Genomic DNA, 144,179 nt, shown 5'->3' with positions numbered 1-144,179 from the left:
TGAAGAGACAACACTGGACTAGATGGGCCAATAATCTGACTCAACATAGGAGCATCATATGCTCTTATACAGTGTTTTATAAAAATGTATGGACAGAATCATATGTAGCAGTTGCCATTTTTGTCTAATTCCCTTGCTTCAAACATGTTTGTGAAGTTCTCCCTCACTTTACACGGCTATGGACATTCTGTCCCAATAGCTTCTATCTTGAGAAACGTTGTGGAGCATCAAAAGCAGCAGGTGAGAGCAATGCCTGTGAATGCACAGTTCTCATGAGGCCTTGCTTGATGTGGGGAAGTTCACTGCATGGTGATGGAACGCCATTTCTACCCTCATCTTCAGACTGCACACAGTTATCCCCTTGAAAAAAGAGAAGCGGAGTTGGTGTGAAACATTCCTTTTCTCCTGGGGGTGGCAAGGCTGCCTTCTGTAGTGCATGTTGCCTCTGGTACTTGATGAAGCACCTGCAGGGGGAAATTACCCAGATTTGGCATGCTCATTTAACATGCCTCATGTGCATACTAGCGCATCAGATAAGCATGCTGTGCTAATTATATTGGCCAAGTTTGGGGAGATGGGATTTGCAGCCCTACTCTGGCTTCATTAATGACCAGTTTCCTTTTTTGCTGCAAACTAAATGGTATTCTATCTCCTTTTATATTAGATTAACCTGAGTGTCAGGCCTTCTAACCTGGGCACTAGGCACATTGACACAGAAGTGTCAGATTTTATTCTTCTGAACCCCAGATGTCATATTGAAGAGCATATGCTGAAGGGCTTCTAAAGGCTGCAGCTAAGACTCATATACGTTGTGAGCCGCCCAGAGAAACAATATGTTATGGGACAGCTAACAAAGTTTTTAAAATCATCTTCATCATCATCATAATCATCTACCTGACTGAATATTTAAATATTCAGAAGAACCCTCTGCCTGGGTGTGACCCTGCCCCCCTGAAGAGGAAATTGTCAAAGTTCTATTGACTCTCCGAGCTGAATTAGGCACCTTCCTACATATGCTAATCTATGCCTATCTCTTTGATCCAAGGCCTTCTCAAACTGTCCTGTAATCCTCATTTTATTTATTTATTTATTTATTTATTTAACATATTTTTATTCCACCCAAAACTTATGTCTCTGGGCGGTTTACAAAAAACCAAAAAAACAAATTAAAACAGTTATAAACAAAACTAAGAAATTTAAAACACAACAATTTAAATTTTAAAAAACAATATTCTCAAAACAACATTAAAACAATCAAAACAATATCAGTTAAAAGCCTGGGTGAACAACTTTTTTAAAGTTGTCAGAGATGGGGAGCCTGGCTGCTGCATTCTGAACCAACTGTAGTTTCCAGAATACGTACAAGGGCAGCCCCACATAGAGCGCATTGCAGTAATCCAGTCTGGAAGTTACCAGCAGATGTACCACTGTTTTGAGGTCGTCTGTCTCAAGAAACAGACGCAGCTGGCGTATCAGCCGAAGCTGATAAAAGGCACTTCTGGCCACTGCCACAACCTGGGACACGAGGGAGAGGCTTGGATCCAGAAGCACCCCTAGAATGCATACCTGTTACTTCCAGAGAAGTGTGACCCCATCGAGAACAGGCAGATCAAAATTGTGTCTTGAGTTTTGACCCCACACAATGAGTACCTCCGTCTTATCTGGATTCAGTCTCAGTTTGTTATCCCCCATCCAGTCCATTACCACCTCCAGGCAGGCATTTAGGGAGATTATGCCCTCTCCCGATGATGCTGACATGGAGAAATATATTTGGGTGTCATCAGCATACTGATAGCACCCTGCACCAAATCTCCTGATGATCTCTCCTAGAGGTTTCATGTAGATGTTAAACAACATCGGAGACAATCCAGAGCCCTGAGGGACACCATAGGAAATTTCAGATTTTGAAGAACAACAGTCTCCAAGGGACACCATCTGGAACTTGCCCGAGAGGTAGGAGCGGAACCACCGCAAAGCAGTGCCTCCCACTCCTAACCCCCTCAGACACTCAAGAAGGATGCTATGGTCGATAGTATCGAAAGCCGCTGAGAGATCCAAAAGGACCAACAGAGTCACACTTCCTCTGTCAGTTCCCAATTGGAGATCATCCATCAGGCCGACCAAGGTAGTCTCCACCCCAAAGCCAGCCTTGAAGCCAGTTTGAAATGGGTCTAGATAATCAGTTTCCTCCAAGACTGTCTGGAGCTGGGAGGCCATGATCAACAAGATGATCATGATTGGACATAAGCCTTTACGTTAGGCTCCCCACATTCCATGAACATGGGGTAGTGGCACTGCATCTACTAACCTCCCCACCAATACCAATGTGTCTGTTGACTATGGCTACTCATTTGTTATTTGTAGGCACACCAGTGTAGAGATTCACATAGAATCTGTTCAGGTGATACAATATTTCCACTCCTTGAACCAACACATTTGATTCAGAAGGGGGATTTGCCAAGAGTGTGCACTCCCGATATCTTTCCTGGATGTCCCAACACCCTCCTGGAACATTCGTTTATCATGTGATGGACTAGTTAATTCATGCTGCCATTCTACATATGGGAGAGGGAGGGATGTGAAAGGCAAGGTGAACAACAACCAAAATATGCCCAGAAGTTGGGGAATTCCCCCCCTCTTTTTTTGCAAAATAAACAAACAACAAACAAAGGATGGATAGATGAGAGCACGTGCCATTACAGGCTTCATTTTAATTTGGGTTGAGCATTACAGGTTTTTGTCACAGTCATCACAGGAGAAATTGATTTTAAGGAGGGATCTGAAGGAGGTGGCTCCGTGTAGAATCATGGTCTGGATGGGAGTTCCAGGCATAAGAGGGGGAAATAGGTATAGTCATTAAGAATTAGGAAATCTTAATCTGAAATGCCACTGTTTTGTTCTCTTAGAAGTTGGTGTCAAGTAAATAAATGATCAAGCCCCATAGAAAGGAAAGGGAGCAATGTGGATGTTAATAGACCATTTGGTGTGTTATCAAGAAGTCCAACCTATTGTGGAAGAAACACATTTTTTCCCATTTTACTGGGTGCAAGATTGAGCTGTCAAATTACTCATTGAAATGCCAAGACCAGAAATTTTTCCGTGCACCGCCTGCAATTTGTGATTCTAAGCGGAAGCCTCCTCAAAACAAAGAGGCTTCCACATCTATAATTAAAAGAGAAGCGGGTTTGTCGAAAAGACCTATTTTCCGAGGATATAAACATCTTACATTATTTTCTGGACACACACATTCGTTCTGTTAGAAAAACTGTGCTGCTTATGAAGTTGTTGTTTTTGCTGTGATTTTATACACAATGGAAGGGTGAGGAAAAGGTCAGTAATAACTCTGCTGTTGCATTTACAGAGGGAAAAAACACCACCGTTGTATTGATCAAAAATAAAATGGAAAAAGCACAACTATTAGCTTTTTACTTGATCTTCTCTGACCTTTACCCTGCCATGTTGATTTTATTCTTAAATGTTATGCCTACTGCTTCAAAGGTTTGTCCCATTTAGTCTTTTATTTAATTAACACATGATCTTCCCTACCTGCTGTAATGTTAGAACAAGAAATTCAGTTTTATCCCCTTGTTGAACCATTGTCCTGCTCACACTCTACACTATGTGCTTGATAACAATTGTTACAAATCATAAATACTAGGAATGAATCACTGTTTCAAATGACATGGTGGGTGGGTGGAAGCTGTGTGCCATTTAGGGAGGTCAAGGGGGTGTTTGAAATACACACTCCTGTGTTTCAGACCACTTGTGATTATGCCTCAAGAGCACCCATATCCCTGATTATTATAAAGAGGTATCACACAATACTCCTAAAGGATGTTGCTTTTGCTTCCCCCCCCTGCCCCCCACAATTCTAGAATATATTCAAGACAGCCCTAGAAGTTAACCTTGCCTCCACTTTCATGGAATTGTCTTTCTTCTCCCTCCCACACTAAACCCTGAAAGGGTGCCCCTGTAAAATGAGCCATTATTCAGCTAGGATAGATGAGTTCTTAATATTAGCAAAATACACCACAAGCCCTTGTGAGACTAGTATTTAGAGAAGCCTTCTCCAAAAAATAATATTGCATGCATCCAACATGGGGCACACAGCCACTTACATCAGAGCGATCAAAGGACAATTGCTGCCCCAACTCAATTTGTCAAGTGGGGGAGATTAATACCAGTAGGACTGAGAAGGGAGGCGGTTCTTCCTCTCGGGGTCTCCGTCTCCACTGAGCCTCTCCACACATCATCGAAGTCTGACAGGTTATTCCACTGCTGAACAGAGTCACGTCTGGGGGAGTCATCAAGACAACAGGGCAAATCATTCCTGTACAGAGGGAAAACACTTTAAAAAGTAGAATTCAGCAGATATGAATCTTGCAGTTCGGACTTTGATGTTGACCCCCAAATTTGATGTTTCAGTTTTTGAATTTTCTCTTTTGGTAAGTGCTGCCTCCCACCCCCACCGCCACTCGAATTCTTCAATTGAAGAATGAATGAAGTTTGTATCAAATTGGCTCTATGCTGATTCACATCTGCTGCCAGATACTGTCAATTGATGACGGCGACCACAGAGAAGTCAGAAGTCAAATGTGGATGCTGAATAATATGTGCAGAATATTCATACATGTGGATAAAATTTGTTATCAACATTAGCAGCCGAGAATTTGGATCCCACACTTTGAGGAGGGGCACTTCCACTTGTGCAGGCCACCCGTTTGAAAACTGACTCCAGATTGGGTTAAACTGGGAGACCCTCCGGAATGGGGTTTTTTGGGTGGGGTGCAGGTGCTGCAGATTTATGTGAGAACATCCACCTGCACACAATCCAAGGAGTTGAGCCACTAAGAAGTTGAGTATGGTTGAGGTGCATCAATATTCACAGAAAGAAAGGTGGACTAATGGAAGGGGTCCCCACCTGAGTCAAAGAAGGCCTTAGGTGAGCACTTTCTTCTGTGAGTAGAAAGAAATATATTCATAGAGTTGGGATCCAACACATTTCATTTTCAACCTATATATTGCCCTCATAATGAAATCCCTTACATGTCAGCCCCATCTGCCTGTTTGACCTGGCCAAGTCTGTTATTTAGCATTTGCAATTTATGTATTTATTTTTATTTTATTTTATTCATTTATATCCAGTTTTAAGCTAAGTATCAAATTTGCTTACAAAAATATAAATAATGTGATAAAATAATTAAACACACTTCAGAAATATGAACACAAATGGCATCTATTAAAAAAGCACAAATTTAAACCAGTAACCAAACAGAGATTAAAACCACTTTAAGCAGCAGTATAAGAGTTGTTTATTCTCAATGCTGTTCTTTGAATAACATATTCTTCAATTGAATGTTAGTGTTAGGATGGAGAGCAAGGAGGAGGAGGAAAGATACCAGTTTTGATACGGCTGCTGGAGATGCATGACTGGATAGAAGGTGAGAGGTCATTAGTGAAAAGATAGAAGTAATACTGGAAGCTATTGGACTAAATTAGATTTTTGTTGCAGGGGGGTGGATCTAGAGACAGAATATTGACTGGTGGTGAACAATGGGGAATAAAACTATTTATTGCTACTCTTTTATTTTATGCTCACCCCAAAGCCAACCAGTGGCTGTTAGCTGCAGAATCTTGGGTATGGTGCACTATTGTTTTGACGCAGTAGGGTCATTTTTACGTGAAAGGAGATGGTCATGGGCAAAGCTCAGACAGAGAGGAGGAGGCCTGAAAAGGGCTGCCACCTGATGACTGAATGATCAGCCGGCAAAGAACAACAGAATATGAACTGAGGAAATCAAAGCAAAGAAGATGCAGCATTATACAGTAATAAGACTGTTCTCAACAGCAGCCTAAATGAGGTTAAGGGCGTGAGTGTGCTCTTAATCCTGGTTCCAAGGTCATGTGACTGCTCAGGTTGTTTGCAGCCTGAGCGGGCACAGACAGGCACCTAGAATGCCTGTTGCACGGGGTATCCCCCAATGCACTATGCTCATCATGTGGTGCATTATGGGATACATGGAGGCCAGGGAGCATCATCCCAGCCTCTGGAAATCTGTGCTGCATGCAGCAGTGCAGATCATGTGGGAGCGTGCTTCATGCTTTCCACCACCATTGCAGGATCATCTGTGAGGGGAGGTAAGTTTGGTGCAGCCTTCCCGCTGCCCGCCCCACCTCCCGGTTGTTTGCACAGCCTTAGTATGTAGCAGACAGTGAGGCAATCCTCACGATCTCCAAAAAGCAGGCTAAGGGAGCCTAGCCCGCTTTCTGGTGATTGTGAGAACCACCGGGCTTGCAGGTGAACCCAGTGTCTTCAAAGAGGGTAACCCACTTAACTAGCCCTCCCGTTAGATGAGGTTAACGGAGCGAGCGCTCTGCTAATCCTGTCTTTTCGATCATGTGTTACTGCTGCACAGCTCTGCTGAAACCAGCCTCCCAGCCCTGAGGGTATCTCCAGGATGCCCCGTGCACTCGTGTGGGGCATCCTGGAACTTCCGGGGGCCGCCAGCTCCATGACGGAGCCAGCAGTCATGTGGGCAGCCGATCCAGCCGCCCAGGGCTGCAGCCTGCATCGTCTGCGGGGAGAGCGGGCTAAGCCCGCGCTCCCTGCAGAACCCCCTCTGGCGAGTCTCACCGATCGTGAGACTCGCCTCTGTATTTTCTAAAAGCATTGGCTGACATTATAGGCAACATTACTCAAAGCAGTCTGGTTTAGGCAATGCCTAACTTGTCTTTTTAATTTCATTGGAAAACTTTGAGTGATTTTCTTCATCATGTAGGCTCTGGGGTTTTATCCTAAGTGTTCTTTTGCATTTCCACTCACATAAAAAGGGGGCAAGAGGGCTCTTGTTCTATTCATGGTCTGGCGATTCATGACCAGGTTTGTGAGATAAAATTCCTGTCCCCGCCCCACCACCTGAGGGTAAATAGCACTACTTACTTATTTCCTTTGATGTTATGATAGAATTTATGGTAGGAAATTGTTAGAATTTAAAATTCTGAGAATAGTTGCACAAAAGTTATATTATGCATTTAATCAAGTAAGACTGAAGATCAGTTCTATATACATTTACAAAAACATCCCCAGTGTTTGGAAATAATGAACTTGGGATATTAATTTTCCCAACCTGTCATGCTCAGATGTATTCCAAGGAGAGATTCCTTGCCCTAACATTCTTACCGTAATCAGAAAGACAAGTCAGACTTTTATGAATTTATGTGCTGATTTTGCATCTGTGCAATCTACATTCATCAGATTAGGTACTCAAAACCAGCAATGGCTGTCAGTGCATGCTCAGAAGTTGATTACCTTAACTCTTTACTCTCAATGGGACTGTGGCCATATTCACATGTAACGGGAAACCAGAGTTGCAGGGGCCAGAGGTTGACCTACCATTACATCTGAATGTGTGCAACTCCAGTCATGTACCTTTTGCGGCCAGAGGTATCACTCTGGAGACTCCAATTTGAACTCTCAGTTTGTAGTGAGTTTTGCTACTCAAAACTGGGTTCTGGGGTCTCCGTTGCATGCAGATGCAGCACTGGAGGCTGCATTCCTCTGGACCAGAATTGAGGGAGGCAGCTCCTGCACAGACTATCATGCAAGTTTCCTCTCTCCTTGCACGATTGGCTGTGCAGGCTGTCCTTCAAGCCCACATAGCCAGTTCCCCCTCATCTCTGCAGTCTCACTGACTGCAGAGAGGGAGCTCTCCATTTTGTCTGAAAGCGGACAGGAGAGCAGGGCATGGGGTGAAGGGAATAGAACCATGGGTCCATTGGACTCGCAGTTCCGCATTATGTGTGAATGCAGCCTGTCTTTGCTTGATGCAATTGACTAGAACTTCTTAGAATGGGAACATAATTTCGAGACTATTGCATTGGCTCCTGAACTATTGACTGACCTGGGAATTTCCAAGTCTCAAAAAGTCAGTTGTGCCCCAAAGGCATGTAGAATATGAATGTGACCTTTTAAAAAAAATTCCACAAGTCTGACCATTGAGGAAAGAAACCTTGTTAATTCTCTCTCTCTCTCTCTCTCTCTCTCTCTCTCTCTCTCTCTCTCTCTCTCTCTCTCTCACACACACACACACACACACACACACACACACACAGGGATTTTGCTATGCTTGCAACAGTGGAAGAGTGTTGCTGAATGTGAGCTGTCTGCGTGGTTTCAGAAGGAACACCAGTGCAAGGTTTAAGACAAATTTACTTGTGAGACAAATGCTTAGAGGTCAGTACAGAACTTGCTAAGTCACACACAAAGGAACAGGAACAAATAGGAACAGGAAGGAGAGGAGAAACTCCCGACTATCCCAACCCAAATAAAATGAACTATAGTGTCCCCTCTGGCTTCCAAGTAGATTAATGCTTCTCAGCAGCTGAAGCAGTAGCCCACTAAGTATTGTAAGCTATCAAGGGTAATGAACTTAGTGGGCTAGTGCTTCAGCTGTTGAGAAGGAGTGTTGGGATATGCAATAGCTGCAGCCTAACTTGCTGTGTAGTTCGTAATAGGGATGTGCACAGAATCATGCGGGGGTGGTTTGAAGGTGGGGGGGTCACACTTTAAGGGCGGGGGAGGATGCACTTATCCCTCCCTCTGCTTTCTTCCCACCAGTGCTCCATTTTGCAAGGCTGATGCATGTTGGGCGTGCGTGCTCACATGCCCAGCATGCACATGCGTGCCCAGTACTTCTGGGTGAAAAGGGGATGGGGCGGCCCGGAGGTATGCCTCCACCCCAAAGGAACCTTGCAAAACTGAGTGCCGGTGGGGGGAAAGTGGAGGAGGGGTAAGTGCACCCTCCCCCACCCTTTGAACTGGTCTAACAACCAATTGCTCGAACTGGTTTGGAGGCCCTTAAAAGGGCCTCCAAATGGGTTTGTGCACATCCTTAGTTTGTAATGTAATCTACGGTGAAGGCCGAGGGGGCAGTATATGCTTTCATTTTTCCACTGTCATCCCCTTCTTGTTCAAAACATATCAGTAGGTCACCCATGTGGACCAGAAGAAAGATCCATCGATTGTCCACTTTCTTTGAATATAGGCAAGGATCTGCTTTACTTCTGGTGAAGTTTTCATTTATGAGCACTTCTTTTATTTTTTCATTTTGATAAATTTACCAGAATCTGCTATCATATCTGGAATTGTGCCCCTGAAAGGTAAATTGCTTTGACTCTCTTTTGCCACAAATACCTTTATAGCTCGGGCCAAAATCCAGAAAGGTGCTGTCTGCTGCAAGAGATTGATGCAACAATCATCACTGAAGATGTCTTCAATACAACGTGTTATCTTAGTCACAGATATTGTGGTGTTCATGTTTTTAATAGCTCCTTCAAAGTTTTCTTCATCTTCTAGGCCTCCATTTTCATTCTTTAAGATTCCTTGCCTAATCATCTCTCAGAAAGCTTCCTTTTCTTTGTAGTTCTTTGTCATCTGACCACCGTTCTCATTGTGCCATTTTTCTAGATACTTGGCTACAGTCACAATCCATGGAATGTGGCTATGGTCCTTTTTCTCCATATGATCAAAGTCATACGTCTGAACACGCTCCCTCAGTTCTGGAAATCGGTTGTCCTGCCTCAAATCATCTAATGCGTTATCCGGGTGAGATTCTACAACTGGGTAATAATGATTCTTGTATCCTACTAAACCATAAGTCTGACAAACTAAAAGTGGGATGCCGTAATTCCAGAGAACTTCAGCTAGCCGGATCAGTGTACTTTCTGGAAGCTGGGTTGCAATCACTATGTTTAACCAACAGAAAAAGGAGGAATCATTGTCTAGATGTTTATCTGGATTATCTTCCACATAATTCCCCAGAACATCACTGTTCAATTCCAGCAATGGTTCAGTTGTGCACTGGGTTCGATTCTGGCCAATATTGCTTCTTTGCAGGAAAAAAAATTATTACCAAGATCTTCACTGGTGACTTGATTCCCATCTACAATTGTAAACTATCCAACACCTGGCAGTACTAAGTTTTTCAGGATCTCTGTTCAGTCGCAGTTACTTTTATCACACAAATGTGAGTTTTCCAGGATCTCTGTTCAGTTGCAGTTGCATTTATCACACAAATGTGAGCAGCTTCTAAAGCTTCTTGTCCATGGTCACCCCATAGCCTGAGCTGCCGGTCATAGCGCTGCTCCTTCAGGTTGACTCTGCCCTGCTGCTGCACTGCCATTGCCATGACGCCGGAGCTCCCTCCATGCGGCCAGAGCTAATCTTCCCCTATTCGACGCAATTGTGCCACCACTTCCAGCATGGCATTTATGTGGTCTTGCATTCCTGTTCCTTTCCCAAGTTTCATTTTGCACAGCTTCCTCAAAAGGAATAGTTTTCCTCTACTGCTCAAACCAGTTCTTTTATGCAAATTTCTCAATGCATTCCACATGCCCTTTGCTGTAGCCCAATTCCTTATGTCAATCAATTGGTTATCTTCCACTAGTAGACTAATGGTTGCCCGTGCCTGTCTTTTCTGTCCCATTCTTGGGGATTTGCTGATGGCCTGTCTGTGTTAATAACCTTCCACAAGTCATCCTTAGTTAGAAGTATTTCTCCTTTAAACTGCCATAGCTGATAATTTCCATTATTCAGCTATCCCACAGAGAGCTTAAATTCAGAGCTGCAAGCCATTTTCCTTTTGAAAAACCCTAGCTTTGCTTACTTGCATTCAGCAGGCTTCCTCTCAGAGGGTCTCCTTGTGGCTTCTGCCTCTTTCCAGGCTGCTTCAATGTCATTGCCCTTCAAGGTCATTTGGGGCTGTATACTGCATTGCTCTGAAGAAGCCTGGGCCCATAACCTGTTGCAGAATGTGAGATGTCTATGTGGTTTTCAGAACAAACACAAGTGCAAGGTTTAAGACAACTTTACTTGAGACAAACGCTTAGAGGTCAGTTTAGAACTTGCTGAGTTACACACAAAGCAACAGGAAGAGGAAAGAGAACAGAATTTCCCAGCTAGTCCAACCCATACAAAAGAAACTATAGTGCCCCCTCTGGCTTCACCGTAGATTACATACAAACTACACAGCAAGTTAGGCTGCAGCTGTTGCATATCCCAACAAAGAGTAGGGGGGAATTCAAGGAGCCATGCTGGAGCAGCTGATGCCTCTTCTATAGTGGAAACTGCTATCTATGTGGCAGTTAACACAGTTGCCAGTGCCCCACCTGCCAGTGGAAAAACACATGTGTTCTTTGTGAAGAGTCCCAGGTTCAGTCCCTGGCATCTCTAGTTAGGGTTGGAGAGCTGTTGCCAGCCGACACTGACCTAGATGAACTACTGGTCTGGCTCAGTATCAGATAGCTTCCTAAGAATGTGCACATGTCCTGGAAAAGAAGGGGGCATGCACAAAAACTTAGGAGTCAATTTAGATTACCCTAGAAAGAGCCCTCTTGATTTTGAATTGAGCTGAGGGGAGTGTGTCCCTGCTACCTGGGCAAAGAGGCACCTTTTAAATGTGGTGATTCTCTTTATTTAGCAGGGGGAGAGTAATTGGCCCTACCCACCCCCAGCACAGTACTTCCATTACTGTTGCTGGTGTCTGTCTTATGTTTCTTTTAAGATTGTGAGCCCTTGGGGACGGGGAGCCATCTTTCCAAACCGCTTTGGAAGCTTTCGTTGAAAAGCAGTATATAAATATTTGTTGTTGTTGTCCATCACTGCTCTGTTTCAGTGAATTCAGGGTCTGAGTGGCTAACTGCGTATAATGATGGCCAGTGTATTAGAACACAAGTTGTCAATGCATTGATATAAATGGGGGGGGGGTGTTTGCAAGGGCAATGCAAAGTGAAGAAATAGTGGGTGGGAGGTGAGTACTAGATCCTTCACCTGCCTTTTTGTTCATAACTCACCCATCACCACCATTTTTCTTCTAGTGAGGCTCCAAGACCAAAAGTAAGATGCATCAAGAGACAAGCAGCTGGGGGAGCCAGTTTGGGTGGGGAAGAAGGAGTCAGTGTCCCCCATCTTGCCTGCCCCTTGTATCTTTAAACTGCCTCACCCCTGCTATAAATGAATTTGGCATGTCCTACATCCTAATGCATGGGTTCAGCAGTGTCACATGTAGCTAGTCCTGCAAATAAAAAAATACAAATTGGGATGATTTCCCTCTGTTGAGATCTGGTCCATGCATTACAGTTCTGTATACATGTTGCGGAACTCTACAAAATAAAAACATAAGAAGGGATTTTGTGGCATTTTAAAGACTAACAAATATATGTGGAATAAGATGGTGTGGACTGCGGTCCAGTACATCAGGTGCATGAAGTATTATCCTCAGATTGCAGGTAGATGTATATATGAATATAAATAAAGGGGGGAAATATCCCAAAAATTTGACAGTGAAGTCAAATGGCCATGAAATGCATAAGGCACATCTGCTGGGAAGAACTGCAGTCCATGAAAGCTTATGTTGTATCAATTTCTTAGTCTCTAAGGTGCCTCAAACATTTTCGTTGTTTTTGCTGCACCATACAAATATAGCCACAGCTCTGGAAGTGGTCACTCAAAACAGTGTTTTCTAACCAGTGTGCTGTGGCACAGTAGTGTGCCATGAGACAGTGGCTGGTATGCTGCATTGACTTGCTCTGAGTCTGCTAAAAAAAAAGAAGGGAAATTTAAACTTCCTGCTTCTGAGGAATGTGTCCACTTCAAAAACATTGATAGGAAGGACTCTTTGACATGCCCTTCCCAGTGCACAAGAGTTTAAGCCTCCTGCTTTTGGAGCTGTCTGGCTTCCTTATGCACCAGGAGTGACATATCCTTTCAGATGCATTATGGAGTGAATCAGATCTAGAAGGGATGCAAGGAATAAAAAGAATAAAAATTAAATAAGAATAAAAAGGAGGAAGGAAGCTAAAATGCATAAAAAAGCTGCATGGCAGCTTTGCAATCACACACAAAAAATGAAAAGGTATGGCCGCATTTGCCCATAATGTGGAACTGCCGTTGAATGGGCCTGTGGTTCCATGGACGTTACACCCAAATGCGGTGAATTGGAGTCTGGCATGGCGATGAAATTGAAGGAACTTGAATCTGAACCCTTGGGTTATAGTGAGTTTTGTCGCCACAACTCAAGGTTCCAGGCAGCCTGTGGTACATCCAAATTGGGAACTGCAGGCTGCTTCCCCTGGAACTGGAGCAGAGAAAAGAAGCTCCTCCCTCAAGTCTGGCATGATTGGCTGTGTGGGTTGTCCTATCCAGAAGGAAGCCTGCACAGCCAGCCCCCCCCCCCCCACCTCTCTGCAGTCTTGCTGATTGCAGAGAGGATGCTCTACTGAATGTCTGAATTAGGATGGGAGAGTGTGGGGAGGTGGGTACAGAACTGCAGGTCCAATGGATTTGCAGTTCTGCATTTCATGTGGCTGTAATGTGCTGGAGGGAGAAGTGAGCTTCAATTTGTTTTTGTTTTTTTAATGTAAGTGTGCCTCTGGGTGAAAAAGGTTGGGAATCACTTATTCAAATCATAGTGATCAGAATTGAAAGAGCAACTTGCACATGTCTAAGATGCTTCCATGTGTACCCTGAGGAAATGCTGGTTTCCCCTTCTGGCAATAATCTCTTTGATGCATTCAGTGCTGCTCTGGTTGCACAAGTTGCTGTAGTGAAAAAGGAGTTTTGGTATATGTGTGGAACACCACAAAAGGCCCTTTGGATCTGGGCTAACATGTAGTACTCACAACACAGGGCAGAAGATCCAGACTAAGTTAGTCATGACTAAATGGGACAAAGGTTAGCCATAATGAATTTCTCTCACTGGCTGACATTCAGAACAGTGAAACTGGGCTTTGCTCTGAGCTCAGCTAGAGTGCTGCAGGGTGGTAGGGTGCATGTGCAAGGGGAGGTGGGAGTGATTTTCACTGCTCTCCCCTGTCCCCAGAAGTGCTCTTTTCCTTTACAAATATGTCCCTGAGGGTCAAGCAGGCTGGATCGTACAGTTGTACAATTCATAATAACTTTACTTCTCAAAATGTACCAAAACACCTGGTGGCCACTGAATGCTAAACATAAGAGTCGGACTGCACAATGAGATGCCAGATATGCAGCTGCCACCCAGTTCCAGATCATACAGTTGTACAAAAGTTAGCATGTTTAAGTTCCACTGAGTGCTTAACTGAACATGTACTTAACTTTCTCCCATTGAAATTAATGGCTCTTAAAAGCACTTTTACTCATTCCTATTGTTTCTATGCAAATGAAAGTTGAGGAATTGGTTTGTCATCACTGTATGTGTAAATAAAATATTAAACAATGTGCTGGTGTGTGTGTGTGTGTGAGTGAGAGAGGGGGTGTGGAGTGTTTCTTGTTTTTTAATTATATATTATATTTTGATTATATACATTACATATATCTGGAACTAAATATGTCTTTGCACATTTTCATATTTTGTGGTAATTATAGTTAGAGAGCCTATCTCTTGATTACTGGTTTGCCTGAATGGTTCCAGTTTTTCTTTGTTTTTGTTTTCAAACTGAGCGACGTGGCCGAGGTTTCACAATGCCTTGAATATCAAACCATACAATCCCTTTACAATCGTAAATGCATAAATGCAATCATGCATACCTTTTTGAGTTATGAGGTGGTTGCACAGTTGGCAGGCTGGCTTGATGCTTTCCTGACAGGTTAGGTTAAAGGATTAAGTCTAGTCTGTCTTCACTTTGCCCTGGTTCTGACACACTCTAAAAAAAGTTCCTGGCCAGCTCAATGCTTAGTGTGACCTCTGCATCTCCTCGGAGTGACAACACTTTCCTTTTTGCTCTCAAAAGGTCAAAGCAGATAACTTGTTGAGCCTCCCAGATACTTCCTTATCAGCAGCTTTTTCCTCCTGGCACAGCACATTAAAATAAATGCACAAGCCACTGGAAAGAGAAAATAGCATGATCTAGGCACCATGAGGCACTTCCAAGCCCCACTCATTTCAGTGGGAGAGAATGGAGTGTTTGTTTAACTTCCCTTTTGGAAACAATGTGAATGTAATGCTGCAGTACTGTGCACACATGCTTAAAAATGAGCCCCATTGGACTCAATGGGGATTACTTCTGAGTAACTATACATAGGATTGGTACTCAGTTCTGGCTGGATTGTACCCCAGATATTATGTGGGGTATAGAGACTCTTCTATTACAGCAAAACTAATTATCAGTTGTTTCATATTAATACTTAACACTTGTATAACACTTTAGAGTAGGGGTGCACAACTTCAGCCTCCATGCAGCTATTGGCCTACAACTTCCATCATCCTTGACTATTGGCCACTGTAGTTGGGGATGTCGGGAACTGTAGTCCAACAACAGCTGGAGGGTTGAAGCTATGCAGTTCTGTTTTCAAGTGTCCAAAGCAACTTCTCATTCCTTATCTTGCGGTCAACCACATAACTGATTATTCTCCCCCTGTTGCGGCTGGAGAGCTGAGGCTGAGATAGAGGGCCTTGGCTAAGCCCATCTACTGAGTTTGTGCCAGAAGCAAGATTCAAACTGGAGAAGTCCTGATTCATAGCTCAGTCTCTTAGGGTCAAATCACACATTAATTTCATAGCATGGCTTGATCCTGCATGTTGTCATTTTTGTTTGTAAATAGCTCATGTGGTGTATGCAATCTGGATCAGGACCATGGTGGGAGTAGGAAGGCTTTTAACAATTTCCCCTCACCACAATACTGATTAGGGGTGTGTGCAGACTGTTCGCAGTCCGGTCTGAACTTGGATGGGTCTGCAGGTCTGCAAACTGGTTTGGCAAGTTAGGTGGTTCAACTCGAATCGGTTTGGTGGCTTGAGGGCCAGTGAGGGTGGCCCAGGGGTGTGTGGCAAGAGGCATCTTTAAAAGTAAATTAGCAGATCCTTACCACAGTGCCTGTGGACTTACCCATCCCTGGTGGAGACTGATTACCCATCCCTAAGTGATTGCCCATCCCTGGAAGAGACTGATTGGATGGAGGCATGGTCAGAAGAACTCAAACAGTGCAGTGAATCATTCAGTGGTTAAGTGGGTCGTCATGTCTTCAGACAGGCAATATGGGCTCACAGAAGTCCTTAATATTTATTTATCTCTCCATGTTCACTAGTCATGCCATTGTGGCAGGCAGTATGGGAATTACTACTTTAGAGGCTGAGTTTCTATTGGACTCCATACTTGCCAGAGCCTTCAAATCACAATATCTCTCATATTTCATATTTCATAAGTCATATTTCTTCAAGGTAACACTTTCATTGCTGGGAATACTGCATTTCCCTGTCCTGTTCCCATCATTCACATTGTAATATTTTTTTCAAAGGGAAACAGCAGTATTTCCCAAGTAGCTAGCTAGCACATCAGTTGCAACAGTGGGTGGGTTCACACAAAACGGCAAACCAGAGTTAAAAGTGGTAGAAGTTGTAACTCCAGTATGTTTGAACACATGAAAGTGACCTCTAGTTTGCATCGGCAAACTCCAATTTGAACCTTCAGTCTGCACAAAGGTTTGCTGCCCAGACCTGAGGTTTGGCCTCTGAAGTGTTACGTCTGACTCTGGGAACTACCATAACTGTGGTTTCGTGCCAATTTCCAAACCACAATCAAAGGTGGTGAAACAGACCTGCCCGAGGACATGGCTGCTCCCTGCCTTCGTTGCTTCTCACTGGTCACCTTTTGGAGAACCAGCCCTGCCCCTCCTGTCAGCTATCTAGCTATAGAGTTGCCAGGCAGCAGGGACGCCACGCTATCCCATTGCATCCCTGCTATTCTCTCAATTGGCATTCCCTGTCCCATCTCCGTCCCTTGCTCCTCCTAGCTGGCATGCAGGAGGGAAAGAGAACAGGATGACAGGATATGGGCACTAAGTTCTTTGCTGCTTGACAGGGGAGTGGCAGCAGCGTATGTCCACAAGCACAAACACTTCAGGTGGCAACATAAGCAGGGCACCCCATCACAGCACCAGGAGGGGAGCATAGGGGATGCCCGGGGTTGGCTCCAAATGGCAGCAGGAGGCAGGGATTCTTGATTGGCTGAATTCTATTTTTAAAACAGAAAAGTTGGGGAAGGGGCCCCCATCCCTTGGGGAGTTATTGGTCCCTAGGCTTACTCATGAGAAGAGCCATCTCGGAGGAAGCCGAGGAGGGTACTTTAAAGTACCCTACTCTCACAGACCACTCTCTCAAGAGAGTAGCAGACCTTGGGGACTTGACATGGACCCTGGATGCTCTACGCAGGAAGAGTGCAGGAGTAGGTATTCAGGCATCTGCTGTCATGGCAGGGGCGTAACTATAATAGGGCAAGGGGAGACAGTTGTCTGGGGGCCCACTGCCTTGGGGGGGGCCGCCAGAGGCAAGTCACATGACTGATTCCCCCAGCCGCGCACCTGCCCGGGCTTCCTTCAGCTGTATTCATCCTCCGAAATTGATGTGAGTGTTAAGACCTGGAGCTACCAGAACAGCATGTCTTTCTCTAGTACCATGAAATGACTTGCATCGTCCACAAATTACAAAACCTTTTATAAAATAATTTAGGATGATGCACATTGTGGCACATAGGAGATATAGATATAGATATAGATATAGATATATGCTTTTTGTTACCACTATTCTGCCTCATTTAAGATTTCTTTACCTTATGAGCTGAGCTTCAGTGCGGGGGGGGGCATTTTAAAATCTTGTCTCTGGGCCCCCCACTCCAACCCTGCTCCGCCCTTGTGTCCATGGTCTTGGCGACTGCTGCCAAGTTGCTGTCAAACCGTGCACCCGACCAGCCCTTGCACCCACAATGGGATGCTCATCCTTGCCTGTGGCCCCGAATGGTGACCTCATTGTCCTGGGGCTGCTGGAAGCCGGGGATCCCTTCTCCCACTAATCCCCTTGCTAGGAGATCTGCATACAGTGCTGCGCCATACCAGGCCTGAGAATTTTGAATGGGTGTAAAGGAACTAGGGAAGTGCCCAAAATGCTTTGTGCCCATCTCAGGGAATGGGGAGAGGTACCTTTAAAATGAAGCAGGCATGTCCTACCTGCTCCTCTGGTGAGCCTCTGCGGCACCCCACCTGCCCCATCGCAGCTCTGTCATGCTTAAAACCTAATTTAAAAGTAGCAGCTGTGCTGCTGTCCTCTTTTAAATGCTGCACCATGCCAATGGGATGCTGCTCCTAACGGCTGTCATGTGGCGTTGGCACATAAATGGTGTCAACATATGCACTGACGCCATTTGTGTGCTGACTCTGCGTGGTCACAGGATCCCATCAGAATGGGGTTTTAAAGAGGACAGCAGCACAGCTGCTGCTTTTAAGTTAAGTGGCTCACCAGAGCAGCAAGTAGGACCTGCATGCCTCCTTTTAAAGATATCCCACACCCTGCGTTGAAACATTTCAGCTGCAGGAGTCCAAATTGGATAGGTGGATCTCTTCTATCTTTTACCAGTGAGAGTTGGGGATCCCACAGAAGCATGGAACCCTTGGGTGGGTTGGTGAGTTGGTGCAACTCGTGAGCTTGTAGCTTGTGGATGGGGCTGCATCCTTACTTGGGCATAGCCTTCCTCAGAAGATTGGCTCTCTCATGAGAGAGTGGGCCGCTTGGCAGAAAGCTGCCAGACAGCAGGATTTCAGTTGGATTTGCATGGACTGCTTTGCCTGGGTCACTCCTTGCAACATCTTCCCAGGTTATGGTGGGACAACCATAACCCAGCATTCTTTGCCCTCCCTCATCTGCATATCCCCTCTTAGGATGTCTACATGTTCCCCTCCCCTGCCTCAGTAAATGGAATACCAACCCACCCGCAATTCCAACCCTCCCAGAATTTGTACTTCTGCGGGAATATTAGGGTGTGGGGCTCCTTGGGAGGAGGTGGTGCCATCTCTTGCAGAATAAATGCTGCCATGGCATGGCATGGCATTGCAGGGCATTTAAATGGATTGGAATACCCTATCCATGCTGAGGGCAGGGGAAGCACTCTGAAAATGCATGATTGTGCTCGGCATACCCCCTTCTAGGTGTGGACAAATGTAGCCGCCCCATTGATGTGGTGATTCTTTGCCCACAGTCTGGCTGTGGAGCTTGCAGGGATCTGCCTCAGAGGCCAAGCAACAGGGAGGGGCTCTCCTCTCCTGGAACTGGCTTTTGGAGGGCCGCGGTTTGAGTCTGTGGTGCAATTTGGAGTTACAACTTGAAACTGTGAGTTCACCAAACTCTGGTTTTACGTTACGTGTGAACCTGGCAAGTGAGTGCTGTGTGAATTGTGATGCAATTCAGAATCAGATCAAACAAAAGCCAAAGCAGGGAAATATGTGTTCAGCATCTAAGGAGGTTGATCTAATTATGTCTGCACAACTCCTCCTATACTCCAGGTTAAGACTAATAAATTGCAGGCTTTGGGGCGTCTACATCTTGCCCATCCTTTTCTCTCTCCCCTTGACCATTTAGAATTCTGGAGAACTTTTTCTCTAGCCCATTTTTGTATTTGTAATTTATGATGCCACAACTCTTGCTGTTTTGATGTGCACAAAGGTTCAGTGCCTAAGTTCCTAAGGCCTCCTTCACATGCATCCAGTTTTCCATGGTGCTATTCCCTGTGGCTGGGGTGTTTATGCTAATACTGAAACTCCATGGGCAGGACTGCTGTGCACGACTCTTTTCCACATGATCCTCCCTCTCAGTGATCAAATGAAAAAGAACCACACAGTTGGCCCCAACAATGTGGGTGAGGTATTTAACTCCTCTAACTGAACAAAGACACACCTTTTAAAGTGGCAGTAGCTCCGTTACATTTAACAGGGGGACAGCAACTGTTCCTATTCAGTCCAGGATAACATTCTTCCCAGTGGCTGTTGCTCTCGGGTTTCTTTTTAGATTTCCGTTCCCTTGAGGACAAGAAACCATTTTCTTATTTCTTTTGCTATGTCAACTGCATTGAGAACTTGTTTCCTGACATGCAGTATATAAACATTCTTAATGATGATGATGATGATCATCCATCCATCCATACATGCATGCATACATACATAATATTCACAGACATATGGCAGCTATGGGGAATGGTACCACAGCATGTGGCAGCCAGATCCCATGAGACAGCCAGATGAAGGAAACCCAACTTCTCCCTCCTCAGTTTTCATTATTTGGCCTTTACTCCCAAATAGATTACAAGCATATCTGAAGTGGACCACCCTCTTATTTTTCTCCCTCATACTCAGCATTTGTTTCTCCCATATCCTGGGTTTTGCTGTGGGAGACATTCTTGGGCAGGGACACAGCCAAGTGAGGGCACTTCTCTGAAAGAAACACAGGTGCCCTTGCAACAGCCATATTGATAGACAGAGCTGAAGGTGGTGACAAGGTGGAATTTCACCTTCCACACAGCACTCTCATTAAACACAAAGCTGACACACTAGCTTTTGACACTGAGGCTTCTGGCCATGGTCAGTGTGACATTAGCCTAAACTTAGGACTTGGCTTTGATTAGACACTACTTTTTGATAATGTTATATACCACCTAACCCAAATGGCTCTAGACAGTTTACATAAAATAAAATAAAATAAAATAAAATAACCCTTTAAAGCCATTTCAAAGTCACTGAAGGTCAGGCTTTAAAAAGGTGTTTTAGGGATATTTTAAAGGTTATTAATGATCCTAGGCCTTGGATTAAGCCATATGTGGCACTTTGAAAAGACCACAAGGTTTCAAAAGAAATCCAGGGGCAGGTGGATGCTCTGTGAGTAGGAAGGCTGTGTTCTCAGGAATCCACCTTGCAGCAAACGTGGTAGCTGTAATCCTTAAATCATGGATGGCCAGAACTGGTGCAGAGAGTGGGAGCTTGTGGCACTTCTGGACAAGAGCAGGAGAGCCATGTGTCATAGAATCAGGCCTGTCCAATTGCTACCTGCTTCCCTGAGCTCTGTAAACTATAGATTATGAAGACTACTGTAGTACAGTCTCATACTTGGCACTTTATCTGTGACTCACTTGCCAAAAAGGTTGGCTGCCACTATCTGAAGTAATTGTTTCACAGAGAAAATGAGAGAGAAGTAGCCTGTTTTCTAGATGAAGTGAATTCTCAAGATAAAAAACTCAGCCAGTCAAAATGTAAGCCAAATTTCGGAATGCTTACCTCTCTTTCATTAAATTCAGTGGGTGCTATAAAACATCTCCTGAAAAATAATCATGTGATCTGAATCATAGCAGTGTTTGTTACGTGTGTGTGTGTGTGTGTGTGTGTGTGTGTGTGTGTGTGTGTGTGTGTGTGAATTCCCCTCTTGAAATGGTGCACCTGGAAGAAGAGAACTGACCAGGGAAGTTTCTAAAGCTTGTTTGGAGATGTTTTGACATACCAAACATTCGGAAAGGCAAGAAGAAAACTGATATTGTGCCAAGGCAAATGGGCAAGTTGGATCAGCTTGCTAATTACACAGCAGTTAGGATACATACTGATCTCATCTTCCTCCTCACCAATGGAAAATCTGATATAGGACTCAATCAATCAAGTTTTAAAGAGAGGGGAATTAATTATAGTTACTATATTATGAGTGGAAATTATGTCTAGTCAAACAGGTCTGTTTTTGTCATTGGATTAAAGACAACTATAAAATATGACGGCCTGTTTAAAGCATTTGATTCTGTGCCATGAGGTGTTGTTATTCAAAATTAGCTCTTGGAAATATCAGTTCAATGCAGAATATATTTGTTTCAGTCATTGGCATTAACAACCTGGAAAGAGAGACTAAAACAGAAACAGACCCATATAATAATAAATGTGGCGTGGAATCAAGCATGAAGTTCTCTTGCATGGGCCCCATTGAAATGAATGGTACTCTAGTGCTTGTGTGCAGGTCCCATTCATTTAAATGGGATTCTTACAGAAGAACCTTCCACTGGACTGCACCCTTGGTCATTTTGCTTCCTGAAGAATCTCTCTTACACTGTCATTGTTGGAAGTGAAGGACTTTGCGCTGTCTCTTGTCTCAATGACAGTGGAGGACAGACTGGTGAGTCAGAGGGCTAGAGGGTCAAGACATTGGTCATCCCTTCTCTACTGCTCTGACACTATCCCTTTGGAATGTAGATTGCTACTCTTAGGGACACTTCCTTCCTTCCAGCCACTTCCTTTCTCTCTCTTTTCTTCCTGTTCCTTCTACCTTGCAACACGCAAGCTCCTCTCCCTGCACCATGTGTGCAGAGATGCAGAATCCATCTGCATCCAGCTAGATAGATAGATTAGAGATCCCAACTCCTCACTTTCCTATCTAGAATGGAGTTCTTTAATAAATATCATTAATATTGATTTGAAACTATGAACTGGCTCCAAGTTACTTTACTCTCAGCATACACACATGCCTAAGTAAATTCCACTGTGTTGTGCCTCTGTGCACTCTGCTATAATGAAAAAGGGTTTCTCCTACCAGAGAGAATTCCCAACAGTCATTGCAAATTAAAAATACTTGCTTTTATTCTGTTAATTGCAGTGGTTGCATGAGAAAGGCATGACCTGAGCGTGAAGCTCTCTGTGTGGGAGGCTACATTGTGTGGGAGGCTCTCAAAGGAAAGAGCATCTGTTTCAAACTCCTTGAGCCTCATCTTATGATTTGTGAGACGGGCTAGAGAGCGATCTGTGGGGAAGGCGGGTTAAACTTACGTTCCCTACAGACGAACAGTTCTGCCTCCTTGGGCAGGAGGATCACCCACCCAGATGAGCCCTGGCTCATGTTGGAAGCTCCGGGGGTTGGCATGCCGGAACATGCCGCCCTATGTCACCCCGCACCCCTCCCCCAGCTCCAATAATGCACCATGAAAGTGCACCATGCATTATTGGATCTCCCCTCCCCGCTGCGGCTGACACACGATTGCCAAAACTGTGAAATTTTGGCAATCCTAATTTATTTATTTATTTAACATATTTATTTATTTATTTAACATATTTTTATGCTGCCCAAAACTTATGTCTCTGGGCGGTTTACAACAAGATAAAAACAACATTTAAACAATAGTTAAAAACAAGAAATTTTAAACACAACAATTTAGAATTTTTTAAAACAATATTCTAAAACAACATTAAAAACAATCAAAACAGTGTCAGTTAAAAGCCTGGGTGAACAGATGCGTCTTTGAAGACTTTTTAAAAATTGTCAGAGGGTTTTGAGGGTTGGCTCCACAATTTGGAATTTTTGGCACCCCTGTTTTGAGGGGTGGTTCCATAAGCGAGTTTGCCGCCATGGTGCCGCCAGGATCAGGCCCGATCCTGGCAGTTCACATGCATGTGCAAAACTGGACTGGGCTTCCTTAGCCTGGTTTTGCACATGCATGGGAATAGCCTCCTTGCATGTTTCATTGAGTAATGTGGCCCATAGCAACTTATTTTGTTACCTTGGGTCTACTATTGCACCAAGTAATGCTTTGCTTTGGAGATAATATATCTCAAGGTAAATTGTCCAGAGTGAGATAGAAAATAGTAAAGTGCATAAAGTAGCTGACCTTATGATATGGGTGGCCAACATGTGGTATGGGTGCTGCAAATGGCAGCAAGTAGCCTGTGTCACACCTGAGCAGGAAAAGGAGGGACTGTGAGCCTGGCTGTAGTACTGTCAGGCCAATATGCCTTATGGCCCCTTCAAGGCTGCATTACACCTTGTACCCTGGCTCAACAGAGTAGAGCAATCGTTGTCAAACTCTGTTTCATGAACTCTGGGGTTCTCTGGAAGCTTGTTACGGTTATTTAGTGAAAAGATTGGTAATGTCATTCTCTAAATGACAAGTTGCCCATGATTAATGAATTTTTCCTGCAATCTGTTGTCATGGGGGAGTATTGAGGATGCTCTAGGGTTCATTCTCTCTCCATATTGGGCAACAGTGAGGCCTCAAAAGCTTGTCCAGTGCTTGATATGGGCTGCCAATCTCCAGGAATCACCTTCAAGTGCCTATTGTAAGCAATCCTGTAGGTTTTCATGGCTTGACTGTAATATTGTGAAATATATTGTGGGTGTGTATGCGGAAACTGGAAAAACAAAATCCAAGTACAGCCTCAGACATAGTTGGCAACATTATATGTACCTCATGCCCTAGAACATTTCTTACCATCTTCTTCATGTGCAAAGACCCCAGAGCAGATTCATGGATATCAAAGAACTTCCTTGAAGGTGGAAATTTCACAGAATGAGAGGCAAAACCATCCCAAGGCATAACAAGCTATATCTACTGTAGTGCATACTGAGAGAGTGACTCCTTCCTTTACTTTGGGACTTGGCTAGTACAATGGTTTGTTATTGAAATATTTATTTCCGTTTTTGCAGATGATATTAGTGTTGTCTGTAACCAGATGCTGCTTCTGCCAGCAGAAATGTAGATAATCTGGACATTATTCAGAATGAGTGTCTACATCTCTACCAAAATCTATTTTTCTTCAACCTGGCCAGCTGAATTGAAAAGAGTTTCAGTCCACGTTTATGACCAAACTAACCTGAGTGAGTTCTCTCACCTCAGGATATCTTGGTTGATTGTATCATCATCGTTCCCAGTGGTAAGGACAATTCTGAAATGCATCAGGTGGAAATGTGAAGTAGAAGGAAAATGTGACAAAATGATTGTCTGTATCCACTCTTATTTGTTGAAAAAGATATTTTTGAATTCTGTATTACAATTATTTTAAACATTGTTGTTTGAATTACTCTTCAGGTACAGTTTTTATGGACAGAAAGAAATTCAATCAGTCAGAAGTCTGGGGCAGGCAGCCAGGCGGGCAGGCAAGTTGACTGATAAGTAGCAGTCTCAGATCCACTGTTTGGCAGTGGCACAGAGGATGAATCTGGTCACCTCCCTCAATGATATTGCTGAGAATGAGAGAGAGAGAGAGCAAAGACCTGTGAGGCTTATATTAATCAATCATCAGCATGTGATTGGCCCTGAATTGTCACCTGATTCCCCAGGCCAAGAGGATTCTTGATTGTTGGGCAACTCTCTGAACAGGGAACTGTTTTATAATGAATATTTGCCATAGGTGGCATCCAGACTAGAGCTCCAGGAGCAGAAGTTCCTTCCCTGAACAGAAAGAGTATTGTGATTGTGGAAGGGGCCCTTGCATGAGTGGAAGCAGTCCTTGAGGGAATGCAACACTCCTTCTGTACATAGAAAGTGTTTTTACCAATGGAACAGTTGTGTGGATGCTAGTCGGTGCTCTTTTGTTCACCTAAAGATGTCCATTGTTGTAGTATCCACTTTTTCATACAGATTGTTTTGAAATGGGTATGTGTGTGTGTGTGTGTTAAAAAATGATAAGGCAATATAAGTAGCACATTTTGGATCAGACTAAATTCAGAGGGATGCATGCATTTTTAATAGACTTAAATGTGACATATAACAGAGCACAGCTGTATACTTTAATATATATAGACAGGTGCATACATTTACAAAGCTTGCTTAAGTAGTCTGCTCATCTTCTTCTAGAGTACTCTAAGGACTAAGATGACATGTGGCAAAGGATCTTTTAAGGTAATCATATAAAGCAAACTAAACCAGCAGGAATACATTAGTTGTTGACTGTGGGGTCTTCATTCCTCAGAGGCATCCTGGTGAAAGTTGTCTAAAGACTCCCTAATGAAATAGACTTGGGATCTAATGCTAACCTCTTCTCCTCTCTTTATTTTAAACAGAAGAGTTAATCATTTACACTGTTTCAATCGCATGAATATGCAGAAATTATTATGTATCTGAAAGAATGATTTAGCATATGCCACTTCAAAAACATTAGTGTAGGTTGGGGTGGAGGGAAGCATACTTCACATTGAACAGTTGACCACAAAGATGAGTCAAATAAAGAAGACTCAGAGAGTGCCCTGGTCAAGATAGGGAAGCAGGGGACAGGGATGGGGTGTGTAAAGGGAAATCATTTGTTGGATCACAAACAATGACAGTTAATAGTATGACAAACACACAATTGTGTCATACAGGTCCAGTATCCCTTATCCGGACACCTGAAATCCGGAATGGTCTAAAATCCGGACACCATGCCTTTAAAAAAACACCAAAAAACCCCACGCCTCAGCTCACTAAAAATGCCTTCCTCAAGGCAAGGGCCATCCCACCACTTCCCTCAGGCCCGGCCCAGGCGTGCCGGGCTGTCCCACCACTGCCGCCATCCACACATTCCTGCCACCGCCATCATCACTGGCACCTGGCACCTGCCGCCTCCTCCGCTCACCTACCACCTCACCGACACCGGAGCCTCCTGCCTCCTCTGCTCTCTCACCTCCTCTTCACTGCCACCATTTTTTGCTAGTGGAACTCTCACGAGAGTTCCGACTCACTGTTATGGATTATTCCAAATTCCGGGAAATTCCAGAATCCGGAACCTATCTGGTCCGAAGCAGTCCGGATAAGCAATTCTCAACCTGTATTACTGAAGGAAGTTAGAATTTATCTTGTTTTAGCCTTCAGTGAACATTAACTTATCTATTGACTAACTCTTGCATATCTGCCATGGAACCCCTGAACATTACAGAGCAATACCTCATGTTGTTGGTATCAACCACTGGGGCAGGGCAATACATAACCTAATGATGCTACATCATGCATTGTGTTTACCTAGACATGATGAAAAAGAGGGGATGTCATGCACAAAGGGAGAGAGGCCTGATAACCCCGTGTATGACATCTGTGTGTGCATAACATCATGTGCAAAGGGGGAGTGGCTCAATAGATGGAGGGCCTGCTCCAGCCCTCCTGATTGCATTTCCAGCTAGCATTTCACTGGAGGAAGGGAAATAAATGCAGCCAGACAGCAAATGCTGGCTGGAAATGCAATCAGAAGGGCTGGGGCAGGACCCTGGCTATTGGCGTGATGTCATGTGCAAGGGGCACCAGTGGCTCTTTTCATTGGCAGCCTGGGTTCTTTGAAACCTATTGCACAATGGTGGCTCCGCCCCTGGCTCGGATTATCTCAATAGGCGGCAAGGCTCATAACAGAGAAGGCATTCTCCCAAATACCCTAGGCCTATGCCATTTAGGCAACAACATTATAGGTTATAACCAACACTGTGTATTTTGCCAAAAAACATATACTGTTGATGCCATCAGGTGGAGCTAGTCCTGCCCTTGGGTCCACCCATTTTCATTTAGCTTGGCACCGGTTTGCCCTCCCATGTGTGAATATAGGAAAGCCAGTTGGCAATGGGGCCAAGTAGGATTTTTTTTAAAAAAAATCTCCACTGTGTTTGGCCTTTGATAGTGATTTGTCTTCACTTTCTCTACACTGATGTGTTTCTTGGGATTGTGATCTTAGTTGTGGGTGGTGCCTAGCCCCTGGTCACAACATAGGTGAGTGTGGGTACGGGCGATTACCACAGTTTCATCACTGGTGAGCAAACAGAGGCACTGCTACAGTGAAGTCTTTATAGGAACATAGGAATCTGCCTTATACCAGACCATAAGTCCATCTAGCTCAGTCTTGTCTACACAGACTGGCAGTGGCTTCTCCAAGGTTGCAGGCAGGAGTCTCTCTCAGCCTCATCTTGGAGATGCCAGGGAGGGAACTTGGAACCTTCTGTATGCAAGCATGCAGATGCTCTTCCCAGAGCGGCCCCATCCCCTACGGGGGATATCTTACAGTGCTCACATGTAGTCTCCCATTCAAATAAAAACCAGGGTGGACTCTGCTTAACAATAGGAACAATCCATGCGTGCTACCACAAGACCAGCTCTCTGCCCATGTGTGAATGGGAGAGCCTTTCAGGGCTTTGTGGCCCAGGGGTGTTTGGGAATGAAACCTCACTTGTGGATTTGCTTGTCTTCTTACCCAGTCAGAGTTAGGAACTTGAGGGGGGAGACTGTGACATTGGAGAGATATGTTTAAACTTATTAATAAAGTTGTGGCATGAGTTTTAATCCACACATCCCATCTCATCGCTTATTCAGTGATTCAGGTGCAGTGGAGTGTGCTTTTATTTCCATTTAGCCCCAGGGTCTAATCTCAGCCAGATTTCATCAGGGCTGCTACATTTGTGATATTTGAAAATGGTGGTTGTCTTATATTTAGGAATATGATATGTCCCTATATAAGGGATACATTTAGGGATGAGGGAGAGCAACCATCCCTATTCAGCCCAGCGTAGTGTCCGGTTGTCATTGGTGGCTCCGTTGTACCTGTTTTTACTTGGTGAACACTTTGGGACAGGAAAGAACTATCTTCTTATTCCTTTGGTGATGTAAAGAGCTTTGAGGACATTTTCGTTAAAAAGAGATAATAAATAACAACAATAATAACAATACTAGTTAATAACTATATAGAGAGGGTGCAGCATGTAGCTTTTAATGGTACAGAATTTAGATTGCCTTGAAGCAAGTTTTTAATTTATTTAGTGCAGAGTACCCAAATTGCCCTAGGCATGACTTTCCAGAACACTTGCTTCCATTCCTCTGCCCCTTAACACATCATTAAGCACTCTTCTTGATTCTTTAATTTTATCACTTCCTGGTCACTGAAAAGTATCAGTCCTTTTCTGGGACTAGCAAGAAAATCCTCATGTTTCTTCATGAATTCCTCATGAATTCCTCACAATTGTGTTTTTACTAAACAAGAATTTGTATATCTTAACTATTAGAAAGAAATATTTCTCAGAATAATTCCACTATATTTCTTGTTGCTACCTCCGCTTTTAAGAAATGTTACCTATAAACAGCATGGATGTGCCAAGTTACTGTAGTGAATTTGGGGCTGCAATAAATCTAGATAGCGTTGACTGCTGTTCTTCAAGCATAGAATGGGCACCAAAGTTAAGCACTCCTACATTTGATTGATTTAAATGAGGAATAGGGAACCATATGTTTAAATTAGGAAGGAGGAGGAGGAGGAGGAGGAGGAGGAGGAGGAGGAGGAGGAGGCAGGTCAGTGGGCCATAACAGAGGAAACGGAATTGGAAATCTAATAGTTGCTTCCCCATCTGGCTGTCCTGCCAGCTCTTTAACATTGGGGAGCAGTGATGATCACCCTTGGAACCTCAGCTTGCTCCTCTGTGATGCTAGGTTTGTCCAGAACAAATCAGAAATAATCCATGATCTGATTCTGGATGAAGGAGCCAACCTGGTATGTATTACAGAGACCTGGTTGGGGGAGGCTGGTGGCCCGGTCTGGTCCCAGCTTCTCGCTCCAGGGTACTCTGTTGAGGAGCAGGTGAGGGACTGTGGGTGGGGATGTGGAGTGGCTGTGGTCTATAAGAAAAACATCTCCCTTACCAGGATCCCTGTTGAAGTGTCAAACCATATCGAATGTGTGTACTTAAGTTTGGGGACCAGGGATAAACTGGGATTTCTGTTGGTGTACCGATTGCCCCGCTGCTCAACAGAGTCCCTAACTGAGCTGATGGACTTGGTCTCGGGCTTGATGTTGGAATCCCCCAGGCTTGTGGTGCTGAGGGACTTCAATGTTCATTTCGGAACCAATTTGTCCAGGGTGGCTCAGAAGTTCATAGAGGCCATGACGACTATGGGCCTACCTCAAGCAGTCTTGGGACCGACGCACATTACTGGTCACATGCTTGATTTGGTTTTTGATCAGGGTGGTGTTCCGTGGGTGGGGACTCCTGTGATTTCCCCATTGTCATGGACGGACCACCATCTGGTTAAGGTTGGACTCACAATCACTTCCCATCTTCACAGGGGTGAGGGACCTATTAGGATGGTCTGCCCAAGAAGATTATTGGATCCAAGAAGATTTCAAGAAGCCTTGGAGGGATTTAGTGTTGGTTTTGTCAGCGATCTTGTTGATACCCTGGTGGAGAACTGGAACAGCAAACTCACCAGGGCAGTAGACATGAACTCTCCAAAGCATACTTTCCGACCTGCTTCAAAAATTTTCTCCTGGTATATGGAAGAACTACGGGGACTGAAGCAGCAAGGTAGATGACTGGAGCACAAGTGGAGAAAGACTTGACTTGAATCCGACAGATTGCAACATAGAGCGCATTGGAAGACATATGCTCAGGTGATATGTGTGGCAAAGCGATTCTTTTCTGCCCGTATTGCATCCACAAGTTCAAGTCCAGCAGAATTGTTCAGGGTTGTGAGAGGGCTAGTATGTGCCCCTCCTCCCTTGAATCAGAATCTGGAACCATCAGTTACCCGCTGTGACATGTTTAATGAATTCTTTGTGGGGGAAATCTCTCGTATTCGGGCCGACTTAGACTCAGTTGCCACAATTACAACTGATGTGGAGGTCCAGAGACTCCTCTTGAGTGGCTAAGTTGGATCAGTTCCAGTTTGTGACTCCTGAGGATGTGGACGAGCTGCTTGGAGCAGTGTGACCTACCACCTGTTCTCTTGACTCTTGCCCGACATGGCTCATACTATCTGGCAGAGGAGTTGTTGTAGAAGGCCGGGTAGAGATTATAAATGCTTATCTGAGGGAAGGCAGGATGCCTCCTTGTCTTAAGGAGGCAATTATTAGACCACTTTTGAAGAAGCCTACCTTGGATCCCTCATAGTTGAGCAACTACAGGCCTGTTTCCAACCTTCCATGGATGAGCAAGGTAATTGAGAGGTTGGTGGCCTCCCACCTCCAGACAGTTTTGGAGGAAACTGACTACCTAGACCCATTTCAAACTGGTTTTCAGGAGGACTATGGGATGGAGACTGCCTTGGTCAGCCTGATAGATGATCTCCAATTGGGAATTGACAGAGGAAGTGTGACTCTGTTGGTCCTTTTGGACCTCTCGGCGGCGTTTGATACTATTGACCATAGTGTCCTTCTGGAGTGTCTGAGGGGTTGGGAGTGGGAGGCACTGCTTTGCGGTGGTTCCGCTCCTACCTCTCGGGCAAGTTCCAGATGGTGGCCCTTGGAGACTGTTGTTCTTCAAAATCTGAAATTTCCTATGGTGTCCCTCAGTGGTCCGTCTTGTCTCCGATGTTGTTTAACATCTATATGAAACCACTAGGAGAGATCATCAGGAGATTTGGTGCAGGGTGCTATCAGTATGCTGATGACACCCAAATCTACTTTTCCATGTCAACATCATCGAGAGAGGGCATAACCTCCCTAAATGCCTGCCTGGAGGCAGTAATGGGCTGGATGAGGGATAACAAACTGAGACTGAATCCAGATAAGATGGGGGTACTCTTTGTGTGGGGTTGAAACTCAGGAGATGAGTTTGATCTGCCTGTTCTGGATAGGGTCACACTTCCCTGGAAGGAACAGGTATGCAGTCTGGGGGTGCTTCTGGATCCAAGCCTCTCCCTGGTGTCCCAAGTTGTGGCAGTGGCCAGAAGTGCATCTTTCACCTTTGGCTGATACTCCAGCTGCAACTGTTTCTTGAGATAAATGACCTCAGAACAGTGGTACATATGCTGGTAACCTCCAGACTGGATTACTGCAATGTGCTCTATGTGGGGCTGCCCTTGTGTGTAGTCCGGAAACTACAGCTGGTTCAGAATGTGACAGCCAGGTTGGTCTCTGGGTCATCTTGGAGAGACCATGTTACTCATAAGAACATAAGAACAGCCCTGCTGGATCAGGCCCAAGGCCCATCTAAACCAGCATCCTGTTTCGCACAGTGGCCCACCAGATGCCGCTGGAAGCATCCTGTTTTGAAAGATCTACACTGGCTGCCAATAGGTTTCTGGGCAAAATTCAAGGTGCTGGTTATAACTATAAAGCCCTAAATGGCTTGGGCCCAGGGTGTTTAAGAGAATGTCTTCTTTGTTATGAACCCCATCACCCATTGAGATCATCAGGAGAGGTCTGTCTGCAGTTGCCACCGGCTTATCTGGTGGCTACTTGAGGACAGGACTTCTCCGCTGCTGCCTCGAGGCTTTGGAATGTGCTCCCTGGTGAAATAAGAGCCTCCCCATCTCTGACAACTTTTAAAAAGTCTTTAAAGATGCATCTATTCAGCCAGGCTTTTAATTAAATATTGTTTTAACAGTTTTAATATCATTTTTAATTTTTTTTAAATTTAAATTGTTGTAATGTTTTAACTTTTACTGTTTCATTTATTATGTTTTAACAAATGTTTTAAGTTTTTTGTTGTCATTTATTTTAACTAATGTTTTAACTTTTTCTGTTTGTTTGCTTGTTGTAAACCATCCAGAGACGTGAGTTTTGGGTGGTATTAAAATATGTAAATAAATAGGACTTGCTTAAACTTTTGTTGGATTGTCCTGCATTTACATTTTCTGGAGCACAAATGAAAACCATTTCAAAGCAAAACTAATCCTGATTATATTAGTGAGCCCAGCAGAGCTGATTGTGTGAACCCAGAATTTCAGGGCTATACTGGTCAAACCGCTCAATTTCTGCTCTGCTCAACCAGCATTTAACCAAGATAGATACCAGTCTTTGCCAGCTATTCTAGTTAAATGTTAGTTAACCAGAGTAGTTTGATCAGGATTGCCCTAAAACTCTGGGTTCACACAATCAGCTCCGCTGGGCTCATTAATCTGAGTTAAATTTTTACCAGGCTCCTTGAGATTGTGTGAACCCGGCCTGTATAAAATGAATGAATGAATGAATGAATGAACGAATGAATGATCCAAAATAAAAGCAGGAACAACTCAGTATACAGCACTGCAAGGACCTTCAACTTAATTAAGATATGGAAAACACTAATTTAGTATGATCTAGTCAAAGTAACCATTCTGAAGTCCCATAGATTTGAACAGGAAAGATTTAAGGATGTGTTTTACTCATTCTTGAATCAATTGGATTTTTGAAATCAATGAAATTTTGGAAGTGCTTGTTATCTCAGGATTTGGAATGATTTCCTATGAAGGGACATCTCACTAAACTTAATTGTCAGAATTCTTTGGGAAAGACATTTCAGTGAAAGTGATATAAAACCAAAACCAAAACTGATACATTTGAGACTGCAAATTTTGTCAAGGAATCAAATGTATAGGTTTAGGTCTGCCACTATAGTTTCATTTCTTGTTTCCAGCCCAGTAGATATTACATTCACATGACTAAGGCTTGTTCACACAACCTGGAGGTGTGGAGGGCGGGTGGGCAGGGGGAAGGCTATGCACAACTTATTTTCACCCCAGATGACCCAGCATCAGTGGTGGGAAGTGCAGACCATGCTCCCAGATGATCCGTGCTGCTGTATGCAACATGGATGATGTGTCCCGGCCTCCACTTATCCCACAATGCACTGCACTATGAGCACAGTGCACTGGGGGATACCCCCATGCAGTGGGCACTCTAGGAACTCATCTTGTATATGCTTGCAGCCCAAGCTGACACATGATCCTGGTGCTGGGGTTAAGGGCACATGTGCCCTTAACCTCAGCTAAAGGCCAGGCTTTAAAATGAGGTTAAGTGGGTGGCCGGTGCTGGGATCCCTGGAGGTCCCCACACTGCACATGAGTAGCCTAACCCAGTCTGGGCTGCCCTAGTCTGGGTTAGGCTGCTCCTGAGAACAGCCTTAATCTCTAGTTTTCCTTATGCAAAATAAGGAAGGCTTTCAGACAATTCAAGAATTCTTGGCTGATTTCTCATATGCCTTTTAAATGCTTAATTGATTAAATGCAAATATATGTGCATCTTAGCAACACTTCCTTACAGTTATCTTCCTGAGATTTTGAAGAAAAGTCTAAGATGAGGGGGTGGGAGGAGGAGGAGGAGAAGTTTATTATTGCATGTTTAAAGGAGAGCTTAATTTATGTTTCATTTCCTGTTACTGTGACACATTAAAAAAAACCAGCCTCAAAAATAAGTACGTGTACATTTAGCTTGTAGACCCTTGATAAAAAACATGCTCCATTGATTGACCCACCAAATCTTTAGTTGATTAATGTACCAATTAAGCAAATTAAAATTTGCAGCTATACATATTAGAATAAATTTATCTGAGTCATTATTAATTGCTTTCTCCATCTTTTCTATCAAATGAATATTCATATAAACCAGTATAACCATCACAGTTTATTTTGCTTCTCATGTTTGCAAAAAGTTCTTTTTCAAATTTTCTTTTAAATTATTTTTAATTCCTCATAATTTTTTCTTGCTCAATTTTCACTTTTCTCATCCCTATTTTAATTTTTTTCATGTGAGTCAGTTATGGATATTGTGTTGGACGTGTACTGAGGAGACCATTTGTGCTCATCCATTAAGCACATATAATGACCTTGGGCCAGTCACTATCTCTCAACCTAACATACCTCACAGGATAAAACAGGAAGCATGTATGATACATGCTACCACTGTAAGAACATAAGAACAGCCCTGCTGGATCAGGCCTGAGTCCTATCTAGTCGAGCATCCTGTTTCACACAGTGGCCCACCAGATGCCTCTGGGGAGCCCACAGACAAGAGGTATGTGCATGCCCTCTCTCCTGCTGTTGCTCCCCTGCAACAGGTATTGAGAGGCATCATGCCTCTGAGGCTGGAGATGGCTCACAGCGATCAGACTAATGGCCATTGATAGACCTGTCCTCCATGAATTTGTCCTAGCCCCTTTTAAAGCCATCCAAGTTGATGGTCATTACCATGTCACATTTATGTATGTGTGTGTGTGTGTATTTTATTCGATTTCTATACTGCCCTTCCAAAATAATAATAAATAAATAAGATGGAGCCCTGTCCCCAAAGGGCTCACAATCTAAAATGAAACACAGGATAGACACCAGCAACAGTCACTGGAGGTACTATGCTGGGGGTGGATAGGGCCAGTTACTCTCTCCCTGTTAAATAAAGAGAATCACCACGTTAAAAGGTGCCTCTTTGCCAAGATAGCAGGGGCAAAGAATTCCATAGATTAATTATATGTTGTGTGAAACAGTACTTCATCTTGTTGGTCCTAAATTTCCCGACCTTCAGTTTCATGGGGTTACCCCTGGTTCTAGTGATGTGAGAGAGGGAGAAAGATTTCTCTCTGTCCACCCTCTCCACTCCATGCATAATTTTATACACCTCGATCATGTCTCCCCTTCAGGGGCGTAACTATAATATGGCAAGGGGAGACAGTTGTCTGGGGGCCCTATGCCTTGGGGGGGCCCCCAGAGGCAAGTCACAAGACTGACTCCCCCAGCCGCGCACCTGTCGGGGCGTCCTTCAGTTGTATTCACCCTCCGAAACTGATATGAGTGTTAAGACCTGGAGCTACAGCATGTCTTTCTCTAGTACCATTAAATGTCTTGCATCGTCCACAATTTACAAAACCTTTTTAAAAATAATTTAGGATGATGTTGTATTCTGGCACATAGGATGGATGGACGGACAGACAGACAGACAGACAGATAGATAGATAGATAGATTAGATAGAAATTTTACTATGCTTTTTGTTACCACTATTCAGCCTCATTTAAGATTTCTTTACTTCATGAGCTGAGTTTCAGTGGGGGGGGGGCATTTTAAAATCTTGTCTCTGGGCCCACTCCAACCTTGCTACACCCCTGCTCCCCTTAGTTGCCTCTTTCCCAAACTAAAGAGCCCCAGATGCTGTAGTTTCAGTTTCACTTCAGCTTTCTGGGAGATGTAAATGTAATTATTAATTATCAAATTTATTTCTCAATTTATCTTTATTAGAATGTATTTTAAACAGCTCCTATCTTCCAATTTTGATTTTGTAACTATTTTGCCTAGCAAACATTTTTGAAATTCCCTAAAATGCAATTAAGGACAAGGAAATACATCAATACTTTATGGCTTGACATAGGTTTTTACAATCAGTTGGAAAAATTTATTCTTGGGGGGAAATGTACTAAAAAAACCTGGGTTTCTTTATTTCAATGCAAACATTATTAAAGGTGCTAACACAAAAACCACATTATTTTAGAACGAGAGATTTGCAGATTTGCAGACCTCTAAAACGAGAGATTTTAGAACGAGAGATTTAGAATGAGAGAGTTACTTTATCTCTTTGGAAATCTGTGCAATTAACATCAATATTTCAAAGAGAAAACAAATTGTTAAGACACAGTCCCTTTTTCTGCTTCAGAGAAATTAATTGGCAAAACTCCAATTGATTTCAGCTGGAGACCTATTGACCCCTGAAGTGAAATCAATAATTATTTGGCAGTTTAAGGAAATTAAATAAAGTGGTATCACTGAGAGAAAACAAATGTTCTGAGCACCCCGGACAATCACCCTGAACTGGGGATGCTAATCTGTGTGCTGTAGATTTACCAACTGTTCTGGATTTGTGTTGATTGTTTATATTTCTGGAGCCCATAATAAGCAGAACCATCTTAGGGATGGAGCTTGTCTGGTGGCTGTGTGTGTGTGTGTGCGCGTGTGTGTGTGTGTGTGTTAACAACAGCATTTATGTGTTTGAATCAGTCCAACAGCACGCACAGACACACACACACACAATACTCACTCACCCACCCACATCTTGGTTCATACAATATATCAACATATATCCTATATAGCTTGGTTCATACAAACAGGAGATGACAGCACAGTTCTATGCATGTTTACTCAGGAGCAAGTCCTATTGTGTTCAGTGCAGCTTATCCCCTAATAAATGTGTTTAGGATTGTAGACTGATTTGCTAAAACTATTCCTAGACTGGGAGAGCTGCATATTTGAATGCCCCCACAATATGAAATACATCCTAGTCATAGGAAACTGGATGTCATGGAGAAATGTTGTAGAAACGTGGTAGCAGGTTGTAGAACCCCTGCTAACTGGGCTAAGAGGCACTTTTTAAACATGGTGATTCTCTTTATTTAGCAGGGAGAGGGTAACTGGCCCTATCCACCCCCAGCACAGTACCTCCAGTGACTGTTGCTGATGTCTATCATGCTTCTTTTTAGATTGTGAGCCTTTTGGGGACAGAGATCCATCTTATTTGTTTGTTTGTTATTTCTCTATGTATTATTTATTATTTCTCTAGCAGTATTTATTATTTCTCTAGCAGGGAGAGAATAACTGGCCCTATCCACCCCCAGCACAGTACCTCAAGTGACTGTTGCTGGTGTCTATCTTATGTTTCTTTTTAGATTGTGAGCCCTTTGGGGACAGGGATCCATCCTATTTATTTATTATTTCACTGTGTAAACTGCCCTGAGCCATTTTTGGAAGGGTGGTATAGAAATTGAATAAATAAATAATAAATAATATGTAAACCACTTTGGAACTTTTGTTGTAAAGCGGTATATAAATATTTGTTGTTGTAGCCTGATACTCTCTCTCTCTTTCTCTCTCTCTCTCTCTCTCTCTCTCTCTCTCTCTCTATACCACAATTACTACTATTATTTATATACCATTTTTCAACAAAAGCTTTACAAAGCTGTTTACATAGAAAAAGAATAAGATATGTTGTCATAGCTCCTACCAGAGCCAGAGGAGGAGAAGGAGTTCACTGGGGTGAATTCTAGACTGTTAAGGGATTCAGAGTAGGCTGCCATCATCCACTTTATTTTAATGTAGGACAAACCATTCTTTCCATATAAGATTCCTTGCTGTGTGGGTGGGTGGGGGTGAATAGCAAAACCCGACCTAGAAGGAGCTGAGCTTTCCTCGGCCTCCAGAGGCATGTGGCTAAGGCAGAAATGAAGAGTAGCACACTTCACCAGCAAGGGTTTATTATTAGTTTAAGAGAAAGTAAGGAGTATGCTATAAGAATAATTGTCTCTCCATAAAGCAGATTGTAAGCAAGAGAGTTTTCATTAACCTGGCAACTCAGATTCAAGCAATACAATAAAGGAAAATAACTTCCCTCATGTGTCTAACTGGACTGGTCCCTGTCTTATTACTCATAGGCAGGGATCTTCTTGCTTTCTCCAGCCTCCCTGGCTGTGGCATCCCATTTCCCCAGGAGCTTCTCAGTCAACTGCTTCCTCAGGGCAATCCTGGGACAGAACAAACTAAGAAAAAGCTTTCTTTTCTTCAGTAGATGGCTGTGTGTGTAGTTTCCTCCCAGTCCTTGGGATTGATCCTTCTGTTCTGATTTTCCTGGGCTTTCCCCCTTATTTCCTAATAAGGGAATAACTGGCCCACCCTCCCAGCAGTTACATAAGAACATAAGAACAGCCGTGCTGGATACGCCCAAGGCCTATCTAGTCCAGCATCTTGTTTCACACAGTGGCCCACCAGATGCCACTGGAAACCTACAGCAGGGGCGTGGCAAGGTTGGAGTGGGCCCGGAGACAAGATTTTAAAATGGGACCCCACCTCACTGAAGCTCAGCTCATGAAGTAAAGCAATCTTAAATAATGCTGAATGGTGGAAGGTTTTGTAAATTGTGGACAATGCAAGTCATTTAATGGTACTAGAGAAAGACATGCTGTTCTGGTAGCTCCAGCTCTTAACGCTCACATCAATTTCGGAGGATGAATACAACTGAAGGAAGCCCGGGCGGGTGCATGGCTGGGGGAGTCAGTCATGTGACTTGCCTCGGGGGGGGCAAAGGCAGTGGGTCCCCAGACAACTGTCTCCCCTTGCCCTATTATAGTTACGCCCCTGGCCTACAGGCAGGAGTTGAGGGCATGCCTTCTCTCCTGCTGTTACTCCCCTGCAACTGGTATTCAGAGGTGTCCTATAGCCCTCTGACTAGTAGCCATTGATAGACCTCTCCTCCATGAAGTTATCCAAAGCCCTCTTAAAGCCATCCAGGTTGTTGGCTGTCACCACATCTTGTGGCAGAGAATCCCACAAGTTGATTATGAAAAAGTACTTCCATTTGTTGGTCCTAAATTTCCCAGCAGTAAATTTCATGGGATAACCCCTGATTCGAATGTGATATGAGAGGGAGTTGCTCTCAGTGAGGCCTAGTCCTCCCTCAAATCCAGGGGCGTAACTACCATTAGGCAAGGGGAGGCAGCTGCCTGGGGGCCCCCACGCCTTGAGTGGGCCCCCCAGAGGCAAGTCACATGTGAAGTGAGTGTGTGTGTATCAGCGAGGGGCCCATTTTAAAATTTTCTCTCTGGGCCCACTCCAGCCTCGTTACACCCCTGCTCAAATCCTTCCCACCACTATAATAACCGCAGCTAATTTGACAAAAAACTCACCTTTTTAATGTGGTGATTCTCTTTATTTAGCAGGGGGAGAGTAACTGGCCCTATCCACCCCCAGCACAGCATCCCTCCAGTAGCTGTTGCTGGTGTCTATCTTAGGTTTCTTTTCAGATTGTGAGCCCTTTGGGGACAGGGATCCATCTTATTTGTTTGTTATTTCTCTATGTAAACTGCTCTGAGCCATTTTTGGAAGGGCGGTATAGAAATCATATGAATGAATGAATAAGTAAATAAATAAATATGTATCCATGTATTCCCTCCCAACTATATTGCTAGCTATAGAGATATAGATTTCCCCCCACTTTTACCACAGAGTGAAGGTGCCTAAAGTGGCTAACCAGATATAGAAACAGTCATAAGTAAAAAAGAACAATTGATCTAGACCAAAAGCTGCAAAACAATAAAAGCAATAATGTTTTTAAGTGAGGCAGAACACTGATAAAGGGGGAGCTAATCTAACCTCCTAAGGAAAGGAATGCCACATGCTAGGAGTCACCATGGAAAAGGCCCAATGTGTGATGATACTCTTTTTCCCATGGAAGAATGCTAAAAGACATGAAGCCCTTCCCCAGCCCAGCACCATCACTTTTAGTCTACAATGTGGTAGTCCAGTATAGGTTTTTACCACCTCATTTACTGTTTGTGTAGACCAGGCAGAAGTTACACATTTATTATTATTATTATTATTATTATTATTATTATTATTATTATTATTATTATTATTATTACCACACACTAGAGCCAGCGTGGTGTAGTGCTTAGAGTGCTGGACTAGGACCGGGGAGACCCGAGTTCAAATCCCCATTCAGCCATGAGACTTGCTGGGTGACTCGGGGCCAGTCACTTCTCTCTCAGCCTAACCTACTTCACAGGGTTGTTGTGAGAAGAAACTCAAGTATGTAGTACACCGCTCTGGGTTCCTTGGAGAAAGAGTGGGATATAAATGTAATAAATAAATTATTATTTTTTTTCATACACACTCCAAAAGGACTACAAGGACTGTTTGGCATTAGAGACCTATTTTCCTGTGCCTGCCACGTTCCATAATTAAAATAAGAAAACCGATTTGATAAGAGTGTCCATGATTGTAATATGGTAACACTGAGGTCCTACTTGCTATGGTGCACTAATGTAGCAGATTGCTGGATTGTACATAATCACAGAGATTATGTATTTCAGCACACTATAGAAGGAACACTGGGAATACCATATTTCAGTGAGGTAAAGGTGGTGTTTCTAGTGTAGTGTGCAGAGACAAGGGAGAAAGGGAGGGAGATTCTTTCACAGATAAACTGATTTTCAACTGAGGTTTCTGGTCAGATTTTGTATATTTTCCCCTGGATAGATTTTCTTTCATTAAAAAAAAGAAAAAAAAGAATAGGCTTTATTGACTAGATTTTGCATTCAAATAATGTTTGTATAAATTGTGAAAACTCCATAATCCTGGAGTTTAACCATGATCTTGTTTACCGCAAACTTAAAATTCATTAGCTTTTTGCCTATTGTTTGGAATTTTTGTTCCTTTTAAGACTGTGCAAATTGTATGCGCTATTTTGACAAGTGTCCTTGTGTGCTTAATGAATACAGTAGTTACAAATTATGATCTGTAAAGTATGCTGCCTGCATTTCGAGGTCAAATGCAGGCAGCATAACTGAGGGATTTTTATGTGGTCATCCAAGATGACACTACTTGATTAGATAGAGGCACCAACAGGAAATCCTAGTGTGGATAGACTTAGGCCTGGGTGACCTGGGTTCAAATGTTTGCTCTACCATGAGTGACCTCTTCAATTGGTTACTCTCATCTGGTGGCGACTCAAAGGCCTGCCTTCTCTGTAGTTGCCCCAGGGCTGTGGAACACACTTCCTGATGAGATTAGAGCTGTTCTGTCCTTGTTGGCTTTTAGAGAACAACTAAAGATACATCTCTTCAGCCAAGCTTTTTAGTTAGTTGGTGTGTTTTTATGGATATTTAAATCTGATTTTCATATGTTTTAATTGTTAAATTCTTGGTTTGTTTTATTCTTGGTTTGTGTTGTGCTGTAAACTGCCTAGAGACTTCGGTAGTGGGCAGTATATAAATGTATTAGATAGATAGATAGATAGATAGATAGATAGATAGATAGATAGATAGATAGATAGATAGATATTCTCATAGAGTTGTTGTAAGGATAAACATTGCCTTGAGCTCTGTAGAAGAAGAGCAGGATACAAACTGATGAATAAATATGTAAGACTGCATTAAGTGGAAGTTCCATTGAAATCAATAGGATTTGTGGCAATGATTTCTAAACATGGCAGCAACCCCTGAAACTTACAGTACTACTGCAACTTGTCTTCAGAACTCTTTTTTGCAGTGTACTCTTATGATTTCAATGCCCTGACCCTGAACATAACACTTGGTATTAAGAGTAGCTTCCAACACTTGTTTAACACATCTACAGTTATCCCTATCAATATGGGGGTGACTTATTATTAATAAGTCAATCAAGTTTGTACATTGACCATAACATTATAAATATAAAGCTGCACTTATACTGCATCGGACCATCTGTCTATAACCCAGTATTGTCTATTCTGACTGTTAGCAGTTTTTGTCTCTGAAAGAGCTCCTTCTTAGGCCTGCTGCCCCACCTTCTTTTTAATTTAAGATCCTGGGGCTTGAATCTAGGACCTTTTTAATGCAAATAATGTGTTGCATCACTGAGCTATGCTCCCATCGAATAGAGGCAACATATCTGGATGTGGCATTCCCAACTGTTATCCTAGCAGCTACTTCATATGTCTGCCAGCCACAGCTTCCTACTCAGTATATTACTCTGTGTTGGACATAATTCTATGTTGGGTTGTGGTCATTTAATAGGAAGTAAAGTCCCATTCAATGGGCAGGATTCTAAACTAGGTACCATTGAAATTTAAGTTAGTCATGACAAAATTGCCTCATGTATTTCAATGGTGTCTAGTCACATGGCTTAGTCTGGATCCTGCCCAATGATTCTTACTCTCAGATAAGCATTTTAGCTTCTCTGAGTAAAATGTCTGACAGTCCAATTCCTGTCAAAACACATTTCTTTCCTGGTAGTCTGAACAGAGAGGAGTTATTAAACTCCAAGCATTGGGGTCAATTAAAAAAAGAAAGCTGATGCTCAGAGTGACACCAAACGATTTACACCAACACACACACACACACACACACTCCATAAAGTAGTGTTTTCAAAAAATGCCTTGCTGCTTTCTTTAACCGACCTTTTCATTAGCAACGTACACACTTAATTGACTGCTGCAAAGGAGCCTTTTCATCATATTCAACTGAACTCTTTTTTAAAAGCTTCTGGCTAATAACCAATTTAGTTGAAAAACATATACTTATGCCTACTTATAATTGCTACTGTTTCTTCTCTCCTTATTAATACAAACATATGTATGTTGAAATATATGTTATATACATGCACGCAAACCAGTAGATAGAATTATGTGCAAGTGATCTACTGGCTTGTAATTTTGCATGCATGCTTGCGTAGAAGGGTGGGGGGAGAGAGAGGAAGAAGAAGCAGGTGACATAAATAGCATGCATAATCTCAGGAGACAATCATTTGAAATCTTAATTGGCTGCCTTTTAAATATCATTTAAGGTCTCGTTTTCCTTGCCTCTCTCTCAAATGCGCCAGTTAAGAAGGTGTTGTGTCAAAATCTATTGCTTTGGTGGACGTCTCTCTCGCCTCTTAAGGTGTTTTTTTTACCTTTAAAAAAAGAAGAAGAGAAAAAGAAATAGACCCATCAGCCGAGGTTTGAGAGGTCGATAAAGCTTTTAGATTTGAAGATGTTTTCAGGGAGCCCATTTCCTGCGGCAAAGAGTTGTTAATGGAGCTTAAGGAATTATCTTATGACTCCTGCGACTGGGGTGTGTGTGTGTATCCACCTCCCCCCCTTCATATATATATCCCTCACTTCTTATATATATATATATATATCCACCTCCGCCGCCCCCCGCCCACTTCTTTTCTTGCTCCTATTCCCCTGTCGAGACTGAGGCTGCTGCCGCCGCCGCTGTCAAACTCTCTTAATGAAAAGTAACGCGCCGCTGATTACAGTTTTATTTGGGCCCTATGTAAAAGGCGATGTTAATTTCCCATCCCCTCCTTGGTGGGTTGGAATTTGCCACGGCCGAATGAGTAACAGAGATTCTCCCTTTCAAGCTCTATCATTTCTCCCTCCCTTTCCTTTCGGGTTCTTCTTCTCCTCCTCTATCTGCCACCCGCCCCCTAATATATATATTATATATGTATATGACACTGTAAATATATATATATATGCCACTGTAACACATCGCTCCCTATACATATATATATATGGCACTGTAAACACATCGCTCCCAATTTCCGATGACTTTTTCCACCGCCTTGATTGCCTCCAGGTAGATAGGGGAAACTTTTTTTAAAAAATGTATGATGTGGAAGTTATTGATCCAGGCGGGCTGAAGATTAATTTCCCTGATGTTCAGGCATGAAGTGACTTTGCTGGGGAGACGGCGGAGTGGTGCTTGGTGCTACTGAACACGGAGTGGCACAATGCAGTGGAAAGTTCTCCAGCGCAAACGCCCGCCCCGGCACAGGATTCGTGCATTCCTTTGCGACTTGTGCATAAGAACCTTCCATTGGATTGAACCTTTGAGATGGTATCCTATACTCCATGCCTATACCACTTGGGAGCAGATCCCATTGTCTGCAGTCCCAAGAAAGATGCATTGGATTGGAGTGCTCTCTTGCAAAGCTCCCATTTGGTATAACGGAGCACGAGGTGTGGAGAACTTCTCAGTAGATTGCAGCCGAGATGTTTTCCTTGTTCTAATCTCTCTCTTTTTTCGAGAGTGGGGGAGGGAGCAAGGGAGGGAGGGAGGAAGTGGGGGAGGGAAGGAGGGAAACGAATATTCCTTGCAAACAGAATAAAAATCCTTTTCTGGGAGCCCTCCGCAATCAAGCCCTGTTGCACAGAGGTCTTTATATTGGAGTACCCTCACCAAGAAGTGCTATACTGAGAGCATCTCAGCCCTGAATCCACGTCGGATGCCTAATTCAAATTTCATTAGCGAAGGAAGATTGTCTGCTAACAACGAGATGGTGTGAGAGGAAAATATAAGAAGTTATTACTTCAAGCACAGGGCATGAGCCAACAAAATCTGGGCACTTTTCAACTGGAGACATTTGAGTCTTAGTTCTCCCCTAGAAGTCAACGTGTCTTATGAACGCTAGATCGTGCTCCCAAACAATTAAGTACCAAGTGACAGAGAGCTCTCTGTACAACACCCTTCAATGCATCATTGTCTCTTGAGTAAAAATCAGAGACTGGGGCAGAACTGAGAGCGTTGGTGTCAAAAGGAAAGAAACACACTCAATTCCTGGAATATTTTTTGGAGAGGAATAGATTTAGAGAGAAATGTATGCCTTCTTTTGACATTTCAAAACTCCTATGTGGATCCTACATAGTGGCTTCAGTTGTATTGTGTTGAAAAATTAAATACTTTAATGGCTTGGAAAAAATAAATATTTCATAGGAAAGTTGAAACCGCGAAAGAAGAATCTCTCAATAACAGCAAATAATTATTCCGGGGAAAATCTCGGGTACATAAAGAGTGAACCACAGTTTAGCATGGGAGGAACCATAAAGAGCTCTCTCTCTCTCTCTCTGATATTCTATATAATATATGCATACACATACACGGATACACGCACACACCCCAACACACACATCCTCCTGCCTATAGATCTATAGGCCCTGGTCCCACTTGCCCTCACCAGAGACTGGACTTTCCTCGACCCCAGACATTTGCCCGCCGCCCCGCCCCTCCCTCTCCTGTCCTTATTTTGGCTGCAGAGATGATTTGCTTTGTCTATCAACGGGGTTGTTTCTTGCAGCCAGCCTGCAGCCGCCCGCCCAGCCGGCATTAAAATTCCTCTTGGTCCAGCCTCTGCCTGCAAACCCATCTCCCTAGGGACTCCACTTTTCGCTATTACTGTCAAGTACCCTTGACTCTTTATTTTTGCCCTTTTTATCTATTACAACTAATTCGAGTTCTTTTGCCCTTTTCAGCTTTAAGACGTGGCTTTCCGTAAAGCCCCCCCTTCTCTCCACCCCCCGCCCCGCCCCCCGCCACATAGTTCTCCGGGTGCAAAGCCTTTTAGAAATTGAAGAGGGAATTTTTTTATTTTCTTTTTACTGTCAAAATGAAAATTTCACTTCAAATTATCTTGGCTGATGCCACGGGTCCCCCCACCCCCGCCCGCTCTTTCCTTTCCTTTCCCCAGACCGGGGGCCTCCTGTCTCAGCCTTTTGACAGCCCCGATCAGCAAAGAGGTTCTCTCATTTCGATAATATCATCCAAGAGAGCGAAAGTCAATATAATGACAGGGGGGATATAAGGAGGGGGCGGCGCGGGGGCGGGTTGCAGTCCAATTACAGCCGCTTGGAACGAGAGAAGGGAAGGGCTGTGCGGCAGCAGCAGCAGCAATAGCAACATCAGCTCCCTCCCTTCCACCGTCCGCGTTCCTCGCCCGAGCATCGCTCGGTTCCACTGTTGCAGTATATAACAGGTCTTGCTAGAAGCTCTCGGGGCCCGCCCGCTCTATATTTTCCCGCCCTTCAAAGACAGAGCCTCTGAAGACCCGATCCATAACCTGCTTAAGCCAAAAACGCTGGAGTTCTCTTACAGTGGACTGAATCTGGAGATTGATGTATATCCAAACGTACAATCACACCGGAGTTCAGTTTCAGGGGTGTCATTTCACGGTATAGTGAGGGGAGATTGTGGTTCGTAAAGAGGGTGAGCAGCACACAACACTCGCGGCAAGATTCAAGCTGCTGTCGTCTTTTTGTGCCCATTTACCTGGGAGTAAATCCCACTGAACTCATGGAGACTTATTTCAAAGTAAATAAAAATAGGATCGGGCTGCACAAGACATTGCCTTAGTTATACTGAAGACGAAACTGCAACACCTCCGCCAGCCAGCACCGTATTTTCGGAGTATTTGCTGTGATTGATTTTGCTTATCTCAGCGAGCTGGCCAGATATTCAAAGGCTCCTTCTGATTACACGTGGTCTGAAGCAGGGGATGGGGGAGGGGAAGCGACGCTCCCCCTCCCTCCTGGAGTGACATCCCTGGTTAAATCCGATCATTTAGGCATACATGGGTAACTTCTGGGAGTTTTTGTCCTTAGTTTCTAATTCTTTATATTCAGTTCTGTGTCCACTGAAGCCTATGTGGAGAGGTACGTTTGCAGTAATTGGTTTTTAAATGTTTTGCTTTGAGGGTGGGAGAAGCAAAGGACTTCTCTCCTTCAAAACACACACACACACACACCCTTCCTTTGATCTCCTCAGTGAGGGCACCAGAAAGAAAATGAGGCGGGAGGACAGAAGGGGCAAAGTGTGCATTTAGGGGTGGGTGAGCTGTGTCCCACATATTAGATTTCCGAAAAAGAAATGGCGGGGCAAGCCACGTGTGGGGGAGGGGGGAAAGCCCCCCCGCCCACCTCTGGAGTCTTGGACGGACCCCCTCCCCCAAATCTGGATTTTCGCGCCAGTTCTGCTGCTCGCCCTATTTCATTCTCCCCTCGTCCTGCAGAAAAGTTTACACTTCTACCTGCATACTGCAAGGAGAGAGGAGAGCTCGAAGACGCGATTTTCTTCTAACTAAATGGTAAATTGCCCGAGTCTTCTTGTGAATCATGCAGGGTTGGGGGGTGAGGAGAGAAAGTGCTCTCTCTTTCTCTTGGCTGCGCTTCTGTTTAATGTCAAAACGGTAAAGCATCGGTCCTGAAGTGCTGAAATATTCATAGAGAATCCAACGATTCTCTCTCCACACCAGCGGAGAAGCTGCGAGTTAAAACGGTAGTTTAAACATCAAATGTTCCATGAGAATCAATTGCTTCCCACACATTAAAAAAAGAAGAAGAAGAAAGATTAGCTTCTGTAGACACTACAGAACCCGGACTTCTATGACTTCATATCCAAACCAAAAACTAAAAGCCTTCTTTCTCTGCTTTCCCATGTCCCAAGTCTCACTTCTCATTTAGTTCAGCCTATTTCTCTTCCCTGCCCTTTAACTGAATAACTGGACAAGATGATTCAGTGATCATTTAATCCGGAGCACTTTTATCTACCTTACTAAAGCCCCGTTGTCTTAAATACAAGATTTTCTCATGTAACTCTATGCTGTGCATGCTCACTCTGAAGCAAATCCCTCTGATTTTATGGAGACTTACTTCCAAGCAAGTCTGCAAAAGTCTGAATCCTCAGTCGGACCGCGGATCAAACCGAAAACCCCATTGAAGTCACAGTTCAATCAATCTCTTTTAGCTGGCTTGTGCATCGCGGCCATCATTGCTGCTCTTAAAATGCATCTATCCAGTTTGTACGGTAGTGTAAAAACTATGAAGGTAAAACAATTGCTTTTCCTCTGTTTCTGGGGAGGAAACAAACTCAAGGGTACCATTTAGGCCAGGACGGCAGAAGTCCCTGCTTCAGCGTTTTAAACCACGTGTGACGATTCCTTAAGAGCACCAATAACTCATTCTCTAACACGTTGACTGATTGCCATTATATTGCTGTGTGTCCTTCCTTAAAAGCTGTCTAATCTATGCTGATAACACACTGTTACAGCCACAATACGCAATTTTAAAAGTAACCTGAACAAATTCTCTTTTTTGGCCCGATTTTTTGGACATATACCATGACCCTATTTTGGCCCCCCAATTTCCTGAAGCGACGTCCTTGGTCAAACTCCACAAACTCAGCAGTTTTTCTACAGAGAAAACAAAATACAAGGGAGGGGGTATTAGCCTGGAATTGATCCCGAGATTTACCGGGGGGAGGAGGATGGTTTGTTAATCTATTTTTTTTTAATGGCGCATATTTCAAACTGAAAATAAAGAATTAAACAATGATTTTTTTAAAAGGCATACTCAGAAATGATCAGAACGACGTTTCGTTTATTTCAGCGGTTTATGATTACTGATGGGTCTATCCTGGACCAAGAGAAGTCAAAATATTTGGAACTTAAGATCCTGTAAGGGCACAGACAGCAATCAGTGTCAAATCCTCCGCTGACAATGATGATTGTGGGTTGCGTTAGTCCCACTGGTTCAGGCTTAGACCTTTACAGACCAACCCCTATGCATTTTTACTTGGATGGAAGTCCAACTGTGGTCGGTGAGACTCCCCCAAAAGCGTGCCCTCTACAATCAACTACAATCATTTCTACAGTCGGACTGCAAAAGTGTATTTGGAATCAAATGCCACTTAGTGGCATTTAGTGGCAAATGCCACTTAGAGGCATTTACTGTCAAGTAGCAGTTTAGCTACCTATATTGTCTAGGAAATCCCATTCATTTCGAGACTTTGTTTTGGGGCAGTATAAAAATCCATTAAATAAATAAATAAATAAATAAATAAATAAATAAATAAAATGGAGCTTATTTCCATTATTATTTTTGGTCTGCGCATATGTTTGGGATTCAGGCGCAAAGTTCCAAGCATCTTAGGTTGCAGCAGATTCCTCTGGCTATGAACTTCTCACAGATATCCCCTCCTTTTCATGCAGATGACTGGGGGCATTTCTTTTGCTGGCAGTGCAAAACAGACCACAACTCATTGGCTACCTCTGAGAGACAGACAATTTATTTGGAGTGAACATACCTCTTAGACATAACTTAGTTGTCGAGTTCGAATGTTGTGGGTGGTTGGGTGTGTGCGCGCAATGGTGTCAACTCGGTGGTAGAAGTGCTGTTTTTGTGGGTGAGAGACTAACAATGAGAAGGGGAGGGGGGGAAGTCCGAGGAAGTCTTTTTCCCCCTTTTGTAACTAAGATTGGCATGCCACAAATTAAGAAGAAGAAAAAGAAGAAGAAGAAAAAGAAGAGGACAAACAACTCCCTCTCCCTCCCCGGAGAAGCTGAATTCAAACCTCGCGCCTTGTAAGCTTGCCAAGGTAAACGCAGAAGGACGCCTCTAGAACTAGTGGGAAGTGCTTATGGACTTAAATTAGCGTGAAGACGACGTTGATTCCTTAAGGTCGTAGCCAAGCGAGATTCTTCCAAACAAGAAAGTCTCCCCCGCCCCTCCTTAAAATTACCAAACGGAACGTTTAAAATCCATGTTTTGCGTTGCTTTTGAAAAGAGTCTGTTTAGATTTAGATTCTCTCCGTGTCCTTTTGCACCCGCCCCCCTCCATCCCCGCGTGGCTCTGGTCCGAGTCCCTCGCCGCCTTGCCTTCCCCTCCCACCCTGTCCCAGGGAGGCGGGCGGGGTTTGGTCGTTAGGAGCAGAACATTTTGCTGCCTGCTTTGGGGAAAGCCAGAAAGTCTTTGCTGGAGTCCTGGGGCCCGGCCAGGCCTGCCAGCTGCCCCTTGAGCACCGCGGCGCCGCCCCCCAGCGAGCGCCCGAAGGCCCCCGTCTCCAAGATGGAGCCTTTGGTGGTCGCCCAAGACACTGTGGTGTTGCTCAAGGCCTGGTTCAAAGTACTGTGTCTGAAGAGGGGGTCGTGAAACACGCCGTCCACCCAGTTCCTGAGGTTGGTGACGGGAGAATCCTTCTGGTGCCGTTCGATGACGCTCACGGCCGGCGTGGCCACGGCGCTAGAGGCGCTCGACGCCCCCTGCTGGCGCTTCAGCATGCACGACGGGAACTCCGCCTGATTGAGGGAGGTGGCGGTGTGCGCCAGAGACCAAATCCTCGGCTTGCTGCTGGCCTCCAGAAGCTGCTGCTGCTGATAACACGGTTTGGCCTCGCAGCTCCTCTGCCTGGCGCTCAGAAGCTCCGCCGCCTCGCAGCCCTCCTGGCCCGTCGTCGGGTCCTTGAGGCAGCTCTTGGCTCTCTCCAGGGTGCCTTCCAGCGTGGCGCTGCTGGCGCCCAAGGAGGGCTCCTTGCAGGGCTCGTTGGCGCACGCGTCGCTCTCCACTTGGCCGAAGGCTGGAGCTTTCAGCTCGCCCTCCGAGCTCTCCGACTCCAAGGGGTCATAGTCGTCCAGGTCGCTCAGGCCCAGCTCTTTGTCCTCCTTGCTTGAGGGCTCTGAGAATAGAAAGAGGGGGAGAAAAATCATGGAGCATGTTGGAAAGTCCGACTGGGTTGCTTCATTAAGCATGCCTCTGCATGGGGAAAGTGTATCATTAACTGAGGGTGCTTTCTGTGTAGAAATGTCAGGGCCACTGGCTTAGGTGGCTTTTGGCAAGTTCATGGCCTGTCATGGAAACTAGCAAGAGCAGAGGCAGCATTAGCTGTATACCAGAGGCTGGGAACACACCGCAGGAAGGAGACGGCAAGCACCTCTTGTGAGCTGCCTAGAGGGGCTCTCTGGAAACAAAAGGATGGATCACACCGAAGCAGATCTCACTGCAAAGCAATCTTCCCGTACCACCGCCTATTTGTCCCTATTTATCACCACCACCACCACCACCACACAGTCTCTGTGGGATTTGTGATTTTCTAGTCCCATTTTACAAATAGGGAACTGAGGCTGGCAGTCACTTGCCAGAGCCATCGAATGATGAATTTTAAACCAGAAAAGAGATGTAGCCTGAAATGTTGTTGGCTAGTATGGTGGGATATGAGCCATATGTATTCATTCATTTCAATGAATGCTTAGGAACTTAAATCATTTTTAAAAAGATTTCTAGGCCTCAGGGTGGCAGGAAAACAGATCTTTAGATTTAGACATCTGACATGAGGGCTGTGTGCCAGCCATCTTCCCTTGTTCCCAAGAGTTGTCCCCATGAATTCCTTAGTCCCCATGAGAATATACCATGTCCCAGAGTTGGTACATGGTATATACAGAACTTATTCTGGCCACACCTTTGCTGCTTAAGGATTCCACTGTAAATTAACAATAGTTGCTTAACAAGGCTACAGGAAAGGACTTTGGCCTGCACAACAACATAACTGCAAGTCTTTAACAATCAAGTCCTATACATATTTACTCAGGAGTAAGTCCCATCATGCTCTGTGGGACTTACTCCTAGGTAAGTACACATCGAATTGCTGCAACAGTCTAATAGAGCTTCTCCTTGATTTATCCCTATTTCTGTTTTTCTTTCTTTTCTTTTTAAATTCTTAGTCTTCCTCGTACTTTCGAACACTTTCCCCACTGAATCGTTTCTACTCAGAGAATCTGCCCTGGGATAGAGGCACTGTACACGGGTACTAGGACATATAGGGTTGAAACTGGGAAGTCCCGGAGATACCCTCGAGTTTCTCGTTCTTCAGGCTCTCCCCTTGAATTTCTCCCTCGTCTTCATCCTCATAGGGCCTCTTTTCATCAGAGCATTTATTCCGGGGAGGCCAGGTCATCTTGTTCTCCTTCTTGAGCCTCCTCCTGGCGTTGGCGAACCAGGTGGAGACCTGCGTGAGGGTCATCTTGGTGATGATGGCCAGCATGATCTTCTCGCCCTTGGTCGGGTAGGGGTTCTTGCGGTGCTCCTGCAGCCACGCCTTCAGCGTGCTGGTTGTCTCTCTAGTAGCGTTCTTCCTCCGTGTCCCTCCGTCCATGGTACCGTATCTAAGGTTGGAAGAAGTGGGGGTGGGGGTGGGGAGAGGACAGCGTCAACAGAAACGCACCAAGGTGAAAATGCATCGCCACTGAACCAAAAGGAAAGCGCCTCCCACTTTTTGTGACTCCGATTCACCTCGTGTCCTGTGGTAAAGGAGTTGCATAGGCTTTCCTTTCAGCTATTCTGTCTCTACATCGCTAAATACGTTGGATTTCTCAGGCAAACTGCCAGCAAGATGAATCACTTAGACATTCAATCCAAATTCTAGGAATTCAATGGGACCTAAATCGGCTTAAATCTTCGAACTTAGTCTCAATTTACTAGTAAGCCTTTGCGATTCAGTCCACAAATGAATTCACTTACTCAGAATAAGGTCAATGGATTGCCACTGAGATAATACTTCGTGGTTACATAGTCTGTATAGGCTGTATACAGCGTCTTAAATTTAAACGATCTTGCAGCTCAATTCTATGCATGTCTACTCCGAAGTAAGCCCTACTGAGTTCAAATGGGATTTATTTTCAGGTACCTGCAGCCTAACTCCGGCTGTTTTGAAGCGTGCTGTCCTATCCTATCGGCTTATACTCGGAAGTAAGCCCCAGTGACTTCAGTGGGGTTCACTGTTAATTGAATTATATTGTACAACTGCTTTCTGAGCGAGAACGGAGAGAAAGCCAGCCCAGCCTTCTTAAAAGACCTTTGGAAGGCTGTTTTCAAGTTATCCAAAACGGAAATCCTAGCAAAACATCTACTCACGTCCCCTCTCCTATAGAAAGCGCCGTAGTAACCTCAGGGTGCAATCGTTAATATATAAAAATATATTCCTTTTATTATTAGTAAATCTCTCTCCTAGCCTTTCCTTCTGGAGGATTTTTTTAAAAAACCAACAATGCAGAAGACATTGGGCTGTACCTGAATATTTAATGTACATCATCCAAGGAAAGGTCATCAGCACCCAGTGGGCTTAAAAGGTTGAAAGAGTGTAAGCGGGATTCTTGGCGTGTGTTCTTTTAAACACAACCATACCAAAGATATAAATAATTGTTTAACATGATGTAGAAAGGGGGAGCGAGGGAGAAAGAAAAATTACCTCGATTCATGCAACACGTTAGGAAATACACTTCTGTACAAGAGGCAAGGGATCACGTGTTGGAATGTGCGAACTATTTGGTTCTCACATGCAAACTAGCTGAAGGAAACATCAAGCGATGTCTTGGTTGTGTGAATGGCCCGTCACGAGTCTAACGCCACAGAGAGGACTTCTGTATCACCCTATACTCAATGCTGTTCAATGGAGACAGTTCATACATTCAGCTGCCAATTATCAAGGGCCGGTTCACCTACGCATATTAAACGCTTGATGACTTGCGTGTATGAAGAGTCAATTACAGATATTGTACTTCTTTCATAGCCTCTCACATAGTCTCAGACACAATGCTTTTCAATAGAGTCTATTCATTCTGCTGCCAGGCCAAGTGAGAAATGGAAGGACTTGCATGTGTGAACCAGCTCTTGGAAGTCAATCGTTATGGAACAGAAAAGACAGTTGTGACTAAATTAATAGTATTGATCCCTCAGGTGACTATGCGGCGGGACCCATTGCCAATTGTTACCACTTAAAAATAGCCATCTGCTCATGAGTAACAAATACTTGGACCATTGAAGGAAACGATGGTGGGGCCTGAATCTCTAGAAAAAGCCTATTCGACTTGATATATGAAGTTCTCCACGAATCAGGGTGTGTCTTTCTTCTCACCTTGCACATTTGGGGTCCAGCCCAATATTGTCTCAATCCTCTTTGTGCATACACAGAAGTGGGCTTTTTTTGCCTATGGCAGGGGTTCCCCAACCCCAATAAATTGTAGCTGGAGATGATGGGAGTTGTAGTTCAGCAACATTTGGAGTACCACAGGTTGGGACCTCCCCTCTCCCAAAGCTCAGCCTCGCAGAAACCATTTAGGGCGCAAAACGACCTTTAAATTCTCCGGAGCACGCTTCCTTGAGACGCTCGTGGAGATGGCGCCTCCACAAGGAGAACATGCTGCTGCTAGTGCCCAGAGGCCCTTGAGAGCCCTTGAGAGTAGGCCCTACTGCAATCGGCTTACTCCCTGGAAAGACCGACTGGATCCGCATTGGATCAGGGCACTCATTCTTAGGAATGATCTCCACGGAAATACGCTTGGGAGAAGGAGGTTATTACTGAGGAGGAACTGGGGAAACAGACCAATTTTTAAGAAATGCCCAGAGAAAGTGTGCATTTGCTGCCGAACTCCTCAGAAATGAGTGTGTGCACATGCGGGGGGAGTGTTAGGCGAAGGCAACCAATTCTATAAACAAGAGGTCAGTGGAGAACAAAACCAAAGAAGGGTTCATTGCAAGCAGGTTAGATACAAACACGGGTTGTCGGCATTTATAGAGATAAAGACTATGGAGGCGCGCGGTTTAACTTCATCAAAATCCGCGGGAGTTTTTAAACGTCTTTCAGCGGGAATTAATTTGCTCCCTGTGGCTGCTGTCTTGCATTTGGCCCTTTAATATCCTAATGAAATTAAGGGATTGAAGCCCAAAGCCCAGTTCACACACTGCATGCTTTGTGAACCGCCTCCTAGAGCCTCGGAGTCAGGCAGTATATAATACCTTATCATTAGGTCATACTAAAGCCTAACAATATGACATAGTAGTACATTCCAGGTGTTGGAAGAGTGCGTCATCTCGGCCAGCAGCACAAAATCCCCACAAGGTAGGCCTGCATTAATGTGCTCTTATTTATTTATTTCATGTTTATACTGCCCTATCCAAAGGCTCTGGGCGGTGCACAAATTGCAAATGGAGTGTGTGGGAGGGGAATATTCCATATTGCAAATCGGGGGTGGGTGGGAGGGGAAGCTAAGGCTGAAAGAGAGACAGCGGCTTGCCTAAGGCCACCTTTAAGTCAAAGCGGAGGAGAGGCTTGCAGAAGACACTTCTCAGCGCACAGCCCCTTGGCCTCTACTTGACCACCAGCACTTGGGTGGTCAATTCCGCTGCTTTGATTCACAGGCTTCATTGAAAAGCGTTGTCTTTTGTGGGATGATATGAAAAGCCTGTGTCTGCGGCGGCTGGTCTCTGATGTAGACACACAAGCCTCCACTTGAGGCTGCAATTAGCATCAGGTGATGAACATGCCTGTGGAGCAAGCGCTGCCTGCGCTTCAGCGGTACCTATATGCAGCCTATATGAGTATGTGTTCTTGGACATCATTTGAATGAAATCTATGGAACTTCTTCCCATGTTTGTGGCCTGTGAGTAATATGCAATGTTTCCCTCTTCCTGCCGTGTTACATGAGTAGCCTTCTTCTACGTAGGAACTTTCCCACTGCGACCTGCAAACGTTCCATTTATCACAGAGAAGACTCCGACCATGCTCCAGCCCAGCTTCTTTTTTCCCATCCCTTCCCACATTTGTTTCACATTGATTACTGCGGCTCTACTATAAATGCACAAATACACACCAATCATGTAGCCATCTTTAAAACACCCCCCTATTAAGGAGAGCAAACACAACCTTCTCCTGCCCTCCTCCTCCGCAGCCCTTGTTCTGCCTTGCAATTAATTGCTGTTTGTTTCTTACCTGTCATATTGATACTGACTGAGCGTGTGATCGTAGGGATAGTAAGCAGCCGCCTGGGTAATTCCCGCATGCGCAGATCCACTTCCATCCTTTGAATCGAAGCTATTCTGGAACATTAAAAACCAAGTACGACTGCTTATCAAGCTCTCTCACCCACCCCTGCCCAGGAATGGGCAAGGGGGGTACACGAATCACGGGCACATTGCTATTACATGCATAGAGAAACATATCGATGGGCACCATCCCATTGAAGTTAAGCACTTTCAGTGGTACAGTCCTATGCTCACATACCTGGGAATAAACTCCACTGAACACAGCGGGACATACTTCTGAGTAAACATGCATATGATTGTGCTGTTAAAGTCCCCTTTGGAAGAGTTAAGCACCACTTTTTCCCCATAAAAAGAAGATAAACATGAAAGTGCTTACCTGGCTTAATAATTGCTTTTGTTTTTACATTTTTCTAGAAAGCTTGCCCTAGCCCACCCACCCCCAAACAACAACACCAAACCACGGGTATTTATCAGCCCAATCCTTGGCATAGGATCTTATTTTCACATAAGTGTGCTTCGTTGTAGCCTTACATCCTGATCCTATATAAATCTCATTTGGTTCAATAGGATTTACTCCCTAATAGTGTAGGTTCGAGGTCTTAATAACAATGTTCCGCAAACACTTAATCCTCCCTTAGAAGAATTATGTCATACTCTTGATTCCGTTGAGGAGCCAGGGGCAAATTTCCAGAAATCAGCAAAGACAGACCTGGCAAACTTTTGATTAAAGTTGAAAGGAAGTAGGGTCGTATTTGCTCCCAGCAAAGAATCTCAGGGCTGCAGTTATTAACAAATTCCAGTTGGGATGGAATGGAGGGGGTTAGGATTGGCCTGCCCTTCAGTAGGGACGGGGGAAGGAACTGGAAGAAAAAGGATTTTGCCTCCTGAGAAAGAATCAGGAATATCACCGACCTTGCAAATCAATATGCACATTAAACAAAAAAAAACAACCCCTCGAATGATATCAATGGATGGAACAAGGAGGCATCCAGCTAGTTCACAGGCAGATCCGTGAGGCTACTAAACTTAATGTGCATGGATGTACGCAAAGAATACAAAGATTTACAGCACAGTCTGTAATATGAAGTACAGATTTACAGCGCAAGGGTATGCATGTTTATTTAGAAGTGAATCCCACTGATTCCAGGAGGTAACTGTGTACAGGATTACACAGCCTTAGCTTCCTTTTGAGCCAAGTCCGGGTCCACGCTGTTGATATCTAATGGTAGCACGAATATTTTACGAAGCGTGTTATTTTAGATTGTAAGCAAGCCTCACGTGTGGTGTGGCATTAGGGACTGCAGACTCACTTCAGTGGGTTCGGTTTCAGTGTCTGACAACACTATGTATGATCTTTCAGTCACTTACTTACTTCGAAATATCTATGAATTTTCTCATCGTATACAGCTTCATTTTGCCTGCAGTCCTGTCTGTGCACACATTGCCTCTCAGAGAGTAAATCTCAGTGAATACAATGCTCCTTCCGAGTAAATCTACGCTTGATTTAAACCAGGGATTCTCAAAGTTGGGTCCCCAGAAGTTATTGGACTTCAACTCCCATAATCCCCAGCTCCAGTGGCCTTCGGATTATGGGAATTGAAGTCCAATAACATCTGGAGACCCAACGTTGAGAATCCCTGGGAAAAACTGCCTTACAGCGCAGTCCTACACATGGTGACTGAGAGAGGTCAGTCCCTCCCTATGTGTATTCAATGGAGCCTTTACTCTCAGGTATGTGTGCATAGGCGAGGCCTGCAACTTGAGATAGGGGCGGAGCCTCAGGCACAGCAAGTCTGGGGCTGGTTGAGATTCTCCGCTTGGTCCCTTGGATTCCTTTGGTCTCAATCGGCGGGATTTCTTTCTTGTCAAGCAACTGCCCTGAGGATCTTGGGGTCAAGTTCGACACCCGCTGCCCAGAAGACTTACCAAAGAGTAGAAAGCCGACGCTTCCGTCCCGTAGGTGACGTAGTTCCCGTAGCCTTGGGTGTTTGTGTAGGGATTCCCATAGACGCCCAGGGCCGCTGCCGAGTTGAGCTCGTGCCTGGCCGTGGCCAGCAACCTGCTCTCGTACACGGGGCAATAGACCGGGGTCTGAGCTGAGGCTGCTGCCCCCGAGTCCGTGAGAGTCCTGCCGCTGGTCTCGCAGCAAGTGGTCAAGGAGTTGGTGGTCATCAGGAACTAGGAGAAAGGACAGGGCAATGAAGCAAGGATCGGGGGTGGTCCTTTGCAGCCCTCAGGCCTATAGACCCTAGATAGAGCGAAGGCAACTTTTGGTCCCAGATCTATGAGACCTCATACAGGTTATTGACTCCTGGGGTAAAAGTTTTTATTTATCTTAATGGGTTTGGTTGCCCGCCTCTACTACATCCATATTAATCCGGAACAGCGACTCCAAGTTGTTTCCATCCTCACCATACAGACGGCCAGGTGTCACTTGGCCAAGGAGTAGTAAGAATATTATCATACATTAGGTGAACCGGGATGTGTGATGAAATGATCGTCTGTCACCAGCCAGCCACTAAATCGGCTTAGAAGCCTCACCTCAACTCTAAAATGGAATGCATGAGTTAGGAAAATCCAACTTTAACTTCCATAATAGTGGTAGGAAGTGGCAGTTAAAGGATAACTAAGCCCGGTTCAGTGACTTTAAATAAGCACCTTAGAGGTTGCGTTACATGTCCTGTTGCTTAACTGCTTTGTGGATAGAGTAGTAAACAAACTTATTTAGGGTTCCGTTCATTTAAGGAGTATTGGTGGAGCGGGGGAGACTTAATTGCGGCACTGGTTACCCATTGTCAATGTAAGAGAGAGAAAACTTTTCAGTGTTCATTACGATTCTTTTCGGGTGCCAGACGTTTAGATGAACATTAACACACACCTTCGCCTCAATCCTAGAACACATTTCCTTCAAAGTAAAACTCCGGTAGATATGAATGGAATTTACTTCCAAGGAAGGTCCGCACCTTTTAAGTTTTGCGTCCTCAACATCTTTTTTTGAGACCCCACCCCACGCCTAGCAGAAAGCTGTCTATTGGCGAACAACAACAACAAACCAGCAGCCCACAATCAAGTCCTCCGGAGCACAATGTAGTATTAGTTATAACTGCAGCTTGGAGCTAATGGGGGTTCTGTCCTGCTCCTTTAACAAGGCAGAGCTTAACCGAAAGATCCGAAAGACAGCTGAGTCGAGGTCCTCGAACTTCAGCTGATGTGATCCTCACTTAATGCCATGGGTCCCGACTCCCAACAGCCCCCAAACCAGGTTGATCAGGAGGCTGAAAAAGAAATACCGCCATCAATCAACGCCCCCCCCCCAACCCACCATCTCTCCGCTTGCTTACTCCAGAGTAGTGCAGCTGGCCAATGTGACGTTTCCTTCCCTCCTCCCGCCTCCACCCACCACCCACTTCTTGTAAGCAAGATCTGACTACTTAGCCCCTGATCTTTTAAGGATGGGCACTGCCCACGATCTCCCTTGATTTCAGTTCAGTTAACTAATAAAAAGGTACCAGCATGAACATCTTCCTTTAAGAGCCGGGTAAAAACCATGATGACTTGAAAGTAAGTGCTTTTGATTTCTATGGGACTTAAGAACTGTAGTCTAAGTAGGGAAACTCGCCGCTCTCCTAGGGATTTCTTCCCTTCCTCCCCTGGACCCCAATATATCCCAAATACACCTTTTTCACGAGAAGAGGCTTTTCTGGCGCAAGATTGCCATCAATCCTCCCGAGACCAGAACGGCGCGGAAAAGAGAGGGCGGGATGAGGGGTGGGTGGGCGGCAGATCTTACCTGGGGTGCTGAAGAGTAGGGATATCCAAACTGGGGGTAGGACATGGCAACGGGGACTCCCAGGGCTCCAAGAACAAGCGCAGAAGCGTCAGATCCGCGAGCTCCGGCGGCAGCCTTGATCTGCCGTATTGTCCCGATTGGTGGGTAACTCGAGTTTCCTGGGGGCTTAGAGAACCAAGCACAAAACCACTTTGAATCATTCTACCTGAACTTGGGACTTTTTTTTAAAGGGATGGGGGTGTCCCTCCCCACCCCGCACACCGCCTCACGATTTTAAAAACATAAGGCTAAGGAGTGTTGGCGTTTTCCCCACCCGTACAACGTAGAAGTCATGGCTGCTCTGAGATTTCATGGGGGGGGATGTTTTGCCGGCGGTGGGGGGGCGGGGAGAGAAGGGTGGGAATAGAAACCAGCCATAGCTCAAACACACGTCAAGTCAAATAACATCTGGCGTCAGGAAAAACCCTTCAGAAAGTGCTTGATGCTCGTGTGTGTGCACACACACATTTGGGGTAGACCTCAATCTGGGTTTAGACGATGCTAACAAAAGCGGAGCATACAAAAGTTCGCCTGCTCTTGTATAACACGCAGATCATGCTTTTAGAGAATGATGATAACACAAACACACACACGCCAGTGGCAAAGCTTCCGTAGATTCGAGTGGCTCAGGATTGCAACTCGGATACCAGTAGTTTGGAGCTGAGGAACCAGTGTTGCACTCTATACATAGGCACAGAATCACTGAAGGATGGTAAGCACTTTTAATTAGAAATTAATTAATGAGCAGCTGCCTGCTGCTTCTCCCCCTCCCCCCACCATCAGTCCCACTTACAAACGAGACCGATGAAGGGGACACGCGCCAGCAGGGCTTTTAAATCAACAGTTGAAATGAGCTCCTGCCTGACAATAACGCACGTGGAAAGGCGACCCTTCCTGCCCCCCAGCCCTGCTTTCTTTGCTCCAGAGCTGTGACCCCACATTCCCATCACCAAAACGTCTGTAAAGAAGTTATACGGCACAGTACTGATACTGAACAGTGTTTGATCGTGTTAGAAGTTTAGGTGGGTGGGGGTTGTTAGAAAAGGCAACTTTTAAACTTGCAGGGGGGTCGTTTTAACTTCTTGGATATGTGAAAGCAAGGGCGACACACTTTTGAAAAGACTTTTTCTTATTGCCTGAGGATGGGGTGGGGGGAAGAATCCTCAGGTCAAATCTGCAAACTGACAACTTTGATCAATATTCAGTATCGAGCATTGATACAGCGCATAGTGTGTTTAAGCTCTCCACGTCAACCCTGTAAGGTAGGTCAGTCTTATTCCTGTATTGCGGATGGAGAGCTGAGACGGAGTGACTTGCCGAAGGCCCCTAGGTAAGCTCGTGGCAGAAGAGAGGTGGGCAGAAGACTTCCTTGGTCAAAGCTCAGCCTTTTCACCGTCGCTTAAGCTCTCTCTTAAGGGTTTTACTTTTGCGATGCCTGTAGTTATATGAAAGCTTTCTCGTTCACACAGAACTCTTTAACAGGCGGAATGCTGTTTACACTTGCTGGATGAAGTACTTTGTGTAACTGGGGAGCCTTCATTTTCTTACACCAGGATAATTTGGTCCAGTTTGTAGTTGTTTTCTGAAATCAGTATCGTTAACAGCTGCCCACATTATCGTTATCAACTCAAGCTTCTTCTCTTCTCTTCTCTTCTCTTCTCTTCTCTTCTCTTCCACAAATACACACACACCTCAAATATTTTACTGTAAGTCAATATATCAACTCTATCTCCCTTCATTTTCAACCCTTGATCTTTGTTTCATACATAACTTGTTCTTGCATTCATCCACCAGTTCACCTTTTGGGACTGCCATACACTGATTCAGTTTAATCAGCACCTGCCCTCTCCCATATCAAGATGGCTCCCCAAAATCCCACTGTACGAGGCCAGAAGCAGGAGGGGAAAAAAAAGATAACTGGCATTATAATATATAGGAGGCAGGCAGTATTACGCTCTCTTTAGGCAAAACTCAGCGTGATGTTTATCCAGAGATGGACCTGGCTCAGTCCTTCCTCTTTTGTACCCCTACATCATCTCTGGTCTTTTGCCCAAGCCACATCACAAGATAATTCTCTTAAAAACTGGATATTTGTCGGTCTGGAATGCCCCTCACCCATTTATACCTACATACCCCTTAAGCATGAAGAATGGGAGAGGAAGCCCAACCTTCTGCCATTCTGAGAGTGTGAGACTGGCGAAAGAGCTGGATACTCTGTAGGATCTGAGTATGCCTTCTTTCTTACCCTGTATGTATCTCCGATAGAACCTCACATAAGAAAGCAATTGGCCCGTCCAACTCCAGGCCTAAACATTGTGCAGAAGTTCCTTGGGGTAGATCCTTTTATTTGGTCTTGCTACTAGGTATGTTTAAATGTTTAATGGTGGCGACGTTTCGGCAGAGGCCCTTTTCATTTGACTTCTCTTAGATCATTAGCCCAGGTCCCCGGCACTATCGCTGGAGGAGCAATCCACGTTTCATTGATGTTGCTAGCAAAACGCCCATTAATGTTAATGGAGCTGGAATTTCCCCAGTGCGGAAGACTTGGCTAGCATCCGGGAGACATGGATTCAAAGGCTCGTCTCTGAAAGCCTGAGCAAGTCGGGGGTCTTTCGCTCTCAGGCTGCGGTCCTAAGCACCTGAATCCTTAAACAGGTTTCAGTGGCCTTACTTCCAAGTAAGCATGGTTAGGTATTCAGCATTCGTTGGGATGAGCTAAACTGCCAACAGAATTTACTTCCCAAATAACATTGTGGTTTCAGACTGGAATGTGGGAGTTCATCTTTATTAAAATTAGATGTGAGTCCTGGCCCACAACGTTGTTAGAGAATGAACAAGATGAAGGCAGGGAAGTATTCAAGTATTGTTCAAGAGGCAAATAAACTGTTGAGTGGACTTCTAGGGAGCATCCTCCTATTTACTGAAGTCCCTTGCTTGAAGACCCGCCAGATCCCTAACCTAAGCGTAGAAGATAAGCGGTGTAGGACGTTGGGCAAACACGTGGTAGCCTGGCTGGGTTACTTGTCTAAGTAACCTTATTCCCCGCTGCTCCCCCCCACCCCACCCGCCCTGCCCAGGGTAGGCCAGGATACAAATTCAATTGACAACATTTATTTTGAAGTAAGTCCCAGTGATTCAAGGGGATTTACTTCCAGCATCTTTATTAATCCTAAGGTAGTCCTTTAGTTAATACTTTATTACTTAAATGTTACTTAACGCTGAACACAAAATAATACCTTCAGTAAACTTATCACTCGAAAGGATGCTGTTTCAATGGGTTGCTTGTTAACCCTGAAGTGTGTGTGTGTGTGTGTGTGTGTGTGTGTGTGTGTGTGTGTGTGTGTAATTATTATATATTAATGATCCCAAATATTTTCCAAGAGATGCCTGGATAGTAAGCCCGCTACTCGGCCCTATTAGGTGTGCTTGGGGTATACAAGTGATGGCGATTACTACTACTGAGAATCAGCATCCAGTCCTCTCTTTCAAAGTCCACTGCATATGATTTCCCTCCAGGAGTGGGTGAGATCTCAGTTTTTTCAAATCAAAGTGCGCTGGCCAGGAAAATGTGCAGCGGGCAAGTTAGCCAGATCGGCTCTAGGGAGTCTTTGAGCTGTGCTCTCTCTCTCTCTCTCTCTCTCTGTGAAAAAGGGAGGGCAGCTGGGGCTGAGTGAGGCGAGGAAAGAAGTGCAGACTTGCTCGGAGAGCTGCCTGGGTTCAGACATGTGAATAGCCCCAGGGTCACACTCTAATTAATGATGATGTTCCCTTCTTCTCCCCAGCTGGAAGACTTGGTGCCTCCCAGGGACGACTCTGCCCGCTCTGACAGCTCGATTGAGGGTGATGGATGACTATCGGGAGACCGCAGTACACCTAATATAATCATATCTGCCGCGTAATTGCTATAATTTACCGAGGCAAAGACTTGGCTCTAGGAGGATTGAGTTAAAGGCGGCAAAGGAGCCCAGCAACATCTCCAGGAGAGTAGGGCTTCCGATCCTACGACCGCTTACTTCCAAGAAAGGAGCGAGGCTTACTTTTAAGAAAATGCCTTCACCGTAAGGAGGATGCCAGCCGCTTGGCACTTTCAGCAGTGGACTGGGGGTATCACAGCTAGCACCCCCAATCCGTCCACACTATAGCCCTATCCACACATTATGGACAAAAACGTAGATACAACCTGTGCATTACCTACAGAATACGTTGCAGTTTATTCCCACGTTATGATGCACACAGGTACAGCAGCACAATTCCAAGCTGTAGCCTGCATTTCAGGATGCCTGTAGTCAGGTTCACTTTTAAAATGAACACGGGTACAGCCGTTCACACACAAATATGTAGATGCGCACAGACACCTGAAGGCAGGTACAACATAATGTCTGAATAGGTGTTACGCGAAAAAAAGTTCCAATGGAAACAATGGAGCTGACTTCCAAGAAACAGCCCGATCCCCCTATGCATGTTTTTCTCAAAAGTGAGTCTCCCTCTATCCAAAGGGACAAGGGCAGACGGCAGTCTGGGGAAAGGGGCTGATAACCGCTTCTCCGATGCTGTATTTACACCTCTCGCGGCTGTTTTTCAGTGAAAGTAAATGTCTGGAGATCCAGCCACGGATCTCCTGTTTAAAGTGAGGTTTGGCCTTTTTTTCAGTGGTACGCTTATTTGTTTAGACCATAGGTGGTGACAAAATGCACGGAATTTACTCTAGTGCGCACAGAACCGCAGTTTTTGTCCTCTAGGGTGTGTGAGAGAGGGTGGTGGGAGGTGGGCGGGTGGTAAAATTTAGGAAATAAGTATTAGCTTCGGCAGGGCAGGGCGTACAAATTGATCCTCTTTATAAACTCCTTCAAATGGCTTCCGAGAGCAACTGGATCCAGATACCGGAACGAAGTCGATTGGCACATGCGCGATCTTACATGGGTTTAAGTCGCATAGAGTTCCGTGGGGCGCTCTTCCACCTAAGGCGCTCAGGATAATATATCGGAATACGGACATCTCCGATTTGGAGACCACTTGAAGAGGCTTTACTGGTTCTGAGTGATAGCCAAATCGGGTTCAGCGGACTCACGTCAAGTGCTTCGGGGATCGCAAAAGACTTACTGTTAGTGAATGTGGGTGGAGGTGGAGGAGGGAGGGGAAGAAAGTCATCCTTTCTCGTTGCTTCCTGAACAGGCTGTGAAATTGATTCTTTTCGTCCTTGCTGAGGGCTCTCCCTTCGTGTAGCTCGGCAGAAGGAAGGAACCAGCCAACTGGGAAACCTCTTGCAGAAACAAAAACTGTTTCTCTTGGTTTCCTTGTAGTGAATGATCTGGGGTTTGCAGACACACTTTAGTTGGATTGCCAACCAAACTGTAACGTAGAATAATTATGGGAGACCGAGACACCAAAGGCGTCATCCTTGCCATGCTTACGCAAGGAGTAAGCCCAATTGATTGCCATAGAACTGACTTCCAGGTATACGTACCTTAGGCACGCAGCTTTAATCCCTGTCTCAGAAGACAGGAGAGAATCTGAGAATTACCCAGCCTGTATGTCGCCGGTGCACTGGGGTTTGTTTACTGCAACACGCAGGCGCGTCATTCACCAGGGGCTGGTGGGGGGGGGGGCGCGCGCGCTGCCTTGATCTCTAGAGCAGCTCAGCGATAAACGCTGCAATTAGTTGACTGAGGTAGAGAACTGTGTTACCGTTTGTAGAAGAGCATCTTTCGAAACGTTGTAAACCCGTCTCTTGACAGGACCACCAGAGCCCCTTGAATACGACGGCAAAACAAACCCAGATACGTTTACTTGGAAGTCAGTCCCACGGAGCTCAATGGGGCTCCCTTCTAAGCATGTCCTATATAAGTGGAACTTACTTGTTTCTAAATAAAGTTGCACAGGAGCAAAATGCATCGTTTCCTGCGAGTCCCTACAATATACTATAATCGCCGCGTCTCTCTGCAGCCTAACGCGCCTCTTTGGGAAGGTGGCGTTTGTTTCTTAAGGGGGCCGGAGCCTTTGTTTCACACGCGCCACTTTCCGAAGAGAGAACTCCTTCGCCGATGAGTTAAATCTCCTACCCCCCAACTTCCAGGGTTGGTCAGCCCCAGTGCCTCACACGCCGCGAGGGTCGTCTAAGAAAGAGCCTAGAGTGTCCCTTGACCCCACGTTGAGATCCTCGTCTTGCTGAAGCACTTGCCTCGTCTGGTGGTGCGTCCGTCCTGCAACGAACCGAATCTTACACGGAGAGAGCGAACAGGCCCCGGGGCCAAACAGAGCGCAGTCATTCTCTTTGCAAAGCTGAAAGCAAACAGAGTCCACCAAGACCAACCTGAGGCGCAGGAAGCACTGTATGTCCCGAATACACTGGTGTGATTGATTGTGTGTGTGGGGGGGGGGGGGGGGAGGGAAGTAGAGCCAGAATAAGAGCGGTCGTCTTCAAGGTTTACAAATCTGTAGAGCTTCATCCCCCTCTATGAAACTGAAGGCAAAGTCTCAACGGGTCGACTTCAGCCCCCCCCCGGCCCCCAATATGAAAGAAAGAGACGGGTGTTGGAGCAGGTTGGCCAGTTCGGACATCGCCAGGGAGATTCTGGCAAGCTTGAAGCAGTAAGAGAAACCATCGCCTCTAGTTTTGCGCCAGGTACACACACATTCATAAACGTTAAGTTACTCCGCATTAATTGCTCAGATGGAACTGTATCACCCGGGTTCCGAATTTGCAGGAATACATTTGGATTAGAATTCTCATTAATCATGGGGATCCACCCTTTCCCCACTTTTTGACCGTCTAGATCATGTGCAGGAAGCTACCGTGGTAAGCCGATTTACTTGGGGTGACTTCCAACTGCATCAGTGGGAATGGCTTTTGCGTAAACATCTGTGAAGCTCTGGCTGATAAGGCGTTAACTGATTATGAGCCCGCGACCTTGAAAGGAAACCTTAACTAGCCGCGCTCGCACGCCTATGCATGCTTACTCGGGAGTAAGCCCCACTAAGTTCAATGTGGCTTACGCCCCAGGTAAATGTGCATAGGAGTGCAGCCTTCATCTCCCCCAACTAATTGAACTTCGAGTCCGACTTGCTCAAAAACTGATTGAAGTCTGTAAGCGAGAAATTGGCGAGATCTCTTTGCTGGTGACCATCCGAGACGGGACGCTGGACTTTAACGTAGCCTGTCCAACTTGCGTAGGCAGATTTCAAACCTACGCCTGGTCAGAACGACTAGCTTTCTCCCCACCCCCCTACTTTATCTCAGCGAATATATCTGTGCGGATGTTCCTACAAACCACTCCCAATGTTGAGGGGTCATTTTTATCCTTATGGCATGCATAACAACTGAGGGGTTCTCTAGGATAATTTCTTCATGTGAACAAAGTCAATGGGCTCTAGTTTTTCCATGATTCCTCCCCCACCACATACGAATTATCCCAAAGTTTCCTTTCTCGACATGCAAAAATGAAAGAAGTTGGAGAGAAACTAGCCCGGGTGGACTTCTTGACAATGCACATTTCGACAGGGCTTAATTTCGACCAGGGCCCATCTAGAAGCATTCCAAACGATGCGAAGCAAAGGGGGAAAGCCCCTTTGAGCATGTACAGAGTGCCACTGCTGTCACAAGCGAGTCCCTACCTGAGTCTCTCACTTTTGAAAATTCAGCTCTGAGCTTCCAGCACATCGGTGGAAAGCCGCCCCCTCCATTAGCCCCCCCTGCAAACGAACCTTGCACCAATCCTTTCTTTATAAGTCTCACCACCAGCACTACCACTTGACAACACCGTTCTCTGAGCCCAGCCTGGACCGCATTTTCTATGTTCACCAAACTTTCTTAACACAGCCAGAAGCAAACCCAATCTCCCACTGCCCAAAGCCTACCCCAAGGTTCCACTCCCTGCCCCACAACACTGCCTGCCCATCGCCAGCGAAAACATGTGTGGCTGCCGGCTCTCTTTTGCAGCCGCTCCGACCTAGGTAAACACTGCCAAAGCTGCATGATTGATCACAGGTAGTTTCTCTCCCCTCCAGCCCTCGGTTTCCAGCCGGCTTGCAGGGAAAGGCAGGCTATGGGGGTGGCGGAAGCAAGGCAGCCTGGAAGAAGTAGGCAGCAAGCAAGAGGGTTCCTTTTACCTGCAATCACGCCGGGCTGCGCCTAGGATCTCCCAGCAAGAGCTTTCCCATGGCAAGGGGTGGCCGCCTCTTTTCGCCTCGATCGCAGTGGCTCGCTTTGCAGAGAGCAGCGGCGGCAGCAGCAGCAGCTATAGCGGCGCACTAATGGAGACATTGCTCAGTGTATATAATACCTGACTACTGGAGTCAGTCCGACTAGTGAGTGCCTCCAGTCCCCAGGCGCCATAGTCACTTCACTAACCCCCTGTACCGGAGTGACGTTCGAGTGAATAGCTGCGCTCATCGCGCGCTTTCCCCCCTCCTGATTAACACTTTCCAACGCGGCCCTGGCTGGCTGGCTGGCTGGCTCGCTGCTACTCCCCCGCTCGCAACTTTCGCTGGCAGCTGCTGTAACAAACGGCAGGAGGTCGAGCGCCAAGGGTTCGAGACCCGCGTAGCCCAAGAGAAGCTCGGCATTCCTAATTCGAACCACCTCCTCAGCGCTTCACATACATTTCCTTAGCAACCTTTAGGACACCCCTGGAAGGTAGGTTGATAATGCCCACAGACGGTGGGGAGAGGCTGAGCCCATCACAAGTGGCATCTGGTGAGTTCATGTCTGAGGTGAGACTGGAACCGAGGACATCCCAGCTAATTGCCCATGATCCAACCACGCTACAATGGATCGCTCATTTATTTGTTCATTTCTTCGGTACTTTCAGTGTCCAAAGCCCTTTGCTATATTTCTCTGATTACGGATCCGGAAAGGACACCAGCTCTCCGCTTAGCCCGTTTCAATAACACCCTGGATTCTTCCCAAGCAAAACTAGCCACAGTGGGGAAAGGTGCTAACCTTACACCATACTGTCCCTGAGGCTAAAAGTAGTCCCGTAGCTGGTCTCGCCGCTGCTGGCATTATTGCCCACGCCTATATGCATATGTACTGGAAAGTAGGTCTCACTGACTTCAATGGGTTTTCCCCTCAAATCTATTGGGTTGCACCCCATCCTACCCATATTGACTAGGAAGTCAGTCTTGCTGAGCACAGTGGGGTTTACTCCGAAGAAAATGCCTACAGGTTGGCATCGCAAACCTATGTTTGTTTTCTCGAATGTAAGTCACACTGCCATCCATGGAATTTACTGGTGGGTATCTGTGCATAGGATTGCGGGCAACTGTGCCGCGCAATCGTCGGCAGGTTTAGTCGGAAGTAAATCCCGTCTCAGGAAAGTGCGGGCAAGATCGCAACTGAAAGTTCATTCCCACTCTCCATATCGTTGTCCGTCAAGCTGATAGCTCTGTCTGCCCCTATTCTCCCCATAACTAAAGGGCTATTAGGGTGGAGCGCAGGCGCTGTAAATGCGATCTGCCTCTCATCGCATCCCCACCCCAAGAGTTTTCTGTCCCACTGCATATTTGCCAAAGTTCCTTTCTTAGCGCCGGCGGCCGCCCCCGCCCCCACAAGTGGATGTGGAGCCTGCAGTTTCTCTTCCGTCAGAAGGGCTCTTTCAGAAAGGGGCCCGATTCTGCAGCTAGTGGAAGTCCTTCAGCTTCAGAAGGAGCAGGCTGAAGGCTGACCAGGCGCAGAAAACCTACACTGGGGGAAGGAGAAAGAAGAGACTCGCTTAGAGCATCCCCAAGCCGAGGTAGAACTTCGAAACATGCAAAACTCAGACAGGCAGGATTCTTGGGGTGGTGGAGAAAAGCACAGCACAGGGCCGCAGAAAAATAGCCCAGTACCTCCTGAATAATACCCTCCCCAACATATTGTCAGTGGGTGGGCAACAACAGTCATAGTATGATGGGAGGTCCTTAGGTATATGGGGCCCCGAGCAATTCCCGCCCCCCCCCGCCCCCCACCTGGGGTGGGCACAATCAGCTGGCTGAGGACCATTATGTTGCAAGTCGAAGCCTTCAGAACTTTGACATCTTTATTGGGAGTGTGGGTGGGTGGGGGAAGCGAAATTTCCCCAAGCACTGGTTTTAGTGCTGTTGTTTTTTGCGCCCGGAGTAACAGCATTTAAGGCCCAATGTCAAAAACGCCGCGGGCCAACTGACGCGTCCAGCTGAATCAAGTGATCACGCTTTATATGGACTGTACCACTTCAGGGTACAGGTGTGTGTATGGGGTGGGGGGATCATATATTCGAATAGTCCACCATGTTAAAATAAGCCCCCCCTCAACAAAATCTCACCCCACACACAAAATTAGCACGTCAAGGAGAAGACTTCAGTATAGCCTTCTTCTAGAAGTTCCTGACATGCTATTTTTCTATGTGCTGGGAGGTTCTCCCTCCTCCCCCCCCCCGCCGCTCCGTAGGTGCCTTTAAATATTGGATGATGACTTCCAGCCCGAAGCCCCGAAAAAGCTCTACCACATGATTCCGCTGAATGCATAAATGGCCTGAGTACTTGCTAGGAATGAAACTTTTGGGCTGATTTTAGTGGGACTGTAATGAGGCTTAGAGCCACGAGCAGCAAGCCAGTTGGAATGAGTTCAACTGAAAGCAATGACAGTACAAAGTGAATGTACTGTGAACGGCTGCTCTGAATGAACGGCACTCTTACACCCATTTCTTTGGAACCAAGTCCTACTTATTTCAATCACACTTACTTCCAAGTAGGTACGCTTAGGACGGCAACCTCTCTTTTGAGACTGGAGCCTTCACTGAGAGAGCTAGTGTTTTGTAGTGACAGACTTTTGGACTTTGGGAAGGTCTGGGTTCAAAATCCCTACTCATTGAGTGACCCTTTGGCAGTCACTGCCTGTTGCCCTGACCTGCTCTGACAGGGTTGTTGTGAGGATAAAGGGGGACTCGTGCATGTTGCCCTGAGCTCTTGGAGGATGGGCAGGATAACCACCTGCACAGGGATTTACTGTTTTCCAGGCAATCTGCTGCATCCTTTAGTGTTGTTGCTAGTGTGTTGTATACTTTATGCTCAGTGGAAGATTAAGAAAACAAAAACCCTTTTACATAGTGGCCCTAAATATATTTATTTGGACTTCAGTAGGTCAAGAACCAGAGGTGTGGCCTTTCTTCCTTATTGTGTGGAAGAAAAAGAGGAAATGGGTGGGTGTAAGTCCAACCAATATTGTCACTAGCAAACATAACTATTGGTTGGATATGAAACATTTAATCCTTGTAAACCTGTTGGATGGCTTGTTACAGACTTAGGGGTGGCCAAGAAAATTTAAACAGAAATAAATTAAATGTTGTGCCATCTCCCTTATGGTGAATGGGAGTGGAAGTCTGAAAAGTGTGGGTGGAAGGACAAGAAATTTTTCATAATAACAGCAGCATATATACAACACCAACACCAACAAATATTTTATACACCACTTTTCAACAAAATTTTCCAAAGCAGTTTACACAGAGGAATAATAAAGAAAGAAAGAAAGAAAGAAAGAAAGAAAGAAAGAAAGAAAGAAAGATGGATCCCTGTCCTCAAAGGGCTTACAATCTAAAAAGAAACATAAGCTAGACACCAGCAACATAAGATAGAAACCAGCAAGAGTCACTGGAGGGGTAATATGCTGGGGGTGAATAGGGTCAGTTGTTCTCCCCCTGCTGAATAAAGAGAATCAACACTTTTAAAAGATGCCTCTTTGCCCAGGTAGCATTATCTCAATGAACATGACAAAAGGTCTGTAAAGAAAGCCAGTAATATTATGCCCATATAACAGGTGGGATGGGGGGAAGACTGAGGGCTGAGGCTTCTTTTTTGCTTAAACGATAAAGAAATAGAATTTCCAAAGGTTGAAACCAGAGATTATGTTCCAAAACTCAAAATTGTGGTTCTGAAGTGCACTAGCACTGAGTTTTGTTATATTTGTTTGCAATCCAGACAACACTGAATCCAATCCTGAAGTTTCACTTTGAAATCTGAAAATAAAATATTGAATATTCACAACGCAGTCTTAACAAAAATTACAGCTGAATTCAAATGCTATAATAAAATCTAGCTCTGTTAACTCATCATCTTTCTGTCTTCACTACTGAGGGATGAAGGTATAGTATTGAAAAAGAAACTGATCTCATAAGTTATGCATGTTGTCAGGTGGGGAGGAGGAAGGGGTTGCAAAAACAGCCCAGCCTTGAACTAGTAAGGGTATTTGTCCAGTGAAACCAAACTTGCTCAGGGCATGAGGAGTGAGTGAAGTCAGCATCAGGTTTTCACCACCAGTATTTGGGTTCCCTTGTGGCTTTGGTACACTGTTTCTTGCTCATCTCCAAATAGCAACATTGATCCTAATGAGCAAGGACCAGCAAAGTGGGACATTTCTTTTATTTCCCTTACACTAAGTTCATGACATGATGTTGAAAGGACTGAAATACATTAGGGAGTCCTTCAGGGCTTTCAGAGTGAAAGGAAAGTTATTAATTTGAACAATGATGGCAGTGCATGCATTTAAATATTAACTATTTACCTGGCACTGACCTGCTGTTATCCAAACCCACAGTTGCACAGAATTGTAGAGCTTTTGGGGGGGGGGTGTTAAACCCCAAATACTGCCTGTTCTTGCCATTTGAATTGTGTCTTTTACATGCAAGAAAAATATGGAATACATTTTGGACAGCAATCCTAAGCATAAGTACATGGAAACAAGTTCCACTGAAAGCAACAGGATTTACTTATGAGTAAACATGATGGAGATTGAGTTGGTCTTATGAATTTGATTAATTCTCAAAGGTTCTAGAATGATGTGCTAATCTCTAGAAGATCCATTCATGGTTAGAACCAGCATCAGAAGAATCATAACTGTGGAATCATTGTTAGAACCATAATTTTAAAAGGAGGTATTGTTTTAAAACTTTCCTAATAATACCAGGGATTCCATTTTTAAATAAGGCACCTAGTCAAAGGTTGAGGTTGTATTTCAGGCTAGAGATCTGCCCACAACCTGCTTAAACTCAAGTATTTGAACAGCCAATATAATCCCTGAGTTCAAACTGGTATTAGGCTGAACTACATGCATGCAAGCATATATAATACTAGCCTGATGTCTTCATTTTTCACTACAAAGCAGTATGGAAAGGGGACCATTTAAAGCAGTGAAGTGGTGGAGGGGAGAGGGGCTGCATAATTCCTCTGGTGGGGGCAGCAAAAGGGTGGGGGAAGGGCTAAGCAACCTTTCTTCCCTGTTCCAAATTGCCCCCTTCAGAAGCTGGTTTTTATTCTCAGAAACAGTTGCCAGGCTTCAGTTGTTTGCATGTTTGCATGTAGTGTATAGTTTTGTCCTCACAGCTTTGAGAAACAAAGGATCTAATGGCGAATCCCACTGCCATCAGTCTTATTTATGGAGGGGCCATGCCTCAGTGGCAGAGCATGTAGTCTGCATACAGAAAGTCCCTGGTTCAATCCCTTGTGTGTTAAAGTATTGCTCGGAGAAGGAAAGTCCCTCTATGCCTAAAGCCTTGGAAAACTGCTTGTCAGCAAGAGTAGCAACCACTTTGGCACGCGCCCCCCCCCCGTGAAAAAAACACCACCCTTTAGTGTTAGAGCCATTTCCCACTGTGCTGATCAGGGCCGGATTAAGCTAGTGCGGGGCCTGTAGCATATGTTATAAAGGGGCCCTGAATTTTAAAAAATGCACATAAATATTAAAACATAAATTATTTACTTGCATAGTAAAGTAATTCAATTTTTTCATTTGCTATATTTTGGAGTATGGGAGACCAAGCCACAAACTCACTTACTACAACAGTGAATATTTATATACTGTTTTTCAATCAAAATTCTCAAGGTGCTTTACATAGAAAAATAAAGAGTGGATAGATGATTCTCTGTCTTCAAAGGGCTCACACTCTAAAAAGAAAAGTGTGGTAGGTACCAGCAACAGCCACTGGACAAATGCTGTGCTGGGCCTTCTCTTAAAAGGCACATTTAGCACAAAAGGGATATTTTATCTAACATGGACCAAATAAAACAGGTAAAGTTTTAACTTTAATTCCCAGTTGGAAGCCGGGCATGCGGGGCCCTCGAAAACGTGGGGCCCGTAGCAAATGCAACATTTGCTACTATGTTAATCTGCCTCTGGTGCTGATCTCTGCACAGTACTGCATTTTTCCAGTGCTGGGAATGCCCTTTAGGGGAGAGAGAGCCCTCTCTTAAGAGTTCTGTGGGGAAAGTGCTGGGAAGGGCTACACTTCCCAGCACTCTCTGCATGCCTTCCAAGATGGTGCAGGGGTCCAGAGGACTAGGTCTGTGTGAGCTGGCTCGGTTAGAGCTGGGCTTGATGTTGAACCAACTCAGCTAGATAGGTTTGGGGTCGAACTGGCCTCAGGCCAGCCTTGGACCAGCCTCCCTAGGTTTTGGGAAGTTCCCCTGCCCCTTTACTGGTAAAGGGGAATCCTCACCAGATTCCCTTTTACCAGTAGAGCTCTGAACTGGTTTGAACCAGTTCAGCGGTTGATCCAGACCGAGTCTGGTTCTTCCGGAGCCAAAAACCAAACTGGCAAAACCAGTTTTGTGCACAACTCTACAGAGGAGGGCTCCATTCCCTTTAAATGAGTCCCTCCTCTAAGCACTGGGCAAAGCACAGGACTGCACATTGGGAGTAGCCACTTTCACATGGTGTCAGGGGAATGAGGCTGAGTATTCAGCTTTGGCCAAAGTGTCACACAGGCTGAATAATCAATAAATTAAAGTAAAAACCTTTGGTTTACTGGACAATATTTGCAAATAAAACCTCTCGTATTTGAGATGAACTAGACTCTACAGTTACTGCAGAGTCTACTATGGTGGTGTCCAGCAGCTCCTATTTCATGGTTACAGTGGATCCATTTCAGTTTGTAACTCCAGAGGATGTGGACAAGCTACTTGGGACACTTCACCTTATTACTTGTTCTCTTGATCCCTTTCCTACATGGCTCATATGATCTAGCTGATCACTGGAGAGGGTCTGGTTAAGATCATTAATGCTTCTCTGAGGGAGTGCAGGATGTCTTCTTGTTTTAAGGAAGCAATGATTAGACCATTGTTGAAGAAACCTGCATTGGATCACTCAGAATTAGGGCTGTCTCTAGCCTCCCATGTTTGGGCAAGGTGATTGAGAGGGTGGTGGTCTCTCAGCTTCAGGCAGTCTTGGAAGAAGCAGATTATCTGGATCCATTTCAAACTGGCTTTCAGGGCTGAATGGGGATTTGGACTCGGGTCTCCCCGGTCCTAGTCCAGCACTCTAACCACTATACCACGCTGGCGCTTAAAGCCATCCAGGTTGTTGGCTGTCACCACATCTTGTGGCAGAGAATTCCATAAGTTGATTATGCATTGTGTGAAAAAGTACTTCCTTTTGTTGGTCATTAATTTCTTGGCAATCAGTTTCATGGGATGACCCCTGATTCTAGTGTTATGCAAGAGGGAGAAAAATTTCTCTCTATCAATTTTCTCCACACCATGCATGATTTTATAGACCTCTATTCTGTCTCCCTTCAGACGTCTTTTTTTCTACAGTAAAAAGCCCCAGGTGCTGCAGCCTTGCTTCATAAGGAAAGTGCTCAAGGCCTCTGACCCTCTTGGTTGCCACCTTCTGCACTTTTCCCAGTTCTACAATGTCCTTCTTAAGGTATGACCAGAACTGTACACAGTACTAGTGTGGCCGCACCATAGTTTTGTAAAAGGGCATTATAATATTAGCAGTTATATTTTAATACCCTTTTCTAATGATCCCTAGCATGGAATTGGCCTTTTTCACAGCTGCCGCACATTGGGTCAATGCTTTCAATGAGCTATCCATCATGACCCCAAGATCCCTCCGGTGGTCAGTCACTGACAGTTCAGATCCCATCAGTGTATATGTGAAGTTGGCTGTTGTTGTTTTTGCCCCAATAAGCATCACTTACTTACATTGAACTGCATTTGCCATTTTGTTGCCCACTCCTCTTGTTTGGAGAGATCCTTTTGAGGTTCCTCACAATCTGTTTTGGATTTCACTACCCTAAATAGTTTGGTGTCATCTGCAAATTTGGCCACCTCTCTGCTTACCCCAACTTCTAGATCATTTATGAACAAGTTAAAGAGCACTGGTTCCAGTACAGATCCCTGAGGGACCCCACTTCTTAAAGGTAAAGTGTGCTGTCAAGTCTATTTTGACTCCTGGCACCCATAGAGCCCTGTGGTTTTCTTTTGGTAGACTACAGGAGGGGTTTACCATTGCCTTCTTCTGCGCAGTATGAGATGATGCCTTTCAGTATCTTCTTATATCGCTGCTGCCTGATATAGTAGCAGTGGGGATTCGAACTGGCAACCTTCTGCTTGTTAGTCAAGCATTTCCCTGCTGTGCCATGAAAGGTGTCCCCCACTTCTTACTTCACTCCATTTAGAGAACTGTCTGTTTACACCTACCCTCTGTTTCCTGTCCTTCAACCAGTTACCAATCCATACATGAACTTGTCCCCTTATCCTATGACTGCTAAATTTTTTCAAGAGTCTTTGGTGAGGAGCTTTGTTGAAAGCTTTTTGGAAGTCCAGGTATACTATGTAAACTGTATCACCTTTATCTACACATCTGTTGACACTCTCAAATCACTCCAAAAGTTGTTTGGTGAAGCAAGATTTACCTTTGCAGAATCCATGCTGGTTCACTCCCAGCAGGGCCTGTTCTTCTATGTGCTTTACAGTTTTATCCCTGACAATGCTTTCCATCAATTTGAGCTAACTGGCTTGTAATTTTCTGCATCTGTTTTTGAAAATCTGTGTTACATTGGCTACTTTCCATTTATCCTGTACAGAGCCGGATTGTAGATTATACATTTTTGTGAGGAGGTTGGCAATTTCACATTTGATTTCTTCTGGACACAAACCTCTCCCTGGTCTCTCAGGTTGAGGCAGTGGCCAGGAGGGCTTTCTATCAGCTTCAGCTGATATGCCAGCTACGTCCATTTCTGGAGATACATTATCTTAAAACAGTGGTGCATATTCTGGTAACATCTAGACTTGATTACTGCAATGTGCTCTGAATTTGGCTGCCTTGTACATAGTCCAGAAACTGCCGCCAGGGGCACACCTAGGTATTTTTGGCATCCTAACCCTAAGGTTAGGATGAAGGGCTTTGGAGGGCCCCCCCCGCTGTGAGCCCCCCCTTTATTTCTTTATTTATACCTGCAGGCATTGCAGCTGTCTTGGGAGGCGACACTCTATAACTCCTACTACACACGCATGCAGACAGAGAAGGCCAGTATGCAGGCCGAGGTAGCCTGCCTGTGCCCGCTGCTACTGCTGTGGGGGCAGTGAGTGAAGTGAAACAGGTGAGCAGCAGTAGGGAAGGGGATATAGCAGTGTGGGCCGGGCAGCAGCGGTGCTGGCATAAATAAAGAAATAAATGAAGTGGTGACGGTGAAGGGGAAATAGCAGCAGGGCATTGGGACTCGGGGGGGGGGGGGCAGGAGCCATGAGGCCACAGACTCCCACCCCATGGTCCATGCCTAAATGTCACAGTGACTGTGGTTGGTACAGAATGCAGCAACCAGGTTGCTCTCCAAGGTTAGCCAAAGAGATCATATTATACCTATTTAAAAATAACTACACTAGCTGCCAATAAGTTTCCAGGCAAAATACAAAGTGCTGATTATTACCTATAAAGTTCTGAATGGCTAGGGTCCAAGATATTTAAGAGAATACATAAGAGCAGCCCTGCTGGATCATGCCCATGGCCCATCTAGTCCAGCATCCTGTTTCACACAGTGGCCCACCAGATGCCACTGGGTGTCTACGGGCAGGAGTTGAGGCCATGCCCTCTCTCCTGTTGCTGTTCCCCTACAACTGGTATTCAGAGGCATCCTGCCTCTGAAGCTGGAGGTGGCATCTAGCCCTCAGACTAGTAGTCGTTGATAGACCTCTCCTCCAGGAAGTTATCCAAACTCTTCTTAAAGCCATCCAGGTTGTTGGCTGTCACCACATCTTGTGGCAGAGAATTCCACAAGTTGATTATATGTGATGTGAAAAAGTACTTCTGTTTTTTGGTCCTAGATTTCCTGGCAATCAATTTCATGGGATGACCCCTGCTTCTAGTGTTATGTGAGAGGGAGAAGAATTTCTCTCTATCCACTTTCTGCACACCATGCATGATTTTATAGACCTCTATCATGTCTCCCTGCAGTTTTCTTTTTTCTAAAGTAAAAAGCCCCAGGTGTTGTAGCCTTGCCTCATAAGAAAGGTGCTCTCGGCCCCTGATCATCTTGGTTGCCCTCTTCTGCACTTTTTCCAGTACTACAATGTCCTTTTTTAGAGGTGGTGACCAGAATTGTATGCAGTATTCCAAGTGAATGGGACCACTGGACTGTACTGCCTATCATCCCTGGACTGTACCGCCCACCACTGCCGGACTGTACCACCTATCACCCCTGACTATTGGCCACTGTGGCTGGGAATGATGGGAGTTGTTGTCCAGCAGCTGGGATCATGCAGCCTTGGTCTAATCTACCTCACAGGCTTGTTGTCAAACTTGTACCACAATCCGTACACTAAGCAATGCTAAGATCGACTCAGAACAGTCTGCTAGCAAGTTTGAAATACTATTATGAATACTTAACAAGCTCAAGGCAAAAGGCAGAGCTCTTGTCTGGTTTCAACCACACCCATAATCCATTTGGTACAAATTTGTCCACAGCAGACAAAATGAGAAACCCCATCCCAACTGTTTGAGGTCACAAAGGGAGAGAGAGCTCACAAGAGCTAACTAGACCTCTCTGTTTTATAAGCAAATATTATAAATAGAGCTCAAAACCATAACCCTATTCCACATCTACTGCACAGAGGTGAGAGGAGCTCAAAGACAACATGAAAGAAGAGATGCTTTCCCCAAGCAAGGACCTGCGTTGGTGAGCATCTCCTTCCTCTCTGGTGTGACAAGCTGCAGCCATGGAATACATACCTCACATTGCAGAATACCTTCTTCATGAACTCCACTATCTATTCAGATAATCTGGGGAGGTTCCGTTGTGGTTGCCACCGGCTCGATTAATGGAGACTCAAAACTGACCTTTTCTAGGGTTGCCCCAGGACTTTGGAACACACTTCCTAACAAAATTAGAGCCATATAGGGCTGAGAGAGATTCCTGCCTGCAATCTTGGAGAAGCCACTGCCAGTCTGTGAAGACAATACTGAGCTAGATAGACCAATGGTCTGACTCTGTCTCAGAAACATACCAGTGGGGATTCGAACCAGCAACCTCTTGCTCCCTAGGCAAGTTACATCCTCGCTGTGCCATTAGGTGCAATCTTTGCTCCTCATAAATTAGTCATTTCCCCACAGATTCACTACAAAACTGACACACTTATTGAGCAGGCAATTCTGAGTGTGGTAATGCCCCTTCCATCATACATAGTGCAAAAGGAAAGCTTTGAGAAGCTACAGAGAGTGTGTGTGGGATGTTGGCTGAAATAATATGACAGAATACTCTTTTACTTCTCCACCCCTAATACATAAGCACTCCTGTGCCTGTGTAATTAGTCAGGGAGCCACACTTAGGATTGATGGGGGCAGCCACTGGCTCCAAGCCTTACAGTGAAGAACACTGATATAAGTGGACCAAGGTCCTGACTTGGGATAAGGCAGCTTCATATGTAAATCCTGGATCATGGTTATAGAAATTCAGTTTATATCAAAATAAGGATCATTTTTGCTTTTAGAACAATCACTAAAATTTCAAACTGTATCCAAGGGGGAGCCCTGTTTTTATTTTTTATTTTTAAAAATCTCCTTGAATTTCTCAATGAGAAGATCAGTTAGGGCAGATAAGCTTCCAGGGAAGGCATCTTGCTCAATGATACAGATTTTCCTCTTCAGTGTGCATCTACAGGAGAATATTTGGTGTATTTTAGGATGTACACTCAGTTCATTCAGGATACTATGACATATTTCATGTGAAGTGACTGTGTACCCTAGAATCTTCAACCCTTCTGGGTCAAATCACTGTGAGAGGGCTCTCTGAAGGTAGGAAGCTTGAAAACTACAGTCAGGCTTAGTATACACCTGTAAGCATACCAGTCTCATCCAAAACCAAACACCCTAACCCTAACCCGAGATTGTGGAATGCACTCCCTGCTGAGATAAGATCCTCCCCATCTCTGGCAATTTTTTAAAAACACCTGAAAATCCATCTTTTCACCCAAGCTTTCCCAGCTTTTAAAAATTGTCTGTTTTTAATTTTATGGCTGTTTTTAGATGGTTGCATTGTTTTAACTTTTATATGTGTTTTAACTGTTTTTATGTTAACCACCCAGAGATGAACATCTGGGCAGTATAAAAGTTAAATAAATAAATAAATAAATAAATAAATAAATAAATAAATACCACAGGTGTTCTCAACCTTGGATCCCTAGATGTTGTTGGACTACAAGTCCCATCATCCCTGGCCACAGTGGTACTTTATTATTGTGGCTGGGAATGATGGAACTTGTAGTCCTACAATATCTGGGGATTCAAAGTTGGGAACCCCTGATCTATTGAATCTTGCATCCTCAGTACTCACAGCTATATTATGCTTATTATCACGGGGACTAGCTGGAAAAGAAGTGTGACATATAAGGCAAATGTGATAAAGCCATGGAGATATACTTCTGTGTTTATAGTTGTTAAACACCCACTGATATGTACATCTCTGTGCATATCAGAGTCTTTCAAGCTTCATCTATGGCACATGATAGTTAGGACTGTCCTTTGATTTGTTATTCACATGTACTCGGATATGCCTGGTATATTTGGCATGCCTGAAGATGTATATTAAGCCTTACTGGACCGGAATTTCTAGTGTTTTCCCCTACATTATTTTACACAATATACTAATAATATAATTAGTTTGTTCAGTGAAATCAATGAACCTGAATTTACCTTTTCTGGGAGCAAAAATTCAGTTTGGAAGATTTTACTTGATACTGTTAGCTGACATGGGCATTTTATATAAAATGGAAAGGCATGGTACAAATATCTATCTGTCTCTAGATTGACTTACAGGTCTGTGACCGCAATAAACATACTACTACTACTAGGTTGACTTACCAATAAAGATAGATAGATATTTGTACCATGCCTTTCCATTTTATATAAAATGGCCATGTCAGCTAACAGTATCAAGTAAAATCTTTCAAACACCTCACATATATACTTTTGGTTCCCCCACTCCTGTCCCCAGCAAATGTCAGCACTAGAGCCCCCCTAACCACCCCCCAATGTTTTAATATTGGCACAACAATACAGATACATTTAAGTTTAAAATTTGACCGTTTTGAAATGGAAGAAGTTTGTTTTAAATCAAGATTGTATCTAATGAGTTCTGAAGTGTCACATCTGGTATTGATGGCTCGTGTTGGTACAGTTTATTGGCCTGTTCTAAAGTCAGGGGTGTTTGTATCCCATGCTTACAAATTTTGCACCATGGTAACCGAATTTTTGCTCCCAGAAAAGGTAAATTCTGCACAATGGTACACATTATATAAATTAAATAAATTTGCATAGTTTATCTTATGCATGTTTCATTCTCCAGTTTTTATTATTTTGTATAATTTATTTTGCTGCTCCTGGTCATTGGGAAAGACGAAATATTAAACAGAAAAAGGGAAAGGATCTGCAAAATACATGAGAAGCCCTTTTGCTTCTGAGGAATTGTGAGGAGTTAAATCATCTCAGCATTCCCTGTCGTCCATTGGTCCATCTAGTTCAATATTGTGCACCTGAAGTGACAGTTGCTCTTAGGGTCTCTAGCAGGGTCCCAGCACGTTCCAGCAGAGATTTTTTAGGTGAAGATGGTGGCGGGGATGAACCTTATGCAGGCACATTATGAAGCTCTTCTCATGATTGGTGAGAAGAGCTTCTTGTGGGTCTGCAGGGAGAGTGAGTTAACTTACCTCTCCCTGCAGATGATCACCGAACCATCCCTGGGCGGGCAATTGGCCACCCACATGATTACTGGCTCCATCACAGAGCCGGTGGGGGCAGCGGGGATCAGGGGCTTCCCAGCCCCTGGAAGTCATAGGATGCCCCGCTCATGTGCACAGGGCATCCTGGGGAGCCTCCCGGAGGGGTTCTCCTCGTGTGTCACCGTGGTGGCACATGATCAGAAAACCCAGGTTAGCGGACCTCTCTCTTTGTAACCTACTTTGGCAGGCTAGCTGCCAGAGAGCCACCAGGCTCACCCGCGAGCCCGGTGGTTCTCACAATGGGGGAAAAGCAGGCTGGGCTCCTTTAGCCCAGTTCCCCCCCGTCGTGAGAATAGCCTCTCTGTATGTATTTGAAATACTAATTCAAATATTTGAATTATATTGATATAAGTAACGGATATAAGATCTCCAAAATGGCTGACAAGGGAAAGTTAATACGTAATACATACTAAAGTGAAAGTTCTGTAAGGTGTTGCTGTAAAATGTCCACTCCTCAGGCCTCAGATGTGACTGATGCTCCTATGCTGTTACTGCTGCTTAGAGGTGTGCAGAACCAGTCAAATAGAACTGGGTTTGATTCAAACTGGCCTGGTTCAACCAGTATGAACTTGAATTGGACTGGCCTAAAAAAAAAAGGCAGCTGGTCTGAGTTCAAACTGGACCAGGCCCAGTTTGATATGGACTAGTTCAACCAATGTAAGGGCTATGCTTATAAAGAGAAATCTGGTGAGGATTCCCCTTTACAAGCAAAAGGGTGAGGGAATCCTTTAAAAGTCTTCTTAAGGGTGGCTGGGGGGCAGGTGAGAGGGCACCTTACTAATTTCAGTGGCAAGAGCAACTCCTTTAAGCCGGGAGTACTGGCCGGGAGCACTGGTAGGGTTTAGAGGATCTGTTGCCATGCTGCCACCAAAGCTAGTAAGGTGCTCTCTCACTGCCACCCATCCTGGTCACCCTTAGAAGACTTTTAAAGGATTCCCTCACCCCTTTGCTTGTAAAGGGGAATCCTCCCTGGATTCCCCTTCACAAGCACAGTCCTTGAACCGGGTTGAACTGGTTCAACTGAATGGACTGAACTGCCAGCCAGTTCAACAGAACTGACTCGTGGACCGGCAGTTCAATTCAAATTTGGATCAAACCACCCTACCCGGTTTTGTGCACACCCCTACTGCTTCTGCTCTATGTATTCACTCTTCTACCAGGCAATGGGTGTTTGCCTAACCTCCTTGAGTATGACCAGAATGAAACTCACCTACTATGATGAAGACCTTCCATATGTAGGACTGTGGAAATAATAATAATCTAAGGGCCATCTACAAAAAATTGCTACTGAGTGCAAATGGATAGCTCTCTCTCTCTCTCTCTCTCTCTCTCTCTCTCTCTCTCTCTCTCTCTCTCTGTGTGTGTGTGTGTAGAACATTGTTATTCACTTAGAACATCTTAGGTTAACAACTAAAAATTATAATGTGTGAAGTGGCTAAGATCCAGCATAAAGAAGGTCAGCTCTCCATAAGAATATCTGTAAAAGAGAAGATAGGGGATCATGATCCTGACCCAAGTTTATTATATTCCAGTAGAATTAATAACGTGTGGGATTTAACAGGGCAGTGACAATTACCCCATAATACAATAATTAATGTAACATTTACATTTTCCTGTTAGGAACTGCTTGAACAAAACTGTCTGCTAATGATTCTAATTAGCATATTAAAAAGCCTTTTTGTGAATACTCCCAACTATCCTTGCTGCAGAAGTAGAATGTGCAAAACCAAGAAAAGAAAAGAAAAGTCTGGTTATAAACACACAGCTACACACAACAGAGAGGGAGGGAATGAAGCACAATTCACAGTAACAATAATTTGTTACTTAAATGTTTTTGGTATGGAGTCTAATTGTGTTTGCTTATCACTGTCATGTAAATATTGCTGGGCTTCATCCTAAAGCTGTGACAGAATTTTGAAAAAAGAAAGAAAACGAGACAATTTTGCTTGGCTTGACAAGTCTTTCACATTACCTATATATGTTTTAAGTTAAACCAAAATATAGCCAGAGGCAGACAGGAGTTTCAACAGTGACCACTGTAATACTGAGTATTTTTAATTATTGTAACAATAAATCACAGAGGAATGTCCTCCAGGAGTGAAATGATTTTCTAAAAAAACATCTTGGAATATTTCTGAAATTCAATTAATTGAAGGCACCAGATAAAAGGTACATGTTCTTAATGGCTGTAAAGGAACCCTAAGGGATGTAACCGAGCTCCGAGCTGAACTTCAAAGTATGACAGAAATACTTACAGTATTACTTTAAAAAGTATTCAGATCAATGAATCAGTTAAAATTACTTATACATTTAACAGCCTTTTCATTTTCTCTTTTTGAGCTGGAGAGACAGAATTGCTCTCATTTCCTGCGATACAAAAAGAGAGAGAGACAGAGAGAGAGAAAGAAAAAAGCTGTTGAAACCTGTAAAAGAAATTGTAATTAAAGCTAGCCTTCAGTCAAAAATTGGTTTTATGAATTTCTAGTTGACACATGATAAAGAGGCCAGAAAAACATAAAAGTGGCTTGATGAGACCTACATTTGCAGGCTTTATACTCACATTTCACAGGGTTGTGTAAATATTTCTCTTTTGAACTACCAGAGGTGACAGCTTACCAGCTTTCCCACTGCCATGCAGCTCCCAGACTTCATAACCACACGGTGTCAATCCTCTGACCTACTGTTTATTTAGTCATGGTAACTAAATGAAACCCCCATGTTTAGATGCAGTAGGAGGGGGAATAGTGGATGCTGGGGACAGAGAGTAAGGAGGGGGGCTCTTGCCTTTCTGCCCTATTGGTTAGAGGAAGTTGGGTACTTTTGGAGGCTGGATGCTGGACTGGGTGGCCTTTGGCAGTTTTTACTTCCTAATGAAGGTGAGTGGGCTACTTTAGGGGTCCCTGCAATCCTGGAAGAAAGAGGCATTCCTCTTCCTGTAGTATGACTTGACCTGTGGGAGTGGCAGCAGAACTCAGATGACATTGGGAGTGGCAGGATGCCAAGGATGGCAGGCTCTAGCCTCTGTTGGTTTTTCACCCAACTATACTTCCCTCATCATTGCAGGGTGAGCAGTGGCTGACCTAGTCCTCATGCCCCTGAGACAGGATGCCAAATGCTGTCTCATTTTGCATACCCTCCTCTCACACCAAATTGTTGCCACCACTCCTTTGCGAATGTGTGCGTGCGTGCACCTCTTCCTCATCTTCCTTTGTAACAGTGATAACTACTATGCATTGTGCATGCCTTCCTCTGCCTCTCTTCCATGCACCACTGGACTGCTAATGAAAAGGGGAGGCAGCAGAAGAGGAATTGAGGAAAGGACAGTATAGTCTTGGAGACAATCTATACTAGAATACTAGAGATGCTCTATAGAAGTTCTACATGCTCTCCCGTAATTTACGGCTTTTTCTTCATTTCCCTTTCTGCACCCTTCCATTTTTTTTGTAGTTGTCTAGTGCATGAAGAGGGGAAAAAGGGAAAGGAGACTAGGATGACTATCTCAGAGCAGCTCTTTGCTGAGTGGTTCCAGTGGTGAAGACAGTAGAGGCAAGCAGGTGAAGTGGGAGGGTCCTTTCGCTCTCTTGCCAATCCCACAATGAGGTGACTGCCTTGAGGGTGAGTGTGAAAGCTGTGATTCCCCCACTCATTCCTCAGGTTGTTGCCATGAAGGTGATTTATCTCTGTGCCATCTACATGGAGAGAAGACAATGCATCTCCATTATTTGATGAAGGCTGATCCTTCTGATGTGTGAACAGTTTGTTCAGGAAGGCACACCACACTGGAAAGGCAACGTGACCAAATATCAAAAGCCACAGGGACGTATCTAGGGTAGGGCAGGCAGGGCACGTGCCCCGGGCACCACTTGAAGGGGGGCGCCATTTAAAAAAAATTTTTTTTAAAAAAAAAATGGCCACAGAAGACAAAATGGCCACTGTGCATGTTCAAATGGCCTCTGTGAGGCCCTAGGCCATGCCAGGCCTCGCAGAGGCCATTTGAGCATGCATGGCAGCCATTTTGTTTTCAGTGGCCATTAAATTTTTTTTAAAAAAATAAATGGCCACCACACATGCTCAAATGGTCCCTGCAAAGCCCTAGAGACCAACGAGGGGAGGGGGAACATTGCAGACCCACCCCACAGCCTTTAGGAAGCCCCCGAAGGGGCTACAGGTATTTTTTTAAATTTAATATAATATAAGTCACTGTACACATATTCAGTTTGGCACTATGTACAGAGAATCTGGGCTTGTGAATACTGAGCTGAAGCTTATGAGCTAGGATTGTATTCATTTGCTCTTACTTTGCTTCTTGTGATAAGTGAGTTAAATGTGATGTCTTAATAATATGGCTATTAATGGTGAGTTTGTCTTTGAATCAGTGTGAAGTCCTTAGTATAAAGGCCCACTGGGATTTTCTTGCTCTCTTTCTCACATTTTAACTGTCTTTCTGAAATACTAGAATATATTCCAAGCAGTGACACAGTTTACTCTGCATATCCTTTAATTATTTTCAGAGTAAATAGGGAAAAGTCAAATTCTCCATTTATTTTTAAAACTTATGTAATAGTGATGCTACAATGCATAGTGGAGAATTAGACATTAGTTTTCCAAGTACACCTCCACATAGTATTTGGGTATTTCATGATCCCCAGCATACTGAAATTTGTGGTTTTCCAGCACCTTTTGGTCTGGCTACATCCACAGCAAAATTGTTTTTGAAATATTAAAAGATTAACGAGCTTGACTTGTATTTTTGAGCTGATATTATGGTAAAGTTATCGGAAAGATGGGTGTCGGATGTTTGGACAGGGGGCGCAATTTCAGTGCTTGCCCTAGGTGCTATTTTCCCTAGATATGCCTCTGAAAAGCCATCATGCATGCACACAAGCAGGTTGGAGTCTGGGAAAGTTATCTTCCTCCCCATGCTGCCATTGTCATCGTATCATCACAACCACTACACAAAGTTAAAAACAAATGGATTTGCATATAGATATAGGAGTTGCTGGGTGAACATAGCCTCTCTCCAAGCTATAGTGCCCCGAACCAGACCCCCTATCTTTGTGGATTGGACTCAGCCCAGCATAATATCTGTCCAGTAGCTATTGCTGCTCCCTCCCTCCCTCCCTCCCTCTCTCCCTCCCTCCCTCTCTCCCTGTGTGTGTGTAACAATTCTCTTATCCCATTTGCAATGTAAAACTCTTTGTGAACTTTTAATATAAATATTTTTTAAATAATAATATAATATATAGCCATTCTGCTCACTCAGCAAAGAGGCACCTTTTAAAGTGGTGGCTCTCTTGTATGTAGCAGGGGGAGAGCAACCGGCCCTAACCTATCCAGCCCACGCATGGCACCTTTGCAGTGCTGATTGCTGGTGTCTACCTTACATTTCTTTTTAGACTGTGAGCCCTTTTGGGACAGGGAACCTTTTCATTTCTTTTTTGTGTAAACTGCTTTGAGAACTTTTTTGGGGGTTGAAAAGCAGTATATAAATATTCATCATCATCATCATCATCATCATCATCATCATCATCATCATATTTAAATCAGGATAATGCAGAATTAGTATCTTTGAAGAGAATATATGTCAAATCATGCTGAGCATTCTCTTTCCTCTCCCCGTAAAATCTTACGGAATCTGGGTGTTCAGATTCCGTAAGATTTGACTGAAACATAGAAACAGACACAGACACAGTGCTAGAACAGAACAAGCTACATTTTAAACAGTGAATTGTTTTTCTAGGTCCTTCTACAGAAGATGGAGAGGGCATCTATGCAGGAAACTCTAGGACTTGAAGTCTGAGAGAGAAGTTTGCTATTCATTAGATTTTAATAGTATACTCTGTCAAGAACTACAAATCCCAGCATTCCTATATTTCCTTTGAACAGGGTATGGCTGCTGACTAATAGCAGGAAGGAGGGAAGAGACAAGAACCATAATAACAAGGAACGTTGAGATCCCACAGAAACTCAGAGTCACTGTATATATTTCTGAGGATATAGAGAAGCCTCAGAAATGTATAAGAATGTATTAGATTTTATTTGCATTTAGCCATCTGACTAGAGCAAAATAATAAAACACTGCAATAAACTCAAATAAAAACAAACTTCACAACACAGTATACAAGAAATGTCACATAGACCCAAATAAAAATTAAGAAGCATCTACAGCTTAAATTTCAGAATCTCCCCAACAATTTCCATCATTTCTTTCAGTCAGCTTCCTCTATTGATCACTGAAGACAGACAACGAGCTGTCTTTGCAGTTACGTATTTATCTTGTCCACACTGCAAATACGTCACTACATCATTGGCCAATGTCCTCATATAATTCTTTGAGATATGTTGTTCCCTGTCTTATAAAAGTGGGTACTGGGTAATATGTACAAGCTCTTCAAAAGCCTTTAGATCACAGGGGAAGGTATGCTCAAGATAAGGCTTATTCCTTTATTAAATAAATTCCTATGGCTTCTTCACTCTACAACATCTGATGGCATCAAATTTAGTTGATCTTTGGTAAAAAATCTATCATTCTCTGTAATATTGTATCTCCATAAAATAACACTGCAGAGCAGAAACCAAAACCATAACCCGGAAGGAAGATTTTGATAGAATGGTGCTATCTAAATAGATATCGCTGCCCTATCAATTTGAAGAGATGCTTCCTGCAAACACTGCCCAAGAACATTTTAGTATACTCTATCATCAAACCCTTTATATATGGTTCAGAAAAAATCCAAATTCATCACTAAGAATGATACAAATCCCTACAAACTCAGTTCCTTAAATGCAATGTGAATGGAACACTAAAATGATCTTGACCATTTTAGTGACATTTTATCAACAACATTTTATGTGCCACTATCATTTTACATCATTTTATCATTTTACATGCCACTCTCTGTACTGTGACAACCAGTTCAAGTCTGCAAAGATCAGAAGGGGATGAAAGGAGGAGCACACAGAAAGATAGTAAAAGGGCCAGATAAAGCCCTGCATGTGACAAAGAAGGAGATGTGCCAAGAGCATGCCCACTGGGATGTTGTCCATGGATGTCCCACATATCCCTTTATTGTGTGCAGGGTTGTTAATCCAAATGTCAATGTAAGTATTTGGAGCACTTATATAGGAGCTATTTGGATGAACAAGGGACACACCAAGACAAAAAGGGACACAAATAGAGGGACAACTGAGAGGGTGTCAGGCCATCTTCGGAGGAAGTCCTGAGAAACTGCACTGTTAGTGCATCCCCGTCTGAATTGTGTGTGTGGGCGGGGGGTGGGGGAGCTGAACATTTACAAATCACTGAGTTGGCACCTAAAATGTGAAATGCTACAGTCATAATGGTTTTCCCCGTGACACTCTATGGATGTGAAAGCTGGACTTGAAGAAGCAAGATAGAAAAAGCATTGATGCTTTTGAACTTTGGTGCTGGAGAAGACTTTTGAGGATATTATGGACAGCCAGGAAAACAAACAAATGGATCATAGATGAAATCAATCCTGAATTTTCACTCGAGGCTCAAATGACCAGGCACAAACTATCATACTTTGGACACATTATGCGAAGATCCAGCTCCCTTGAGAAGTCCTTAATGCTGGGGAAAGTTGAAGGAAATAGAAGAAGAGGACGACCAGCAGAAAGGTAGATGGACTCAATTACAACAGCAATGAATGCACCACTGAGATACCTTAAAGGCCAAGTTGAAGACAGATGATCCTGGAGAGAATATATCTATGTAGTCGCTAAGAGTTGATACCAACTTAATGGCACTTAATCAATCAATCAATCACAATTAAAAAACAACTTTCACCCAGTTCACCTAAATCCTATTCACACATTATTTTCAGTGAACATATCATTAGTGTTCAGTGTATAAATATACAAATATGCACACATGTACAGTTATTCATGCACGGCCAATGTGGTGTTTTTGGTTAATCAATTCCTTGCTCCAGGCCAGCTTTTGAATGTATCCCAGTCCTGACTAACAAAACAGCCAGTAGCAAGAACACTGAAGAGCAGTGAAAAGCAGTGGGGCGCACCAGGAATATGCCCTGTTGCCCTAAGGGCAGTCTGAGCCTACTTCTCATGACCAATCGGAAGGAGAGGAGGTGGGGCTCTCCGGACAGGGAGAGGGGGAAAGGGGAGCTGGGCAGCTGGAGCGGGGAGAGCCCAGCTAACACAGCAGGGCACACCAGGCAAGGGTGCACCGGGAAAATGCCCTGCTGCTCAGTGAGCTAGTCCGAGCGGCATGCATGTATATGCATCCACAATGTAATATCTGAATAGGGTTTCACTGTTTGCTAGAACTAGGCCTAAAGCAACAGTTGGGTGGAATGAATTGGGAATTGTTAGGAAGAAAACTTATAAACACTTGCTCAGAAGCACAGACATATCAGTAAACGTCTTTGAACCAAGAGGTATTATTACACATTTTTGATAACTCTGCGTACTACTCCTCACCTACTGCACTGGCAAAGGGGAAAACTGAGGGTCACTGAACACTGGAAAAATTCACAGTGGATTACAATCACAAAGTCAGCCAGGCTAAGGTGTCTTATGGTTCATTTTCTAGGCATCACAATAACAACAAGGAAGAAAAGTGATTCCCAACAGACAGTGATACAAAGTCACAAAGGACTGTGACAGTGACACAGATATATAATATCTTAAAGTGAGGTAAGTTTTTATGTTGCAAAATAAATAATTTTCATTATGAAATTCTAATACTGTGGGTATTCATATGGCATGAAGGTACTGTACTATGAAGTATTATATTAAATATAAAATATAATGCAAGTGTTGCAACGTTTCCAACTTTTAATAATGTTCAGTGTCCTTAAAATCTGCTTTTAGACTAACGTCTGAGGGTCACATTATATGTTATGCTAGCTGTGTGAAAACCGACAGGCATAGGCATTTTTTCCTACTCATGTGATACTTGATTTTTCATCAAGAGCTGCTATATGTGATTGTGCCAGAACAGTTTCTTTTGCGTCCTGTTCCTTTCAGATGTTTCAGTCACACAGCTCTTGCAGAATGCCCCTCACCCAATTGTTTTAACAGCAATTTTTCTGTGTTGGGGCTGATTCCAGCATATAGGAGGATACTTGGCAACATGCATTGGTGACACCTTCTCCTTCTCCTTGCCCCCATTCACCTGGTGCTGGGGGAGGAAGTGTAATGCAAGAACTAGACCAGTGTAATGATTAAGAGACTCAGCTGTATTATTACCTTCTTCAATAGTACTTCCAATCCAGAGTCTAACCATGATTAATCTCATCTCCTCAAAGGGAACTTGGTCCAATTGTTCATTTCAACATCTTAATTCATGAAGATTTAGTGTGTGTGTGTGGGGGGGATGAATTCCAAGCAAAAGGATCCACACTTGCAAAGATAAATGGTAATACACCACCAGTGTGGAAATCTTTGCTGATTCAAACAAGCAACTACTGGTCAATATCCAAGTTCATGCTTCATTTGAAGACCTTCCTCCTCCTCTCAGACCCCTGAATTGATGACGGGCAGTATCCTATCTAATGGTGCTAATCACATTTTTAGGGAGAGGGATTTTTGTGAGTGTTTTAGAGGGGGACCTGGAGATGATATTTGAGGGTGATGCAGGGGCATAGCTAGGGCAGAGGGGGCCCATGTTTGCCCCTCTCTCTAGCAGCCCCTCGGAGTGAGGGAGATAATGAAGAAAATAGGGAGGGAGGGAGCTGGGGGCCCCTCAGGAGCTGGGGGGGGGAAAGGTTCTATGAATCCATCCAATCAATTATAGCTACACCCCTGGGGTGATACCTACCATCAAAATATTACTGACAGTTCTAACAATTTGTTTGGCAGTACTTGCAGAGCACAATCATTACACATGAAATCATGGGAGATGGAAGTGAATTCTTTCCCCCATTGCTGCAGTGTCCTTCTGTGCATGCAGGAAGCAGGTTTTTTGGGGGATTGGCTATGCCTGACCTCAGTACTAGGATTTTGACCTCCTGCACTTGCCTGGCAACCAGAGCAGTGCCTCTTGTCGGCACTTGATGTAAGAGATATTCGAGATGCCTCAAACCCTCCCCTTCCTTGCAAAAGGGAGAAATGGAAAGCCCGGGGACACCCGAACAGAGGAATGCCAGTTCTTGCCAAAGGTTGGCTGTTATGACCCCCCAAGATTCATGAAAGCACAAGGACAAGAAAATTAATAGGTTAACAGCATTTTATTTCTCACCCAAACCCAAGCAGTTTTCAGCATGCAGGAAGGAACAGCAAACGTTTCTGACATAAAACCAAAGCTGACAGTTCAAGATTAATTATGCCTCCAGTATAACTCCGTTTTGTGGTCATACCTTGTGGTTAAATCTCTCAATTTCCTTTCTCCTCCTCCTTGGTGGGGAAAAAACCAACCTTGGGGTTTTTTTTAGAAACCCCTGTTCTGGGTTCAGCTGCCCATAGCCCTAACATGTGAATCAGCACTTGAATGTACTGTGAGAGTGAGGAGGAACCTGTCTGGATTTTCCCCTCCACACAGCCTCATTTGATCTCAGATTTTGCACCAAAATTTTATACCAAGGAAGACTTGGTATAAAATTCATGCCAGAATGAGTAATGCTCTTGTCTGGTATTTGGACTGGAATTATCCAAGTCGAGGATAGGCTATAATTTAACACATTAATTCAGACATGGTACAACAAATTAATATCCAAATTCTATCCAGACCTAACTTATTTGAAATTCCTCGTTATATAAATCAAGGGAGCACCTACTGGTAGCCTCAAGGTCTGACCTGGCCTTTAAGCCATTTTTTCTGATCTCTGGCAGCCTTAGCAGATTTTTAATCAAATCGTGGTGAAAACTTTGCCTGCTCATTAAGGGGGGGAAATACTTTCAGAATTGAAGAATCTCTTTGGGTTTTGAATGCAATGCTTTGCCAAAGCATAAGTTCTATATATCCATGCCTTTGCTGATAGATTCCACTAGCCTGAGAGCAAAGTCCAGCTCCCAAGCTGATATCTGGGATTGAAGTGATTCTTGAAAAATCAGACATATCTCTAGGTAAGACTGAGAAAGACCCCGGTCTAGAACCCGTGGGTCTCCAGATGAAACAACTCCCATCATTCCCAGCTATATGGCCTTTGGCCAATGCTAAGCTAGTTGGACCAATATACTTATATTATGTAACTGTAATTATAAAATTACTTATGATAAGAGAATTTAATAATTAAATTTAATATTTTAATATAGTGATAGCCGCTGTTGGTTTCTCAGGAGCCAGTCTTCACCAGACACTGTTCCAGAGCCCAGAAGTATATTTTGTTTCACAACCCTACTTCACAGGGGGTCAAATTTTATTATAAAGTAAGTGCCTTCTAGCGCTATAAGCAACACAATTATGAAGCAGATATGTTTGAACATGGCTGAGAAACTACATACAAAATCAAAATTAAGATGTAGCATTCAAGGGTAGATTCTCAGTATTGCACACACAACATTTGAAACCAATGCTCTTGCTCTCATTAGAGCAGCCGCTGCGCTCAACACAGCCCTAGCCTCTCCTCGCCCACCCACGGCTCACTGCCAGAAATGGCAGCAGGCTAGGGTTGGCGGGGAGGCTTTTAATCTGGCGGTGATCATGCACACAATCATCTGCTGTGGTTAAACGAACTGCCGGGTTAAGAGGTTGGGCTAGCAGAAGCGGAAGCGCTGCTAGACCGGAGAGCTTCATGATGTCAGCAGCTGCCCTCTAATTGGCTATGAAGGAGCAGGAGGTAGACCCAGCTCTGTTGGAGCCATTTCAGCTACAGGATCATAAAGTGTGCTTTGCAGAGTGGCACAGCTATGGATAATAGCTCCTGTAGCCACAGCTCTTTATTGTTTCCAGGCCTGCTGGGTCCAAGTGGCTGCAAAGAAAAGGGAAGTGGATCCACATGACCAGAAAAGCAATATAGGAGAGCTCTCCTCTCCTCCTGCCTTGTTTAAAAGCATAGTGCAAAAGCAGGGCTACTCTACTTTGAGCATCCTGTGTTGAAGGGATTTTCTTGAGTTCACACAATCATGCAAACCAGGTATGCAAAGCCTCCTATCCTGATTTTGATTATTGTGTGAACAGACCTTATACCAGCTCTGATTTGAGTGGGATACTGCTGGTGTGGGGGAACTGAGGAACTCTCTCTTTCTCTGATACTTTGGTATATGATGCAGTGGCAGCTCTGATTTGGCGGGGGGTGATACTGGAGCGGGGGGCTAAGGAACACTTTCTCTACCACCATCTCTAGTGATCCTAGGAGTGGGGTTGGAGTGTGGGACAGTCATACCTACATCAGCCAATGAGGTGTGTTTTCAGTCTCCACTGTTGTTAGACTAGCTTTAAAGTATTTATTTATTTATTTATTTATTTATTTATTTATTTGAAACATTTAATATACTGCCCACTCCGAAGTCTCTGGGCGGTGTACATAAACATACAGAGCAAGACAGCATTAAAAATACATTCTAAATTAAAAACTAAAGTAACTAACAAAAAGAAAAAAACAAATGGGCAAACTACAGGGTAAAAGCCTGGCGAAAAAGAAAAGTCTTCAATAGAGAATTAATAATCAATAAGGAAGGAGCTAAACAAATCTGAAGGGGAAGGGAGTATATTTTCCTGAAAACTATAAAAGTTAAAACAATGATTTTTGGTTTCACTTCATACTAATTATGTGACTGAATGCAGTTATGGGACTGATACAGAAACTTGAGAGTTAGGAAAACACCCCATTGTTTTTACTGCACATTTCTAATAGATTTTGGCTGAAATCCTGCACATCGTTATGCTAACTGCAATAGGTTTGAAGCAGCCATATTGTGTACAAGATCTCACCTTTTGCATATGTTTGATGTTGTAGTTATTAGAATAAACCTACTTATATTATCATAAAGTGAGATATTAGTTGGTATTGTTTGAAGGAAGAGGTATGTTTCAGACGCAGAATTATTCTCAAGTAATTTAGAATGGTGTCATTTCTTTCTGCTCTTTCCCTTTCTTCTATCCCTAATTCAAGAAAATGAGCTGGTTTTAGAAACTTTTGGCTTGATTATGGTAGATAGGTTTTCCCTCACTGCAGATAAATTTGGGTAAATGATAGTGATTCTCACCTCCCACCTCCAAACAGTAAGGGAAATATTAATAACCAGGTGGGAGGAGGAGATGGTGGAACAATGAATTACTGGGATGTACTATTTCCCTTGGAAAAGACTTATACCTCATGTAAGTAAAGCCATATCACCAATGCTAGCCAGCCTTTTGCGTAAGGCATAGCAGAAGCTTCCCAATGAGGCAGCATGATGGATAACTTCATTATACAACTTACGATGCTTTTATTTCTTTGTCTCCTACCTTCTCAGGTTTTGTTTAATCTCTTAGCTCTGGTTAAGCCTGATGATTTCTTCAGTATTATTTATTTGTTTGTTTATTATTTATCTATCATATTTTTATACCGCCTGATATATACATCTGCAGCCAATGATGTGAAAAGTAGGATGATATGAAAAACCAAGTTTTTAGCCTACCCGGGCTAAATAGAAACTTGTATTCATAGGTAAAAATGGTATCTGTTGTGCTCCCAAATCCTACAATCTGGACAAAGGAGACTGTTGGAGAGTTTTGTGATCCTGAGTCATAAAACTCAGCATAAAGCATTTGAGACATTCTGATTTTGGAGGAAAGGCATGTGGCAAGTTGTACTGACTTTAAACTCTGTCTACAACTTTCAGTTTATCAGTTGGGTACCAGGGCTATCAATTCTGCTGTTGGAAAGATCCACGAACACACCTGGTTCTACTGCTGATACTCATCATCCTGTTACATAGTCTATGTAAGCACTATTGCTTCTTTGAATAGTATACTTCCTTGACTGCAGTTATCTTGAAGCAGTAGCCATCAGGAGGCGGAAGGACATAATCGAGGAATCTGTGCAATAGTGAATCATCTCTGAGGGTAGAGAGGCCAGTTTGGACCTGAACTTGAAGCATGCCATGCCATGCCACATACGAGCCTCCAACAAGCCAGAAGATAAACAGAATATACACAAGGCGTTTCCAATGCAAATGTATAAAGAGAGTATTCATTACACAACTTGAACTTGCACACTGTGATAATCATATTGAGCTTTGCCTATGATGATTTTAATTTTTTTTAAAAAGCCGAATAGAAAAATCCTTTGTTTAATTGTGATTTGTTTAATTAGGAACCTTTAAATTAGAGCAACAGGAAGTTTTGCTTTGATTAAAACACAAGCCAAGTAAAAAATTACCAGACGGAAAGGTACAGAACTGTTTACAAGGGGATGGGTCTCCGAAGGGGAAACACATCCTTGTTACCAACAGATACCCATGCTCCCTTGCAGTGGGATGTGTATCTGAATGCACATCCCATTGAAAGTAAAGCAATGCCAAATGTGGATGTTGTTTCCCTGCACCGCATTACTTTCATGAGAGGAAGCATCATTCATTACCTTGGCAGCATAAGTTCATATCCAAGCAGCAGCAGATCAGGAGAGCAATGGCTGTACTAAACAGGCACAAAGATATGTGAAAGTGTGGGAGATCATGAAACATTTTTCACCTCTCTCCCCAAAATGCCAACTTCTTCAGTGAAAATTAAACCTCACAGAAAATCTAGTGCAGCATCAGATTAGGTCATCAGAGAAGACCCTACTGTCCAGAGCCCCAACATAGAAAATCCATTCCGGCCTCCATTCTTCACATGACAGCTTAAAGCACCAGAGAACTTAAATATATTTATCCCCATCCACTCTGCACTACTTTGCATGTGTTAATATTGAAACGCCACCTGTCATCAGCCTCTCCTGTCACCTCTCTTCACTGGCTCCTCTGGCATTCAATAGTTTCCTACAGCCTTGGTTAACTTAAATTATTGTCTCATCTTGAAGTTTGCCACTTCTTTGTTCATCCTCTTTCTAAGATCAGTAATGCAGATGATATTTCTACCTCTTTTAATTTTCTTGTGTCCTACTGTATCTGTAGCTCAAGGCAACAAGCCAGTATATGTTTTCTGGATTTTGCTGGGCAGGGTTTGTTTGTTTGTTTGTTTAGTATTTTGCAATGTTGCTGCTGATTTGTAGTTTAGTTATGCTATTTATTTGTGTGCAGAGGCACTCTTCCCCCTGGACTTTGGGGCACAAATCCAGGGCCTCCACAGCCCCTGGGGGCCTCCAAATCCTCTTTAGTATGTTCTGGGTGGTGTGGTTGCCCAGTGGAGCATGATGATGCTTAATTTGTGGGGCGGGGGCTGGCGGGGGGGGGGGGGCGCTCCAAAGGCTTTCAGGTTCAGGCTCCAACATTACCTAGGTGCACCTCTGTTTGTGTGTTTTAAACTGATATTCTTTATGTATTGTCTTTGTTTATATTAGCTGTTCTGGCGATTCCATGAAGCTATGTTTCGTGGGGTTTGCATTTAAAATAAAAATCAAACTAACACCACAGTAGAAATAACTGCAAGAGTGTGTTCAGGCCTTGCGATCTGTGGGAGATGATTATTTTTATGACTACCCATCATCCTAGTGAATGTGGATTGGAAGAGTGAATGGGTAGCAATTCTCATTCCCATTGTCCACATGGGCCCAAAGGATCAGAGTAGGGGAAAGGGGTATTATTGCACCTAAAGAGCAATGTTGCCTTATGCCAGACAACTTCAGGTTGCTGGCCCTATAGTACTGTCTATTCTGACTGGCAGTGGCTCTCTTAGACATGCTGCTGGAGATCAGTTTTGGCAGGAAGTGCAAGGGACTGAAGCTGAAGTCTTCTGCATGCAAAGCATGTGGACTTCCACTTAGCGATGGTATCTCCCCAAACATCTGCACGAGGAAGTGCCTCTCTGTAATATGGCACACTCTATGATATGAGATGTCTTTCTGCTGCTGTCAGTACTAGGGAGCTACTCAAGGCTAATTGTTTATTGCTACTTTGCCTGTTGACGATCTCTGATAAGCACACATAGGTATTCATAGGTCAAGCAAGGGTCAGAAATACACTGGATCCCCTCTAAAATATATTCAGGGCTGTGACCCACGCCTGGCACAGTGGTGTAGCTATGATGGAGAGGATGGGTTCAAAGAACCTGGCCCCCCCAGCTCCTGAGGGATTCCCCCCAGCTCCACCCTTCCCTATTTTCTTCATTATCTCCCTCACTCTGAGGGGCTGCCGGGGAGAGGGGTGTACATGGGCCCCCACTCCCCTAGCTATACCCCTGGCCTGCCGCATGTCCATACATAGCATAATCTATCCTCCCCATTGCTTTTCTGACATTTGGGATGCTGGCAGTGAGAACAGCTTTAAGATCTCAGAAATGAGCAATAAGTACTCTGGAGAAGGGGCAGGACTTGTACATGGGGAAACCGTGGGCTTCTTGCATGGAAGTTTACAAAAACCTGGAATCTGCCCTGTCTTTGTGCATTACAGACCGAGGAGGTAACCAGATCGAATTTTTTCACACAGCACATAATCGATGGAATTCTCTGCCACGAGATGTGGTGATGACCACTAACTTGGATGCAGGCGCGGAGCCAGCCGAGCGGCGGCCTGTGTCCAGCCCCGCTCGGTGGCCCCTTCCAAAATGCCCGTGCGCGTGATGTCACACACACGGGGCTTGACTCGGGCTCCATAGGAGCCCAGAGCGAACTCCCCCCTCCCATGCCGGGGCCGCCGAGAGCCCGGGCAAACTTTCTGCCAAGTATTTCAGGCAGCTCCAAATGCCTAATAGAATGTTTTTCCCTTCCTCTCCCTCTCGGGAGGGAGAGAGAGGGAAAAACATCCTATTAGGCAGCTGACCCTGCCTGAAATGACGCTCCGAGAGCTCGTTTGGGCTCTCAGAAGCCCAGGCCACGCCCCCTTGTCATGTGATTTTGTCATGTGCAAGGGGGCGTGGCCTGGGCTGCCGAGAGCCCGGATGAGCTCTCGGAGCATCATTTTAGGCAGGGTCAGCTGCCTAATAGGACGTTTTCTCCTCTCTCTCCCTCCAGAGAGGGAGAGGAAGGGAAAAACGTTCTATTAGGCAGTCGGAGCTGCCTGAAATACTTGGCAGAAAGTTTGCCCGGGCTCTTGGTGGCCCGGGCATGGGAGGGGGGAGTTCGCTCTGGGCTCCTATGGAGCCCGAGCCACACAGGGCGGGGCTCTCTCGGCGGCTTCTCGCCATTGGCGGCTTGGGTTCTTTGAACCCTTTCGCCCAATGGTGGCTCCGCCCCTGCTTGGATGGCTTTAAAAGGGGCTTGGACACATTCATGGAGGACCAGTCTGTCAGTGGCTAATAGTCTGGTGGCTGTGGGCCATCTCCAGCCTCAGAGGCAAGATGCCTCTCAATACCGGTTGCAGGGGAGCAATAGAAGGAGAGAGGGCATGCCCTCTTGCCTGTGGGCTTCTTGGAGGCATGTGGTGGGCCACTGTGTGAAACAGGATGCTTGACTAGATAGGGCTTGGGCCTGATCCAGCAGGGCCGTCCTTATGTTCTTATGATCTTTTTATTAGAAGTTATAGATGGCACGAGGCAAACATCTGAAAACAGCACTCGTGTAGTTCTCTCCGGGTTCCATATAACATCTCGTGAAAGTCACCATGTGATAGGATGTCATCATATTGTAAGCTTCCCCACAGTAGCAGCAGCAACCTGTGGAGCAGGGGCAGGGAAAATTAGAGTGTGATGATGCTAAATTATGTGGTGATTATGCAGAATCAGGAGACAACTAGATAGATGGATGCCGTTTTCAATGGCAGTCCTGTGTCTTTTTTCAGCAATGTCTAGTACTGCCCTAATGAGCTTACTTTTCCGGAACAGGGGCATAGCAAGCTTCCTGGGGGCTGGGGGACAAAGTGCAGGAAGGGAGCCTCCATCATGCTTGCACACCCCAGCTCCTCAAGCCACGCCCCTGCATTTGACATATGCATATATGCATATACCCAAATTGCACCCAGGAAGGTGAGGCAAGTCCATGCTGGCTCTTTCAGGTGACAGGCTTGCCTGCCCGTCCCTCTCCCTGCCACCACATGGCGCCAACACAAGGCCGCTCCACAACGAAGTAGGAGAGCCTGCCACCTGCCGGCGCTGCAGCTCAGGCCTGACTCATTGTCTGCTCTAGCCTGCGAGTGTGGCTGTGAGGCAGGTGAGGGCTCTGGCACGCCACACAACGGCACAGCAGCAGCAGCCACTCTGCTCCATTACAGCGGGCACAGGAGGCAGTGCCTGCTGAGGGGCCGCATGGAAGTGGCTTGTGGCCCAGCCCTCCACACCGGCCCACCAAGGGGAAAAGCTGCCACACTCAGCCGGCATCCTCCTCGTTTTTACTGGCATTGATCTAGTCACCTTCAGCCCCATTCTGGGTGCCAGCTGCAGGGCACCAGTGCCTGGCACGGAAAAGGTGGCGGCCGCAGGGCACAACCTGAGCCTTGTGGGCCCCCTGACCCTCCAGCCCTGGGAACGTTTGTCCCCCCCTCCCCGTCCAAGGGACGCTACGTCCATGTTCTGGAATTTTGCATTCATTCAAAAATAAAATTAAAACTCTTTATGTTACCATTTATGTGTATAAATCTAGGACATCCAAGTTTCCATGCATTAAAAAAACTTGTGTGCCATTCAAATTTGGACAGTGAAATAAACCCCAACTTTTCCCCCCAGCTGTAAATGTATTATTTCTGTATAATAAGACCACTTTTTTTCTTTTCTTATTGTAGCCTACTTTAAAATAACCTCAAGTGTTTCTACCTTTAATCAAATGAATCTTTCAGAGCTTTAAAAATGATTTTCTGGTGCTTTTATAACTTTAACATCTTCCATGAAATCTTCAGGGACTGTACGAAATCCAAGTAAAAGTATTCCAAATCCTTTCCTATTATCATCTCTGTTTACTTTGGCAGCGTCACAGATTTCCAGATTCTAAATAACTTAATTATTTAGCAGTATATCAGAATAATATGTAATAAAAAGAGACAAATCATCATGTTTTTTTCAGAAGGGAGTGCATCATACCTGAGCAAATGACCTGACTTTTCCATTAGAGACGACGCAACGCACACAGAGCTTGCCGTGTTCACACTCACATGAAATGCAGATTTCTTTTTAACAGTTTGATGAAAATTTAAATATAGAAATGTTTGCACAAACCTTTCAGACAGTTTAAAAAACCTTCATTCAAACTGTTGGATGTAAAATAAGGCTGCAAATTTTAATCACTTCACCTGGTAGAGTAATCTACTAAAATGCTAGTTGATGAATCAGTGGGAGAGGAATTTAATTGCTGTCCATTAAGGACACAGTCCTGGGTTTTGTTAAAAAGTCTTTTGTTTTTGGTGGATTGCTATAACAGGGAATGAAAAAGAAATGGCCTTTCCTTCTTGCAATGAATATCAGCATTCAGTTGTAAACTTCGATTGCTCTTTTAAGTTGGATTTGATTTTTTAAAAAATTTGTTAGATATGGATTCTTTTAATAATAACTGCTTTTAGTTTGTGGGAGAAAAGCAGTATTCGAGCTTTTAAAATAAATCCTAAAAGAAAAAAAGTTACCCTATTCTTCAGTAGGGGTGTGCATGAACTGGTTCAGCGGTCCTTTCTGGACTGCCGAACTAGTTCGGAGGTCCAGAGTTTGGGCCAGTTCGTGGTGTGTGTGTGTGTGTTTGCCTTTAAGGAGCAGGAAGGTTGCTCATCCCCCACCCCATTTCCCCCGCCAGCGCAGCATTTCCAAAACCGCTGGTGTGGGGTGGCAGCGCATCTCCTTGCTGCCCTGGTCAGCGTTGGACCAGAAGTGATCAGTGTGCGTGCGCGACGCGAGCATGCGCAGTGGCCACTTCTGGTCCGACGCTGATCAGAGTGGCAAGGAGGTATGCTGCTACCCTGGGCCAGCGGTTTTGGAGAGAGTGCTGGCAGGGGGAATGCAGCAGAAGGATGAGCACCCTCCCTGCTCCTTAAAGGTAACCTCTCCACTGCTGAACCGGCCAAGCGCCAGTTCATGCACATCCCTATTCTTCAATAGTCAGTATTCTGAGGATATATGATCCAGCAGTTCTGCTGAGGCTGAGCAGGTCTGGGGCTGGTCCGTGCCTTGATGGCAACACTACCTGACAGTTGACATAAATTTGTATGCCACCTCAACCTTCATGAGGGAAGAAAAGCTGCATATAAATGTACTAAATAAATAAGTAGAATCCAATCCCTCAGGAAAGTGTTCATACTGAGGTTTTATGAATGTGCAAAATTATTTAATAAATGATTTTCTTTAAAGGCATAGGATAAATCTGCTAAATTCCTTTAATTACACATACATATCAGTGAATTAGAGCTAGCATTTTAAGCCTAAATAAATAAATAAATAAATAAATAAATAATAACAATGACAACAATTTTTAATTAAAATAATCTGTGGTTGTTTCTCGTTGCATGCTTAATATATTGTTGGGTTTAAGAGTTCAGAATGCAATTAATCAGTATTCACAAGCCATTTGCCAGTTTTCACAGGTGGTATGTTTGAACCAGTCCTGATTTGAATGTTGGGACCTAGGCTGATAACAAAGCAATTACAAATAGTACCTCTGAGCATATAAGAACTGCTTACCCCTCCTTACTGCTTAATATAGCCAAACCACATCTATCTAGGCTTCAGGGCATAATTTAAGATGACGACTATGTACTATTAATGGCTGACATTCTGATTCGACAGATCCTTCTGAAATTAAGTAGTCCTTTAGCAGAACTTCTGAGTAGTACTGTTAAGTAACTTATTCTGATTGTCAGCCAGTGGGGGAGTGGGACTGGGAGGGAGAATGAGAGAGAGCAAAAGATAGAGATAGAGATAGAGATAGAGATAGAGATAGAGATAGAGACAGAGATAGAGATAGAGAGAACATTATTAACCACATGAGCTGGCATTTTCTGCTATGACAACAAAGAAATCTCTGTGTTATTCAAATTGTATACTCTGGGCCAAACTACATGTGACATTAATCCCATCTTTATGAAATGGATATAATGCAGAAGTGGACCAGAAATTATTTTTGAAAATTAGGTGCATGTTGAGTAGGGTCTTCACATTTTCCTCCTCCAGCATTTTCACGTCAAAAATTGCCCCAATCAGCCACTTGCCCCCAAAGTGACATTTTGCAGCAAACTGACACTTGGAAGGCAGATTTTCAGTGTGAAAATTGCCACAGGAGAAAGTGTGAATCCCCTCCTCATCATGCAGCTAATTTTTAAACATAAAAAGCCTGCTTCTCATCCACTTCCACACTAAGCCCACCATGTAAAGATGGGTTAAAGGTCATGTTGACCCATTTGAAGTCCAGGGGTAAGCATGCTTCTGAGCAGTGAGGGGTAAGGAAAGTGAGCCGTTTCCCCATGTGATCCCTCTGCCCCACCTTTGCATGCCAAGAACTCACTGCTGCTGCTACCAGTGCCTCCTTCTGCTGATGCTGGGAAGGAAAACATCCTACAAAGCAGCTGAGGGGTGCTTCATTCCTCAAGGGGAGGTAGGGGCAGTGACAGAGCAGCCAGGCCAGTACTGGTAACATAGTAGCTTTCAATTTTCCTGCTGTGCTGCAGCCCACATATATTACAGAGTTATCTCAAAGAATGTACACAATGCTCCAAGTCTCTCTTCAATATTTTTTATTATTAAAAATATTTATAACCCACCCCTTCAGTGTGTACCACTACTTCACTACTGCTCATGGTGGCTTACACATTAATAAAACAGACACAATGTAGAATTTTTTTTTAATAAGGTTAAAAAAAATTACAAGACCAGGCTAAAAGCACAATTAAAATAAGAAGTTTTTAAAATGGAAATTAGATGTTATCAGTGAAAAGCTAAACTCTAGAAACTGACCAAGATAAAAGCAGAGGATAAAATAGATTATAAACCTCTCTAAACAGATTCGTCTTCAGTTGTTTCTTAAAAACATTGAGGGAGCATGGCATTCCAAAGTCGAGGGGCCACAACTGAAAATACACACCTGACTCTCGGCCCAAAATCCATAGAGTTGATCACAAGGCTTCGGATATGATTATTTCTGTACATGGAGCTAGCAAATGAACACACATGGTTCAGATTATAGGGGAGGATGTTACTAAGTAGGTAACTGATTTTTGAAACAATTCAGCCAGTAAGGGATTTTGGGCTGAAGACAGTATTAAGGCGCTTCAGTAAACATTATTATTATTATTTCTTGTTTACACAGTCAGACAGGTGTTATTGACTGGTTTGTTTTATCCAGACATCAAGTCCTTCCCAAGGACCTGGGATGGCTGAATTTTATTGTCAATTGTTATAGATATCGTCGCAGAATATAGGCTGTTCCCAGTAAAGCTGCTTTTTGTAATTGGCTGGTGGTGATTTCTGTGGCCCCTGTGGTGTTGAGGTGCTCTTCAAGGTCTTTTGGAACTGCACCCAGGGCGCCAATGACCACTGGGATTATTTTGGTCTTTTTCTGCCACAGCCTTTCAATTTCAATTTGTAGATCTTTGTATTTGGTGATTTTTTCTATTTCTTTTTCTTCTATTCTGCTATCCCCTGATATTGCTATGTCGATTATTTTGACTGGTTTTTCTTTCTTCTCGACTAAAGTTATATCTGGTGTATTGTGTGGCAGATATTTGTCTGTTTGTAGTCGGAAGTCCCATAATATTTTTACATCTTCATTTTCTTCAACTTTTTCGATTTTATGGTCCCAACAATGTTTGGCTACAGGTAGCTTGTATTTTTTGCAGATGTTCCAGTGTATCATCCCTGCTACCTTGTCATGCCTTTGTTTGTAGTCAGTCTGTGCGATCTTTTTACAACAGCTGATTAGGTGGTCCACGGTTTCATCTGCTTCTTTACAAAGGCGGCACTTGCTGTTTGTTGTTGACTTTTCTACATTTGCTCTTATTGCATTTGTTCTTAGTGCCTGTTCTTGCGCAGCCAGTATTAAACCCTCTATTTCTTTCTTCAAGTTGCTATTCTTAAGCCATTGCCAGGTCTTGGTGATGTCTGATTTTCCACTTATATTGTGCAAATATTGACCATGCAGGGGCTTATTTTTCCATTTTTCTGCTCGGTTCTTGACTTGTTCTTTCTTGTAGGCCTGCTATGTTTCATTGGTGTTGAATAGTTTCTCATTATTGACCATCTTAAGTGCATCTTCTTCACTGTCGTTGATATATTCTTCAAGGCCTCTTTTCTCCTCCTCTACTGTTTGATGGACTTGCAGCATTCCTCTTCCACCTGAGCTGCGAGGGCGTTATAGCCTATTGACATCACTGCGGGGGTGCAGAGCATGATTGATGGTCATGATTTTCCTGGTCTTACGATCCAGCGTCTCTAGCTCAGCCTGAGTCCAGTCTATTATTCCTGCAGTGTATCTGATAACAGGTATAGCCCAGGTGTTTATGGCTTGGATGGTGTTCCCGCCATTGAGTTTGGACTTGAGGATTTTTCTAACTCTCCTGATGTATTCACTTCCAATTTTTCTTTTAACTTCAGTGTGTGCGATGTTATCAGCCTGGAGAATGCCCAAGTATTTGTAAGGTTCTTTCTCTTCCAGGTTCTTGATCTTGCTTCCATTGGGAAGTTCTATTCCTTCTGTTTTTCTTATTTTCCCTCTGTTCATTATTAATGCAGCACACTTGTCTAGTCCAAACTCCATTGCTAAATCGCTACTGAATATACGGACAGTGCTTAGCAGTGATTCGATTTCTGACTGGGACTTTCCATACAACTTCAGATCGTCCATGTACAGCAGATGGTTGATTTTACTTGATGTTTTAGATGTTTGGTATCCCAGGCCTGTTTTGTTGAGTATTGGTGAAAGTGGGGTCATGGCGATTACAAACAACAGAGTGGATAGTGAGTCCCCTTGGAAAATGCCTCTTCTAATGCTAACCTGTCCAAGTGTCTCGCCATTGATTGTTAACTGTGTACTCCACATGCTCATTGCTTTTTAAATAAATATCTGAATGTTTTTGCTGACACCAGTTGTTTCTAAACATTTTAGTATCCATGTGTGAGGCAATGAATCGAAGGCTTTCTTGTAGTCAATCCATGCAACACTTAGATTGGTTTTTCTTCTCTTGCAATTTTCTAAAATCATTTTGTCAATCAGCAGGTGGTCTTTTGTGCCTCTGGTGTTCGGGCAATTTCCTTTCTGTTCAACTGGAAGCTGTTTGTTAGTTAATAAGTGTTGCATGACTTCATCTGCTATTATTCCAGTTAATAATTTTAACATGGTTGGAAGGCAGGTTATCGGTCTATAATTACTTGGAACTGCACCTTTTGCTGGGTCTTTCATGATGAGATGAGTTTTCCTATTTGTTAGCCATTCTTCAATATCACCTCCTTGCAAAATGTGATTGAACTGTTTTGATAGTTGTTTATGAAGGCTTGTTAGGTGTTTAAGCCAAAAGCCATGCAGTTCATCGTCGCCTGGTGCAGTCTAATTTTTAATTTTCTTTGCTCTTTCACTTATTAATTCTGGTGTTATTATTAGATCTTGCATTTGTTGGTTACATTTTTTGACTTCTTTCATCCAGCCTGCTTTTTTTATTATAATCTATTGGATTGTCCCATAATTTCCCCCAGAATTGCACTGTTTCTTCTTTATTTGGTGTTTCTAGGTTTCTTGCAGTTTCTCCTTCTATGCTTTGGTAGAAACGTCTCTGATTCGACTGGAATTGGAGATTCTGCCTGTGTTGCGTAATTCTGGCTTCATCCCTGCTAATCTTCTTTGACACTGCTGATATTTGCTGCTTTATTATTTCCAGGACTTCTCTAATTTTCCGTGAATCGAGGTGGTATTTTTGGATCAGATACTGTTTGGTGTTTTCATTCTTCAGCTTCTTGTCTTTCATATCTTTCAATTTACTAGCATCTGATCTAAGCCTGGAGATTTTATTTTCTAATCTAATCTTCCATTTAGGTGATGTACTGCTTTCTTTTTTTACAGGTCCACTGATCTTATATCCGAGCTCTTGTGTTGTTATTGTTGCTGCACTGTACATTAGTTGGTTTGTTTCTTGCAAATTCTTGGTTGTTATCTCTGCAAGTGCAGCATTGACATCTTTTAATGCCTGAGCGAGTTGTTTTTTGGCAACTGTTTTTAGAGCTGGAAGTCGAACCCTGGTGATTGTTTGGTTCATGAGCTCAGTTATTTTTTGCTTTAGTTCTTGTTGCTTTTCTGTTAAACGGCATTTGGGTTTTTGAGGTGAAGGCAAAGGGGAGGTTGCCTGTTTTTGATTTTGAAACAGTTCAGCAACAGTGGCATCCTCTATTTCCAACACCTCCTCCACCTGCGCCTGAGCAACTTCTTCAATTGGTGGTAATTCTTCTTCCATATCTTGAGCCTGTGTTGCTCTTCGCAGTTCTTCCAGCTCAACTCCTGTGAATACTTTATTTCTTATTATGTATCTTCTCTGGTCTGCTAGCCTTTGTTCTGTTATTTCTGTATCTGGATGCTTCTCTTTCCAAATTTGGTACATTCTTTTAAAATAACCTCTTCTAGTTGGACTAGACTTGTAATAGCAGATCATTATTTCCTTGTTGGCATTTTTCATATTTTTTTTAAGTTAAGTGACGTTTCTTCCAGTAACTTTGCTGTCTTCAGCCCTGGTTGCTCAACTGAAGATCCTGAATCCTGTTGCCCACTTGCCACCAGATGTCCAGGGACTATAGCACCTGGCGCGGTCCTTGTTGACCCGGGTGATGACCAATCCGGTATAGATTTATTAAAGTTACGTCTCACCATATTGTTGATGGGAGAGGCACTCTTTGTCTGGCTCCTCTGGTGAGACCTGTCCAGTATGGTTGGACCTCTGGCATAGCTCTCACCTTCCTCAGAGCACACAAGCCCCACAACCATGCCAAGGTAGTGCCTCACTGGGGGTATTATTATTATTATTATTATTGTTAGTAGTAGTAGTAGTAGTAGTATTAATTTGATTTCTATACCGCCCTTCCAAAAATGGCTCAGGGCGGTTTATACAGAGAAATAACAAATAAATAAGATGGATCCCTGTCCCCAAAGTGCTCACAATCTAAAAAGAAAACATGGCATTTTCATTGATAAAATAACCTGTATTTACTGGAGGAAGACCCACTGAAATAAAAAGAAATAGTTAGGCAAGAAATTTACCCATCCTTTTAATTTCAAAGGGTCTTCCTTGAGTAAATTGTCAGGATGTCAGATGGTGTTTTGTGTGTGTGTGTGTGTGTGTGTGTGTGTGTGTGTGTGTTTGTATGGGGGGAAAAGGGGTTTTACAGAGTGTTAATATGAATAGTTCATATTTGCCTAATCCAGTGTTCCCCAACCATTTTGCACCTTGAGGCACACTTACATATTGGGGCTCATTGTCCCCACAACACATCTGTGTGTGTTGCGTGCATACATGCATGCCAGTAAGGTTGCCACACAATTTCTATTAATTTATTTATTTAAGCTTCCTTCCTGCTCTTTATTCTTATATAATTTCTGTTCTTATTTGTAGCCATATCCCCATGTCCCTCCTGGAATTGAATCATCCCATAATGCACCAGGAAGGATGCATCACTCTTGGTCTATAAGGGAGCAAGCTGGCTTCAAAAGTGGGAAGCTTAAACTCATTCCCTTATGTGCTGGGAAGGCCATGTCATTCCCAGTGCATTATGGGGCAAGTCAGTTCCTGAGCCCATTATGAACTGAACACCATCCAAATTTAGCAGAGACAGGAGTTTGGGGAAGCTACATTTCCCAAGGGCCCTTATGCTAGGGATCATGATGCAGTAGTGGTCTTGGGCATAAAGGAACCCCTGTGCCAGCCCTCTTTGCTGCTCCTGCCTCCACTAGGTAAGTGCTGGTTTAAATCTTTATAGCCCTGAATGCCCTGGGAGTGGATTATCTTGACTTCACTTGTATGCACCAACCAGAGCCCTGCTTTTACTCTGCACTCTGGTGAAATGGCCTCATGTGCATTTGGTGTGTACCTGTGACTGGACCTTCTTGGCAGCTGCAGAACTCTCTCCCCAAGGGAAGGCCCCTCTCTGTCCACTGGCTGGAAACTCTGTTATTCTGTAAGGCCTTTAGACTCCTCTGGTTATGTTATGGTGATGCTATGGTCTGTTATTTTCAATCAATCAATCAATCAATCATTGACTTCATTGTGTGTTAATGTTTGATAACTGCCTTTAATTGTCCCCCCTTAAAGGACAGTGTACAATTGATTAAATAAAGAGGTGGCAGCAGCAGTTAGGGGAACTCAAGGGGGATTGGGCATGTGCTTTGGGTCCCATTGTACTTCCAGTGATGTGATCAGGAATGAGACAGAAGCCAGACTTCACAATGGGCTTGAAAACAGTGTGATTTTTAAAATTATTATTTTGGAGTGGGAATAATTTATTTTATTTGAACTTTTCTGAACAGAGACTGGGGCAGGGTGTGCACATCACTAAAGTATGCCTCAGTTCTCAGACATCTGAGAAGCCCTGCCTTAGCTAAAGGGGTAACTGGTTTTGTTTTTTCTCTGAGAGGAAAAAAGAGACCTCCACACACAAAATTTTACACTATTCTGAACATTAATGTTCAATAGCATGAAATTAAACACAACAATAGCAGAAAGGAAAGCAAAACGGAAAGGAAGTCTAGATCCCTCAATCAATATTTGTCCCTGTACATATTTTTTCATGGTTCACTCGGTTTTTGCCTTCTGCTCTTCAACATTCAGGCATTCTGTAGTATTAAAAACAGGTGAATGATTATAACTAAAACCTAAATTCCACTGGGTCCTGGAATAAACCTCTCCACTCACAGTGCTTCTTTAGTAAAGTTAAATGGCATTCAGGAGCCTGTTGGTATTTGCCTTTGGATTTCAAACTGCTGTTATTCCTGAACAGAATGCCAGGGAACACAGGTATTTTATTTTATTTTATTTTATTTTATTTTATTTATTTAGCATACTTTTATACTGCCCACAACCTGAGTCTCTGGACTGTTTACAGTTTAAAACATTTAAACATTAAATCAATCAAACAATTAAGATAATTTAAACATTACAATCATTAAGATTAAAATCATTTTAAAATCCAACATTAAAATATTGAAACCAGGGGTGGAGCCAGCATTGGGAGAATGGGTTCAAAGAACCCGGGCCGCTGCCAATCAGGGGCCGCACCTCATGGCCCCGACACTCCCCCAGCGTCTGACATCAGATGTGGGGGTGCTGGCTTAGCTCCCGAGCGGGGGCTGCATGGCTTCCCGTTCGGGAGTTAAATGGCTGCTGCATTCGCGGTGAGGCCAGGATCGGCTCTTCTTCGCCTTAAGGCAGGGAAGAGCCGCTCCTGGCCATGCTGCGAATGCAGCGGCGGCCCCAACCTATCTCCCAAATGGGGCCACACAGCCCCATTTGGGAGTTGGACGGCCAACGTTGCATTCGCAGCATGGCCAGAAGCGTCTCTTCCCTGCCTTTAAGGCACGGAAGAGCCGTTCCTGGCTGCGCTGCGAAAGCAGTGCTAGCCGGACTCAAACTCCCGAACGGAGCCGTGTGGCTCCATTTGGGAGCCAGACCATGACCCCCGTGTCTGACGTCAGATGCGGGGGGCGGGGTGAGAGGGGCTGCGGCTCGGGCCACTGGTGACCTGGCGGCCTGGCTCCGCGCTTGATTCAAACTATAAAGCCTGAGTGAATAAATAGGTCTTCAGTGCCTTTTTAAAAATTGCCAGAGATGGGGAGACTCTTATTTCAACAGGGAGCTCATTCCAAAGTCCAGGGGCAGCAATGGAGAAGGCCCGCTCCCGAGTAGCCACCAAACGGGTTGGCGGCATCTGCATACGAACCTCTCCAGATGATCTCAACAGGCGATGGGGCTCATGGTGAAGAAGACATTCTCATAAATACCCAGGGCCTAAGCTGGTTAGGGCTTTATAGGTAATAACCGGCACCTTGTATTTTGTCCAGAAACGTATTGGCAGCCAGTGTAATTCTTTCAACACAGGAGTAATATGGTCTCTCCTAGATGAGCCAGGGACCAGTTGCATGGTAACGGCATGTCCAAAGTACCCACCGAGAGTGAAATTAGCCTGCTTCATCTCTGTAGTATTCCCTGCTCTTCACTGGCCTTTTCCTATCAGATGCAGGTAACTCCACCCTTTCTCTGCACTGGGGCTGCTTGGAGTGTTCAGATCTTCCCACTGCAGAGATGAAGCAGAATGGGTTGCCCCCCAGAAAAGACCTCCCTGTGTTTCAGCATGAGACACAGTTCTGTGCTGACTTCCTTCTAAGAAGGTTGAGAGATGCTGGAAGTTGGGTGACTTATACAGCCATTCATATATCATTCAAGTTACCTGTGGTCTGAATGGAAAGGACTTGCATGGCACATGGAAAGAGGGCCATGTGAGGATGTAGAATGTGTGCACAAACCTCCAGCTCCCTGCTGCATCCTCTCATGCTGCCTGCACGGCATGCACACCCATGTGCTTGTGTTGGCAGAAGGAAGGAGGACAGAGGGTTCTATTGAGTCTGATTAGATTTCCTCATATGTGGGCTATGTGCCTGCACTGAGTTACATCAGTCCTATTGTGATCTTGCTAGTACTTGAGTATTCCCTAATAACATTGTTTCTGGGTAGTATATATCCTATTTTTTATAATTATTCTTAACATTGTTTTCATAAGGTCTTGTTTTTTGAACAGTGTGTGTGTGTGTGTGTGTGTGTGTGCGTGTGTAACTTCCTTTCATCATACAATTTACAAAACAGTTCTCTTGGTCATAATACTGTACCCCCTTGAGATTCTTTTATTATAGGATTCTCTACTACTACCACTACAACTGCAACTACAGCTACAAATATCTATATACTCTTTTTCAACTAAAGTTCTCAAAGTGTAGCATACATAGAAAAATACCAGAATACATAGAAATTACCCAAATAGAAAATAACCCTGAATTTAAGATGACCCCCTTAAAATATGGGTTAAATATAGGTTATAGTATTATTTACTCAAAAGGAACCCTTAATTTAAGATGACATCCCAGTTTCTATCATCAAAGAACTTGGAAAAAACCTAGTCTTGGATTCAGGTAAATATAGTAACGTGCATGTAGAAAAATACATAATGAAAAAGATGGCCCTCTGTCCCCAAAGTGTTCACAATCTAAAAGAAACAAGACAGACACCAACAGCCACTGGAGGAATGCTGCATTGGGTTTGGACAGGGACAGTTGCTCTCCCCCTGTAGGGGTGTATATAAAATCGGCTGGACTGGTTCTCTTCAGCCTGTCCAGGTGGTCTTTGGCCCATTCCGGGCCCTGCCCCCGCTTCTCCAAATAAAAAGTCCTGTGTAGAAATCTAACAGCAGGGAAAGGTTTGACAATATCTTCTCCCTGATGTGCTAGTCTACTACCAGCAGGGAACCGTGTATGTGTTATTAAGGTAAACATTAGCAAATATGACTTCCATTAGGATGTGCATATCGGGGCGGGGGGTGGAAGGGTGGTGAGAGGGTGCTTTAAAAGGAGGAAGACAGGTGTTACCTGGCCCTCTGCCACTCCTCTGCCATGCCAACGTGGCACTGTCAGTATTAAATGCTGCTCCACATGGCTGCAGAACTTCTCCCAGCAGCCTCCGGGCAGCATCAACATGTAAATGATGTCTGCGCATGTGTGGATTATATGTTGATTCTGCCCACGGGCTGCTGGGAGCAGCACTGCAATTGTGTGGCGTGGTATTTAATACCAACAGTACTGCGGTGAGGCAGAGGCAGGGTGGTGGAGGAGCGGCAGAGGGGCAGGTAAGACCTGCCTTCCTCCTTTTAAAGCACCTGCTTTCTGACCACTGAAACAATTCGGATGGGGCAACTCAAAGTGTTTCGGCATCTTGAATTAGAATCTTTGTGCACATCCCTAACTTCAGTAGTTACAGACAGGATCATTTTCCAGTCCTACCTGAAGATACCAGGGATTGAACCTGGGGACTTCTGTATGCAAAGCAGATGCTCTACCACTGAGTGATGGCCTTCTTAGAACTCTAATACAGCATGTTACAGCAATAAGTAATAAGCATGCTTGCAGGGGGAACTCTCCAAGAATAATACCTGAAAAATTCATGCATATGGCCAAGGGCGTAGCAAGGTTGGAGTGGGCCTGGAGACGAGATTTTAAAATGGGCCCCTCATTGCTGATTAACAAAGGAGACCTTCAACCATGCAATGTGATCCTATGTATGTTTTCTCATAAATCCTAACAAATTCAGTACAGTTTGCTTCCAGGTAAGTGTGTAGAGAATTGTAGCCTCAGGCAGCAAATCTAACCACATTTAGCTGGAAGTACATTTCACTGAAACCTAAAGGACTTTGTAATTTTTTGTCATGAAACAAGCCACTTATAGGACTTTTGTCATGGTTTTTTGAATTTAAAAAATATTAAAAACCAACAATTTGTCCAATCCACTTCAATTTAAATATACATATTCCTCCCACATCTCTCTGCTCAAAACCAAAGCCCTATGCCCAGTCATTTCAAGTGATCTAAAGGCTGGGGCTGAAATTGAGGTTTTTTTTATGAAGGCAAAGGGCAGATTCTTCCATATTGGGGTGGAACTACTTTTTTAAAAACAGTTTTTTAATTTTTTTTTTTAAAAAAATACTTTAAATCAGCAAATTCCTCAATCTCTGAATTAAATATTCAGAGTCATTTCAATCTGCCCTACATTCCCTCCCCTTATATTAAAGCTCTACGGCAATCAATCCCTAAATATCCATGGGGGGGAATAACCACAAAAAGGAAATCACATCCTACCTCCATTACTAAGCCTGAGGAGTCAAAAGCTGGGCAGAGCTGTGGTGGGCAAGGGCAGCCAGCGCTGGCCACCCTGCCTCCCTCCTTCCTTCCTTGCTGCCTGCCTGCCTGATGGCACTCGAGTTCAGGCTTCACAGAGGCCTGCACGGAGGTCTCTCTGGAAGCCCTGCCCACCCGCCAAACAGCTGAGAGGTGGAGACTGAAGGGGCTGCAGCAGCTTGCAGGCTGCTTCACTCCCCTGGCCAGAGCAGGAGGACTAGCAGGAGAGGGGGCCAGCAGGCAAGGCAAGGGGGACGGGCTAAGGGGTCTTGGACGGCCCTCTAGGCTAGAGACATTTGTCCTCCCTTGCCCAATAGACCTTACGCCCCTGTTACGTCTTTTTAAACATAAGATTGAAAATGATGCAAGCAGAAAGGAATCAGGAGGGAAAGAGAGGTTTGAAGCAAAAAGACAAGCACATTAATGAGCTCAAATAAAGACAACTGATGACTGAAGTGATTATAAGACCTCAGTGAAGCAAAATTGCTGTAAACCTAGGCCAACTGAATGGAAAGTCAGAAGTGGAAATCAATGCTTAAAAAAATTATTACAGAATGATAGCAAGCCATCATGTTAGCGTGACAGAATGGCACCTGAAAAGATTTGCTTTTGGATTGGATTAGAGGATCCTTCCTCTTATCCAATCCAAAAGCAAATCTTTTCAGGTGCCGTATCTGCCCACTGGACCCTTTGAAGGTTTGATTGCCGGAGATGTGGGATAGGGACCATTCAGTAGTCGTGCCTAGACTGTGGAACTCTGTCCCCTCAGAAGTTTATATAACCCCTTCATTGTCTTTTTTTTCTTTTTCTTTTTCTTTCTTTTTGTCACTTGATTGAAACCTTTTCATTTGGGCAGGCATTTCCTCAGTGAACTGACTGTGGAGTTCATGTTTTTGTGGCTTCTGTGACATCTGGTGTTCCTTTCCATGACTTTCCTTTTTTAGCCTACTTTCCTTAAGGAAAGTAAGCTTATGAGATCACTCGGCATTCTGTCTGTGCTCCCCCCCCCCATCAACTTCGTGATGCTGGGACCAATATGAACCATATTGCGTATAGTTGCAGGGACATATAGGGACACCTCAACGGTATCATTTGTGATGATGTCATCCACCCCAATTCAAGATGGCAGATGCCTAAACATTTGAGGTGCAAATGGGCTAAATTGTGAACAGCCTAACCAAATTTGCTACAGCTTTGGGGACACATAGGGATGCCTCAATGGTGTAGTTTGTAATGATGTCATCCACCAGCATTCAAGATGATGATCATGATGATGATTGATGATGAATTTAATTTCTATACCTCCCTTCCAAAAATGGCTCAGGGCGGTTTACACAGAGAAATAATAAATAAATAAGATGGCTCCCTGTCCCCAAAGGGCTCACATTTTAAAAACCACAAGATAGACACCAGCAACAGTCACTGGAGGTACTGTGCTGGGGGTGGATAGGGCCAGTTACTCTCCCCCTGCTAAATAAAGAGAATCACCACAGTAAAAGGTGCCTCGTTGCCCAGTTAGCAGGGGACTGATGGACATGTGAACATTTGAGGTGCAAGTGGGCTAAATTGTGTACTATCTAACCAATTTAAACTATATTTGGTATAGTTGTAGTGACTGACACATAGGGACACCTCAATGACATGGCTTGTGATGATGTAATCCATCCCAATTCAAGATGGTGGACATGTAAACATTAGAGGTGCAAGTGGGTTAATTTGTGACCCACCCAACTGATTTGAACCAAATTTGCTACAAGTGTAGGGGCATAAAAACTTGTATAAAGTCACCCACCTTCGGCTAGAGTTGGACTCTACTTCTTTTTTCATATGTGGTGGACCTGTGGGAGGGCTAAGGCCTATTGGGACATGATATACAATGAACTGAAGAAGATACTTAAACTGACATTTCCTAAGAAGCCAGAATCCTTCCTGCTAGGAATAACACAAGGAGCAATTTCTACAAATAATTTAACTTTTTTTATGTATGCTTCTACGGCAGCCAGAATATTATATGCACAGAAATGGAAGACTAATGAACTGCCTTCAAAAGAAGATTGGCTGATAAAAACTTTAGAATATGCAGAAATGGCAAAACTTACAACACTGATTAGAGACCAAAGTTTAGAATGTTTCAAGGAAGACTGGAAACCCTTTTTGGTTTATTTAAAGAATTATTTTCCTACTATGGATCTTACAGCAGGATTTGAAATCTGAAATGCAGGTTGGGCTGATTAATGGTGGTGGAAGGTTTAAATTTGTATTTGTGTTTAATTAATATTACTATAAGGGTAAAATTTATAGTTAGTATCATGAAAAGAGGTGCGCGGGAAGTCAATTTGTGTTCATTATGATTGTGATGATTGTTATGGTTATTATTATTGTTAAAACTCAATAAAATTTGAACTGGAAAAAAAAGAGAGTTGGACTCTACTTCTGTAGGATCTGATCAGATAGAGGAGATTCCATCCTGTGATGTTGTATGGGACACCTTTGAGTTAGCTGGTCGAGGATATGGACACAATTCTCTTGGGTATGGCTGCAGCAACATGTTGCTTGGAACCTTGTCCCTCCTGGCTGGTTAGAACAGCTGGTGGGAATGTTAATTCTTGGCTATGGGAGTTGGTGAACTCCTTGTTATGTGAGGGTTTCATACCAGCAGCCCTTAAAGAGGTGATAGTTCGCCCTCACTTGAAGAAACCCTCCCTGGACTCTGAGGTCCTTGACAACTATAGGCCGATCTCCAACCCCCCTTTTGTAGCGAAGGTGTTAGAGAGGGTTGTATGTGCCCAGCTTGAGAGGGTCTTAGAGGAAACTGGCTATCTTAATTCTTATCAGTTGAGTTTCAGGCCCCGGCATAGCACAGAGACAGCATTGCTCACTCTGGTAGATGACCTCCTTCGGGACCTTGATGAGGGCAGTGTCCCTCTCCTGGTCCTTCTAGATCTCTCAGTGGCTTCTGACACCATCGATCATGCTATCCTCCTTGACCGCCTGCGTGGGTTGGGTATTGGGGGTACTGTCTTACAGTGGTTCCGTTCTTACCTTAGCGGGTGTGTCCAGTCGGTATGCATTGAGGACAGATGCTCTGACCCATGCCCACTCCTTTATGGAGTTCCCTAGGGTTTAGTTCTTGCCCCGTCCTCTTTAACATCTATATGGAGCCACTGGGTCAGGTCATTTCCCAGTTTGGGGTGAGATTTCATCAATACGCTGATGATACTCAGTTGTATATTGCCATCCCAGACCATTCTGGAGACGCTGTTTCTGTGCTTACTCGATGCCTGGAAGCTGTTAAGGTCTGGATGAATCAAAATAAGCTCAGACTGAATCCCACTAAGACTGAACCACTTTTACTCAGCCCTCGTACCGGCCAACAGCTGGATGTGAACCTTGTTTTAGATGGGGTGGTGCTGCCCCCGAAGGAACTTGTACGTGACTTGGGGTCCTTTTGGATTCGCACCTCCTGCTTTAACAGCAGGTGGAGGCTGCAGCCAGAAGTGCCTTTGCTAAGCTCCATCTGATTCGTCAATTACGCCCTTACCTTGATCGGCAAGCATTAATGACCGTGACCCATGCCCGTGTTATCTCCCGCCTAGATTATTGCAACGCCTTCTATCTAGGGTTACCTTTGAGGATGATCGGAAAGCTACAGTGGGTCCAGAATGCAGTGGCTTGTTTACTTATGGTGCCAGAAAATATGACAGGGTAACACCTCCTCTGCAGTCATTGCACTGGTTGCCTATTTGCTACTGAGTTCAATTTAAGGTCCTGGTTTTGACCTTCAAAGACTTGCAGGGTTTGACACCTGTTTACCTACAGACCCGCCTCTTCCATCCAGTTACATCCCATCTGGTCAGATCTGGTCAGATGGCCCTTTTGTTGGTCCCCGGTTTCCGAGAGGTTCGGGGAGCTAGAACCTGCGAAAGGGCCTTCTCAGTTGCCGCCCCATTGCTCTGGAATTCCCTTGCCCTGCAGATTCGTTTAGCTCCTTCTTTGTCGATTTTTAAATCTTTATTGAAGACTTTTCTTTTTCACCAGGCTTTTACCCTGTAGTTTATCTATCCCACCCCCCGTTAGTTACTGTACTTTAGTTTTATTTAGAATGTAATTTTAATGCTGTTTTGTTTTGCATGTTTTTGTACACTGCCGAGACTATTCGGAGTGGGCGGTATATCAAATGTTTCAAATAAATAAATAAAATAAATACAGGGACAGCTCAATGGCATAATTTATGATGATGTCATCCACCCTGATTCAAGATGGCAGATATGTGAATGTTTGAGGTGCAAGTGGACTAACTTGTCAACCACCTAAACGATTTGAACCAAATTTGGTACAGTTGTAGAGAGTGACACATAGGGACGGCTCAACAGCATAGTTTGTGATGTTGTCATCCACCCCAATTTAAAATGGCAGATATGTGAACATTTACGGCTGAAGTGGGCTAACTTGTGAGGATGGTAATTATCAAGATTATAGTGAAAAGAGAGTAGGCAGATTAGTTCTTATTAGAACAAATGGTTTAAAATCTTGTTTTATTGCTTTTGATTGTTGTTACCCTGCTTGTATGTACATTATGATCACTTTTTACAGAATAACAGCATATACATTCAAATAAACAAATAAAATAACTGGCCCCTGTGTTTATACCTAAGTTGCTGTTCCAGGTGTTCCTTCTGAATTGGAGGCGGCAAAGTCCAGAACAGTGACTCATGCAGAAACTCCAATAGGCAGCCAGTTCTGAGGGCAGGGAATTCTGCTGAGTCTCTCATCAGAGTTACTGAATGAGCCAATCAGTCCCATTAGAGACATGGGACAACTTTCCTCCCTGGGGGAAGCTACTATAGGCCAGAGAAGCTGAAGAAGGTTAATAAGAATTCATAACCATATCTTGCAAGAATATAAAAATATTTATACAAACTGAGCATTTCCCTTGTATATCTCAGCATACTTGGGGGTGGGACTGTAGCTTAGGGATGTGCATGGAACTGGCTCCCTTCGAGCCTATGGTGGGGTGGGGGTGGCTTTAAGGATGGGGGAGGGTGCACTACTCACCCGCTGCGCTTCCTTCTCTGGTGCTCTGTGGATAAATAGCTCGGCGGGGTGGCAGAGTACCTCCTTGCCACCCCGTTGTTTTACTGACTGGAAGTGACCAGAAGTGCCGTGCGCATGTTGTGCATGCATGTGACGTGTGTATGCCCACCCGTAGCACATGTGCACGGCACTTCCGGTCACTTCTGGCAACAAGGAGGTACGCTGCCACCCTACCGAGATATTTATCCACAAAGCGCCGGAGGGGGAAGTGCAGGGGGGGAGGGGGGAGTGCACCCTCCCCCATCCTTAAAGCCACCCCCACCACCGCGTTTGAACTGGTTCGAACGTGGGGGTTCTGAACCTGTTCGGCATTCTAAGAATAGAACACTGAACAGGTTCATGCACATCCCTATTGTAGCTCAGTGGCAGAGCATCTGCTTTGCATGCAGAAGGACCCAAGTTTATTCCTTAGCATCTCCAGGTAGGACTGGGAAAGACTCCTGCTGGAAACCTTGGAGAACAGCCACCAGTCAGTGTAGACAAATTGAGCTAAATGGACCAATGATCCATTATAAGGCAGCTTCGTTTGTTCCTATGACAGATCCTCTTCACTGGCGTATGTCCTGTGTTTCTGAGAACAATCAATACACAGTAATGTTAGCCCGATTACTGTTAGCAGATTCATATAAATGAGCAACTGAGTTGTGACCATTAGCAACATGGCAAATGTGTCATGTAAATGAGTTGTTCTTTACATCAGTAATTTTATATATTAACATTGAGAGGAGGGGGAAACTTCACTTGTTTTCCCTTCTTTGCCAATAAAAAATAAAAGCATGCAAAGATAAGATGGGTATATTTTTAATTTAAAGAAAGCTAATCAGTGTTACAGCATCTATTCCCGCAAGTCATATGTCTAAAATGCAGACAAATTTTCTCACTGTTGAACTATACAATCAGGATTGGAAGCAAGAAATCCTAACCGGTTTTTTCCCTTCCAGTTAAAAAATAAATGAACGGGGGGGGGGGGAGGAACTCCACATTAAAGCCACACTTTACCTGTAATTTTGATCCTTTTGGGTTAAAGGGATATTCAAATGCTTTCACAATATATATATTTTTTGATTGAAAGAATTTGTAATTGGATTTCCAAACACTCTGCTTTCATCTTGGGCAGTACAATATGCACTTTGATAATAACACGGCTATGTCATTAGAAAGAAATCCATTTACGAGTTTCGGCATAAAATGAGATACAGAAGGAGACAATAAAATGCTTTCTAACATAATGTACCTTATTTTTCATTGTATTCCATTCCAGCATTATGAATAAGTAATTTTATAAGTGCATCACCAATACGGCTCGCCTGATCAGTGGCTGCTGTCTGTGAGCTGTCAGCGCTCCTTTGCCACCAAAACCGTTCTCACTTTCGCATGAATATCTAATGAACTTTCTGCAACTATATCACAGATCAGAATCAGTGGCTAGAAGTTGCTGAGACCATTTGACAGGAAAGCAGAACCTTCTGTATGAATTTAAAAAACCTTTGAATTAAAAAAAAGAGAGAGAAGTGATTGTCAAGACCAAAAGGAAAGAAAGGGAACATATAACAACAGTCGTATTCCTTCAACATCCTCACATGTTCCTTATTTTCATGTAAGTGTTCATTACTTCCACGTATCCGCTTTAATCGTTCTGCTCTTAAGTCTCTCATCTGCCAGTTGTGTTACTAGGAATGTTGTCATATGTTTTCAATACTTCTGCAAATAACAGGATTGAAGAGGTGAGAGAAAGCAAAGACCATCTAGTTGCACCTCCTTTTTCTACTTAGTGGGCACCTTTGGACATAGTGTGAAACCCTGGCTAGATGAAGCTATGGTTAATCTGCAAAAACAGGAATCATCCCACAGATGATCATACAACCGTGGTTTCACAGCCCCTGGCTTCTGGGTAGAGGGACCCACTCCCTCTTTCTAGGCTGCCCAGACTGCATGCCAGCAATCTCCGTTCTGATTGCATTGCCACACTGCGTCCAAGTTGTCGGCACGCTAGTGAGGCTGCAGCCATTGGCCACGGTGTTAGAGTGGGCATGCCTAGTGCGATCATGCCTTTTTTGGCATCGCTTCCCCCACCTTTGGCGGTTCGAATACATTTTAACCCTTTCCTTGCACCATTTTAAGCCTTGGCCTTACGAGAACTATCAAACTAGATGGCAGAGATGGGCAGTATCTAAAATACATGTATTTTAAAATATGTATTTCTAATACTTTCATATTTTGTATCTAAAATACTTTTCAGAACAGTATTTTGTATCTAAAATACATTTGTTCAGGTATTTTGTATTTTTAAAATACATTGCCGAAACCAATAAATAAATAAATAATAATAAGCCGCCAATCATTGCTTTGTTGTTGTTTTTTTGCTTCAGGGGTTGTCTTTTTATTGCAAGCAAGCAGCCCATTAGCATCAGCAAGCTCGTATGCTCAAGTTCATCAGTCAGTTGAACAACCCAGTCAGTCCTGTGTTGTCTTTGTAGCAACTCAGCAAGCAAGTTCTTAGGAGGCACGCCCTTTCACTCTAGGACTCTCTGATTAGAAGTAGTATAACAAGGAGAAAAAGCAAGCGATAACTGGCTTGACCAGTTTGAAATGACCAGGCTAATGTCTTTCAGTGATCAGTGAACATCCACCTTTGGGATGCAGATTCCACCCCCACCTCCTTGGAAGGTGGGAGGGTTGCAGACATGTGGATTAATTAAGATTTGCCTACACATTGCCTTTCTCTGGTCTACAGTACAGCAATCAGCAAAGCCAAGTTAGGAGGGCAAGAGGTAAATACTTATTTTATCTTCTTAAAAACTCTTTGCAAATACTTTGGAAAGGGTTTTGGAAAGCTGGGCTGACTGGGAATCAAAGTCTGATTCCCAGTCAGCAGCTACCCTGTTAATTAGGTATTTGGGGGCTGTGGGGGCTGTTCCATCCTGGGTATTGTACTTATTTTTAGGGTTGTGATGGGGGAGGGAGTAGGAGATTTTCATTTGGTTCCTAATTGCAATGAGATGAGAGAAAATGGGAATCCTTATGTTGGTGTGGCTGGGAAAAGGTCCCATGTTTCCTATGTGTAGGGTCCAATGACCATGCAGTCCAGCATCCTGTTTCACACATTGGCCCACCAGATGCTTCTGAAAAGCCTACAGGCAAGAGCTGAGGACATGTCCTCTCTCTTACTGTTGCTCCCTGGCAACAGGTATTTGGAGGCATCTTGCCTCTGAGGTGCCTGGAGCTGGCTACACACAGCCTTGTAGGAATAAGATAAATGTTAATATCTGTCATGCTAGGATGCTGAAGATAGTTTGCTATGATTTTGGCATGTTTGTTTATGGGAAGAGTTTGGGGATCTGATCTTGTGTATGTTTTGTACTTTGTTGTGCTATTCCTAGTATGCACCATAGGCTATGTAGGCTACATGATGAGTTAAGAGTCTAGTATTCCCCAGAATTCACCGGTGATGTTTAAGCCACCTTGACTTTTTGGAAGTTGTGTGTTGTCCCAATTTCAGCAGAACACTTTCCCCACTGGAACAGGTTGTGGTGAGGGGTGGAGGATGTGACAGAATAGGCCTTTGTTTGGCTTAAACATGCATTCCAGTTTAATATCAGAACTTCCCTCAGTTCCAAAAAACCACACTGCTTTTGTGGATTTATTGTCTCTCACTTGTTTGTCAGGAATCTTTTTCCTATTGTTCAGAAAACTCTACTTTGAGGGAGAAATATTAAGCTTTTTATTGTTTTGCCAATCTCCAAGAGGGGATAGTTAACCTCGAGTTAGGTGAGGGGAGGGACTCTTGAGGTTGCTGTTTCCAACATGCTTCTTTGGTGTTGGTTTAGCTTTGTTAGCTGAGACCAGGCTGCATGGTGCCTGGGAATGTGCAGACTTCACCACGAAGCAAGCTTTTGTTCTCTGAACTGCAATTTGAGACCTAAGAGCTACCAAGCCTCCTGTCTAACACCAGATAGGAAGAAAGGTATCTCACTTGTGCATTTTTACCATTTTGTTTGGGTTGCCTGTGAACTGTCCTACTTTTTATATCTCCTTAAATAAACTACCTTTTGATTGTTTTAAACTTGATCTGGCTGGAAGGGTGTTCCGTTCTGTCTCTCTGTGTCCCTGCATAGGTTTTAAGGCATCTTGGCTTTAATCTTTGAAAAAGTTATATTACTTAAAGGAAATGGAAACAAGTTTGGATAAGTAATGAACATCTCAAAATTGTTTCTTTTTTTCAGGCATTGTATTTTGTATTTTAAGATGTATTTTAAAATAATATTTTGTATTTTGTATTTTTATAGGTTGTTTAACAAGTATTTTGTATTTTGAATCTAAAACACATTTTCTCAGGTATTTTGTATCTAAAATACTTTTTCTGAGTATTTTGCCCATCTCTGCTAGATGGTGACACACAGCACAATACTTGACAACCCCTGGATTGTGATAGACACTTTTGATCTTTTGGTTCTGGGAGAGGGACACCCCATGGGACTAAGAAGTTGCAGTGAGAGGCTGGTTGCTCATTGGCTTGCTGGGTGTGAGAAGGAATGGTGTCTCATGAAAATGGATGCCGTGGTGTGTCTGCACAGCTGCTCAATGAACCTGGGGTGGGTCTGATGTAAATTTGTGGGTGCTCCTGCATCATGGAACTGCTACCTGCCTGGACAGGCTGTGCAAAGCAAGGCCATGTGACTTCCACCTTTGCCCATGGGGAGTTACCTGGGTTTGTGTGCATCCGAGATTAAAGGCAAGGGGGAAATTCTGCATGTGGTTTGTGATCACTGGATTATAAAGGGCTGCTGCATGGAATCCCCTTGATAGTGATTCCTGTGCTAACACATACCCCACCATCTGATGGCAGCCTGCAAGCAGCAAGTAGACTCTCCCTAGGGGAAATCTGCTTACCAGACTGGCATTAATGGCCTTAATGTATTTTTGTATTTAGAATCTGCTAGGTGTTGGAATCTGGTGACCCAATGTCTTCCTGTTTCCCCTATGTAATTTTTACCACATTCTCCAGAAGTGATTTTGTAGATGAACCCTTTCTACTTGCAATTCATAAACAGGGAAACACCATGGTTGATACATATGAAAAATAAACATAATGGAATAACAATGCCTCTCAAAGTAAGTATTTTATAATCTGAGCATTGTACACTTAAAAGGAAGATAAGGGAAGCATTATATTTGGATAAACTACGGCCAGAGGTTAACAGCAAAGAAGAAAAGAGAGAAAGCTTAATGTACATGGGCCATTAAAGGCTGCAAATAACATTTTTTGCGTCATACTCTCCCTCTGAACACTGAAGCTGACATATATACGTCGAAATGTCTGTTCTTTGTTGTAATCCCCTCTTTCTATGTTTTAATTTACACAATAAAAAAAGGTCTGGAGAAAAGTATTGTAGCAGATCCATCATGCGTATTGCATCGCCATTATATCAACTATATATTTGTAAACAAACAGATATTACAAAGACATCATAAACCTCCAGTGCTCTCTCTCATGCAAAAGAAACAAATCTTGTAACACTGCTCCCAAAACCTCTACTTCTCAAATAACGTGGGAAATTACAATAAGTGGGACATAACAGTTTACTTGGGCACTTCTTATTATGTTCCTTATAATTCAGTATGGTACTATAATTGTAAAGCTACCTTAAGTGGAACAGAGGGGAAATGCTTGACTAACAAGCAGAAGGTTGATGGTTCTAATCCCCACTGGTACAATATTGGGCAGCAGCGATATAGGAAGATGCTGAAAGGCATCATCATACTGCATGGGAGGAGGCAATGGTAAACCGCTCCAGTATTCTACCAAAGAAAACCACAGGGCTCTGTGGGCGCCGGGAGTCAAAATCAACTTGATGGCACACATTACCTTTACCTTACTATAATTGTATGCATGCATGTTCAGAAGTCCGACTCAGTGGCTAAATTTGCATGTAATGTGAAACAGGAGGTTGACAAACCTGCGGTTTCAATTTGAAACTGTGAATCACATCACAAACGCTCATCCAACTGCGGCTCGGCAGCCTCTGATTTCAGGGCAAGGTGGCCCCTCCCTGCTCTTGGTCACCAAGGCCACATCCCAGTGAGCTCTGTAGCCAGGCTGTGGGCAAAGCGTCAGCATGTCACCAGAGCAGCTGCAATTGGCCACAATCTTGAAGGGTGTGTGCTGAGCATGATCGTGCCTTTTTGGAACAGTCAACCAACCCTTGGAGTGGAAAGGCCATTCAAATCCCTTTAAATATCATGCCATGCCAGCACTACTTGAGACAGCAACTGCACCGCCCACCTCCTAAGAGCCCTGCAACAAAACAGTCCTGCACAAGCATGAGTCCTGGAGTGTTTGTGCTTGTGAACATACATCATTGTTCTTGGGAAGCAAAGTGCTCAGTGTCCATCCTGTCATCCCATCCCCTTTGCCTCCTGCTTGCCAGGATGGGGGAGCAAGGGATTGAGTGGGATGAGGAAATGCCCCTGTGCAACTTTGCTGCTTGACAGGCTGACAAGCTTGGGATGGGATGTGGCAATGCTCCTGTTGCCAGGCAACTGCATTGCTGCATCGGAGACAGGAGAAGTGGGGCAGGTGCTCAGAGAGGGGGCCAGCAAAAAGCACCACAGGCATGCAGCAGATGCAATTCTGGGCAGGTCTGTGCCACAGTCTCTATGATTGCGGTTTCAAAAACCTCACAAAACTATGGTTATGGCACTGTACGCATTCGGATGCAACACATCAGTGGCCAAACCTCTGGTCTCGGAACTGAAAACCAAACGTTTGAACTGGAGTATGGCAAGGCAAAGCGCAGGCCATTTTTGCTGTGAAAACATGGCTGCATGAATTTGGACATAATGGAGTTCCAACCTCTGCCCCATTTAAGTCCGGTTTCGCATTATGTCCAAATTTGGCCAGTGAGTTCAGTAGGTCTGATTCCCAAGCATGTTAGCATATGAACGCACTATTAGACTGTTTTCACCAGAGAACTAATCCCACCCAGTTTGTTTTACATTTCACATATTTGTATGATGATATTACATAGACATGCATTATGCATATTCAAATGGTAGTTACAGAGCTCTTAGAGCTCACAAATACCAGATAGTACAGCTCCCCTGGGACTGTACCACTTCAGACTACAGATAGGGGTTGCATGTTTAAGTATCTCTATACATTAAAAACTTCCTGCCTATGGAGAAACTCACATGTCAGAGAAAAATGTTACAGCCCAGTCTCCTCTAAATTGTGGTACTTTTCTATATCAGGCAATTATTTCCATTGGAGAGGATTCAAACATGTGATTGCCATTTGAAGTGGTACAGTCCTCTCAGCTCTGCTGTTCTGGCCCTTGGAAATGTCATACTTTCTACAAGAGAGTCACACTCCACGAAGAATACCCCAATACTGTGTTTCCTTATGGCAACAACAACAAAAAACAATTAGAAAAATAGTTAGTGAACAATAGTGTATATTTTAAAGACATCTTCTACTAACAGGAAAGAAAAAGGATGCACCCAGCATCTCATTCAATGTTGCCATTTTAAAAGTATGGATTCTTTGAATTAAAAATAAGTGTTTCTTGCTATTACACAGCCCTTTTGGATGCAGTCAGTTACAATTCAAGGATTTAACAGATCACAGTGTCATTGGACACCCACTTTTCTCATGCTACATCTTGAACGCAAACCAGGAGCCTCCTCATAATCTGCCCACTAGTGTCTCTTGTTGTGAGCTCTCAAGATTCCAGAATGGAGGCTAATGGGGCACTATTCGACTCCCTAAATTTCACACTGCAGACAGTTCATTAATTCTCTCTGATCTGGCCAGACTATCATCACCATTTATTATTTATGAAATAGATGCTTCCAGATCAGGTCTGGGCCTTTGCCTGGACAACAACCAGACTCTGACCTTGTCTATGGGCTCCCTAGTCTTTCTCTGGGTATTTCACCTTGCCTAGTTGCTCTCCTGTCCTCTGGTCTGCCTGCCTCTTTCCTTTCCAGTCTTACCTAATGCACTTCCCTGTCAGCAACTTTGCTTCCCTCTTCCAGCCTCCTTCCAACAGACTCTTCACCTGGCCTCCCTTCTTTATCAGTTAGAATACGTCTTGCCTTGATAAATTATTTTAAGAAGTTAGACAATCTCATTAAATTTGGCCATAATTACTGTTTGGAAAAGAACTTATGATCTATATTGTTGTCTCACATGATAGGAATATACTGTTTGCATCCAATTGCAGAGTTATGGCTTTGGAATAGATTAAAATAGTAGAAATTGGCTTTTTGCATGAGATGCTGGCGGGATGCTGCTGCGGTTCAACTTTCTGGCTTTTCCTCCTGGTTTCAATACTATAAAAACATAACATCTTTTCGCAATATTTGACCAATTCCTAGTCACCATCTTTGAGGAAGGTCTTTACTGCCATGCATTTTCAAACTAGGCCTTCAGTATATCTCTATGGAAGATTTCACAAATTGCCTGTGGAGCAAGGATTCTGCTCCTGTGGATCTGGTCAAGTGCAGGATATTATTCATTATGTATTCTATTGCCCTTGGTATGAGTCAATTAGAGATAAGACCTTAAGACAGATAAAGTTATGACTAACTGATCGATTCTTCACCTCAGACTCTGATCTGTGATTGTGTCTGGATTGACCATCCTGCCCCATGTTTACAGAGCACCACTTTCTATAATTTGCTTAAACCACAGTTGGTTGCTCCGCCTCAGTTCATTGGCTGCCGATGGTTCAGTACTGACAATTACATGTGGAGGAATTAAGGGATCCTTGGCTATATACCTAACTTGTCTGGGGACATATTAAGATCATTCACACGACCAGCCCTACCTGGGCAGGATAGGGCTAGCCCAGGTAGGGCTGGTTGTGTGAAGCTCCAGGATCACTCCCCGTCCTGCCACTCATCCCCTGGGTAGCCCTGATTTTAAACCCAGGCTTACAGTGAGGTAGGAGGAAAGGTGTGTGCCTCCTACCTCACTCGCTGGCCATGTGGGTTATTGGGCTGCCGGCAGCCACCTTGGTCATACAACATGGGGGAAGGAGAAGCCCAGCAGCACGGAGCTTTCCTGATGCACACGCTCTTCATGTGGTGCATCGTAGGATACCTGACAGCCCTGCTTTCTCCTCCCGATTTCCGCCCGGCTTATTGCAGCACCACCCATGTGGGTATACAGGCAGTGGAGCTCTGAACAGGCTCATGTCATGTGGAAGCAGGAAGGGAGGCTTCTGCCTCCCCTCAAGCTCCTCCCCATCTGGTCATTAGAATGACCTTATTATCTTCTAAGTCTTGTTGTGGTTGAGAGGATGTGGTTTTTATTTTGTGTGATTTTAAGAATTCTGAATTTAAATTCACTTTAACGTATTTACTTCACAGCAGATCACCTGTATGTTTGATACATATAAAAGAAATGAAAAGGATTTTTTAATGTATGTTTCTTCTCCCTGATGATAGGAATTTGTAATCGCATTGCATTCATTCTGATTATCACATACATCTAATCCTAACACAGATGCTGCAGTTCAAGGAAGAAGATACAGTATTAAATTTCCAGGAGAGGAGCAAAAAGAGAGAGAGAGTGAGTCCCATGATGAACATCCTGAAAGGTGTTTATTTTTGGACACCAAATCCCAACACTGATGCTCCTGTCCCTGATGAGAACACCGTGTGAAAAGGCACAATGCAGCTTTCAGACTGTGTTGGTACCATCTAGTGTGTGAGACGAAGGTAGATTTTGATGCCTGATTGACCTGAACTCCTTCCAAGTAGTTTGCTAAATTCCCACTGGTTAGAAACTGCAAAGCAAGAAGTGCAGTAGATGGAAACCAGAGGCTACGATAATTGTACCAAAGCCTGCTGAGATTTTCTTAACCACTTCCAGTAAAAGGAAAACGTCCCCTAGTAACAGAAGCAAGTCCCACAAGAAGGACCGAAACACTATGTTCACTCATATATGAATAACATTTATTTTATCACATGAAGTTATGGATCCAGGTGTCCTAATGGAAATTCGGGGGTGGGGATGGGGATTAAATAAATACCTTACTGTGTAGAAAAACTTCTGTTTGTTCCTAAAAATCCTTCATTTGATATTTGTGGGGTGAGGGTTTCAGAGTGGGAATTAAGAATTCTGATTTTGCTATGATATTGTAACCACTCTATAAATTTATCCAGGGGAGGGGCAGACCCCTAGCCTCTCTCACCTCCCAACTGTGGTTCATAAGGACTTTGTTTTATGAACATTCAAAGCACAATATGTTGTACCTGGGAGGAGAAACATCTAGTGTTTTCCTATGTATCAATACTTGAAATAGACAAATTACCTACACATATTTTCTGTTGTATCATTGCAAGTCTCAGATACTTCCTTAAACAAATAAAAGGTCATCTCAATTCCTTCGGGTATTTTAGACCAGGGATTCTCAACGTTGGGTCCCCAGATGTTATTGGACTTCAACTCCCATAATCCCCAACCAAAGGCCACTGGGGCTGAGGATTATGGGAGTTGAAGTCGAATAACATCTGGAGACCCAATGTTGAGAATCCCTGTTTTAGACAACCTCTCCATCACCATCACCTTGAAAGAAAAAAAAATTCCTTTTGTTTGCTAGCATCAGAGATGCTAGTATTTTCAAAACTTTCTGCTTCAAGAAGCTAATCACTTTTCTGTCTGGGAGGTATCTTTTCTATTTTGACTTTTTACATGCTATCTCCCAATATTTCAGTGCTTATTCTAAATTGTTTTTCTTCATGTTTATTTTTATTTAGTTAGTTTTCTCCATGTCTCTGCTTTCCCTCAGCCGACATCTTCTTTCTAACAGTGCTATTCTGCTAAAAGAGCCTCACTTCAGGCAAAAATGTGAGACTTGACTTAATAATCTCGTGCAGACTGATATAATTCAAAGCACTGCATATCCTTACAACAGGCCTAGAACACTTTTAAAAACATGTATTATCAAGCAAGCAATCTGTGGAATTCACTACCACAGGATGAGGTGATTGGCAATAATATAGGCAGACTCTGAAAAGAGCTAACCCTGTTTTAATGCCACTGGTCTTGCACAATTCTCAGCAACGTTCTACTGTGAATAAGGGAGTGATGGACACAGCTCCAGTGGTTCCTATCCAATCAGCATTAACCTTGAAAGAACTTCACCTTTGACATTAAATTCCCCGTCCTGTGAGAGCTGCTCTATCATTGCTAACTCCAGGAAACCAAGTAGAAAGAAATGAGAAAAGCTTCAGTCAGGAGCTCTGTGCTGCAGCAAGGCACAGAAGCTGCATGACCTCCTTCCCTCATGCATTCTTCTTTGTAGGGTCTCATAAGGGAGAGTACGGCCGCTTCCAAAGATACGCATATATGTGGCAAACCGACACTTGTGCAATTATCATGCCGCATGATATACACAGACATACAATGTTTGTTTTATTTCCCCAAACTCAGGCATTATTATTATTAAATATATATATGTACACCACTTTAGAACCCTTCAAAAGGTATGGGGAAATGGTTCCCTGTCTAAAAAGGGCTCAAAAATATTTTTGAAAACACACACACAGAAACACATGCGCGCGCGCACACACACACACACACACACACACACACACACACACACGACACCAGCAACAGCCCATTGAGGATGCTGTGCTGTGCTGAACAGGGCAACTGCTCTCCCAAGGGTGGCTCACTCATGAGATGAGGCGAGGCAATGGCTTCAGGCAGTGAGTATGGGCATCTTGCCACATACCCCACTGCCCACAGGTATTGCCTCACCTGCCTACAGATCCTCATAGCTGAAGCTTCTGAGCATGCAGAGATGGATGGGGTTTTAAAACTCCACCCATCACTGCATGCTCAGAAGCTAGAAACACAGGAAGCTGCCAGATACCGAGTCAGACCATTGGCCACCTAGCTCAGTATTGTCTACACAGACTGGCAGTGGCTTCTTCAAGTTTGCAGGCAGGAGTTTCTCTCAGCCCAATCTTGGAGATGCCAGGAGGGAATTTGGAACCTTCTGCATGCAAGCATGCAGATCCTCTTCCAAGAGCAGCCCCATCCCCTAATGGGAATATCTTATGGTGCTCACACATGTAGCCTCTCATTCAAATGCAAACCAGGGTGGACCTAGCTTGGCAAAGGAGACAATTCATGCTTGCCACCACAAGACCAGCTCTCCTCCCATAATGATGGGAAGCAACAATGATGGGAGAAGCGGCAGATGGTGCCTCACATGCCACCTTCTCCTGCCCATGGGGTTTTAAAGCTCCATCCTCCATCCTCATGCTCAGAAACTACAGCAGTAGAAGAAGGGGAAGGCAGCATGCAAGGGATGTGGAGTGGAGCTGGCTGTCTGGCCCAGCCAGCCCCTTGACCCTGGCATCAGTGGGCATGGCTGGTGAAAGGAATATGGCCAGCACTTAAGCCATTACTGTTCTTTACCCATACTGAATTTTTAGAAGCTACCACTTTAAAAGTGCCTCTGTGCCCAGTTAGAAGGGTACCAAGTAGTAGAACATACATGGTTCTTAGAACAGATTGGGTTTCAGTAGGATTTTTGCCATTTAAAGATATATAACAATTACTATTTATTTGTACAGCAGCATAACTGTACAGCAGGAGAGGAGAGCTGGTCTCGTGGTAGCAAGCATGACTTGTCCCCTTAGCTAAGCAGGGATTGCCCTGGTTGCATCTGAATGGGATACTTGATGTGTAAACACTATAAGATATTCCCCTCAGGGGATGGAGCCGCTCTGGGAAGAGCAGAAGGTTCCAAGTTCCCTCTCTGGCTTCTTCAAGATAGGGCTGAGAGAGATTCCTGCTTGTAACCTTGGAGAAGCCGCTGCCAGTCCATGAAGACAATACTGAGCGAGATGGACCAATGGTCTGACTCGGTATATGGCAGCTTCCTATGTTCCTATATGATGCTTTACAAACTAATGTAAGTTAAAACAACGGATCTCTGCCCCCAGGAGTTTACAACTTAAATGCCAAGAATGGGGGAGACAACAGAGACAGAGGGAGGAAGAAGGGGGAAAGAGTGACAAAGGTCATTGAGGAGAGAACAAGCTGTTGCATCTAGGCTTTGTTATAGATGAAAATTAGAACTAAGAGGCAAAAGGCTTCATGGAAAGGTGGGTTTTGAGGAGGGATTTGAAGAAAGAGAAGCAGCATCACACAGGTATTCTGGGAGAGTTCCAGGAATAAGGGGCAACAGCATGGGAGAAAGGATAGACCTTTTAAAGGCGCAAGAAACCTTGGGTTGCTGAGGGTAGAAGGAATTAATGTCTCTATCAGGGATACCATGGGAAATAGGGATGTTTTGAGCATATTAAGCCAGTGCTTCGTCAGAAGCATGGGCTGGCTCCCAGTCTGTTTCTGGGTCTAATTCAAAGTGCTGGTTTTAACACTTAAAGCCCTAAATGGCTTGGGACTGGGTTACCCGAGAGAGCGTCTTGCCCCATATCCCCCAACCTGGTCCTTAAGATCTTCTTTGGAGGCCCTCCTCCAAGTGCTCCTGCCAAACAAGGTAAGGCAGGTGGCTACTAGGGAGAGAGCCTTTTCGGTGGTTACACCCCATTTAAGGAATAGCCTCCCCAATGAGGTCCACCTGGATTCGTCACTTTGTTCTTTTAGATGCCAGGAAAAGACCTTTTTGTTCACTCAGGCCTTTTAAGTTTTGATTTTTAAATTTGATTTTAACTGATTTTTAGAGAGTTTTAAAATTGTTTTGTATTGTATTTTGGAGTTTCTCCCTCCCCTTTGGTCTATTTTGATTTAATGTGTTGTGTGTGTTTAATTGGATGTTTTAAGGTTGTGTTGTAAGCCACCCAGATAACAATTTGTTATGGGGAAGCTAACAGATAAAGTTGTTTATTAATTATATCATCATCATCATTTATTAAATACAGGCAGAAAGATAGGGTGTGGTAAAGCTATGGAGAATGATGCAGAAAATGATGATTTGCATACATGAATAAGGCAACCTGGATCAAAAATCACAGGCAGAACTGGTACCTATCATGTATCATCCTATATAACCTCAAGTGCAATTCTTTTCAGTGGAGTCAGTTAATACAGCTACAAGTCGTTATAGGCCAAGTAATCTACATGCATATGTGATCTTTCTGAAATTTAGCATAAGGTTGTTTCTTAGGCCTGATAAGAACAGCCCTGCTAGATCAGGCCCAAGGCCCACCAGATGCCTCTGGGGAGCCCACAGGCAAGAGGTATGTGCATACCCTCTCTCCTGCTGTTGCTCTCCTGCAACTAGTATTCAGAGGCATCTCTCTAAGACTATTAGCCATTGATAGACCTGTCTGCCATGAATGTGTTCAAGCCCCTTTTAAAGCCATAGTGGCCATCACCATGTCCTGTGGATTAATTTTGGAATTAATTAAGAAAACATACAATATTTAAATTATTCATTAAAAAAAACACTGCTTCTTATGTTTCAGTTAAAAACACACATAGGAATTCGTGGACAGAGAGCAGGGCCTCGTTTGCTTTCACCACGTGAGGCTAATCAAGTGCACCCCCTTTCCTCCCACCCCCCAACACCAGCTTCTCTTCCTGTGCCAGAGCTGACTCTGATGCCACCCCAACCTCTGATGCCTCATTGGCCCAACCCCATTTGATAAGGCTAAGCTCTCAAAGTGGACTACAATTTACAGCCATCCATGAAATACAACAAACTCATGAACTCATATTTTAAAAAAACCTCAACAACTTAATACAACAGAACAGATAACAGCAGCAAAACAGATCAAAAGGCGGGGTGGTGGTGGTGGTGGTGAGGGGGAACCAGCAACCTCAGTCACAGTAGAGCGCCAAAGGTTTTTCTGAAGAGAAAGGTCTTTGACAGCTTTTTAAAAAATAGGAGATAAGCAGCCAGGTGCTTTCCCTAGGCAGAGGGTTCCAAAGACTGGTCCACAACTGAGAAAGACTTTGCCCCCATCATCCAGGCAGCCTGAGAAAGCGGGGACACACACAGAAGGCTTGGTGGGGAATATATGGGAAGAGATGCTCCTTAGATAATCTGGTTCCAGGCCTTGTGGGGCTTTAAAGGTCAACAGCAGAACTTTGAATTTAGTCTGCAAGCAAACCAATAACCAATGTAGGTCCCTTAGGAAAGATATTATATGATCTCCATTATCAGCCCTAGATAGGAGTCTGGCTGCTGCATTCTCAAACCAGTTGTAATTTATGAACACTCTTCAAATGCAGTCCCACATAATGTGCATTACAGGAATCCAAACAAGAAGTTACTATGGCATGTAGCAGAGTGGTAAGGTCCTTGTTTTCCAAGCAAGAGCCTGTCCTCCCATCATTACAATGGGGGCACCTGCATTGGTGCATTTCCATGTGGGCTGCTTCCTCCCACAGCCACGTCCCTCATGCTTCCCACAGTGCTTGTTGTATGCGCCATGTGACTCTGGTCCACCAGACTTCACAAATGTACCACCTTGCCAATGTGCCATACCCCAAGGTGTTAATGTGAGATGTCGCCATGATCTAGGGGTTCAGTGTAATGTGCCAATGCACCCTGGGGCAAGCGACATCGTTTGTGGCTGGGCAGCGGATATTTTAGGGAGCACTGAAGGGGGCAGAGCAGGGCTCTCTTATGTGGGTTTTATTTGGGGAGCAAGTTTGAAGAAATGCAAAGAACTGCCTGCTCTTTCCAAGCAAGGACCACTCCTTCAGATGTGTTGAGGAGGGGAGTCCATCTACCAGAGGAGAGTTGGGAGGAGGGAATGGTCAAGCAGCAGTAAGGGGGGATCTGTTTGTTCAGCGGTGGCCTTCAAGGAACCATTGCTTTACATTACCCTCCCACTGGTCATAAGGTTATTTATTAACACTTAAAAGTGGGAATAGTATGGAGTGATGGGGTGGTGGTGGTGGACCCAGAGCCAGGTATTAATCCCATAAAAGGGCAGATATGGCCCACCCACATGGCTCCTTGGTTTTTCTATACAGCTGGCATGGTCAGGCTTGTCCCCCACACGCCCGTTCATGAATCTTTCAGCACTGTCCAAACTGAGTGTCCTTGGTACAATCTATCTCCTGCACAGCGGCTGCTTGTGAGAACTATGCCTGTGTTCAGTCTTCCAGTGGCAAAACAAATTTGTAGCTTTTTAAATGGTCTTGGGGGCTGGCCTCCGCACTACACTTTCTGTGCGTGCACAAGGTTGGTGACCATACCCCTGCCATGACGTGGTGGCCTTGCACACATGTGACAGATGCCCCTCCCCTCCTCCTTCTCGCTCGCATGAAGAGAACAGGTTAGAGACCCACGCCCTGCTCCTCAACCCCCCTGCTTTGGAAGTTGGCACCAGCCATGCAGCCCCAGCATTTGGCCACCGCCTCACTATCCACTAGTGGCACTGCCACCAGCACCATCACTGAGAGCAGCTAGGCTGGGGATGGAGGCAAGAAGGTCCGTGCCAAGTTGAGGACACATACAAAGACTGGGATGCTCATGTACCTCTGGACCTCAGAAAATTGCAGGCACAGCTACAGAATTAATTCAGGAACGAGACCACGTTTAATTGGATATCTCAGCAGATGGCATAGAGGGGATGCCAATGAACTGGGGTACAGTGCAAGGAGAGACTCTGGCACCTGAAAAAGAAGTTCAAGGAGGTTACCACCCACAACAAGATGGCAGGAGTGCAGCTGAAGACCATGCCACACTATGACCAGCTAGCATCAGTCTTCCTCGACAGGAGGGATGTGATGCCTGAGAGCACTGCTGTGACTGGGTACCCTGTGCCAGAGAAGAGGCAAAGGGCAAGCCACATAAAGGCAATGACAAGCATTAAGAGAAACAGAAGGCCACTTGCGCAGGGAGCTGTCCCGGCCCTGCCCGCAGCAGCCACCCTTTGGGATTCCTCCCCAAGCTCTATTGCCCATCCAAAGGTGGGTGGCCTGCTTCCTTTCTGGGGGTGGGGGTGCCCTGTTTGCATAACAAAGGGATGTTTTGTGGTTCTCAGTAGAAGTAGAAGGATGCTGTGGTCTGAGTGAATCTCTTTACAGAATGTGCTGCCCGAACGAACACCACCTACCCCAGGGTAACATGAGAGGGGCTAGAAGGGGATAACCAGTGCTCAAGTGTTATTGGGCTGGTTGGCAGGGCACCCTAATGGGGGGTATGTGGTGTGCCCGCAAGCCCAGAAGTACCAGCACTTTTCCCCCAGAAGCTCAGCATGGAGAACAAGCAATACATCCCCACCCACCCCATACCCAAGCAAAGGGCACCCGCCAGTTCCTTTCCTCCTCTGCAGGGACACCACCTATTGTGATCTTCTAGGTAAGGAGCTTGAAGGGCACACATGCATTCCCACCACAGTAATAGGGGAGGCACCCGTCTGAGGACCTGCGCACAGCAAAGGCTCCAGAGTGTGTGTGGACAAATCCCACCTCCTTTCCGGACAGTGAGGAACATTTTAGCAATGGCGGCTATGACACCTAGCTTCCAGAACGAACACCATGGTCTTTTCAAAATGGGGCCCAGCATATTTGATTAATAAAGGTTAAAAGGTAAAGTTGCACCATCGGTGTCTACCCCTGGCGACCACATTGCCATCTCCCACACAGTATGAGATGATGCCTTTCAGCATCTTCCTAAATCGCTGCTGCCCGATATAGGTGTTTCCCATAGTCTGGGAAACATACCAGCAGGAATTTGAACCAGCAACCTCATGCTCCCTAGTCAAGTTATTTCCCCGCAGCGCCATTAAGTGGCTTAACACACGGCAAATATTTCGCTGATTCCTAATTGTAACCATCATGCTTAAGATCAGCTGCAATGAAATCCTCTAAAATATCCAGCAGTTTTTTAAACTGTGGTGAAAGCAAAAGCATTCTATCATTAATCCTATATTTTCAACATTTTTCAATATTATGAATGCATCTGTTCCCTTAGGATTCTATGGTTATTTTACTTTGTAGTGGCAAACAGTTTAGAATTATTCATTCATTAATGAATTTTTAAAAAGTAATATTCTATAGTATATAACAGAAAATCTGATCAGAAATACTCTTATAGCATGTTCAAAATCTAAAACAGCAGAACAATGGAAAAGCAAATCTTTACCCACACCCACAATGTTATAAACGAGACACTACTTCCAAATATTTTTTTTCTGTTAAAGAAAGAAGAAATCAAGATAACTGTCAAGCCTATTTATACAGAATAGGTAACCCTGGGTCACAGGCAGCGCTAATAAAAAAGAATGACAACCTATTTCTTTTAATGACAAGCTGACATATTTATTTTTATTATTCCAGAAAAGTACTCACCAGACCCATCTGTCATGGTATAGCCTCCTTCTCACTCTTCAAGAAATTTGCTCACTTGGAAAATTTAGGTTTTGCTAAGAGGTACTTTTCCTGAATAAAAATTCTATCTTTATAAGGGGGGAAAATGTTTTAGAGGTTGTGTTTTTGTTTTCTTTGTTGAGTTTGTTTTCAGAATTACTAAATGTGGAGGCTGTTCTCACAAGCAGCCAGGACTGGGCTAGGACAGCTAAACCCGGGCTTGGCTGCCCCTGAGAACTGGTGAAAGTCAAGAAGCTCCCACTGGTACCAGGCCTGTAACCAGCTTCAAAGTGGGTTTTGTGTGTGTGTGTGGGTGTGTGTGTGTGTGGATTGCACAAGTCAGGGGAGGCAGGTTATAAAATGCTCAGTGAAAACAGAGAGGCTGAGGAGGAAAGAGAATTTTTTGGTGTGGCAGGTACATACCATGCCACCAGCTGGCTATGGGCCTGGCCGGTGCCGTTGAGGCAAACCCTCTATGGAGGCCGCCAGTTAGCTGAGCTCCCTTAAATTGAGCTAACTGCTCATGTGCAGGTGCTAGTACAGGAGCAGGCTCCCAGCCGTCACTGGGCAGATTCCCACAATGCACTGCACACTCACATATCAGGGATTTCTGGGGGCAGGGACCACGTGGGCAGCCTGGGGCAGCAGCTGACTGTCTGGGTGATAAATCCACACACTCTGATTTTTTAAAATTATTATTATTATTATTATTATTACATTTATATGCCGCTCTTCCTCCAAGGAGCCCAGAGCAGTGTACTACATACTTGAGTTTCTCCTCACAACAACCCTGTGAAGTAGGTTAGGCTGAGAGAGAAGTGACTGGCCCAGTCACCCAGCTAGTTTCATGGCTGAATGGGGATTTGAACCCAGGTCTCCCCAATCCTAGTCCAGCACTCTAACCACTACACCATGCTGGCTGTCAATGATCTGCCCAGACCCGGCAGCCAGATTGTCTGCAGGGAAGGTGAGCTTCTGCTGCCTTTCCTGATGCCCTCCCTCCTTCAAGCCCTCTCACACGATTGTGAGAAAGGCTTCTGTTCTTAACTGGTTAATATAGATTATTGATTTTCAAACTGTACTGTACTATGGAAAACACTAGGGATTCTATGGAAGCTTATCATGGTTCCTCAATGAGAAGATCAGCAAAGGTGGACAATCTTCCCTCAAAGATAGCTTGCCCAACAACAACAATTAATAAACTTTATTTGTTAGCCGCCCCATAACAAATTGTTCTCTGGGTGGCTCACAATCAAACGTGAAATTAAAACACATTAAATCATAACAGACCAAAGGGGGAGGGAGAAAATACAAAATACAATACTAAGCAATTTTAAAACTCATTTAAAATAAGTTAAAAATAAATTTGAAGATCTAAATTTAAAAGGACTGAGTGAATAAAAAGGTCTTTACCTGGAATCAAAGAACAAAGTAATAATTCCAGGTGTACTTCACTGGGGAGGCTATTCCATAAATAGGGTTCAACCACTGAAGGGGTCCTTTCCCTAGTAGCCATCCACCTCACCTCGTTTGGCAGGGGCACTCGGAGCAAGAACTCCAAAGATCTTAAGGTCCATGTTGGGACATATGAGGAAGGCAATCTCTTGGGTAACTCAGTCCCAAGCTGTTTAGGGCTTTAAGTGTTAAAACCAGCACTTTGGGCCCAGAAACGGGCTACTAATCTTCCTCTGCAATGTACAGACACAGGGAAGGGAATGTTGAGTGTGTCCTCACACTCAGCATTAACTGAGGATCAAACTACATGTTATGGTCAATGCATAGTTTGGCCCTTGCACTTCCTCTCAAGAAATATCAGCTGAGAGGGCCACAGGCTTTAACCCTTTCCCTGTGCCATGTTCCAGATTTGGATTGGAGGTCCCCACAGCAGCTATTTCTCCAAGGAGGGAAGATCCTACTGGTGTCAATGAGTGCTTCTCTCACAGAGGAAATAGTAGGACTGAAGCCCCCACTCCCACCCAATGGTGTATTTTTAATGCATTAACTCTCATTATGTATATTTAATACATTAACTCCCGCTTTGCAGAACAACAGTCTCTAAGTGACATCATCTGCAATCTGCCAGAGAGGTAGGAATGGAACCACTGTAAAACACTGCCACCCAATCCCAACTCCCTCAGGTGAGCCAGAAGGATAGTGGTATCAAAAGCCGCTGAGAGATCCAAAAGGATCAACAGAGTAACAGCGGGTGAATAAAGATTCCACCTTGGAGTTCTAGGGGGAGGGGTCATGTACTAGCCCTCTCACAACTCTAGATAACTCCACTGGATGTGAACTTGTGGAAGCAAAGCAGGCAGAAAAGAACTACTTCTTTGACATTCATATTTCCAGAGCATAGATCTTCAAATGTGTTCTGCATGTTGTAATCTATCCAATTCTTGTTGAGTCTTCCTCCACTTGCACTCTAGTCATATACCTCACCGCTTCAGCTCCCATAATTTTTCCGAATACTAAGGTGCTAATTTTGAAGCAGTCAGAGAGGACGCTTAGGAGTGATTGTGTCTACTGCTCTAGTAGTAGTTCACTATTAGTAGTTCACCAATAGTGAGTTCACTATTCCATGTTTGCATCAGAGCATCGACAGAATCAACGGCAGAGCCAACTTGATAGTCTTCCAAGGCTTCTTGGATCCAATAACCTTCTTGGGCAGGCCAGCCTAATAGGTCCTTCATTGCTGCAGAGGTGGATTGTGGCTGAAAATCCTACCCTTACCAGATGGAGGTCCGTCCATGACAATGGGGAAATAACAGGAGCCCCCACCCATGGATCACCACCCTGATCAGAGCAAAGGACCAAACTGAGTGTATGGCCAGCATCATGTATCAGTCCCGAGACCACTTGGGATAGCGTCATGGCCACTATGAGCTTCTCCTGGCAACTTGGACCAACCCGGTCCCAAAGTGAAGATTTAATTCACCTACTACCAACAGCCTGGGTGACTCCAGCACTGATTCCAGCACCAACTCTGCGACCAGGTCCATTAGCTCAGGGACTCTCTTGGGTGAACGGTACACCAACAGAAGTCCCAGTCTATCCTTGGTCCTTAGACTTTCAATATAGGCCAATTCAATACTAGCCAATTCCCTGACAGGGATTCTGGTAAGCAAGATGGGATTCTTGTAGACCACAGCCACATTACCTCCCTGCCCACATCATCTCACCTGCTCCACCACAGAATATCCCACCAGGAGAAGCTATTAGTCCAGACCAGACTAGCCTTTCCTGACCAGGTCTCCTTAATACATACCAAATTGTCTCCTTCATCCACAATCAGGTCATGAAGACTGTTGAGACTGTTGCTCTGCTAAGCAGGAGTTAATATAGAGTTCCACAAGGCTCCATACTGTCTCCAATGCTTTTTAACATCTACATGAAACCGCTGGGAGAGATCATTAGGAGATTTGGTGCAGGGTGTTATCAATATACTGATGACACCCAAATCTATTTCTCTATATCAGTATGCATCTCATTTCTCTTGTCAGACCATTAAGCCAATGCTACTTATAAGGCTAAGTTTTGTTTAATAGAAATGAATATATGACAACACTTAATGACTAATGTTGTGGAATAATTTACTATGTCATTGTATATTCGTAAAACTATACTGTTGCTATATTGTTATATGGGTATGGCACTGTTCCTTTTTTCATGCTTCTGCACTGGTCAAAGACTGTAATAAAGTTTATCTGTCTTTCTGCATATCAACTTCTTCAGGTAATGGCATAACTTTCCTAAATGCCTGCCTAGAGTCGATAATGGGCTGAATGAGGGATAACAAACTGAAATTGAATCTAAAAAGTACAGAGGTACAGACTGTTTTGTGGGGGGGGGGGGATCAGAATTTGAGAGATGGTTAATATCTGCCTGTTCTGGATGGGGTTACACTTCCCCAGAAAGAACAAGTACATCGCTTGGGAGTGCTCCTGGATCCCAAACTCCCTCTGGTTTCTTAGGCTGAGGCAGTGGCCAGGAGCGCGTTTTATCAGATTTGGCTGATATGTCAACTACACCCATTTTTGGAAGAAAATGACCTTAAAACAGTGAAGCATATGCTGGTAACCTCCAGGCTTGACTACTGTAATGTACTCTACATGGGACTGCCTTTGTACATAGTCTGGAAACTACAGTTGGTGCAGAATTCAGCAGCCAGACTAGTCTCCAGGATAACCTGAAGATACCATATAACACCGATCTTAAAAGAACTGCCCTGGGTCCTGAGATATTTCTGAGGGAAATACAAAGTGCTGGTTTTTAAATATAAAGCCCCAAACAGCTTGAGTCCAGGGTATTTAAGAGAGCGCCCCCTGTGTCATGAACCCTCCTGCTTATTAAGATCATCAGGGGAGGTCTGGTTACAGCTACCACCAGCTCTTTTGGTGGCTACTCAGGATCACATTCCTGGGGCTGTGGAATGCACTCCCTGTTAAAATCAGAGTTTCTCCATCTGGCTGTTTTAAAAAGATACTTAAGATGCAGCTATTTTCTCAGGCTTTTAATTACTTTTAATTGATTTTATAATATAATTGAAAAAATCATTTTATCCTGGTTTTATATTGTATTTTAATTTATGTACACCTCCTAGGGATGCACTTGTCAGGCGGTATAGATATAGGATAGATAGATATGCACACACAGGCCAGACTACTATAATGCGGAGTCTGCCCCTGAGTGCATGCCCTAGAATACTTCCCAGAATCCTCTGCAATGTGCAGGAGTCCTGCGGAAGACAAGTTGTTATAGAAAGGGTCCAGTGAAAGCAGAAACACTGAATGCTACTGGAATAGATTTTTCAGCTTCTTAAGGATTTTTGTGAATGCTCTTACAACAAATAATATGCATATGATATCTATATCTACATCTACATCCTCAAGAAGCTGAAAAATCTATACCAGTAGTATAGATTTAAAAATCTATACTATAAATCTATACCAGCAGTATATATATTTAAAGCATTCAGGTAAATCAACCTTAGCTGCTGACAGGTTGGTGTGTGTGTGTGTGTGTGTGTGTGTGTGTGTGTGTGTGTGTGTGTGTGTGTAAAATGGCTTCATTTTCCTCTGTCTTGAACAAGATGAAGAGATTTTTACTTGAGCTGGGAAAATGTATTTTGTTCCAAAATTCTCATTTTTTGCCAAACAGATTTCCCACCCCACTTACCTTGTAAAATGTAACTGTCACACTGACAGAGAATGACCTTTTGTAAATGTTGAAGCAATCACAGAAGGAAATAGTGACTATTTTATAAGAAAGGAACCTAGCAACTGTCTATGTCCAAACTTCTTGTGTCCTTTTTGTTAATGATCTGATGGACTTTGTGCAGCCATGAAATGGCTACTAAATAAGTGAAGCCCTAAGAAAGTATTTGGCCCTGCATACTGCTTAACATGTTCAGATTTAAAGATGTGGCATGACCCGGCCTTTAAGTGCAGGCCCTGGGAGTGCAGCTGCAGTATGCCCATGCTGTGGTCCACATGTCAAACTATCCCATGGGAATCCCTGGGGTAAGAGGGCTCCTTAAGCATGAATTGTCCTCTTTGTTAAGAAGGGTCCACCCTCATTTGCATCTGAATGGGAAACTATATGGGAGGAGTGAGCACTGTGAGCTATTTGCCTTAGGGGATGGGGCTGCTCTGGGAAGAGCACCTGCATACTTGCATGCAGAAGGTTCCAAGTTCCCTCCTTGGCATCTCCAAGATAGGGCTGAGGGAGATTCCTGCCTGCAGCTTTGGAGAAGCCACTGCCAGTCTGTGTAGACAATACTGAGTGAGATGGACCTATGGTCTGACTCCGTATATGGCAGCTTCCTATGTTTACATACTGAGCTAAAAGGGAGGATATTGGAGCTGGCTGGGCTGGCAAACTCTGGCTTTCTTGGATCCAGATGTCACAGGTGACAGGGAGGAGCTGGCGTTCTAGGTGGCATTTTCTTCCCTTCTTCTTGGCCTTATTGCCCTAGATGTCCCATTTAGGGCATTTTAAAGACCACAGATGATTATTCCTTAGGAACACCTAGAGATTCCTGGTCATTATAAGGTACAAAAAAAAGAAAAAAGAAGATACATTTGTTCCTCACTGGAAATAAATAAGATTTCAGAAGCCCAGTTCAGATGTAGTGCCAAACCATAGTTTTTAGCGCTACCGGTACTACATGATCAAGCCTAAGGGAGCCACAGGCTGCCATGTTCACCCCTAAGTTGCATGCAAGAGAGAGTGAAAGCTTTTGCTTTCACTTGAAGAAAAAGGATACAACTCCGCAATACAGCTTTGGGAACTGTTTGTGTTAGAAATTGGTGTGTACACACACACAGACAGACAGACACACCACCACCACCACCACATATGAACTTGGAGAACTGTGGCTGGTTAACAAATAGTGTGTGGCTTCACAAGTAGCAGAGACACCTGAGGTTTGTGCAAGTATCTGCAGCACTGGGGGCATGTGTCTCCCCCCCCCCAATCCCCATGTGAGCCTTCCAGCTTCTGATATGCCAAAATGGGTGGATTTGGGTATCACAACCAATCTCAGCAGATCCTGTCCTATTTCCATCAGGGAACCCAAAACCTGAAACTTACTTCAAATCTCAGTTACAGATGTTGGGTTCTCTGAAGGAAGGAGGGCAGGATATATTGAGACTGGTAGACTTGGATGTCACAACTAATTTCAGCATATTGGAACCTAGACAGAAAGTAAGGACTTGCATGGGGACAGGAGGAGCACATCCTTCTGGGCTGTGGGTGCTCGAGTGAACTTCAGGTGCCACTGTTACATATGAAGCCACCCACAGAGTTAGAACAAACCAGGATATACGAACATTAGACAAGCCCTGCTGGATCAGGCCCAAGGCCTATCTAGTCCAGCATCCTTTTTCACACAGTGGCCCACCAGATGCCTCTGAGAAGCCCACATGCAAGAGTTGAGGGCATGCCCTCTCTCCTACTGCTACTCCCCTGCAACTGGTATTTAGAGGCATCCAGCCTCAGAGGCTGGAGGTGGCCGATAGCCCTCCAACTTGTAGCCATTGATAGACCTCTCCTCCATGAATTTATCTGAACCCCTCTTAAAGCCATACAGCCTGTTGGCTGTCACTACATCTTGTGGCAGAGAATTCCATAGGTTGATTATACACTGTGTGAAAAAGTACTTCCTTTTGTTGGGCCTACATTTCTTGGCAATCAGTTTCATTGGATGACCCCTGGTTCTAGTGTTATGAGAGAAGGAGAAATATTCTCCACACCATGCAAGATTTTATAGACCTCTACCATGTCTCCCCAGTCTTTTTTTTTAAAACAAAAGAGCCCCAGGTGTTGTAGCCTTGCCTCATAAGGAAGGTGCTCTAGGCCCCTGATCATCTTGGTTGCCCTCTTCTGCACCTCTTCTAGTTCTACAATGTCCTTCTTAAGATATGGTGAACAGAACTGTACGCAGTACTCCAAGTGTGGCTGCACCATAGTTTTGTATGAGGGTATTATAATATTAGCATTTTTATTTTCAACCCCCTTCCTAATGATTCCTCACATGGAATTTGCCTTTTTCACAGCTGCCGCACATGGAGTCGGCACTTTCAACGAGCGGTTCACCACGACCCCAAGATCCCTCTCTTGGTCAGTCACTGACAGCTCAGTCCCCATCAGTGTTGGAGGGTTTTTTTGTCCCAATATGCATCACTTTACACTTGTTAACACTGAACCACATTTGCCATCTTGTCGCCCACTCCCCCAGTTTGGAGAGATCCTTTTGGAACTCCTCACAATCTCTTTTGGATTTCACTACCCTAAACAATTTGGTGTCATCTGCTAATCCGGCCACAAATCTTCTTGACCTCAACTTCTAGATCACTTTTGAACAAGTTAAAGAGAACTGTTCCCAGTACCAATCCCTGGGGGACCCCACTTCCTACCTCCCTTCATTTAGAGAACTGTCTACTTATTCCTACCCTCTGTTTCCTGTCCTTCAACCAGCTACCAATCCACACATGAACCTGTCCTATTTATTCATTTATTTCATTTATAAACTGCCCCATCCAGAGGC

General features: G+C 44.1%; 1 protein-coding gene, 2 long non-coding RNA genes and 1 pseudogene across 4 annotated transcripts; 2 read left to right on the top strand and 2 right to left on the bottom strand.

The window, feature by feature from the left end:
- Positions 1–9,094: 9,094 nt before the first annotated feature.
- LOC128323194 (NEDD8-activating enzyme E1 regulatory subunit-like) lies at positions 9,095–10,187 on the bottom strand (annotated as a pseudogene).
- Positions 10,188–48,533: 38,346 nt separating this feature from the next.
- Positions 48,534–67,256, bottom strand: IRX4 (iroquois homeobox 4). Its single transcript, XM_053251089.1, has 6 exons — positions 67,016–67,256; positions 58,871–59,035; positions 57,007–57,258; positions 55,028–55,134; positions 51,112–51,425; positions 48,534–49,942 (listed from the first exon to the last, which is right to left on the bottom strand). The coding sequence occupies exons 2-6, from the start codon at positions 58,913–58,915 to the stop codon at positions 49,191–49,193; spliced, it is 1,470 nt and encodes a 489-aa protein (XP_053107064.1). The 5' UTR covers positions 58,916–59,035; positions 67,016–67,256; the 3' UTR covers positions 48,534–49,190.
- On the top strand, positions 53,775–64,796 carry LOC128325373 (uncharacterized). 2 transcript variants are annotated; one of them, XR_008307407.1, is made up of 2 exons: positions 53,775–54,157; positions 62,692–64,796. It is a non-coding gene; the product is annotated as an uncharacterized LOC128325373 (long non-coding RNA). The 2 variants fall into 2 exon arrangements; XR_008307408.1 differs by lacking the exon at positions 53,775–54,157 and adding an exon at positions 58,428–58,641.
- Positions 67,257–68,472: 1,216 nt separating the features above from the next.
- On the top strand, positions 68,473–128,143 carry LOC128324721 (uncharacterized). The gene is made up of 3 exons (XR_008307055.1): positions 68,473–68,640; positions 89,487–89,590; positions 127,328–128,143. It is a non-coding gene; the product is annotated as an uncharacterized LOC128324721 (long non-coding RNA).
- The last annotated feature ends 16,036 nt before the right edge of the window (positions 128,144–144,179 follow it).

This window comes from Hemicordylus capensis, chromosome 4 (genome assembly GCF_027244095.1).
Source record: "Hemicordylus capensis ecotype Gifberg chromosome 4, rHemCap1.1.pri, whole genome shotgun sequence".
NCBI lineage: Eukaryota > Metazoa > Chordata > Lepidosauria > Squamata > Cordylidae > Hemicordylus > Hemicordylus capensis.
Note: the sequence above shows the minus strand (reverse complement) of the source record. Positions and strands in the feature narration are given on the sequence as shown.

Excerpts from the sequence above, each read along its gene's own strand:
- IRX4 (XM_053251089.1), bottom strand. The coding sequence starts at position 58,915 with ATGTCCTACCCCCAGTTTGGATATCCCTACTCTTCAGCACCCCAG. Across the intron at positions 57,259-58,870 it reads CCTACTCTTCAGCACCCCAG|TTCCTGATGACCACCAACTC; the intron begins GTAAGATCTGCC and ends CCTTTCTCCTAG. Across the intron at positions 55,135-57,006 it reads CGTCGGCTTTCTACTCTTTG|AATAGCTTCGATTCAAAGGA; the intron begins GTAAGTCTTCTG and ends TTAATGTTCCAG.